The 144,179-nt window shown below is 37.4% G+C and overlaps 2 protein-coding genes across 2 annotated transcripts in view; both read right to left on the bottom strand.

Moving 5' to 3' along the window:
• LOC150079369 (cytochrome c) overlaps positions 1-6,632 on the bottom strand; it is a 13,693-nt gene extending 7,061 nt beyond the window's left edge. Inside the window, exon 1 of the mRNA XM_090383800.1 lies at positions 6,521-6,632. The gene's annotated coding sequence lies outside the window, so the exon portion shown is untranslated. The remainder of the gene's footprint in view (positions 1-6,520) is intronic.
• Positions 6,633-23,713: 17,081 nt separating this feature from the next.
• On the bottom strand, positions 23,714-85,726 carry LOC150079368 (uncharacterized). Its single transcript, XM_090382650.1, has 7 exons — positions 85,613-85,726; positions 65,695-65,792; positions 63,414-63,567; positions 59,200-59,245; positions 51,460-51,542; positions 30,127-30,297; positions 23,714-24,575 (listed from the first exon to the last, which is right to left on the bottom strand). Coding segments are annotated over exons 1-7 (1,347 nt in total). The 5' UTR covers positions 85,615-85,726; the 3' UTR covers positions 23,714-23,782.
• Between the last annotated feature and the right edge of the window lie 58,453 nt (positions 85,727-144,179).

Here is a 144,179-nt window from a genome sequence, read left to right as displayed (position 1 = left end):
AAGCGTATAAGAGGATATGCAGCCAGCACTATAATTAAAAGAGCTCATAACAAAGGAGATACCTAAAGCTACTGGTTTATCCAAGAAAGGGATAGCCATTTTTGTTTTTAAGATGACTCAAACATGGAACAGAGCAACAAGTCTGGTCAATGATTGAATGAACTTTTTCCTGCCATAAAGAACTGGATCAAGAAGGTCAAAATTCTGTTCACACTTCCATCCATAGCTTTTTAAAACAAGAATAGTACAACATAAAGCATTACCTTATCAGCAAGGGCAATGTGTTTTTGTTGTTACATGTAGTTGAATAGGCTCTTCAACTACATGGAACAACAAAAACACATTGCCCTTGCTGATAATATTTATGTTGTATTACTCATACTATCAACCCATCAACTCTAATAAGCCTTATTAGAGTTGATAGTTGCACACCTTTTTCATGTTGAGTGAAGAGCTGAAGTTTTTAATTCAATAGAAAGAACAACCATTTTCTGTTTCAACATTATGGACACATGAATGGACCATGGACACATGAATCCATTCAACACATGGACTCAAATTAAAAATTCTTATTTTAATGTTCTTGGGAAAGAATGTTAAAATTAATTGCACAGTAGTAAACTGAAGGATTATTAATATACGATTAGTTAGCTACTAGGCAAAAAGCAAAGGTTGGGGATACAGTTTGGGAAATTCTAGGGCCTTAGAAATGGTAAACAAATACCTGTATCAGATTCCACATATTTCTTTTTGTCAGGTGACTGACTTCACGGACCCTAAAGACCTAAGTTAATCTACAACCTGGTTGAATCCACCTCTATATAATTGAGTCTACTGTAAAACAAAAATATTGTTGGGCATTTTTGTGTTAAGGAGGTCATTCCCAAGATATAATCTGCAAAGTTTCTAAGCATTTCCCTTTTTTTGGGGTAAACGTGTATGATATGCCCATGTATTTAACAGCTGAACTAATGCCATGCTGCTACATTCACTCAATTTGCACAGGTAGAGCATATTTAAGGCATCTGAAATCTCTTCAGTTAGCTCAAGAAACTTGAAAATGGTGATTGTGAGAAAATAATGACCCACTTGTCAAAAGAATACTGTGATGCTTGCTTGATGTTAGGCACATGAAAATGCAATCTCTCTGAAGCCTCTCAGGAACATGCCAACTGCTATATGCAACCATCATTGCCCAGATGCAAATGCCATCTGGTGGCTTAACCACAGATTGAGAGAGTGGACTGAGAAAGCAGTACATAATCAAAGGGAAGTTGTAGAGAATTCTTAAATTCTCTATCACAGAAGATAGAGAATTTAAGAATTTCCCTTGAGATAGAGAATGACCCATCTCAAGGGAGTTTCTCATCTGCATTACTATCTACTCATACCTCCATTCACATATGAAGAAACAAGTATCTTACAGGTAGTAGGGTGACAATTTCAGCTGAATTCAAACACCATCTGAACCATGCTTGAAACTTTTCAGACCTGTTAGGGCACATTCTTTGGAATGATAAAGCAGTACATGAGATATAGCACCCTTAATAGACAAAACAGTCTGAAGGCAAACTGTCACCCACAAATAGTGCCATCAGATTTTGTGATGCCTCCCTGGGAGAGGCAAGGACCACCAAAACTGAATTTTTTGACTATGAATTTCATTTTAAAAATGTTGAAACCAGAAGGAAGGCAGCAAAAAATTGGAAGGGGGAGTGATTTTATAAAAGGATTGAGAACGTCTGAATTGGAGAAACCAGGTAAGGAAAAAAACATGGGAGGATATTTCGTTCCCAAATTAAAGTGGCATTATCAAAAGATTAACTTTATTATTACTGACTTAACCTCTGAGATTCCTTAAAATTTCTAATTTTTTTTTTCTATATACATGAATGCAATTTTTTTTTTAAATACAGGTTGTTTCAAAGTCAATGGGAGATATTTTAAGGTACAGATTAAAAAGGTCAGAGTATATACACACTATTCCTTTCAACTGCTTGTTAATCACTTTTTTTTTTGCTTGCATACAGATAATAGTAGATCCTTGCAAACAAAAAAGGTTAGTGCAGTTTCAGCAACGTGTTCCATGGTAAAAAAAGGGTTTTTAATTTTAATTAATCATTTTATGATACAGGTTTTTTTCTTTTCTTGATTTAATAGAATAAAATTTCACTCTTTAATTAATTTTACAGTAAGCCATTTATTATATGTGTACTTGATAACTTTTGATTAATTAAGAGAACTAATATGAAGGGTATTTAGCATCACATAGCAAATTTATGTCAGGAGCAAAAGAAAACAATTTTATCCACAAATTTGCTTTGGCCTTTAATCTATTTCTATACTTGTTTCTGAAGAAAAACCAAAGGCAAGAAACTAGTTTCACCTTGCACATCATGACTAGCAACATTCACAAATATCACATGATGAAAATAATAGTAAGAATTACGTGACTATGTGATAAATATACAAATACAAAAAGTAATTATGTGATATGCCAGTAAGCAGTATAGTGATGTATTCCTTTATTAACATGTAATATTTCTCACAATGTCAGTTATTATTTGGGTTGTTTCGAATTTCCACAGAGGAGGCTAAAACAACAAGGCATCAGTATACAATTTCTGTTAATAGCAATATTCTGTGTTCAGCTTGTCAGTTTTGAGAAATGAAAACTTAAAGCTTCCAAGAGGGAAAAAACAATGCAATCCTAGCTAGAATAAACTGGCTCCTGTATGAAAAATTGCAATCAAAATTCCTCCTGTCTCAACATGAAGTACTGTATTTTCTGCACAATAAGATGCATCACACCACAAGACACCCCCATATTCTATTAAGCTAATTTTGGGAAAAAATATTATTACATATATTTGAAACACTAAAAAAATGTCAGTGGAAAACAAAGCTTTCCCCCATTGCCAATAACATATCACTACTACCACACTCATTACCAATTTTATGACACTTTTTCAAATTTCAAAAGAAAGTGCACCATTTTCAGGCCATTAAGGACATTGCTGATTCCGCATTCCTTGAAAGAGATGGAAACTATCATGTTTCACTAACTCCTAATTTTTCACCTATTCACACACATGGGAAATGGCTGATGGCTTCATTTATCCTATTGGTATTAAATCATGATTTGATGCCATAATCCATCTGGTATTTTTCCTTATGCTTGGAAATTTGCTCATATCCAGCCAGTCTCTAAAAGGAATGACAAACCTCTTCCATCCAATTATTGTCCAATTGCACTTAACCTCTACTCTTTCCAAAGTAATTGAGAAATCCATCAACTGCTGAAATATCTTGAAACCTCCCACCTGAATAATTATGTAGTGAAAAGTTTCATACATAATTATTTCTCACTAGTAAATAAATCTATAAGACAGTTATTGTTGGCACACACTTTCATTATTTTTCTGATTCATGCTATCTATTGGGCTATTCTGCCAGTTTGCTGCTAAATTTAACATAAATTGTATATATATACATACACGTTTCTACTTGTTCGAACTTTTTTTGGTTTAGTTGTAGATTGTTACCTATTATTGGTGTTTTTCATATAAGTATTAGTGTTCATACAATTCTGGTCATCAAGATAGCCCAATTTATATATAAAACTTTAGAGCATTTTAATTTATAATTTCAGTAATTTGAACCTAGACAAACTGGCAAGTAGCAAACAGAAACAGATAGCCTTTGCCAATTATTGATACGATGTACTGAATGGTACTAGCCCTAGAAAACATGGTACTAGCCCTAGAAAACTTACCATTCAATGTATCCTTTTATCAGTAATTAGCTTCATTATCATCTTATTTTATTATATATTATGTGTTTAATTGTAGGGTATAACAATGAAGTCCAACTTAAGTTAAATACTTTGGCCTTATGGGGGGGCTATGGGTATACTTTTACTCTGAATACCTATATTCCATTTGTCATTTGATTCCCATGATATACTGTTCATTATATACTATAAAACACACGATTATACAAAAAATATATATATATTATCATATATCGCACAACCGTGGTGTCATTATCTAGCATCTGGTTATTGACTCTAGATAATGTCACCAGGGTTCTTCGCTCTACTATTCCTTTTTTTCTGTATGTCTTCTTTCTGTTACATATATCACTTGTGTGTGTGTGTATTAATGGCCCTAAGTAATCATTCACAAGGGTAAGTATATTATACCTAGAAATTTCAATTTTCATGTTGCGCAAGCTGAAAACCACTGAATAACGCACAAGGAGAAATCCATATTTTCCCTGCCTTCCAACCTTTTCCCCAGCCTTCCTACAGCCTCAAACGAAGAGGACTTCAGAAATTGCTTGTCATCAGCAGAAATGAACCTAGGTATCTCCAACATCATGAGAAGCAGGGGAAGTTTAGGCAATATTTTCCACAGGGAAATAAAAAAAAAAAAAAAAAAAGTCTCATGGATTGGAAATAGTATATCTTAACTTCAGCCAGCGATGGAAATTGAACCGAGGCCTTTCATATGCACACACACGTACATGGACATGATGAGAGAAGTGATGCTATCCAGTGTGCTACCCATGATGGTAGTGAGTTCGTCATTAACTAGGCAGTGGTCAAAAAAGTTGCAAAGTGGGTGCAATACCTGACAGGTGCCCAATTTTGTTCATCATAAATGGAGAAAGTTTTTAATTTTTTTAAAATTCTTAATAAAAAATTTAAATATTCAAATAATGTAGTGTCTTTTTACATGTTATTTTTAAAAAAGCAAAAAATACATTATTTTGGGTAAAAATGAAGAAAGGAGTCATATTCATAAAATATAAGGATAAAACTAATACAGTAGTCTCTTACATTTTAAGTTCAGAAAACCATTAAAAGTGCAAAATTTTTAAAAAGATGTCTGTGTATGTATTTCTGAGTGTATATTATGTATGTAACTATATAATATCGGTGTAAATATACCATAGTTCACCCATAAGTTTAACTACATACAGTGTAATGGCATTGTTTAGATTTTGGCTACCTTCACAATGAGATACCAGGTATTGCATTACTTCAAATAAATAACACTTCTCTAGTAGAGGAGACTACTGTTTAATTTACATCAATATTATATAGTTAATTTCAACCCATAATGTATTATGCCTTGAGCATTTAGTCCTCAAAAAATTATGTATGTAAGCAAGAATGCAGAAATTTTATTATTTCTGCTGAAAATGAAAAAAAAAAGAAGAAAATAAAGTTAAATCATGAAATATAAACATCATCCTAATAGCCATTTCTATTAATCAGCAAAGAAAAATGCTATAAGTGCAAAATTTCAAAATTGTACATGCACACTTTTCAACTTAGAATTTTGTTTGATATGCTGTTTGGAGGAGTCTATGGAATCCAATGTGTAGTCAGTAACAGAATTTAAAGACGTTTCGATTTATGACTATTAAAAAACTCAATTTTTTTAATGAAAATTAGTTTATTAATTCTGCTTAAATATATATACAATTAAAGTTGAGGATTATATATAATGAATTAGAATTACGAATAATGCTCAAAGGCTACGAGGAGATGACTGTGAAGTTGCTGAAAGTTCAGGAAATGATTTGGGAAAAGGGATTAAGGGGGGAAAAAAATCCCAAGGCGATGCTATATTTAGAATGCGAGAACAGAACTAGTGTGTACTATTTAATTTGAATGCGATTCAGTCGACATAATCGAAATACCCGAACATACACACCTAGGCAAAAAAAAAGTTGCATAAAAGGTAGCGCCATACCTCTCAGGTGCTTTCACATGATTACTGTGAAAAATCATGAAATATCGCCTTTTTAAAGGCGACATTTCACGATTTCCACAGTAACCTCAAATAAAATTAGCCATATATTTAGGAAGATTAAAAAAGTTTGACATTAAGCTTAAATAAAAAAAGAAAAAAAATCCTTTTTTTTTTTTCTTTCTCGGCACTTAACAGGTCCCGCGCGATCACTGCCGGCTATTCCAGTAATTAAGAGTAATTAAATTAATCATTCCAGTTCAACATTGTGGTCCTTATCAGCATTTACCCATTTAAATGTGACCCACTTACACAAAACACCCGTGCACTTTACTCGAATGTACATCATTGTAAATAGAATCGCCAGTCGTGAAAACGTAGATGACCGCTGAGCTAGCAGTAACTTTATTGTAAAGACATTGAGGACAAGAGTAAGTAGCCATACCCGTGTATCACCACAAAATAGCAATTATTCACAAAAATAAAAATGTTAAAAAAAAGAAAGAGAGATGGGGAAGGCGGATAAATGCTATATATTCAATTTGGGGTTCACTGAAACAACGAACCCGGAAATAAGATGATGATGCAACTACCTCTAAAATGAAACTACCGACGAGAATAACATTGCAATAACCTTCAGCAAGCCGGTGCCCCAATAATACTTTTCTACTAAAAATTGCAAATGAACTAATTAAATAGTGATCAAAAATTTCCTGATCATTAACTAAAACAAAATTAGAACAATAAAATACTCTCACCTTTTAATTTGTTATACACAACAGATAAAATCAAGAACAAACTAATTTCGACACACGGCCGACCAGACGCAATTCAAGTAACAGTCAAAAAGACCCTCAACGCATGCTCAACAAAAGCATGCACATGCCTCTTAGCGACAACCGCGCCACCCAAAAGATGAATTTTATAATTTATCTGTTTAAAATACACAATATTTTGAATGATTGTAGAGCCTAGAGATCATATGCAAAGCATAAGTACCCAAAAATAAAGCACAAATTTCCGGCATCCATCCAGTGAGGTTTATTATACTGGCCTGCAAAAAAAAAAAAATAATAAATAAAAGAGTCATAATAAATAATTGTACCTCCGGACTTGCGTACTTTCTTGCCTGCAAAATTTGCAGATCTAAAGGAAATTAATCCGCTGATTACAAAATATTAACACTATATCTCTACCACGTCTTTATCGAAAGATATGCTGACATTTTAGTAACTTAACGATTACTTTTAAATATCATACAATAATAGATATATGTATTACCATAAAAATTTATTTTATTCAGTTTAAAATACTTTAATTAAACATACAGTATACTGTACTACATACAAAGGGTACTAGGAAAGTTTTGCAATATGACGCAACAATGAATCACAGGAAGCTGCTTGTTGCTGCATGTTGAGACATGTTCATACGTGCATAGTAGCCGCCGCGCCAAGTCGATGGGCTCAGTTATTCATTAGTAGTGAGAGTGTAAAGTGCTTGCGATGGCATCGTGGTCACGAAATGAGATAAGGACAGTTTTGTGGTATAATTTAGTGCGTGGTTTAACCATAGACCAGTGCTTAGAAGAAACGACTCTTGCACTAGATGATGATTGTCCACATCGTACAACGATATTCAGGTGGTATAGAGAATTCCAAAGGGGAAATTTCACTCTGGAGGATTCTGAGAGGCCGGGAAGGTCACGAACGTCAGTTACGGAGGAAAACGTTACTGCTGTGAGGAAAATGCTTGACGAAAACAGGCGAGTGACCTACCAACAGATAAAGGATACTTTGGGCCTAAATGCACCAGCAATTCGTTCGATTCTGCAAGATCATTTGCACGTGAAGAAACTTTGTTCTCTCTGGGTGCCGCATCAACTGACTGAACAGCAGATGACACGACGTGTGACTTGGTGCCGGGAGATGTTAAAAAAGTTTGATAAGGGACAATCTCGGTATGTGAACAACATCGTGACAGGTGACGAGACTTGGCTATACTATTACGATCTGCCGACCAAGGCTCAAAACAAAGTTTGGGTCTTTGATGATGACGACACACCCGTAATTGTCAGAAAATCCCGATCTGTAAAGAAGAAAATGATAGCTGTATTTTTCAAATCGAGTGGAATTGTGGAACGTGTCGTTTTGGACACGCAGAAGACAGTCACAGCTAAGTGGTATACTGAACAATGCCTGCCTAAAGTCATTGGATCTATGAAGGACCTGCGGCCAAAGTCAAGAATGGACACCTGGTACCTCCATCACGATAATGCTAAAGCTCACCGCGCCAAAGCCTACACCGAATATTTGACCACGACAGGACTGAAACTTCTCGAGCACCCTCCCTACAGTCCAGACCTTGCTCCCTGCGACTTTGCACTGTTCCCGCATGTGAAAATGGAGCTAAAAGGGAGGCGGTTTTCCAGTGATGAGGACCTTCTACGGGCTTGGGACAACGAGTGTGCTTTACTCCCTAGTGAAACTTGGCAGAACTGGTTTAAAGATTGGTTTCGGAGGATGGAGAGGTGTATTGAATGTAGAGGAAATTACTTTGAAAAAATTAAATAAACAAAGCTGTATTGCAAAACTTTCCTAGTACCCTTTGTACATCCTATTTACTCATTACTTAAATTCTATTTACTCTTGCTCATTACTTTGAGGAAAGAAACGGCTGAGAGATGGGAATGGGGAAAACGAATTTTAAAAATATTCGGCAGCCCACATCCTTAGAAGAATGCAGTAGTAGTGGCATGTGATGCAAGAAAGGAAGTACAGGGCTTTCCAATAGTAACGCTCGATTTTTGTAACGCAATAAAACAAATTGTGAGAGTGATAGTGATCTATTTTTATTTTTATTATGAAGTATATGTGTTAACATTATGTTTTAAAAATTATATCAGATAAATGTCCGCCGCGGCTTTGTCTGGTTTAGTTAATCCTGGATACCCAATTGGTGATGACGTTATCGCATAAAAGTGGCTCAATTTCAGCAATAACGCGCCTAATGTTGGCCTTTAGCACCGTCTTGCTGAAACCAAATGTTTGTTAGATCGATTCCATCCACTGCCACAGACCCAGTTGCTTCGAATTTGTTTATTAAACGGCGAATTGTGGATTCTGAAGGACGTTCGTGGACACCATAAACTGCATGGAGTGCACGAAACGTTTGACGAATAGAACATTGGTTTTGATAATAATTTTTTACAATTTCGACTCGTTGCTCAGTCGTGTAACGCTCCATAATAAAATGCAGAGACTAACTGAATACGGCTACCAAAGATACCACCTGTGTGACTGTCGACTTCGTCATGCGCTGTTGCCAAACATCGAGCGTTACTATTGGAAAACCCTTTATATGAGCTTATGCAGCATCAGCTAAAAAAAAAATCACACCATTTCCTCCAAATGCCTGTCCAGTTCCTCCTTAAATTTATTTAACCTATCAACTTCCACAACGACAGATGGAAGTTTATTCCAGCAATTAACCACCCGCTGGCTAAAGGCAAATTTCCGCACATCTATTCTACATCTGTCTTTTCTTAATTTGAATTTATGCCCCCTTAGATTCGTAATCTGAACAAGTAGAAGGATCCCATCAGAATCAGCGTGCTCAACCCATTCACTAAAGTTGGCACCAAAGATTCATAATTAAGTTCTTTCTGTCTTCAAAGAAATCCGTGTTCAGCTGCTTTAAACAAGCGTCAAGATGCTAGTTCACTATTCTGTAGTTTTGTTTCATATAAAGGAATTTCTTTATTGAGATCCAAAAAAACATCCCTATTACATTAGGGCCACCCGGAACGTTATTTCATATACCCATGTATATTGTATCTGTAAATTGCATGTGTTCTCTGGTTGATTTGCCTGTTTTGTTGAACTAAGAACCCCACTTTCTGGGGGGGGGGAGAACCTGTGTCTGTAAATTGCATGTGTTCTCTGGTTGATTTGCCTGTTTTGTTGAACTAAGAACCCCACTTTCTAAGGGAGGGGGACCTTGCTATCTACACCTGAGATCGATGCAGAGAAATTGCTGGGAATACATTTCCATTAATTTTGTGGCATAAATAAATATATGGCATTCATTAGGATTGTGTTCAATGCCCACTTTCATTAATATCTTTACAGAAACGCATACCACCTTCCAAAATAAAATATTTTGTAAACCCTTTGTGACATTTTAGTATACTATTATTTTAGATCCTGCTTCAAGTAACTTCCACTGTTCTAACCTAGAACCAAGGAGTTCTGCTTACTCTTTAGATAAGTTTAAATCAGGAACTATGAAGTATTTAAGGACAAGAGCCTCATGCTACATACTGGAATTGCCCACCCACTAATGAGAGGCCAATAAGCCTCGAAGCGGTCTGTCTGGGTGGTGGTGGTATCTGCCGAGAATAAGTAACATTAGTCTTTTACATTGGTGAAGTGCTTATTGAATGTGGTGCAATACCATGAAACTCGTTGTGCAGGTATTCCTAATATGAGATATAATTAAAACGAAGCCAATTTAACTACTTTGGTAGATGCCTACGAATTAAACGGATGAAATTACACTAACCTATACGTTAATCACTAACTGTGTCATTCAACACTTTTTGCTTAATTACGTGCAAAGCGTTATAATTTTCTGGTTGGTAGTCCAAATTTGTTTCTGGGAACAGTCTAGTTAAGTAACACAAGAATTTTCAAGAAATTGATCACTCCTTCCTTTATCCAATGAATTTGGGGAAGTAGTAGTACTAGATCTAAAGGAAAGTAATCCGCTGATTACAAAAATATTAACATCCTATCTCTACCACGTATTTATCGAAAGATATGCTGACATTTTAGTAACTTAATGAACGATAGTAGGATATTAACATTATATCTCTACCACGTCTTTATCGAAAGATATGCTGACATTTTAGCAACTCAATGAACGAATAAGTAGTAGGATTTTTAAGAGCATCGGCGACTCAGATTTTTCAACTAGCAAACAGAAAATCGATCATAGAATATACGCAATTTACAGACATCATATATACAGCGCAATATGGTCTAAATCGCTAATGCGCCTAAACTCCTACAACAATCATCAAGAATTAATCATCCCTGTCCAACCATAATGGAGAACAATTATTGCTAAGCAGCTACAGGATGATTATACACTTTTAACTATAGTGGGCACATTGTTTTTTTTCTGTCACCCTCAGATGCTTCACAATATAATTAAGTCTAATAATTTTACTTAATATACTCAGGGATCACTGAATTATTACCACCTACCTAATACGAGGTGCATTCAAGTCATAAGATCTCCAAATGTATTTCTCATAAAGTATACAAGATACAGAGGTGACACTTGCCTCACTTTTCAGTAGTCTCCCAGAAGCTGAAAACACAATTTTCACACCTGTTCTTCCAAGCTGTGAAGGTCTTAACATGGCTCTCTTTGGAGGTATGTCCCACCACTGGAAAATGGCAGAAGTGGCTGCTTGTCAGCTATGAAATTTGCCAGTGTCCTTCATCGTTGGGAACAGAGGTACTAGGTGGAAGGTCAAACAATTATGAAGGACGTGAGATAACTGCAATGTTGTTTATTTTAAAAAAAATGAACATTTCCAGAATGATGGGATGAAGCATTGTCCTGACAGAAACAAATGTGATTCAATCTGTGTGGCCGTTTTTCCTAAGTGCTGGGAGGACCTTTTCTTCAAAACTTCATATCAGTTTCCTGTCACTGTTGCTCTTGGGGGCACAACTTGTAAGGATTATTCCATCAATATCTCAGAAAACAGCAGACATTTTCTCTGCACTTGCAGCAACACAGAACTTTTTGGGTGGTGGTGGTGGTGAATCAGTGTGTCTACATTGTGAAGACCAATGTTTTGTTTCTGGATTGAAAAGTGGAATCCACCTCATTCATCGTAAAAATTGAGGAAAAGTCCATTCAATACAGCATCTCAAGTGAACACTGTTTCACACAAGTTGACAATTTTTTTCCCTCGGAAAGCTGCTTTAGAACCAAGCTGACACCTTTCTCATCCTGAAATCTTCATGAAATACGGTTTTCATAGATCCAACAGAAATGGCCGTAGCTGTTGCAATTTCATCCAGTATTAATCTTGTCACACAAACTATTTCCTCAACCCAGATATTGGCTTCAACAACTGATTCAACGTCTTTGTTCACATGCATTCCTGCAGGCTCCACTCCTTCACAAAACTTCCGTACCCGACTACATTTTTCACATCCATAAGGCATATACCTACAAGTATATATCCTCGTGGATTTCATTTATGGTGAGATGAAAAAAATCAGATAACACATTCTTGACGTGTGAAAGATCCTATTTTAAGTATTACAACTATGTTATACTGTTTAGGGCACTGCAATCAATGTGACTACTGCCATCTGAAAAACCGATAACTAATTGGTACTCCAGACATAACTTGAATGCACCTTGTACCATGTTGTGCTCGCATGGATAACAGCTGCTATTCACCTAGCCATCGACTCAGTGACCTGCTTGATCCCATACAATGCACTGCACCCTTCGCTCACCACAAATCCATCTTGCATGATCCTTTAGTTGTTGGCAGGTGGAAATGACACCATTCTTTATGCAATTTAACTGTAGCGAGCCACAAGATGTGCTATTTCCAGTATGGATGCATTAGCTCCCACAATTATGCCTGTTTGATACTAGATATATAACTGCTACTTTATCACTTTGACTTGCACAACCAGATGCAAATTTCCACTGCCAGTGGCGGATTTAGCACTTGAGGCTCCAGGCGCAATTCAATTTTGAGGCCCCCCACTCTAAATATTTTCGGTACCACTACAGTATGCATTCTACACGCACGTTTTTACTATAGCACGTGCTCTAGATTTAGTATTGCGGTTTTAATCATTTTGGTTGCGCAATTCTTTCATACATATTTTAACTGTTTAAATGAAAAAAATGGCACAACTAAGCATTAATGATATGTATTCTACGTCAGATTCACTTAGTTCACATAGATATTTCATATATGTAGGGATATTCGCATAAGAGTTTACTAACTTCTCATATTAAATTAGTTTTATTCAGTAACGGTAAAGATGAGTGTAAAAATTAAAGATGAAACATTTTTTTTGAGACCTGAGATTTGAGGCCCCCTCTATTTAAGAGGCCCCAGGCGCACGCCTCGTGCACCTGTGCGGAAATCCGCCACTGTCCACTGCTCTAGCCAGGGCCATGCAAAGGTACTTGGGTGCCTGGATGCAAAAGGGGCTTAATTTATGTTGAGACTTTGATGGCTCTCGATTGATGCCCATAGATCAGGGGCCTGGTGCGGTGCATTCAATACAACCCCCCCCCCATTTGCACAGCCATGGCTCTAGCATATAAAATTGTTTGGATTTTTATAGAGCTATGTGTCAGTCCATTATGAATAGGGTGGTCATAATTCAGTGATCACAGTGTAATCATACTTATGTCAAATCGCATGATTAACTAGCCTCATTAAGGGCCAACTCATCTTTCTTCCATTTAGTCTTTTCCCACCCTGACTGTGTGGTAACTTATCAGTAACACACACGTATTTTGGTCCAACATTTTTTGTTGTTGTTGGACCAAATAAAAGTAGTGCATGCATCCAAAGAATGCCAGCAAATTTAATTGACCCTGCATTTGCAGCTTTCATTTTAATACATGAAAATATCCAGTACCAGCTTGAGGTTCAAGTTCATGTGTGTGAAGTGGAATCCTCATTGATTAACAAAATCTTAGACACCAGTATGACTGACTCATCACCTGGATTGAAACCATCCATTGTTAGTCAATATCTAACAATTCGATCCAAATGACTAGTCATTTTTTCCTTCTTATCACTGAAATCTCTTGGAGTGACCAGCTGTACTCTACTTGTTCAAGAACATCCAGCAAGCCTGCAGTTGGCCCTGTTTTTAATTGCAATGCCTTCACAAATTTACAAAATTTTACTTTTGATGGTTTTGCACTAATGAAGTCAAGAATGATATAACTGACATTGTCACTTTCATTTTAAAATGAGATTGTCCAAGAAACTAAGGGCACAATAAATCCTAAATCTCTAGTTTCCAAGTTAACAATGGGCATATAGTGTAGGTACAGGAAAAATATCAATATACAATACAGCAACAAGCATTTTCACAAGAGCTGCTCTGAACCATAGGCAACCTCACATGCCATCTCCTCTGCTAATGGGGTGTAATAGGTATCATTCTTTAAGATCAAACTTGACTCATGGCTGATTACTCAATGGAATCTTTCCTGCATAGCAGTCCCCAATTGAAACATTACAATTATCAAAATAAATTACATACAGAAGACCAACTCTGTCAAGAATATTTTAAACAAGCTGAAACTGAGTTTACACACAATATAAGATAATAGGATTAATAAAAGTACAAAATTGTTTTTCTGATGTATTCAATATTACGTCAAGAGAAAAACAAACACTAAATGCCGTCTTGATTTTTTTTTTTTTTCTCTTGCAGTGTTTGAAAAGGCTTAAATAGTGATGAGGTGCAAAACACAAAAATATATGAACATTACTTAAATTAAATGGTCATTAATTCCCTCGAGAAAGGACATAGCATCAGAAATAAATTATCCTTATTGCTGCATTTTACTATTCAATTATTTTAAGGTATTATTATTATTAGCCATATGGTGCAAGGAAGCCCGAGGCTTATGCTGCACCAGGCAAAAAAAAAAAAAAATTAATGGACATCAAACTTTACTAATCATATACCATACAATGAAATGAAAATTATCTAAGATAATGCACATACCATAAATAGATCAATTTTCTTTTCATTTTTATTTATAATTATGTAGTCCTTTGAAGTCCAGAAAATTCTTAAAAAAGGCAAAAAATACCATTACTATATACAGCAGTAGGTTGTGGTATTTTTTATGCTGATACAAATATATCCTATATCAAGGGAAAAGATGTATTATTTGGAAAGATATACTATATAGTATAATTAAAATTCATAAGAGTTACCTCTGTTTTCCTCCATAGGATAGCTTTACTTCCAAACTCTTGTTTATGATCCGAAATTTAAAATGATTAAAAATATACTTCACTTAAAATCAAATAAATGCATTAAATTCTCTAAGCTCATGAAAGCATAGACATCCCCAGGATCCTAACGGAAGGCCCCCAATCTGACCCCGGGTCTATCCAATATACTTCACAACCTCTGAATGAATTGTGCCAAAGATTTTTAAAAAAATTAATGTTAAAATTTCACAAATGTACAAAAATACTATAATAAATAATTTAAAATTACTTTCCTTACTAAAAGGGACAAAACTTTTTGAATTGTTGTCGTGATCACAGGTAGGAAACTGATTAATGTGAACTGTCCACCCATGCTATTTATTACTACGAGATTACTTACTAACCTGCATGTGCAAAAAAGTCCACATATCCGATATGAGTAAAGGTCTCTGAATGTTAATTGTGTTATTTTTTTCATTTCTAAGGTTTCAGTTAATTAAAAGTCTTGTGTAATCAAAACAAATTTTGGATCATATGTAAACAAGGAGAGTTTGGAAGTGAAGCTATCCTATGGAGGAAAACACAAGAGGTAACTCTTATTAATTTTAATTAGATTAATACATAGGACATATTGAGCTGTGATTGCTCTTGGTTTATAGCAACTATATAACACGATGTTGTATAATTATTTCCCTTTTTAAATATACTGGACGTAGTTGATGAATCAATAACAAAAGTTTCACATTACTTTACTGATGTCAAGCTTTTGAGAATTTTTAAAATGCCATCTAAGACGTTCCGTTTTGAACCTGCAATCCATTACAACTCTTTTTTTTCTTTAAATGGCATATTTAAATTTAGGACAAATAGGATAGAACCCCACAAATCCAGCATGCCTAGGACCAGAACATTCTGGATTTTTGAAGGTTATGCACACAGTCTAAAGTATTTAAGGTAATTTATTTTTATTAGATAATTCAGTATCGCTGATCCCTATAATCTCCACAGTACAACAGTCACCAGTATTAAGCCAAAGTGATTGGTCTAGCAGGTAATGTATGAGTATGAGCGTTGATTGTCCAATATTTTTTAATTGGAAGTATAAATAGTGCAATATGATTTCAGAAATCAAATCACGTTAAAAACTAAACAGAAAATACAATATTAAATACTATACTACGAACTAGTACTGGGTATCTTGCAAAATGATTTTGCACACTGCAAATACACAGTAACAATGACATACAGTCTAGGAAATATATGAAAGAAATTGGATTTTGGATGTTATTAATGGAACATAATACATAAATCCAGCACATGTTTTTTTTTATGTCTGGCTAACCTATATCCCTCCTGCCATTGTATAGTTGACAACCCTCAGAGAAATATTCAAAAGGTGCCAGATTTTTAAGGTTTTAAAGTAGAAAGTTTCTACTTTCTACTTTAAAACCTTATACACAGTAACAATGACATACAGTCTAGGAAATATATGAAAGAAATTGGATTTTGGATGTTATTAATGGAACATAATACATAAATCCAGCACATGTTTTTTTTTTATGTCTGGCTAATCTATATCCCTCCTGCCATTGTATAGTTGACAACCCTCAGAGAAATATTCAAAAGGTGCCAGATTTTTAAGGTTTTAAAGTAGAAAGTTTCTGTCTTAATGTCATTCATAAATTCAATTTAAATGTTTAGTGTTTATTGATTGAGTCATGATACCCTAATGCTTCATGTACAAATTGTGATCCAGGAATTCTGATTAACCTATTGTTAATAACTATTAGTGAGTCATCTTCATGAAGTGGTAGACAATCCTATGGCCATTAAAAACTTAGGCTTTGAGATGAAATCCTCCTCCTGAATAATAAGGTCTGGTAAATATTGTAGTTTAAGTGTTTTTCACCAACCTTATGTAGAAATAAAACACAAAGAAAACGAAAACTGGAATCTTGATAACTATGTATTTATAATAAATAATATTTGCCTGTATTTACAATAAATAATATTTAACTTTACAATTAAAATATATGAAATATACATATAAAATATACATTAAAATATACTGGGTTAAGAACAATAAAATACATTAAAATATACTAAATAAAAGCGATAAAACCAAAGCTTTCGAAGGCTCCTGCCTTCTTCTTCAGCGGTGAAGCTGAAGCGATAAAACCAAAGCTTTCGAAGGCTCCTGCCTTCTTCTTCAGCGGTGAAGCTGAAGAAGAAGGCAGGAGCCTTCGAAAGCTTTGGTTTTATCGCTTTTATTTAGTATATTTTAATGTATTTTATTGTTCTTAACCCAGTATATTTTAATGTATATTTTATATGTATATTTCATATATTTTAATTGTAAAGTTAAATATTATTTATTGTAAATACAGGCAAATATTATTTATTATAAATACATAGTTATCAAGATTCCAGTTTTCGTTTTCTTTGTGTTTTATTTCTACATAAGGTTGGTGAAAAACACTTAAACTACAATATGGATATACCCAACCTCAGAGGCCTGTTTGAAGAGGTCTGGTAAAACTGTATTATATTTTTAATCTGGTGGAATGAAACTGTTCCCCACTATGTAAGTTACAATGTATACCGAGTATTTAGCAACCTACTGATTCATTTGAAATATATCATCAAGCCTTTTGCCTTAACACTAAGCTTTCACATCGTGTAAATAATTTGCTACCTTATGCAAATACTGCACGTTTTTATTAATAAAAATAACCTCCAACAGCATGACAAGTTATATACACAACACTGTAAACAGGGCTAAGCATCATATAATAAAGTCAATATGGTTTATTATTATTATATAAGTTATAATTTTAAACATTACTGTTTGATGTCACAACATGCTGTTTATGTGGTTAATTTAAAAAATATCCTTTAAGAGATATGATCATCTTCAACCACACAAAAATAATTAAATATCAGAAAAATTACTGTTGAAAGAAAGTAACATATGTACATTGAATGAGATATTGCTGCATACAAGAGAACAGCTTGAAAGTCACATTAGATGTTAAAAACACAACTGCTAGATGAAAAGGCACTTCAGTTGTAGGCAGAATTCCTGCATATGGGGGATCACATTAGTATGTCAAAAAATATCTCATGCATTAGTAGTACTACAATAATTTTTTGAAGTGAGGAATTAGTCTGCTTCCATTATCTGACAACCTTTTGGAAAGTACACACTCAAATTAGCAAACACAAAATAAGACATTTGAAAAGCATTTCACTACCTTAATTAACTACTAAAAGAACATAACAATAAGAGTTCAGTAAATAAAAATGCATAAAGCTGTTATCAGTATGTCAACAATAGTTGAGTGCACCAGAAGAAAGTAGTTAGTATGGTAGTGACTATATGACATAAAAGCATTTACTCGTTCTTTCTAAGGGTCATATTTTCCTCAAATGAAATCTCCTTCAAAATCCATGGAAATTCCACACAGGATTAGATCAATTACTAAGAGATCATTTGATAAGTTATAAACAATGGCATTTATACTTTGGTTTCTGTGGCATTCCTGAATAACAATATTTATATTTTACAACAATTTCTAAGTGTCAAATTATAAATTAACTTCTATCAAACTTATTTTATACCTGAAATTTGTCCAAAAACTGCCAACTAAGAATGTACACAAAAACAATGAAATATATTCAGTGCCAATGCAAGGGTTTATCCCCATTTTCCTAATGTAACAAAAGTATTGAAAATGACCATTTTATGATTACAGAAAGCTGACATATCTCTCTAAAGCATTAAGGAATTATGACAGCTGGGCACCTCCCTTTCTACCTGCTGATCCACAGGGACAACAAGAAATAGTAATTCTAATGATAGATTTTAAAGAACACAATTTAAGTTTCATTAGCTTAATATAATAAAGTGGAGAATACTGAATATTCTTGTCAAGGATTGTAAGGAAGAAAATTTTTTTATCCAGTTTCATTTATAAATGGGGAGGGGGGCATGGTACACGAGAATTGATACTCTTCTAAGGGAAAACAGGCAACTCATCAGCAACACTGGCAGCAGTACACAGAATGAACCCTAAACCCTTACTCTGACAGAGATTGGGTTTAATTATTTCTGTTTGATATTATAGCATATCAGCAGAAGCATCAATTCTTAGCAAATTGCATCATACTGCTATTGCTCCCATTTTAAAAACTAATCCTCAAACCTCTTTACCGACACTTTTAGCTTAAATAGTTCAGTAATAGTAATATTACTATTACTCATATTAATAGTTTTAAAATTCAACAAAATGTTTGGGATTTTTTGCAACCTAATTTAAGCAAAGTATTTTAAATAGTAATCAATTCCATTCTAAGAAACTTTCCCAGGCAAAAATGAAAAACTTATTATATTAAACCTAAATAATTAATTTAATGGTTTAGACCAGTGTTTTCCAATATGTAGCACTTTTTCTTCTTTTTCTTTTTTTTTGCAATAAGCAACAATCTCATTAACAGTGATGGGAGATGCAGCTGCCCGGTATGCCTATAAAAGCCTGTTAAGTATGAGTATATACTGCACATATTTAAAAAATAGGTTAAAATATGTATGCATGTATAGTTTAACTTTTTTTTTGTAGTCCATGGCCTCTACTTCAAATAAAAAAGTGGCTCATATCTGAAAAAAAGGTTGGGAAATACTGGTTTAGACCATAAAATTAATCTCTAATTTCACAGCAAAGTTAAATGGTTCCCATACCTTTGACTCACTTATTAAGTGAATCTTTCAGCATGTGTATACAAATAACATGTATAAAAATAACTTTGTACATATTTTAACCTGCACTGCATTGTGTTTGGAGTATTTTGGAAAGCACTTATGAAAATAACATTTGATGAGACTAACTTGTCTTCCCTGCAGCTACCACATTTCAGTAGCTTCACACTGGTTTGTATAACACACAGTTATAACAAGCTACTTTCAGCATTAATTCCACAGATAATTTTGTTATTCTCTCTCATTCCAGATCTACATTCACTTTTCACCTCTCTGAGCTTCCTAAGTGACTAGTAACAGACTGTTGTAGCTGTCGCTATTATTTATTTATTTAGTACATTAGCATCTATGGCCATATTGTGCTGCATGTATTACATCTATATAAGTGTGTGTTCCCAGACCAATTTGGATGTTGTTCTGGCTGAAACAATCCAGAATAAGTTGGGGAAATCCAACACCCTTCAGATCAGCTATGGCCCCAACTGAAAAAGGCCTTTAAGAATTCTTCTAGCATCTCCAAATGTGTAAAAAGTGGCAAAGCCACTATACCGTTGTGGAGAATGTACACTGCTCTACCACTAATATCCAGATACCCTTCCACTGATAGCTGGCTAGGTCCCACCAAAGCACCATGCACCTGACAACTATAAATATGCTTGTAGGCATTCAAGGAGATGGTAGTACGATTGTGAATTCAAGATGCCATGACCAACATGATTAGCAAATTCTAGTGTGACATAATAGGGTGCCACATGAGCAGTCGGTTTGTATGTGACATTTGTATGGCACTGCAGGATTCCTAGGTCAGCAATTGTGATGTGATTTACACAAATGGAAGTAGACAGGTGCTGAAACCATTACAAAACAACCTGGAAAACCTCTAAAGCTGACAGAATTTACAACAGGAAAGCCCAGCAAAGAATTGTGTGCTCCTAGGATGCAGGTCAATGTTACTGTGATACACACACAGGCACTCAGTGAGATAACTGGGCACATGTCAATATTAGTACAGTGTGCAGGATGTGGTATGATATGGATTACCACACTCATGCAACAGTCCACAAGCCACTAATCATCCCAACAAATGCAAGATGACACCTGGCTTGTCCACCATTCTTGGACCCTAGATCAAAGACCTTTGATGTAGGGTCCATTCTAGACCCTAGATCTAGGGTCCTCTAGATCATTCCACAGAAAGCTGACATAAATCTCTCAAGCATTAAGGAATTATGACAGCTGGGCACCTCCCTTTCTACCTGCTAATCCACAGGGACAACAAGAAAACAGTAATTCTAATGATAGATTAAAGACTGCTTTGGAGCAATGAGTTATAGTATATGGTCTACCAGCCTGATGATTGTGTATAGGTGTGGCAGATGCTTGGAGAGAGCTAACTGTTGGGCTGTATCGTCCCAACAATGAGGTTTGGTGGAGGCTGTGCGATATCCAGATCACCAGTTTTTTTGGACAAAACCATAAACACTGAAGTCTGTTTAGATGCCCTGAACAATGTGTTACCTACATTGTGACAGCACATCAGGGAAGGCTCATACTTATCAACTGGGCAACACTCCATGTTACACCGCTCGCATTGTGATGGCAGCCTTGAGGATGAGTATATTGAAAAGTTGGACTGCCCAGAGCCCTGAACTCAATTTTATAGTGAACCTTTGGAATGAATTTGATTAACAATACATGTGAGGAGAGACCATCCAAGAAACAGAGCTGAACTGGTCACTGCTTTGAAAGCCAAAAATGTTGGAGCACATTTAAAAAAAACTGATGGAGTGTTCCACAGAGACTAGAGGCTATCACAAGGGCTATATATCATAACATGCTGAAACCTCAGCACGTTATTAGTTTTCTTGTAAATAAAGGTTATTTGTAGATATGCAGGTGTCCAGATATTAACGATAGAACAGTGTACAGGCACTCCCTGACTTAGGTAATACTCGACTTACGGAAATTTGACTTTACTTAAGTTTTTGCCAGCCGGTGAAAACTTAAAAAAATCGTGGAAATGCATTTTGCATCCCATAGGAATAAATGGAGGTATCGTGAAAATATCACAACGTGAACTCAATAATAACAGTTTTCTTTTGGTAATTTGTTCCAAGACCTCGGAAGTTGAAATTTTCACTATATAAATAAGCCGTTTATCTCTCTAAAAAAGTATTTTTATAATGAAAATTACACTACACTTTCATTGTTATCATATGTTCCATTATAAGAATAAATTTTGAACGCCTAAGTGATATTTTTATAAAACACGTTTCTGGAGGTCACACCATAAAACAATAAAGACAATTTGCGCTTTTTGGTTTATTGGGCTTTTCTGTTAGCACAATCTATTATAAATGGGTAGTAAACTCGATCTTATTGCATTTGCGATAATACCGATAACTGGAATTCTGTGGGTATTATGGTGAAATGAGTTCCCCCCTTCACAGAAATCTTCAATTATATAAAAAACATAAATAAATTTTCAGAATCTTCTCTTCATTCCTATTTACTTATTACAATGATGAAAGGAAAGGGACAAACGGAAAGTGCAAGTCCTGATAGTGCTAGGAAACGAAACAAAATTGATTTAGAAATGAAGATGATTAAGAAGTACGAAGCAGGACAAAGTTTGTCATTTACTGCATGGAATTAGGTCTCGCTGCTTCAACAGTGAATGCTATTTTAAGGGACGTGCCCGTATAAAAGAACAAGTTAAAGGATCAACAGTGATCACAAAACAGTGTTCAGGTGCTATATCAAAGATGGAAAAGCTATTAATAATATGGATGGAAAATCAGATTCACAGGCAAGCATCCTTGAATCTAATGGCCATTCATGCAAAAGCAAGAAGTGTTTATGAAAATATTAAGGTTAAGTACGGCGAACCCCAAGCTAGGTTCGTGGCAAACAACGGATGGTTTAGTAGGTTCAAGCATCGTGCTGGTTTCCAAAACATTAAAGTATGCGATGAAGTCACCAGAGCCAATTCTGCAGCTGCAGAGAAATTTTGTGATGTGTTCGAAAAAACCCCTTCTAAATCTCCATGGCCCTCAACTTCTGCAGCAGCTTGCTTATCAGCTGGAGAGTTAATTCTGGCAACGATGCTTGAAAGGTAAAACTTGCTGACTGTCTCCTCTCTCTTTTTGTTATTTTATAATTTTTGAAATTACAAAAGTTTATAAATTTTTGTACTTTTGTAATTTTTCCTGCGCATGAGATAAAAAAAATTGAATGAATAATTCTATTTACAAGTTCATTAAACATTTCTTTTTTGCTTCAATCAAATTCAGTGTGCATAGTTGAAAGTGCTGCATAAGCATTTAGGGAAATTCCGACTTACGTAAAATTTGACTTATGTAGAGTTTTGCGGAACGCAACCCTTATGTAAGTCGAGGAGTGGCTGTATATGCCAAATAGTATCACTTGTGGATAAATGACATGTATGTTGTTAGTTCAACAATTTTGTAATATTTTACTTTATTTTATTTAAAGCAAAACATACAACACTGCCCAGTAACAGTGCATGGGTTAATAATGACAATGTTCAATAAATTAAGAGATAATAAATTGGTTTAATTATTTACAGAAAATTTCCAAATTTCTGAAAGACTACCTGATGTGAGGCTTTGACGATGTGATGACTGTGGTTAAGAGCCAGAAATGAAAGTAGTGCTTATGCTCACTATACATATAAGAAAATCCCAGCAAAAAAAAAAAAAAAAAAACAATTTGACTATGATAAAGAACTGTCACAACAAAAAACTTAAAGGCATTTTTAAATTCTTTATGGTGCACTCAATTTTAAAATATGGATCCCTGTGGATCTTTATAAAAATGAAGTTGCACAAATATTATCACTAAATGAATAAAACATTAAGAATATAAATAACTATTATACAGACAGGCACTCTTAAGAAATTTAAAAAGTGTTAAATTGTATCAAAAAATCCAATAAAATCTGAGGAAATTTCTCTAAGTACACGAACAAAATTTGTGTATTCTATTAATGTCAAATTGCAATAATGTACAAAATCTGTTAGCATGGAGGCCTTTGCAAAAGTGATAAGCCCAAAAAATAAAATTCAACCATTATTTTTCATGTAATTGATGTTTTGTTATGGCATAATGCAAAATAATCATATTCTGTGCTGAATAAATTTTTTCCCTGAAACATGCTTACTAAATAATGTGGGCATATAGATATTAACCACCAAGAATTTTTTATAATTTTTTTTAAAATCACTCTGAACTGCTATCATGTCTTCTTTTCCTTTGGCTGTTTAGGTGTTTTATGGTATTGTTTGATATTTCTTTTTTAATGGAAGATGGGCATTTGTTTGCATAAGTATTCTTTTCATCTTTTTCAATTATTTTCAATTTTGTTTTGTACATATCTTCACTGGAACTTGAATCATGTCTCAATCTTCTACTTGGTGATTTGGTTTTACTACGCATTTTAGCATCTAAATCTTCTGACCTAGAATGTTTTTTATATCTATCATATGAGTTATGTGTTTTCATACTGTCACCAATTTTTTTTTTTTCCAATTTGTACTCCTGTTTATTTTTGACAGATATTTCTTCATCGGAATTACAGTTGATTCTGCTGGGTTTTGCTTTGCTTTTAAACTGTGTGTTATGCTCTCTCTCTAGAGAATTATGCTTACTAAATATATGACCAGTTCTATCACTCTTACAAAATGGCATATATTTTATTCTATCTGAATCACTTTCAGAACTAGTATCGTGCCTTTTTCTATTCTTTTCATGAGGATTAGAAGCACTCTCTGAATAGCTGACTGAATTCTTGAGTTTGTTTTTATCTGTTTGTAACCGTATTTCTTTATGTACGCTAATATCAGCTCTGTCTTTCTTGCTATATTTGCAGGGGCTATTATGCTCTGAATGAGAATCAGATGTTTCAGAATCAGATTCGCTGGATGACTTCTTTTTATGCTTTTTGTTTTTCCGTTTTTGCTTTTTCTTTTCTTTCTTGTGCCGTTTCTTATTAGATCTTGTTTCACTATGTATCCTACAAAGAAAAAACTAATAAATTATAAACATCATAATTTTTAAAAGCAACATTTCTATAACTTAAAACATTCATTACCAACTTTTTAAAACTTGTAGTTCTTCTCAAAGAGTTTTTAAAGATATGAAGCAATTTCTGTTTTAAAATAAACACATGAACAATGCAGTTTGGCTTCAAAGTATTGTTAGGCATGAAAAATTTATAAGGCTGTTACTATAAAAAAAAAAAATTGAGTTCATAAAATTAAGGTGCAACTGAGATACTTTTACCATTTTTCCTGAAATATAGACACTTTCCCATATCCAACTTACTTAAAAAAGCAAAACCACAACAACAGGGAGTCCTTACTATCCTTACTGGTATATTGCTTAACTTTGTAAAAACAAAGGAACATGATAACACAGTGCAACAATTGGCAAACAAGACTGATGCTAGAAAAAAATAATAATCACATGTATGAGTAAACTAACCAGGATTTATTCAAAGTAATGTCCTCCAGCATCCACACGCTGCATGGAACAATCATGAAGCAAATGGAACAACTGGTGGAAGGCTGTGACTGATTTATTGTTCAATGTTCTTGTCAGAGTTCTTTGAATGATGTTGATGTGAAAATAAGTCTTTCAGCCTTGGTGCCTTGAGCTTCAGGAACCAAAAGAAGTTGCACGGAGCTAATTCTGGTGAATATGGTGGGTGCGACAGTATGCAGCCTTTTTTTGCTAGCCAAAAATTCCCAAACAAAGAGCTTTGTGGCTTGGTGCAAAGTCATGCAAGAGGAATCAATTGTCATCTTTTCCACCATGAGGCTGCACACAATGCAACGTCTGTTCTCTGCAATAAACATTTCAAAATGTCCAGATAGTATGTAGCAGTAACACTTTGGGCACAAACTCTTTGTGCATAATTCCCTTGCTATCATAGAAAGCGATGAACATGGTTTTGACTTTGGAAAAGTTTGCCAATTTTCACCCCACACTTTGTTGCTTCATTGTGGGGCCATACTGAAAACACCAAACAATCATTATGGGTGACAATCCGTAATGATTGAATTCAGGAAGTTGGGCTTGCTTTCAGCGGCATCAATGAGTTCTCTGTAGTGTTCAACTCACACTTGCCTTTGACCATCTGTTAATGAATGTGGAGCAAACTGCACACACACCTTCATTTTCTTCAAATTCTGGTTATTATTTGTCAAATGGTTTCCTTATTAAAGCACAGATCTTCTAAAATCATTTGGATCATTGCACATTGATCATTGGTAATAATTTCCCTTGCCTTTTCTATCAACTCTGGCATTCAAACCATATCTGCTGAGCCCGGATGTTCGTTGTATTCTGGTGATTCTCTTCCATGGGCAAAATGTTTATGCCACTCAAACACATGTTCACGAGACAGACAATTCTCTCCCTACATTTGCCTCATCATTTGAAATGTTTCCGTGGAACTTTTGCCCAGTTGAACACAAAACTTGATGTTGGCTCTTTGTTCCATTGTTCATCCATAATGCAGACACAAGAAAGATGTGCAATTCAGCTCACACTACGTTCTGAAATAGTGAAAATTTCCACTGACCTTGACTGCAGTGTTTGAGGAAAAATCAGTCTTTCATTTCATGTTCACTTCTAGTAGATGGCAGCACCAATGCCCATCTCATAACAGTCTCATTTCCACACTGTGTATACTACATTAACTAACTAAAACAGTAATTTCTGCTTAATTAATTTCTATCTCCAATCATTCAGAGGAGAACAGAAATGTGATCATTCCTAAAATCAAGTGGTAACAAATTATCATTTAATAACATAGATTACATATATATCCTTCATATTCAGTCTAGTGCACAATATCTTATAACACATATATTGCTCTTAATAAAGCAGTGAGAGCAAAGTCACTCTTAATCTTTGTGTGTGTGTGGGGGGGGGGTTGGAAGTTGTTGTTATTTGGTTTTTTTTAGGAGCATTAGCAACTAAGGCCATATTGCTCCGGGGATATGCAGTGATCATTCCCTGAACTTTCCGCATCCTCCATATTTGGTGGTCACGGGCTCGAACCCCAGTCTAATCAAGAAGCGTGTGCCACGCACTGCTGCTCCTGCCCACCTGGCTACGGAGGTGCCGGGGGGGGGGGGTTTGGAAGGTTGCCACTATTATTTGTATAGTTGCTAAGGCCATATTGTGCTACTTGTATTATATCTGTAAAAGTGCGTTTACAGGCCAATCTGCATGTTGTGCTGGTTAAAAAATCTGAAATACTCACTGGGAGAAAACCCTACTGCTGTGCCTGTGCTTGCCTAATTATAGCACTGACTGAAGAGGTCTTTAAGAACTTACCCAGTCTCTGATGGAATTCAAATCCAGAACTCCCCAAACAAGTATCACAGCCACTATGCTGTCATGGAGAATGGGGAGATAAGATTCTGTACCAACTCAAACTTATGAGTGCCATTTACTCTTTGTGCATTATATTACAGACAGCAGAATGCATTATTACTAACTCCAACCTAGGTTATCACACAAAACTGTAAGGGCTTCTCTGAAAATGAAAAAATATTTCACTACTCTTTTTCGCATTCAACTTGGTAATGGGGGAAGTGTGTGAATGAATGTGTGTGTGGGTGGGCCTCTGAGCTTGGTAATAAGCTTCCTGCCTTTTGTAGAGATGTTTGCCCTTTTACAAATAATTTGTACATTGATGCTTCCTCACATTCATACATACATCTAACTATAGTAATAAAGATTTAAATTTAGTGAGTCAGAAAACCACACACTGGGTACAATGGATCAAATCATATATTGTCATAGGGTATAGGGGAACCATCCTCATTCATCTGTAGAGCCATCCATATAGGTTGGTTGAATGAATATAAATATTATAGAGAGAAAGAAAGAAAATGCAATTTAAAAAGTTATGTTTGTTTTAATATAGACTCTGAGTTGCATATAGAACATTATGTCTATACTCAATTTCTCACAATATCCTTCCAAACATATCCTCAATCCCTGCTATTGCATTACTGATCTTGGTTCACAGTTCTGTGTTTGAAACTTTTGATTCTGGTTCTAGTTGTGTTTTAAACATTTGTTCTTTTATAAAGAAATCCACAAAATGTCAGATGAATGTTGTGACCAATGGGCAGGTGAGTTCATCATATGCAATTTATGTATGCAGGAAATTTTTACCAGCTTCACACACTATCACAATCCAGTGTGGTAGAGCCCATTTGTTAAAAGGTAATGTGTAGCTGCAATTCCTGTAACTGTGGGAATACAAATCCCTCCAGAAAATTTCGATGAATGTCACACTCCATGAAATTTTCTGTGAAAAAAAGCACACTAACTACATGGCTGTGTCATGTAGCTGGACTACTTTTTACCACATATTAACTTTGAGGCTATTTCATTCCAGCTAGATTAACTCGTGATTTTTCAGGATTTTTCTAAATCCTGAATTCCTTACCATCTCTGCAACATAGTTGGCATCATCTGTGAACATAACATGTTGGATATATCTATTTTGTACAACTGTTTTTACTCAACTAGAGCTACCTAGAGGGGCACTTTAAAAAATCCTCCAATCTCTGACAGGATTTGAACACAGCTCTCCAATAAAAAGTGACAAAACTGATATACTTTCACTGAGGGGCTGACTTGGAATTTGACCTAATTTCTATAAACTATGTAAAGCACTTAGATTTTTTTTTTGTTTTTTCACATTAGAGGTGCCATTCAGAAAAAAAAAAACCAATCTCTTCCATTACATATGTAGATATTATTAAACATTCCAGTGGTCAAGGATTTTATGATCACCCTCTACTTAGTTAATTCAAACAAAAAATTAAAAACCTAAATGCCAATCTAATAAATGTAACAATTCTTTTAAGGTAATCTGGCCTAAAAACTTAACCATTAACCAGTTTTGGATTTACATGTTTCCATTTTTTGAAATTTATTATTTAGAAATTGGTGCAATGTAAATGTCACCAAACAGATGTGCATCATTTTGAACACTACTAAAGTTTCAAACATCAGATATAATGATGTATTCTCATTTCAAAGCTTATCATTTTTTCAGTATAACACATTTTTATTAATATATTTTAACTGCTTCATAACAGAAATTACAGGTAATTTAGTTCACATTCGGTTAAATTGTATCTAATTAGTCCAGTTAAACTGCAGTTCAGTAGCTTCACTATCTTTTGTCTTGATTAGTCCAGTACAATTCTGAAACCTTTTGTATAAAAAGCATCCGGTTGAGACCAAAGAAAAAGAATTACACCCTTTATTGCAAGGAATAATAATAATATATAAGCATTTACTCTTATTTGTCAATTCACGTGAGATACAGGTTCAACCTTCTTTAACTCCTGTAACAATTTTGGTTTGGTTTAAACACAGCAGTGTTAATATTTTTAACAATATTTAGTAAAGAGTTCCACCCCTGTTTGAAGATAATAAAGCACTCAAACCTACATTATTATAATTATGTTTATTTCTGAATTGGAAATATGTACATAATGGAGTAAAATGTTTTGTGGTAGTTTCTTACTTCTTCAGTGACAACTGTCTTTGCATTGCAATATCACCATCACAAAATGTCACAAGAACTTGTTTTACCAAAAATTATACCAACATAGGTTTGAGTGCTTTATTATCTTCAAACAACACAGTTTACCTATTCACTACACCACTCAAGGAATACCTAAGTTTCACCATTTTTCAACAAAAAGAAAATAATTAAACTGATATTCATTCTTAGTATAAATGGTATGTGGTGGTAACAGTGTTCATGTCATCTTTCTGCATAACAGATTTAGAACTTGGATTATTTAGAATAAAATCATATATATAAAATGAATTCATTTATTTAAAATAAAACCTATATAATTGCTAACTAGATGAGTTAGTGCATGCTTACAACAAAAAAAATATTCTCTTTTTAAAAAAATAATTAAATAAAATAAATAAAAAATATTCTACTGAAGCAATGGTCACATGAATTTTAATATTTATTCATTATAATTTTGAATTTTTGCTAGCAATCTTTAATTGTGTTAAAATTCAAGAAGCAGGTGTAAAAAATTAGATCTCTTACTGTTGGTGTACGGTGCAGTGTACTGTACACCAATGCACTTCAAGCACAACTTTTCAGTATGACCAACTTTATTTACAAAGTCATTTTAAAGATAATTTAAATACTTTTCTTTAAAATTAAAATATTAAAATAATGAAAACTGAGTGGTTTCTTTCCTCTTTTCCAAACTGCATTATCCTTTTTTTATTATAAAACACATGTTGAGCACAAAGTACACCAAAGTCTACTCATGTAACACGTCTTAAGCCAACAAAGACAGCTATCATTATCAGCACCTTGCTGCATTGTTATAATTAAAAAAGTACATTTTTCATAATTATATCCCTTTAACTTTGTTAAAATAATGGATGGCACTGTGGAGTGTACAATTGTAAACTATTTTTAAATGGTGAACTTTGTAGAAAAATACACCCAGTGTTGTGACTTTGCCTGCTAATCAGTTAAATTTACTCACCTGCTTTGTGACTTAAGATATTTTTCTTCTGCATTCCTCTTTACATAATCTGAGGTACTGTTGCTCTCATCACACATCTTTTCTTTTGTAGTCTTAATTTCAGATAACCCAACAAAAGTCACTCCTTCTGTGTTAGAACATCCTGCCTTAGTCATCATAGTTATACGTCCACTATATAAATTAAAAGAAATTAAAAGTCCACAATATATTAAAAGAAATTAAAAGTGGCAAAGGTATACAAATAACATTTCTTATTACAAATACTTTATACCTTTCAAAAAATGTGTGAATGCTAGGACTTTAACTAGATAGAATGAGTCACCTTTACAAAATGGCTAAATCATAAATATGGCAAATATGGCACAATCATGATTAAATATATTTATACGGGCTGGTTTCTAATGCCATACACCAGTGATTCCCAAACTACCAAGATTTATGGACTCCTTCAAAAATCAAAACAAGTTTGCTCTGATCCTCTTCAAAATTTCAGGACTTATTTTGAATATTTTTCTGTACCTTTATGCTAAATTTCATGGCAATAAGTTAATTCATCATCACATGCACATCATGTGGTGAGGTTTTGGTAAACACTTCTTGAATACAATATACAAGTTTTAACCACTGAGGTATATTATCTGATAATCAAATGTGTCTATAACGTAATACAATGGATACATTATCTAACTTATACAACAGCAGATGCTTCCTAATAAGACACTTGGATTTTCTGGTGCAGTGATAAAGAAAATACTGGAAAAGAGAGACACTTTGAGCAATGAAAATTAGTACAGGTGTTCCACTCTGCATAAATATTTACCTGATACACCATAAAAGAACAGAAAACATGCCAAAAGTTCCCTTCAAAAATCCAAAATGGTGACTGTGCCTTGCAGAAAAAAAGAATAAGATCTTAGCCCTAAAGTAGAATGACAGGGGCAAATGATCCATTTGATAACAGTACAAGAGGAAAAATGTCAGACAGTTATTTATTTACCCATGTGCAAAATATGTTCCTAGTCATCATCATCAGCCATTTTCAATCCACTGCAGGATGAAGGCCTCTCCAGCAACTTTCCAGTTCCTTCTGTTTTGAGCACTGGCCATCCATTTCCTACCCACAAACTCGTGAATTTCATCTATCCATCTCTGCCTTTGTCTTCCAGGTTTTCTTCTAGCTCCTCTTGGGTACCATTCTGTTATTGTCTTAGTCCATCTGTCATCATGTCTTCGAGCTATGTGTCCTGCCCAAGACCATTTTAGTTCTTTAGTTTTGATAAGAATGTCCTTTACTTGAGTTTGCTGCCTAATCCATGTGTTTCTCTTCTTATCTAACAGTCTGATTCCCAATATAATTCGTTCCATTCTTCGCTGTGTAGTTCTCAGCTTCTCTTCCATTCTTTTGGTGAGTGCCCAAGTTTCACTTCCATAAGTCATGGTGGGGAGTATACATTGGTTCATTATTTTACATTTCAGACAAACTGGGATATTGCTCTTCAGTATGTGACTATATTTCCTGAATGCTATCCATCCAAAATTTATTCTTCTCTTGACTTCCAGCCATTTATCATTATTACAGCTAATAACTTGTCCTAGATAAGTATATGACTCCACCCTTTCAATTACTGTTCCTTCAATCATTATTTCTCTTTCTGTGGCACATACTTGTTCATCATTACTTTTGTTTTAGCCATATTCATCTTTAGTCCAAAATCCTTCCTAACTGTGCATAACTGATTAATATTTTCTTCTAATTCTTTGGGATCGTGGCTTATGGACCACAATGTCATCTGCAAATTATAAATGGTTTAGGTACTCTCCGTTCACATTGACTCCTTTCTGCGACCAGTCTAATCTTCTGAAAGCTTCCTCAAGGGCAGCAGTAAACAGCTTCGGAGATATTGTCTCCTTGTCGAACTCCTTTCTCGATTTTGAATTTCCTACTGTCTTTGTCTAGTCTAATAAAGGAGGTAGCACTCTCACATGTTTTCTTCAAAATCATAATATGTGGGGTATCTATGCCTTGTCTTTCCAGTGCCCGAAACATTGCCTTATGCTGAATGGAGTCAAATGCCTTTTCATAATCCACAAATGCCAGGCATAATGGTGTTTTATATTCATTTGTTTTCTCCATTAGCTGTGATATTACGTGAAGGTGATCCATAGTTGAGAATCCTGTCCTAAAGCCAACTTGCTCTTTCGGTTGATTTTCATCAAGTATTCTTTCTAATCTGTTAGTAATGACCCTTGTGAACAACTTGTAGATGTGGGATAACAAGCTAATTGGTCTATAATTTCCAATTTCTGATTTATCTCCTTTCTTATGCAGCAAAACTATGATTCCATTATTCCACTGCTTAGGCGTCACGCCTTTTCTAATGCACTTTGTGAAGATCCTTGCCAGTTTTTGTGTTATGTCTCTTCCTCCCAATTTTAACAACTCTACAGTAACTTCATCTTCCCCCGAGGCTTTCTGATTCTTCATTTTCTTCAATGCATGTTCTACCTCATCAGGAAGAATATTGGGTATGTCGTATGTGTTGTTACTTTGCAATCCATCTTCCCCACTGCTGGCATCATTCCCTCGCTCCTTGTATAATTCTCTATAGTAGTCTTCTGCTATTTGAATTATGCCTTCTCTGCTGTTTATAAGTGCACCATCGCTATTCTTCAGTTTCAGTATCATTTGTCTTTCTGTATTACTGCTCATGGCTGCTGATTTAAATCCTTTGTTTTCCCTTAATGCTTGTTCTACTTTTCTTGTGCTAAATCTTCTTATGTCCTCTCTGAGTCTCTTTCTAATGGCTTTGCATAACTCAGTATACTCAATTTTCTCCCTGTCAGTGTTTTTCTTGCTCTTCATTTGTCGTCTTCGATTCATCATGACAAGTGTTTCTTGACTAATTTTTTCTTCTTTGGATTTCTTTTTCCCTATAGGTTTCTTGGGCTTTATCACTTACAGAAAGTTGTAATATTCCTCGTCGACATCTTGGTCCTGAGCAGTCTGCAGAAGTTCAAACTTGTTCTTAAGTTGCAGTACATACTGCTTTTTCTCCTCCTCTGTTATCTCAAAGACCTTTGTATTATTTACTAGAGTCAGTTTTTTCCTTTCCTTTCCTACATCTATATCAAGTGTACATCTTACCATTCTGTGATCACTTCCAACATTTACCTTATTCAGGACAGTAACATCATTCACAATATATCTTCTGTTGGTGAGGATGAAGTCGATTTCATTAGTTGTTAATGCATTTGGACTCTTCCATGTCCACTTTCTGTTCACCATTTTCTTGAAAAAAGTGTTCAGTACTGACAGTCCTTGAGATACTGCAAATTCCACAAGTCTTTCACCTCTTTCATTTATTTCACCTATTCCAAAATTTCCTATAGTTCCCCTTTCTGCGCTGTTTTGTCTTTTTCCAACCTTAGCATTTAAGTCCCCCATAATAAAATCGTAGTGGGTTTTCTGCTCATCTAGAAGACTCTCAATTTCGGTGTACATTTCTTCAACCTCTTCAGTATCATGGCTCGATGTTGGTGCATAAATCATTATAACCTTTAGCTTGTACCTCTTAGAAATCTTGAGTATTAGCCTTGACACCCTTGGTGATGTACTTTTGAATTCCAAAATGTTGTTTTTAAAATCTTTATGGACCAGAAACCCAACTCCACCTTCACTCCTTTCACTGTTTCCATTGGTGTACAGTATGTTCCTAGTAGAGAAATCTAATATGCAGATTGAGTCACTGACTCAATCTGCATATCAGACTGAAATCAATTTTTGAATTTGCAGGCAAGAGTCTGTTAATTCAGAAATTGATAAAAGTTGCTCTTTTACCTGATCAATGTGATATTCTGGATGCAAGTAACTTTTACTGAATTTATGTACAATATAGTTTACTTGCTTTTTTGAAAAGCATGGTTCTTTACAAAAGTCAACCCAAATTGTCCAAGCCTGCCATGACAAAATGGTGGGCACAGAGGTTCTGCAAATTGCAGTTTTGTATCTGACAACACCACAAAATGTGATCTACAGTTAACTCGGTGCCATAATACAGTTAAAATGACAATGAATACAGTTGTAGTAGTAGTGGCATGTGATGCAAGAAAGCATGTGTATGAGCTTATGCAGCATCAGCCCAAAAAAAAAAAAAAAAAAACACACCATTCCCTCCAAATGCCTGTCCAGTTCCTCTTTAAATTTATTCAACCTATCAACTTCCACAACAACAGATGGAAGTTTGTTCCAGCAATTAACCGCCTGCCAGTTAAAGGCAAATTTCCGCACATCTATTCTACATCTGTCTTTTCTTAATTTGAATTTATGCCCCCTTAGGTTCGTAATCTGAACAAGTGGAAGAATCCCATCAGAATTCAGCGTGCTCAACACATTGCCTTATACACCTCAATCAGATCACCGCACAGGTGCCTAGTCTCCAGCCACTGCAATTTGCAGAACTTAAGCCTCTCTTGGTAAGAGGATCCTTTCATTCCCCTCACCAATCTTGTTGCCCTTCTCTGTACACGCTCAAGTAAATCTACATCCTTCCTAAAATGCGGCCTCCAGACCTGTACGCAGTACTCGAGGCGTGGCCTGACCATTGCCTTATACAGAGGGATAATCAGCTCCTTTTCCCTGCTAGCAAAATTCCTATATATCACTGACAAAACCCCATGACCTGCCCTGGCAGCCTGTCTGCACTGCTCAGAAAACTTCATATCTGACTGCACAATTACTCCCAGGTCTTTTTCATTTTCTACCACCTTAATACCACCTTTCTACCACCTGCATATGGGTTACTTCTACCCATATGAAGTACCCTGCATTTATCAAGGTTAAACTTCAGTTGCCACTTCTTAGCCCATCTGCCCAAATTATCTAGATCCTGTTGCAGTAGCACACTGCCATTACTGTCATTAACAACCCTGCCAACCTTTGTATCATCTGCAAACTTCGACATTAAGCCTGATATACCTTCATCAATATCATTGATAAATATACAAAACAACAGTGGACCCAACACCGAACCCTGTGGGACTCCACTAATAACATTAGTCCACGAAGAGCAGCACCCATTTTTTACCACCCTCTGTCTTCTCCCACTTAACCATCCTTTTATCCATTGTAGCAACTTACCCTTAATACCGTTCTGCTCCAATTTGTACAATAGTCTTTCATGCGTAACAGTATCAAAAGCTTTTCTGAAATCCAAATATATGATATCAAAATTATTTTTTGCATCCAGTTCCTTTGTGACCACATCATAACAACCAATCAAATTTGTCGTCAGACAAGACTTTCCCTTAACAAACCCATGCTGTGTCTGAATTATTGCTGCAGTCTTGTCTAGATGATCCTGCAATGCATCTTTAACCAGTGACTCCATTATTTTACCCGGAATAGAAGTTAAACTAACTGGTCCGTAATTACTCGTGTCACCCTTCGATCCCCCTTTGTGAATTGGGGATACATTTGCACATCTCCAGTCTGTGGGAACCTCCCCTGAGTCCATAATTATGAGGATGCTCTCATAATTTTGGCTAAGGGTTTGCTTAGTTCCTTTGCCACCTCCTTTAATATAACTGGATAGATCCCATCCACCCTAGGTGCTTTTCTTATGTTTAACTTCAACAATTTCTCCTCCACTTTGCTCTCAGTTAATTACAAAATCATTAAGTATCCTGCTACAATTTGATAACCTTCTGCCATTTTTAAACCTTAATAATTCCTCATGTGTGAATGTAGATGCAAAATACTCATTCAGTTTGTTTGCTATCTGAGCAGGATCATCAACAGTCGAACCATCGATGTCAAGTGGACCAATCAGATTCATCCCCTTCTTAATAATCTACTCTTGCTCTGTATAGCTATCCCAAAATATAAAAATAAATTAAAATGTAAATGCAACATGAGGGTTGGTCAATAAGTATTACCCTGATATAGAAATATGAGTTTAGGATTTGAAATTTGCCTGGAAATTTCATCCATCTCTATGTAGCTACCTTCTAGAGCTATACATTTTTCCATGTGTGTGTGTATAAGCTCTTTCAAGGCCTCTTGAATTGAACTTCTCATTTTGAACAGAAAACCAGGCTTCCACTTCATTAATTACTTCATCAATCTGAAATCTGTGGCCTTATAATGTTTTCTTTATTTTAGGGAAGAGGAAAGAGTCTGAAGGTGAGAGGTTGGGAGAATAAGGTGAGTGCTGTTCTGAAGTACAAAAGAAATTAAAATTTAAATGTAATGAGGGGCAGTTAATAAGTATTTACCATCACCTGACTGCAAAGTCCATTGTGGGAGTAGCCTTTTGAGCAGGAGCACTGTTAGCTAGGAGGTGGACACCTTTGGATAGCTTCCTGCATCTCTTCAACTTGATAGCCTCTTAATTTTTCCAGGATTGTTCTGTAATCCTTGCTAGTTATGCTGTTGCCTTTTGGGAGGTGCACTGCTAGGATACCTTTAGAGTTCCAGAAGACTGACAACATGACCATGTTGGCAGACAATTGAACCTTGGGTTTTTGAAAGTTGGTGACAAAGAATATTTCCACTGTTTGCTCATCTTTTATGTTTCTGGGTCATAATGATATACACAACTTTCATCCATTGCCACAAAAACACCAACATTCTCTCTGCAAAGCTCCAACAATTGTGCAGAATACTCTTTCCTGTAGAGCTTTCAGATGTCAACAATCACAGAACCCATTTGGCTGCCACCTTAGACATGTGCATTATAGGGCAAACAAACCTGGTTAAGGTAAACTTCATTTTCAAATATTTGAATGGTAATGTTGCACAGGTTATGTTTCTTTAAATACTTGAGATAAAATCACTTCAACTGTGTAAAGTCTGGAATCTGTTTACTATTAATAGTCTGCAAAGATGTTTTGCAAAAAACATCTGCATATGTTTTGCAGATGTTTTCTCCTTTGCTTTTTCAGTGAATATAAAATTAAAAATAAGATGATTTATCTTTATTATATTTTTACTTTTAATTTTAATCTAAACAATGTTGCCAAAAACCATAATTTTAATATTTTTCTTTAGATTAAATAAGTAAAAATAAAAATTAACAATTTAAGTGAAAATATAATAAAGATAATTAATAGGTAAACCACCTTATTTTTAATTTTGCAGTTGCTGAAGAAGCAGAGTAGAAAACATCTGCAAAATGCACAATTTGTAAACTATTAGTATCAAAAAGATTCAAAACTTTACACAGGTGAAATGCTTTTGTAGTTCAAGTACAGGAACTCCCCGACTTACATAATACTTGACTTACGCAAATTCAACTTCACATAAGTTTTTGCTGGCCGGTGCAAACTGAAAAAAATATGGAAACGTATTTTGCATCTGTAGGGATAAATGAAGGTATTGTGAAAATATCGTAATGTGAACCCAATAACGGTGTTCGCAGGCCGGCCGCTAGATAGTACACCGGACCAAACCTATTGGTAACTCTCTAGGAGGCTTCCGGATCAGCTAGTGTATAATCTTGCTACCTCTACTCTGCCAGATAGTGACTGGAGGGAGTCCGAGTAGTGTGTATGCGGAGAGCATTGTCGAGGCCACGTTATGTCAAGGATCTGGGTATATTCTTACCACATGTACGCCATATTAAAAAATTTCATTACTTCCTACAGCATGTCCCACCCACATTTTCTTACTATTGAATACACCATGAATTGTCAAAATAATAGAGCAAGCTTATCTGCGAAAAGATCTAAACCTCCCAAGGACTTCCTAATTCATTTCACAAAATTACGTGGTCTCAATTCCAATCTCGCCGATGTCCATTTCCACTTGCAGTCTTCCAAACCCCGTGTACTTTTTCTGACTGAATCTCAGTTATCAGTTGATTCAACTACTGCTCATCTCAGATGTCCAAATTATTTGCTGTATGATTCCTTTCGCCTCAAAGGTGGTACTTATGCATATGTCCGTTCTGATATTCCCTGTCAGAGACTTGGCAATTTGGAATCTCCTCTCTTTGATCTTCTCTGGCTTAAAATCTCTCTACCTCATTGTGTCAAATTCATCTGTTGTCTCTACCGTTCTCCCAACTCCACTAATCATTTGGAGCTCTTTGACTTCCTCTCTTTGCAACTTGACTTTTTCCAGTCCAACTTTACTAACAGTGAGGTAATTTTCCTTGGTGATTTTAACGTTCACAACTCCAGCTGGCTTCCGTTTTCTAGTTACACCGACCCAGCAGGTCGAGATGCTAAGGCTTTTGCAATTACTAATGACCTTGCACAGATTGTTCATTTACCTACAAGAATACCGGACAATCCTAATCATACAGCAAATACGCTTGATCTTTTTCTCACAAACAACCCTTCTAAGTACAAGGTCGAAGTGAGAGGTCCTTTAGGCACTTCAGATCACAACTTGGTGATTGTCTCTTCTCCAATGGAACCTTTATCTCATGGCTATTCCCAACCTCGTATTGTTTGGCATTACAAGAATGCAAAATGGGATGACCTGCGAGACTTCTTTTCTTCTTTTCCTTGGTCTGATTACTGTTTCAAAACTTCTGATGTCAACGTTTGCTCAGATCGTGTCAGTGAAATTATTCTTGCAGGAATGGAATCCTTTATCCCACACCCCACTTTAAAATCTCGTTCTTTATCTAAACCTTGGTTCTCCAACAAATGTGCTAAGGCTGTCCAAGAGAAGAATGTTGCATATCGTAATTGGCTTGTTTCTAATTCTTCAGTTTCATTTTCTGCCTACACCAAAGCTCACAACAATTGTAAAGCAGTTATTAATCAGTCCAAACTAGAGTTTGAACAGGCTAAGAGTAGAAAACTTGCTTCTTGCCCTAATGGTAGCCGAGCATTCTGGTCTCTTGCCAAAGCTATTGGCCGCAACTTTTGCCCATCTCTGCTCCCACCTCTGTCCAAACCAGATGGTTCTGTTGTCACTTCAGCCAAGGATAAAGATGACCTGCTAGCATCCCATTTTTCTTCGAGCTCATGTATTAATGATCTTGGTAAAACACCTCCCACCATTCCTAACACATTCCATTCAATGCCTTCTGTGGTCTTCCGTCAAAAGGATATCAGAAAGATTTTGATGAATCTTGATGCTAAGAAAGCTCCAGGTCCTGATGGTATTTCTCCACTTGTTCTCAAAACCTGTGCTCCTGAACTTAATCCTATTCTTTGTCGCCTTTTTTCACTTTCTTATTCCAAAGGTGTTTTTCCTTCTGCTTGGAAATTTGCTCATATCCAGCCAGTTCCTAAAAAGAGTGACAAATCCCTCCCATGCAATTATCGTCCCATTGCAATTACTTCTACTCTTTCTAAAGTAATGGAGAAATCAATTAACCGCCAACTCTTAAACTACCTAGAAACCTTCCGCCTGATCAACGATCGCCAGTATGGATTCCGTCAGTGTCGATCCACTGGTGATATTCTGGCTTATGTTACCCATTTATGGACTAATTCAATGGAAAGGTTCGGTGAAACACAAGTAGTTGCTCTTGACATCTCAAAGGCTTTTGATCGTGTTTGGCATAAAGGTCTTCTATACAAGCTTCCGTCTTATGGTTTGCCAACTGTTTTTAGTAATTGGTTATCCAGTTTTCTCTCTGATCGCTCACTGAGGGTGATGGTAGATGGTTTGTTTGTTTGTTATTTGGTTTTTAGGAGCATTAGCAACTAAGGCCATATTGCTCCGGGGATATGCGGTGGTCATTCCCTGACCTTTCCGCATCCTCCGTATTTGGTGGTGACGGGCTCGAACCCCGGTCTAAATCAAGAAGCGTATGCTACGCACTGCTGCTCCTTCCCACCTGGCTACGGAGGCGCCATGGTAGATGGCTCTCTGTCTTCTAACTTCTCCACTAATGCCGGTGTCCCCCAAGGTTCAGTTCTTTTCCCCACTCTTTTCCTCTTGTATATCAATGACCTTCTTCCATTGACTGGAAATCCTATCCATAGTTTTGCCGATGATAGCACATTGCATTCAACTTTCCATTTTGAGAAACCTTGTCCTGCTCAATCAGCTTCAAGTTCTCGAAAATCTGCTGCCAATTCCTTAAATGCCGATCTTCAGGTAATTCTCCAGTGGGGCAAAGACAACTTAGTTGATTTCAAGCCTTCTAAAACTCAGTCTTGTCTTATATCTCGCAAAAAAGGATTCTTCTGCTCCTATGCTTATCTTTAGTGACACTCCGATTTCTAGGCAAAATGATATATCTCTTTTGGGGATTACCCTGACTTCTAATCTCTCTTGGCACAAGCACATTACAAATATTGCTTCCTCTGCATCTAAAAAACTTGGTTTTCTCTTTCGCTCTTGGCGTTACTTTTCTTCCAAACAGCTGCTCACTCTGTATAAATCGCAAATCCGCCCTGCCATGGAATATTGTTCCCACATCTGGGGTGGTGCCCCCAAAACCTCTCTCAGGCTTCTTGATTCCATTCAGAAGAGGGCAGTTAGGTTAATTAATGACTCATCTCTAACAGAGTCTCTCCACTCGCTTTCTCATAGACGTACTGTTTCTGCTGCATGCCTCTTCTACAGATACTTCCATGGGCACTGTTCTTCTGAATTGGCTTCTATAATTCCCGCTCTCTCTTTCAAAACAGTCCGAACACGTGCCGCCACCAGCCAACATCCATTTACTGTCCAACTTCAAACCCACAGAACCAACTTTTCATCTTCCTCATTTATTCATTCAACTGCCGTTTTCTGGAACAACCTTCCTTAATACGTATTTCCTGAAAATTACAATCTACAGAAGTTCAAGTCCAATGTCAACAAATATCTTCTTTCGTCTTCTCAACCTCCAACCCAAGCACGGTACTAAGTACTATAGGTTCTAATACCTCTCGTATTTGGGGTTCTCATTACAAAAAAAAAAAAAAAAAAAAAAAAAAAAAAAACACTTTTTTTTTTTTTTTTTTTTTTTTTTTTTGTAATTCATTCCAAGTCCTTGGAAGTTGAAAATTTTACTATATTACTAAACTATTTATCTCTCTAAAACAGGGGTCTGGGAACTTTTTTGGGCATTACCCCGAAGTCTATTTGTGTTAAACGATATTATCCCCAGACGTTTTTTTAATACAATGCTGCTTATAAGCACCATCTATTTACATATTTTATAATACTTCTCTGAATTTAAGTTTATGTATATAAATACAGTCAGTTTCGTATAGCACAATAGTTGTGTTCCTAGAAACCCTCGTGCAATATAAACAACAGGCCCTATGGGAAAAATAGGGTTAGGTGCCGACCACCCAAGATTGAACACACATTTGGAACCAAAACATTACCATACACAATAAATAATCGTAATAAAATACATAAGTATTTTATTACGACTATTACATAATAAATTATTTTAATGCTTTTGCTTCTATCGTAAGGAAACTTGTTTTTTGCTTCATTTTCTATCCAAACAGACGACAGCCGTTCCATCTCTTCCAATTCTTTGTGTCTTAATCTAATGGATTTCAATTACACTTTGAGTTGTTCCTGCTATGAAAGTTGTTTTTATTTTCTCTGCATTCTTTGTAATTCTCGGCGTTGCGTCATTTAGGTCTGTAGCACGTGCAATGTCACATGGTCTTTCATTTCGCTCAAAGCTTTTCACAATTTCATATTTTTTCTCTATCAACAGAGAGGTAGGTTGTTGCAAAAGGCAGCAGTATTTCTGTGACTTCTTCATGTGCAATTTTAAAAACCTTTGCAATTTCTGACATCCAAAAAGATGAAAGATGAGAGATCTGTCTTGTTCTGAAATTCCAAGTGTGCTTCACTGTTGAAGCGTAGTTCAAGAAGTGTCTCTGCTAATCCTTTGGACTTCTCAGGTATATTTGCAAGTTCACAGTTGAAGGGGTTTACAACCCAATTGATAATATGAGAATCAAGCTCTGGAAAGTACTCTGAGAACTGCTTTTTGAGTTTGGTCAAATACCTTGTAACTGACTCCTCGATGTCACAAAGACTGAGATCTTCACAACCTTCCAAAAAACTCTGCTAGCTTTGGAAAAGTGGCTACCTTATTTTGTTCCACTTTCTGGTTCCAGTAGAAAAGGTTTGATCCAAATGCTGAAATCTTTTCTCTTGCAAAAATGATATTTATGTTTTTCCCTTGCAATTTTTGTTCAAGGAATTCACATGATCAAAGATGTCAGCTAAATATGCGAGATGTGCACGCCAAGTGGAGATTCTCAAGTTATCTGCAAAGGCATGCTTTTGATCCACCAAAAAGATTTCTAGCTCAGCTCTGAGAGCCCACACTCGAGTCAGAACATTTCTAGTTGAAAACCACCTCACATCTGTATGGAAAAAGAGTGTTGAATATTCAGCCTCCCCATCCTCACATAAATTACGAAATAACCGCATGTTTAGTGCACGTCCTTTGACAGTATTGACAATTTTAATTACATCATTCGTGACAACTTCCAGTTCAGGTTCCAACTGCTTCACAACCAATGCTTGACGACGGATCATATAGTGAGTAACTTCAATTTTTGGATTCAAAGATCAAAGAAGATCAAAGCCGAAAAACCACTAACTTGACCCAACATGGCTGGGGCTCCATTAACAGACACACCAATACAGTTTTCCAACTTTAAATCAATGCCTGGTGTTTTGAAATATGCATCAACCTTATTGAAAATATCGATTCCACAAACTCTTGACTAAAGAGAAAAACAGAAAAACATTTCTTCTTCAATTACATCAGTTCCCTTGTATCGAACATACACCATCAGCTGTGAATTGCTACTGACATCAGTAGTCTCATCAAGTTGAATAGCAAAATGTTTGCTCTCTTCACCTTTTTTTTTTCTTTATGTAAACCCTAAACACGAGCGGTAGTGGAGAGGTTGAGAAGACGAAAGAAGATATTTGTTGACGTTGGATTTGAACTTCTGTAGACTGTAATTTTCAGGAAATATGTATGAAGGAAGGTTGTTCCAGAAAACGGCAGATGAATGAATAAACGAGGAAGATGAAAAGTTGGTTCTGTGAGTTTGAAGTTCGACAGTAAATGGATGTTGGCTGGTATCGGCAAGTGTTCGGACTGTTTTGAAAGAGAGAGCGGGAATTATAGAAGCCAATTCAGAAGAACAGTGCCCATGGAAGTATCTGTAGAAGAGGCATGCAGCAGAAACAGTACGTCTATAAGACAGCGAATGGAGAGACTCTGTTACAGATATATCATTAATTAACCTAACTGCCCTCTTCTGAATGGAATCAAGAAGCCGGAGAGAGGTTTTGGAAGCACCACCCCAGATGTGGGAACAATATTCCATGGCAGGGTGGATTTGCAATTTATACAGAGTGAGCAGCTGTTTGGAAGAAAAGTAACACCGAGAGCAAAAGAGAAAACCAAGGTTTTTAGATGCAGAGGAAGCAATATTTGTAATGTGATTGTGCCAAGAGAGATTCAAAGTCAGGGTAATCCCCAAAAGAGATATATCATTTTGCCTAGAAATCGGAATGTCACTAAAGAGATTTTCGAGAAGTTGAAGCTAATTGAGCAGGGCAAGGTTTCCCAAAATGGAAAGTGGAATGCAATGTGCTATCATTGGCAAAACTGTGGATAGGATTTCCAGTCAATGGAAGATCATTAATATACAAGAGGAAAAGAGTGGGGGTTAAGAACTGAACCTTGGGGGACACCGGCATTAGTGGAGAAGTTAGAAGACAGAGAGCCATCTACCATCACCCTCAGTGAATGATCAGAGAGAAACCTGGATAACCAATTACAAAAAACAGTTGGCAAACCATAAGATGGAAACTTGTTTAGAAGACCTTTATGCCAAACACAATCGAAAGCCTTTGAGATGTCAAGAGCAACTACTTGTGTTTAACCGAACCTTTCCATTGAATTAGTCCATAAATGGGTAACATAAGCCAGAATATCACCAGTGGATCGACACTGACAGAATCCATACTGGCGATCATTGATTAGACGGAAGGTTTCTAGGTAGTTTAAGAGTTGGCGGTTAATTGATTTCTCCATTACTTTAGAAAGTGTAGAAGTAATTGCAATGGGACGATAATTTGATGGGAGGGATTTGTCACTCTTTTAAGGAACTGGCTGGATATGAGCAAATTTCCAAGCAGAAGGAAAAACACCTTTGGAATAAGAAAGTGAAAAAAGGTGGCAAAGATAGGAGTAAGTTCAGGAGCACAGGTTTTAAGAACAAGTGAAGAAATACCATTGGGATCTGGAGCTTTCTTAGCATCAATATTCGTCAAAATCCTTCTGACATCCTTTTGCTGGAAGACCACAGGAGGCATTGAACAGAGCGTTTTGGGAAAGGTGGGAGGTGTTTTACCAAGATCATTAATACATGAGTTGAAAGAAAAATGGGATGCAAGCAGGTCAGCTTTATCCTTGGCTGAAGTGACAACAGAACCATCTAGTTTGCACAGAGGTGGGAGCAGAGATGGGCAAATGTTGTGGCCAATAGCTTAGGCAAGAGACCAGAATGCTCGGCTACCATCAGGGCAAGAAGCAAGTTTTCTACTCTTAGCCTGTTCAAACTCTAGTTTGGACTGATTAATAACTGCTTTCAATTGTTGCGAGCTTTGGTGTAGGCAGAAAATGAAACTGAAGAATTAGAAACAAGCCAATTACGATATGCAACATTCTTCTCTTGAACAGCCTTAGCACATTTATTGGAAAACCAAGGTTTAGATAAAGGACGAGATTTTAAAGTGGAGTGTGGAATAAAGGATTCCATTCCTGCAAGAATAATTTCACTGACACGATCTGAGCAAACGTTGACATCAGAAGTTTTGAAATAGTAATCCGACCAAGGAAAAGAAGAAAAGAAGTGAGGCGAGGTGATCTGATAGAGGTGTACAAAGCCTTGAATGGTTTGGGCATGCTCAATGCTGATGGGATACTGCCTCTTGCTCAGAATAATCACCTGAGAGGGCATAAATTCAAATTGAGGAAAGACAGATGTAGGATAGATGTGCGGAAATTTGCCTTTAGCCAGTGGGCAGTTGGTTGGTGGAACAGACTTCCATCTCTTGTTGTGAAAGTTGATAGCCTAAATAAATTTAAGGCTCAGCTGGACAGGTATTTCGAACGAACGGAGGGGTGAGGTGGAAGGGTTTTTTTTTTTTTTTTTTTGGCTGATGCTGCATAAGCTTGCTTTCTTGCATCATATGCCTCTACTAATGCTAATGCTAAGTCTCGCAGGTCATCCCATTTTGCATTCTTGTAATGCCAAACAACATGAGGTTGGGAATAGCCATGAGATAAAGGCTCCATTGGAGAAGAGACAATCACCAAGTTGTGATCTGAAGTGCCTAAAGGACCTCTCACTTCGACCTTGTACTTAGAAGGGTTGTTTGTGAGAAAAAGATCAAGCGTATTTGCTGTATGATTAGGATTGTCCGGTATTCTTGTAGGTAAATGAACAATCTGTGCAAGGTCATTAGTAATTGCAAAAGCCTCAGCATCTCGACCAGCTGGGTCGGTGTGACTAGAAAATGAAAGCCAGTTGGAGTTGTGAACATTAAAATCACCAAGGAAAATTACCTCACTGTTACGAAAGTTGGACCGGAGAAAGTCAAGTTGCAAAGAGAGGAAGTCAAAGAGCTCCAACTGATTAGTGGAGTTGGGAGAACGGTAGAGACAACAGATGAATTTGACAAAATGAGGTAGAGAGATTTTAAGCCAGAGAAGATCAAAGAGAGGAGATTCCAAATTGCCAAGTCTCTGACAGGAAATATCAGAACAGACATATGCACAAGTACCACCTTTGAGGCAAAAGGAATCATACAGCAAATAATTTGGGCATCTGAGATGAGCAGTACTTGAATCAACAGAGAACTGAGATTCTGTCAGAAAAAGTACATGGGGTTTGGCAGACTGCAAGTGGAAATGGACATCGTTGAGATTAGAATTGAGACCATGTATATTTGTGAAATTAATTAGGAAATGCTTGGGAGTTTTCGATCTTTTCGCAGATAAACTGCTGTATTAGTTTCACAATTCATGGTGTATTCAATAATAAGAAAAAGTGGGTGTGACATGCTGTATAAAGTAATGAAATTTTTGGATACGGCATACACATGGTAAGAATATACCCAGATCCTTGACATAATGTGATCTCGACAATGCTCCCCGCATACACACTACTCAGACTCCCTCCAGTCACTATCTGGCAGAGTAGAGGTTGCAAGATTATACACTAGCTGATCCGGAAGCCTCCTAGAGAGTTACCAATAGGTTCGGTCCAGTGTATTAACTAGTGGCCGGCCTGCGAAAACCGTTTTAGAGCTGTACCCTCGAAATGTAAGGAATATTGGATCTCGTCACGATGTTCATCTTAACCTCAAAAGTCATCAATCATACTGCATGATGGAAGAGATGAGGAAGGGTTGACCAGAACTTAGCTCTAGAGACTAAACATGGGTTCCACCACTTCAAGCCTCCAATAAACACAAAGTGGTGGTATTGCACCGGTTGATGAGAGTCATCTTCCACCTAATACTGCCTGGTAACATAGAGGGGCGGCATTCCTCCATTTGGTGTGGGTGCCACACCTCGACCCCTGCTTCTTTCTTCACCCATGGCTTCTTTCTGGCCACGCATGATTTCTGCCATTTTCACGGCTAGAGGTTTGACCAATTCTTCACCAATAGTATATGGCTTCTTGTTTTGGGCAATCAATCAAACAACTTCAAAACTAGCTCTTGATGCTGAATCAAATGTACCTACTAAGTTGTTTTCCAATCTTTGCGTTTTGATAGTTCTTTCCAAACTCTCAAAATAATCTTGGTTTGGAAGAAAGGTGTGAGTGCAAATTATCCAAGTGTGTCTTCAATTGATTCTTTTTGAATGACTCTGAAGTCAGCAATTTCAAACAAATGACACATTGTGGGTTCATTTGTCCTTTGTCTTCTGTAAAACCATAATTGAGGAATTCTGCCAGGTATTTCCTTTTTCTATTTGATGCCATCTGAAGGTTAGAAAAAACTAACTGAAAAGGAAAAATTTTAAATTAATTATTTTTATTTTATTAACTACTTTTTTTTATTTTTTCTGAACTTTCATTACCCCCAAAATTTTTACTTTTACCTCATTCAGGGTAATTTACCCCTGTTCCTCGACCTCTGCTCTAAAAGGGGTCATATTTATAATGGAAATTGCACTACACTTTCATCGTTATCATATGTTCAAACATAAGAATCAATTTTGAATGCCTTTGTGATATTTTTCTAAAACACGTTTCTGGAGGTCACAACCAAAAAACAAACAATTTTGCACTTTCCGGTTTATTGGGCTTTTCTGTTAGTGCAATCTATTATAAATGGTTAGTAAATTTGATCTTATTGCATTTGCGATAATCCCGATAACTGGAATTCTGTGGGTTTTCACTTTACAGTATTATGGTGAAATGTGTTCCCCTTCACTGAAATCACATAAAAAACAAATTTTCAGAAACTTCTCTTCATTCCTATTTACGTATTACAATGATGAAGGGAAAGGGACTAATAGAAAGTGCAAGTGCTGGCAATGCCAGGAAACGAAACGAAAATTGATTTAGAAATGAAGATGATTAATCAAGAAGTATGAAGCAGGACAAAGTTTGTCATCTATTGCACGAAATTAGGTTGTTTTTGTTATTTGGTTTTTAGGAGCATTAGCAACTAAGGCCATATTGCTCCGGGGATATGCGGTGGTCATTCCCTGACCTTTCTGCATCCTCCGTATTTGGTGGTCACGGGCTCGAACCCCGGTCTAATCAAGAAGCGTGTGCTACGCACTGCTGCTCCTGCCCAACTGGCTATGGAAGCGCCACGGAATTAGGTCTCACTGCTTCAACGGTGAATACTATTTTAAGGGACAGTGTGCGTATAAAAGAACATGTTAAAGGATCAATGCATTTAAGATCAACAGTGATCACAAAACAACCTTCAGTGATCACAAAACAACCTATATTGAAGATGGAAAGGCTATTAATAATATGGATGAAAAATCAGATTCAGAAGCGAGTGCCCCTGAGTCCAATGGCCATTCACACAAAAGCAAGAAGTATTAATGAAGATATTAAGGATAAGTACGGCAAACCGCAAGCCATGGGTGGTTTAATAGGTTCAAGCATTGCGCTGGCTTCCAAAACATTAAAGTATGTGGTGAAGTCGCCAGTGCCGATTCTCTAGCTGCAGAGAAGCTACATACAGCCGATTGTGTAGCTGCAGAAATTCTGTGAAGTTTGGAAAAAATTATTGATGAAGGCGGCTATTCAACGCAGCAAATTTTTAATGTTGACGAGACTGCTCTGTATTGAAAAAAATGCCGGATTGAACATACATTGCCAAAGAGGAAAAAACAATGCCAGGTTTCAAGGCTTCAAAAGATAGGGCCACGCTCTTACTTGAGGCTAGCGGGAAATTACAGATTAATACCACTGCTTGTTTACCATTCTGGAAATCCTTGTGAATTTAAGGGCATCAATAAAGCCACCATACCCATGCATTTTCGATTGAGCCAGAGAGCATGGATAACAATATCCCTCTTTGAGGATTGGTTTAAATGCTGCTTCAATACCGAGGTTGAAAAATATTGTGAAGACAACAACGTTCCTTTCGAGATTTTGCTTCTATTAGATAATGCTCCTGGATATTGTACGCATCTAGATGATTTCAAATCGAACGTGAGAGTCATATTTCTACTGCCAAACACGACTTCACTCATCCAACCTATGGATCAGGGTTATTTCGAATTTAAAAGCATACTATTTATGCACAACATTTGTCAGGCATTGTCTGCAGTAGATGGTGAGAAAAATTTTACGTTGAGACTTTTGGAAAACTTACAATATTTACCACACCATCTTAAACATTAATAAGGCCTGCGGGGAAATTACTAAAAGTTGTTTAAATGGTAAATGGAAGAAAATATGCCCACGGCACATAAAAGGCTTTGAAGGGTCTGAAAAAGACGAATCATATGAAGAGGTTACAGATAAGATTGTAAAGGTTGCAGAGCTACTTCAGTTGGAGATTGTTGCCAAAGACGTGGAGGAGTTAATAGAGGAAGAAGAGAAGGAATTATCTAACAAAGAACTTATTGACTTGCAGGCAGCGATAGTGAAAGAAGTAAATGCTGACGAAGCTCAAGCTGAACCAAATGAGGAGCTGAGATGCTTCATCACCAGAGAGATGGCAATGGCATTTTGTGAAATTGCATTGGCAATGGCGATGCAATTTAACGAAAGTAAGGTTTGAGAAGATGGATCCTGACAGCAAATGATTCTTAAAAGTTAACAGAGGGGTGAATGATATGCTTGCTACAAAGAAATCTACTATGAAAAGACAAAAGCCACCATCCAGTCATCCATTAATGTTCTTTTGTAAGGTTGAGCAGCCGACTCCTTCTAAATCTCCTCAACTTCCGCAGTGTTGTATTTATCAGCTGCAGATGTCGATTCTGGCAACAATTTTTTTTTTTTTTTTGATTTGATAGTTGTTCTTCTGTGGCCATATTGCACCTCCCAAGGTTTTTGCAGTACTTTGATCCAAGCCCGAGGCGGGAATCGAACCCGCGACCTTTGGGTTGCCGGGCAGGTACTTTACCCACCCGGCTAGGCCGGTCGGCTCTGGCAACAATGCTTGAGAGGTAAAACTTATTGATGTTATGTCTGTCTCCTCTCTCTTTTTTTAATTTTATAATTTTGAAATTTTTTAAATTGCACGCTTTTGTAATTTTTCATGGGATAAAAAATTTAAACTGCGCGAGATAAAAAATTGAATAAATACAATAAATAATTCTATTCACATGTTCATTGAACATTTCTTTTTTGATTCAATCGATTCAGCTAGCACAGATGCGAGTGCTGCACAAGCATAGGGGAAATTCCGACTTATGTAAAATCCGACTTACCTAGAGTTCCGCAGAATGCAACCTTTACATTAATCGGGGAGTGACTGTACTTAGATATTTTTAGTACCCCATCTTCCCTTATTAATCTGCACTGTACCACGTAATTTTTTTTTCTCCCTACACTCAAAATGAAGCTGAAAATGATGATTTGATGACATTACAATCATCCATCAAAATTGTTGTTATAGCAGGATTTTAGGAGCATCAGCAACTAAGGCCTTCATGTACACTGTCTTTAAATTGAATGTTCTGTGGCCAATTTTCTGTTTGCTGGATAAAAAAAGCCAAGTTTCTGGGAGGAAAACCATGCTACCCTCGTCTGAGCCTGACTAACTCAGCCAAATTGCGAAAAAGGCCCATAAAAATTCCTGATGTCATCAACAGGACTCAAGCTCGGGTCTTTTCCACCCAGTGTGGGGAGGACAATGATTCAACCAACTGTACTATCCAAGGCCCCCCCCCACAAAATGTGACAGTAGACCTCAACCAGCTCACAGTTGAGGACTTCCAACTATGATTTCAGAAGTGGAAGAACACTGGGACACTTGTATTTCTTCAGGGTCACAGTACTTTGAAAGGAACCATTTATAAAAATTTTAAATGTATTCTAATTTTTGTTTGAAAAATGAAGTCTGAGAACGTTTTGATCTGACCTTGTATTCTATAGTCAGGTTTGCTTGTTTGCTAGATGAAAAGTCACTGCTCAAGACCAACTTGAGTCAGAATGAAAAAAAGTTGAAGAAAATTCCTCCCATATTAATAGGATACCAACACAGGCTGTTCTTCCAGATGGTGTATCAACTGTAATTATGATGACTGTTCTTTTACACGGTTTGAAAGAATAGCTAACAAAACGTACTGTGCAAGCTATGTAGATTTTCAAGCCTCTTTTACATTCCAACACAGGCACTTCTTTGTTAACATTATTTTTGCACTTTCTGACTTTGTGCAATATATTCAAAAATGAAATAACCACTTTTTTTTTTTTTAACAATGCATAAATTTTACACAGCAAGTTTTTTTTTTTCCCTTTAATTTATGTATTTCAAAGTGGGGTGTCTAAAATTTTACTGGAATTCGTTCAATTTAGCTCTTAAAGGACTACAAAGTGGTTCTCCCGCTTTATTAACTATGTATATATATACAAAGCTCTTGAATTCAGAAAAGATGCAATGATCCTTAATCCACTTTCCTAGGAAACCATGATGATCAGATGTGCATCGAGTAGAGCAAATGCTAAATGTTCTAGAGTAATGCATCAATTCCAGGCTTTCATGAAACACCTGCATCAACTATTGTTAATTACATTACCCAATAATTTCCTAGGCACCCATCAATATCTATGCTACTGTTCCAATGATCACTATGAACAAACATTAAATACATTATTCCTGTAATTATGAGATGTTAGATTTTTTTCCATATCTAATAAAGACATTTATTTTGATAACCATACCTTGTTGTACCAACCCCTTTAACTCGTTCAACACCATGAAGATCACTTTCACCATTATCTCGTTTCAAGACCTCGGCCATTTCCTTTCATTAAGACAGAAGGACAGTATTATATAAACTGAAATACATGAAATGCCACTACCTTTAGATTATATTATTGTTAATTTTTTTTTATTCTTATATTCATATTAGAATCCTTAAAGATTTACTTTAAGGTGAATCTAGCAGAACTATGCACTTAACATATAATTTTTTAATAAGTGTCACATGATCAAATTTTTCGAATGAAAATCAAGACAAAAATACAACTCATTTGGCAGAATTTTCACTCACTATCAAGAAGTCACTAATCTACTTTTATTTTTCCCACCATGCAAGTGATTCTGATTAGGTTTAATGCTAACTGCATAATTCTGTAACAGAATTTTCAACATGATTCAACTAGGATTTACATTTGCATTTAATGGAATATTCTAAATTTTTACACAATTTTTGTATTCTTTATGAAGAATATATAAAACAACTTATCTCCTATTCTACCAATTATTATAGAGCAAAACAACATGGTTTTCTAAACCTATTGATATGTTTTTTTTCCCTATTTGATTTCTGGAACATCCAAATGTGCACAACTTTAAGACATACACTGATGTTCAAGGAAAGTGCATCACCTAGGAATTTCACATTTCTAACCCTTTTTCACAATGGCATGTTACATTAATGACTAGCATCACAAACAGAAATATAAACAAAAGATATTTATTAATAGTTAAGGCAAAGCTAAGTAATATTTGACGGGTGCTCTCAAAATATTCCAAAATGAGCATTTGCAACCTTTATACAACATTTTTAACTATATGGTATCTGTGTAAATACACCATAGTTAACCCATAAACTTGAACTACGTAGGTAGCATAGAGGGCATCATTTTAATTGTATCTCATATTGTGGTTGCCTTCACGAGATAGCTACTATTGTATTACTTCAAATAAATGACGCTTCTCAGTAGAGACGACTACTATTATTTATTTTCAGCGGTACCCAGTGGCGGATTATCCATTAAGGCAATGAGGCATGTGCCTTGGGGCCCCAGTCATTGGGGGGGCCCCAAGCCAAGACATTTTCCTATAGTGTTCTAAAATAGATTAATGTTTTCAGTAAACATCATAAAAATCTTGATTAATTTAAGCAAAAATTTAAGCAAAAAATTCAAAACCACAAAATTTCATTTATTTGCCACCTAACTTTTATTTTTTTTTTATTATTTTTTTTTATTATTATTTTTTGGGGGGGGGGGGGCACAAATATAATTTGCCTAGGGGTCCAACTATCCTTAATCCGCCACTGGTGGTACCACCACCCAGATGATCGTTTCGAAGCTATCCGGCTTCATCATCAGTGGGCGGGCAGGTACCCAGGTAATACAACAAGCCATCACAGTTGTGATTTGTTATTGTTTGTTATTTGGTTTTTAGGAGCATTAGCAACTAAGGCCATATTGCTCCGGGGATATGCGGTGGTCATTCCCTGACCTTTTCGCATCCTCCGTATTTGGTGGTCACGGGCTCGAACCCCGGTCTAATCAAGAAGCGTATGCTACGCACTGCTGCTCCTGCCCACCTGGCTACGGAGGCGCCCTCACAGTTGTGAAGTTATATCCACAATATGAGAGATGCCGAAAGGTGGTAATGTATTTTGAAAATGAAATGCACAACGCACAATCCTTATGGGTTTTGATATCGTTGTATTACCTGGGTACCTGCCGCCCACTGATGATGAAGCCGGATAGCTTCGAAATGATCGTCTGGGTGGTGGTACCGCTGAAAATAAATAACAGTAGTCTTCTCTACTAGAGAAGCGTTATTTATTTGAAGTAATACAATAGTAGCTATCTCGTTGTGAAGGCAACCAGAATATGAGATACAATTAAAACGATGCCCTCTATGCTACATAAGTAGTTCAAGTTTATGGGTGAACTATGGTGTATTTACACCGATACTATATAGTTAATTATCAAAACCCATAAGGATTATGCCCTGTGCATTTCATTTTCAAAAAAACATTTTTAGTAAACACGACAATTATGGCTGAAATGTTATCAGAAGACCTCAATTTGCTTCAGGTTTATCATTTTAAATGGAAAACAAAATGAAAAGTACACCAGGTACAAACTAATATTTAGTTGAACCGCCTCTGGCCCTGATGACAGCAGCACACCTTCAAGGCATTGACAAGATCAATTTCTGAAGATAATCAACTGATAGTTCGTAGATCCAAACACAAATTATGGCTTCCTGAAGTTTACGAAGGGTCTTTGGTTTTTTTCTGGCAACTACAGATTCCACACGATGCTAACAGTTCTCTATAGGATTCAGGTCGGAGCTGTTTCCTGGCCAGCTAAGAGTTGTAATGGACCGTTCTTCCTACAAATTTTTCACCTGTAACAAATGTAAACACATTACTGTTGAACCTCTAATGCAGTAATGAAGCTAAAGTAATTACAGAAGTGCCTACTTATACTTTTTGCCCAATGACAAGGAGCAGAGTCGTCCTGAAAGATGCAGTTACTTGGCAGGTTGAAATGGTCTCTAATGGTTGGCAGCAATTTGCCTTCCAATATAGCCAGGTATCCATTGGCATTTATGCAACCTTTTATAAACCTATTCCGTGATATGAAATGCAGCCCCATATCATTTGGCTGGTAGGGAATTTCACTGTAGACACCATACAGTCTGGATGGTATTCTTCACCACAACTACAGTGAATCGTTTGTCTCCCATCAGAGCCATGCAAGTTGAATTTCTTCTCATCCGAGAAAATAACTGACTTCCACTGCTTGGGGGTCCATTTGACATGCTCCTTACACCAAATTAATCAGGCCTTTTTCATTTTGTGTGTGAGGAGGGGCTTCTTAGGACAACGGGCTACAAGTCCATTTTTGAAGAGGCATCTTCTGACTGTTACTGCACTTGCTACCACTCCTGTATGTTCTTCCCATTCTCTTTTCAGCTAACACGAAGAAGCTTTGTTTTTTAAGGCATAAGCGCTTCAAAATGTGGTCCTGTTTTGGCGTAGAGACTCATTTGCATCCAGTTCCTTTTTTCCTATCAGCAGAACCAGTATCCTTGAGTTTGGAAAAAAATCTACTCACTGTCGACTGATTACAAGACACTTTATAAGCAATATGATGGGAAGAACATCCTTCATGTAAAGCAACAATAGCACTCTTTCTTCGTGGTGTCAACTGCACGTAACTCGCCATTCTGACACAAGCAAGGAATGACTGCAACTCTTGCACAGCATGCTTATATAGCTGAAAGTAACATCTGATGCAATATTACGTCATCACCTATGCGTGTCAATGTTATCTGATGCAATCTGTAAGAAATATTACCATATACTTACGTTATTTGGACAACAATTACAATTTTAAGGGGTGCTGCACTTTCTTTGAACACCAGTGTATGTAGGAGATAATGGCTGATAGAAATCTAAATTAACAGTGCATGTATTTCCATCAGCCAGTGGTAATGAATATACACTTGCAGGAATATATCAGAGCTTATATGCTTAAATACCAGGCTCCTCTTCAGTGAAGTTATAAAATCAAACAATACAAACACAGTAAAAATAAAATACAGGAGATAATATCATTGGTACATAAAACAAATATATATATATAAATACACAAATCTGTTTATGAAGAGATAGAGAGAGAAGTGCCAAAAATGACAATGAGTTGATGTCAAAAGTAATAATTGTTCAGTTCAAACAGGACTTAGGTTGTATGTGCCTTGCTACAGAAATGTAGAAGTAGGCAAAAACTGATTCCTAGTAATTCACAATGCTCAGCTGTGGCTTTTTTCATTTTTGGTAAGCAGAGAACTGCAATAAAACACATATGGGATAGATGGATATTGTTTGATGATATTTAAGTGGTAGCAATGGCTATCTGAAGTAGCACTCATTACAACTGATTAGCTGTTACATCGAGACTCATTTGTGGAGTACAGCAGTTCAAACTAATATACTAGTTTTTTTATAAGAATCGAGGCAAACAATTTTTCTGTGCTGGAAATGGAGCTTGGTAGTGAACATGTGATGCCTCTATGGCTGTCTAGGCAGCTAGGTTTCTTTGTTGACTGGCCAGGAAAGAAAAAAATTAGTGGAATATGTTTTTGAATTATATCTTCCATCCAAATTGTCAACAATTTTTTCATTTTGTGTATGGGACCTTTTTGTTTTTTCTTAATTTTGTAGTTTTATTGGTGCCAATTCTCTCACTACCTCACTAATTCGTCTTTGTTCTTTAAAATGGTAGGAACTGTCAAATGGAATAATTTTAAATCACGCGCTAAGTCTGAAACTATCACTCTCATGTTGTTTTATTAATTCTTTGTTTTCATCTTTAAGTCTATTGTATTTCTTTTATCATTTTTTTTCCCTTACTGGCCATAAGAATTTGATATAAACACAAATTAAAAACAAAATACAAACCATGAGTAAATTAATGCAAAATCAGAGACAGAAAAACACACAAGAACACTGCCGCTCAGTGACTAACCAATACAAAATGATTGCATGATTGGATATGTTCTCACATGATCAACTGAATCACAGCCGATAATTCTCGTGCAATCTTTAAAAATGTTGATTTTTAAAACATGAAATACATGTTTTTCTAAACATGTATTTCATGGTCAGAAGTCAAAGGATAAGTGTATGATGTCAAAATTATTTTTTGCATCAAGTTCCTCTGTTACTAAAGTAAAACAGGAGTACAGTTATATGGCAATCATGGCATGGATTTGTTAAGGAGTGATCTTGTCTGACCAATCTTATTAGTTACGATGATGCTGTAATGCCAGTATCATTGAATTACAGAATGAGCATCACAGAATTCAAACTTAAAACTTTTTCCAGATATTTAAGAGAAAGCTGGTCATCTGTCAGGTGACCTGCCACTGTGTTTGTTTGCTACAATTGGTGGTGCCACAGCCACCAGAGGGAAAATATTGTTGCTCATTTTAACTGAAAGTTATTGTTTACTGTTTTTGGAAAGCAATTAGGAGAGTTCAGAAAATGTTACCTCCAAACAAACTTTTTTAAAAAAATTGTTTTCATGGGTACAGTAGTAGATTTTTTTAAAAGTATTCATATTAACAGCCAGGAATAAAAAGTTTCATTCAGAAATATTCTCACATGACAGTATTATATGCTTATGAAGAGTGGAATGTGAAAATCAGCATGCACAAATAAAAATCAATACTTAGGTTAAAAAAAAAAAAAAAAACCCCACTGCCATTATAAGCAAAGCATTGAATAGGCCAGATGTAAATAAAAACAATAATTTCAGTGCTAAATATTCAAAATTAACTGCACTATACTGATTTCAAGATGTAAATCTTGTTTACCTCACATTTCAGAATTTTATGCTGAGAAGAAAAATATCAATGTCATTTTCAATATCACTTTCGTTTTCATGAGGAAAAACAATGTGAACTACTTTAATCATTATTCAGCATTCAATCTGCACCTCTATTCATTTTATTGTTAAAATAAAGAATGACATTCAATGTACACAATTCTAGACCACGTTTTCCAGCAATACTGAATGGAGCCCACACACCCAGTTGTGTGATCCATCTGCTCAAAGAGATTTATATGAGTGAGCATACTCTATACAAAGTGTGTCAGCATGTGCTTTCATTTAAAAATTTATATTGAAAGGTATATTATTTATAGTTGTATCCATTACTAGTAATTCCAGTACATAAGCAAACCAAATGATATAGAAAAAAAAAAAGCATGCTCTCTATGGGACTAAATAATAACAATTATTAAACATTTTAAATAATAATGAAAATTTTAGGTATGACTTTCAAGTCAGGCCAATCAAAAGAAAATTCAGAGCTCTATACTCACTGAAAAATAGAAAAGTTTACTTTTCATGAAACTTTCCAGCAATGAATAACACAATTAGTGTTTCCCTTACCAAAGTTATTAAAAATTATGACATGTCTTTTGATGTTATCCACTGCTTTTTGAGAAAGCTGTGTTAATTTATAGTTTTTGTATTTCAATTTCTGATCTGTTCTTAAAAAAAAAAAAAAAAAAAAAACCATTTTGGTTGCATTACATAAGTAAACACTAATAATCTCTTTGGAGTTTCTTACATATAAAAAATTTTAAGATAATATTAATTACAACAGCAGGAGATTAAAAGAAAAAATTTTTAAATCAATGAAACTTCTAATGAAAATCTTTAATTAAACTGATGCTCATATTTTATTCAGATTGATCAATCACCTTTCCAAATTATCATAGACAAAAGGAGGCAATGTGAACATACACGTACAATTAGCAGTGCAGCATCCAAAATGCATCATTTGTCAAAAGGTATGCAATCTGGTTTACAGGAGAACCGATGCAGAAATCATTTATACAGAAAGCACACTGAAGTGTAGAGCTTAAGTTTCAGATCAATTGAGGATTTTGAACTTGTAACATATACAATCTCACAGAATCACAAACCTGATTTTTTTATAACAAAAACCTTTCACAGAAAAATTTAAATAAAGATTTTTACATCAAAAGGGTTTATCACCTGAAAACAAAACAAAGTATCATAAAAATATCCAAGGATTGCACATCTTCCCATTCATATAGGAAATGAATAACTGAAACTGCAACTTATTAGAAGAAACTGATTCAACTAAACAGCTTTCAATAGTATAGATTTTTAAAACTTGATTTTATTTTATATTCATTATTATTATTTTTTTAATTTTTCAATATTTTATTTTTCATTAAATTTAATTTTTGAAATGAAATATGGAGTTTTCCTTATATGGTAATTAATTTAAGATTGCAAAAAATTTGCTTTTAGTCTCTTCCCCCCAAATCAAAAACCAACAATCATAAATGCATCACTGGTTTGTCTGTTTTGTGGAATTATAACCCAGGACAGGAGGAATTAAAACCACAGAACCCTTACCAAAGATTGATTAATTTGCCCTAGTGCAAAAAAGAAACACCCACAAACATTCCTTCCATTGAAAAGGAATTCAAACCCAATCACTGTTCTTGCACAATGTGTGTGTGGAAAAACAATGATTATCAAAGATGTAACAGTTGTGAGTGTAATTACAGGAATATACTCATAATAATCACAAGTTAGTCCTTTAAAGATAATTGTCTTTTCAATGTAAGCCTGTTAATATATGATTTTCAGTTTGGAAATGCTTGAAGTTATTTAAATACTGTTTATTAATGGGTATCATCCAGCTTTTAGCTGGCAGTAGCAGGATTATGCTAATCTGGCTGTCTCTCCCCAACTACAATGGCATCTCTGCAACAATATGTACTGTTCTGCAGCAATGCATGGGCCATAGGCCAATTTGCATGTTTTGCAGGTTTTAAGGTTCCAAAAATCTTACCATACACCTCTGCCTAAGATTGACTAAGGCCTAAGAAACTTCTCCAGTCAACAATGCGATTTGAACCCAGGAGAATGAGTCAAAGTGGAAAACCACTATGCTGTCTCAGAAGACATTTTGGTACTACGATACTTAGTCACTAATAACAGCTATATAAGGGAGCTCTAATGTCGCTTAAACGTAAGCGTGCTAAATTTTGATATCCAAATAAACAAATATTTGAAGATAAACTGTGATTATAAATGCATTCCTTTATTAAGACATAAATTTAGCAAACAACTAAAAAAACTCAATATACATACCTCTTTTGTGAGTTGCTGAACCTCCCGTTTTGCAGGTTTGTGGCCCCTAGAAACACAATTTCAAACATAAACCAACACAGTACACAATACAGTGAAATTTCACAATTAATATTAATACAAGAAGAGTGAAGATTATGTTGAAAAAAACAAACCAAACACTGAATTGAAGCAGAGATTGCTAACCTAAACATATAATAGGAAGGAGTGCTGATAAATTCTCAGCCTGACAGCCCACAAAAATAAAATAATAATAGAATAGTTTTATTTTATATTTTTAATATATTTTTTTAAAAAATAAAATGATTGAGGCAACACTCAGAAAACACTAATATCTATTTTTGTTTTTTACAAGTTGAAGAAAGGATGTCAGCATAAAATGTCACTTTTAGCAAAACTGAATGTAGAGCAGTTATGAAATACCTGTTTCAACGGGGGAACATCAAAGGACATTCATGCTGATATGATAGTGATGTTAGGAGAACAGTGTCCGTGCTATTCAACCATCAAAAGCTGGGTTGAAAATTTTAAAATGGGTTTTTTGCCACTGAAGATGCAGAGAGGATAGGAAGACCAGTTTCTACAATAGTGCCTGAAAATGTTGATGCCATTCACATCATGATATTGACTGATAGACAAATTTCTACTAAACAGATAGCTGAGACTCTAGGTACATATAGGGAATGTCAGATATGTTATTCACATTTTGGACATGCAGAAGTTTTCTGCTAAATGGGTCCCCAAATGTTTGAATGCTGATCAAAAGTGACAGTGTGTCCTGTCTTTGAGTGTCATTCTTCACCATTTTCAGGAAGGTACCAATGATATTTTTGCTGTAAGTTGACACCATGGTTGTTTCATTATGATCCAGAGACCAAAGAACAATCGAAGGAGTGGATGCACAGTGCCTTTACTAATGATCTCATCACAACTTGTTAACTTACCTACTAAAATAGCATAGAATCCAAACTACATGTGAACACTCTTGTTCTTTCTCTCAATCCTTCAAAGTATCTTGTTTTTTTCAGTAACCCTTCAAAGTATGCAGTTAATGTTAGTTATCCTCTAGAAACCTCAAAAATGGCTTTAGGCCATGATGGGAGAGTTACAACTTAACTTATTTATCTACATTGTATTCATCTAGTTGCAATAAAGATTCATCTAGTTGCAATAAAGATTTTCTCTCTCAAATCACAACTTGGACACTTTTCCAATGGCAATTCTCAGCCTCATGTCCTCTGCATTACAAGACTGAAAAATGGGATGACTTGCATGATTTTTCTATTCCTCTTTTCCTTGGATCAGGAGGTTTAAGACTACTGTCTTAAACCTCCTGATCCTAATATTTGCTCAGACTGTGTCAGTGAAGTTATTCTGGTAGGGATGCAAATCCCTCATTCCACCCTAAACTTTCATCCTTTATCTAAACTATCATTTCCAAAAAATGTGATAAGGCTGTTAAAGGTAAGACTATAGCAGCAAGTTGACCTGACCCAGAGTATTGCCAGGTAAAATTTAAAGTACTTCCTTGCAAATGGATTTTTTAAAAGGAATACTAAACTTATCAATAAAACTAACTCCTAAAATTTTTTAGCACACATTCTCAAATATTTTTCAATAAAGTCAAATTTTAAAAAAATATTTTATTACCAAATTAACAATGAGTAATACAAAGGTCAAAATTAAAGATCCAGTTTAAGTTCAGTGGCTAGTTTATTTAATCAGTAAATTCCCTTCCCAGTGACCAGCTTTTTTTTTTCTCTCATTTATATCACTTCATTCAATTTTTCTGTCAAAAGAATCAAAGAACAGTTGGAAGGGGAGCCTATGTCTAAATCTGATTATACCCAAAATAATAAAAACCATGAAACTCTTATTCATTGCACTACAAAGTTCACCTGTGATCACTGTATTTAAAATGCCAATTAGTCATTTGTGCAAATGCATCAATTACTTAATTTCATATTCAAAAATAAACTTTTTGAGACAGAGAGCCATCTACCATCACCCTCAGTGAGCGATCAGAGAGAAAACTGAATAACCAATTACAAAAAACAGTTGGTAAACCATAAGATGGAAGCTTGTTAAGAAGATCTTTATGCCAAACACGATCGAAAGCCTTTGAGATGTCAAGAGCAACTGCTTGTGTTTCACCAAACGTTTTCATTGAATTTGTCCAAAAATGAGTACTATAAGCCAGAATATCACCAGTGGATCAACACTGATGGAATCCATACTGGCGATCGTTGATCAGACGGAAGGTTTCTAGGTAGTTTAAGAGTTGGCAGTTAACTGATTTCTCCATTACTTTAGAAAGAGTAGATGTAATTGCAATGGGATGAAAATTGGATGGGAGGGACTTGTCACCCTTTTTAGGAACTGGCTGGATATGAGCAAATTTCCAAGCAGAAGGAAAAGCACTTTGGAATAAGAAACTGAAAAAAGGCGGTAAAGAACAGGAGTAAGTTAAGGAGCACAGGTTTTGAGAACAAGTGGAGAAATACCATCAGGACCAGGAGCTTTCTTAGCATCAAGATTCGTCAAAATCCTTCTGATATCCTTTTGACGGAAGACCACAGGAGGCATTGAATGGAGCGTGCTAGGAATGGTGGGAGGTGTTTTACCAAGATCATTAATACATCAGTTGAAAGAAAAATGGGATGCTAGCAGGTCAGCTTTATCCTTGGCTGAAGTGACAACAGAACCATCTGGTTTGGACAGAGGTGGGAGCAGAAATGGGCAAAAGTTGCAGCCAATAGCTTTGGCAAGAGACCAGAATGCTTGGCTACCAATAGGGCAAGAAGCAAGTTTTCTACACCTAGCCTGTTCAAGGCTCAGCTGGACAGGTATTTCGAATGAATGGAGGAGTGAAGTGAAAGTTTTTTTACTAACTAGCGGCCGGTCTGCGAACACCGTTTCAGAGCTGTACCCTGGAAATGTAAAGAAGATTGGATCTCACTATGATGTTCACCATAACCTCAAAAGTCATCAGTCACTGCATGATGGAAGAGATGGGGAAGGGTTGACTGGAACTTAGCTCTGGAGATTAAACATGGGTTCCACCACTTCAAGCCTCCAATAAGCAAAGTGGTGGTATTGCACCGGTTGATGACAGTCATCTACCACCTAGTACTGCCTGGTAACACAGGGAGGGTGGCATTCCTCCATATGGTGTGGGTGCCACACCTCGTCCCCTGCTTATGTTGGTTCACACCTGTGCTTGTGCATGGAGGTTATACCCAGGATTACTAACAGTCCCACTATTGTGAAGGTGCAGGCAGAGGATTTGGCTGTCACAGACTGTCCGGACTTTGCTGAAATTGGGTCCACTTGACTTGAATCACCCGAATATCAGTTCCATCAGTGTTTTAGACTCCCAGGTAGCAAGTACAGCTTGTCTGGAATATCTGAGAGAATGTCTGTGACAACCTCAAGGACCACTCTACTATAAGCATTATAAAAACAACTAAATAGATAGGAAGTAAAAATAAATATAAGCATTTGTAAATGCTTGTAATTGTAGTAATCAGTTTCTAAAATTTTTTTGTCTTCAGGATAGCCAATGTGTAACATTGGCTGTCCTGAAGACATAAGAACCAAAGCTCATAATTCATATGAATGTTGGAGCAAAGATGTCACATGGTGCCATAAAGTTGGCACTCATTTCAAATGCATCTTGCTGGAACAGGAATATGCAGGCAAGGTTGGGTAAAAGTTTACATTACTTTTCATATCATGGGTTGCCAATACAGCAAAATAATGGTGTTCCTAAATGAAAACAAATTTTTAAACACATTTTTCACATAATCACAGATAACAACAGATTTATCACAGCTTTTACTATTTCCAGTACAATATCTTATTTATTATTAAAGGATAAAACTTAGCATGTTGAAAGAAAAGGTGTTTTTTTGTTGCTTTTCTTTTCAAGAAGTTGTATAAAAAGAACTCGGGTAGATATTATCCCATGTGGCCTATGAAGGGTTAAGAGGTATTTGCCACCATGTTTATATCAGAACCATCAAACATGGCTCACTGATGCACCATGGGCAATGGATTATGTTTCAGTTTTATGAGGTGTGCTTTAATAAGTTCAGTGTCTGTGACATCCCAGTATGTGTCACAAGCAGTTACTATTAACATAAATTTAAACTGCAATGAATGAAAATGTGAACAAAAAAATTTGCAGTCATTTCACAATAATAAATTAAACTTACAATGCAATAAGCATTGCTTCTTCCTCTGCTTGTTTTATTGCAGCCAGTTCTGATAATGGTGCCTGTTCTGCTTTTTCCTGACCCCGGTTCTTTACATACCATGTTAAGTCTTTGCCTTTCTGCCACCTACCCACTGGAGCCTTTAAAGAATGTCCTGTGAAGAGGAAAAAGGTTCAACATCTGAACAAAATACAACTGCAACACAGAAAATATATTGTTTGCACTGTACTTGCCCCCCCCACACAAATAAACAAACAAACAAAACATGTGCCAAAACACTTCCAGCACTGATATTATCATTATTTTTAAATCGTTAGCTATTTATACACACACACACACACACACACACACACACACACACACACACACACACACACTGGTGTGCAAAACTTAAGGACCAACACTATTTCTAAAGGTTACAACAACAAAATCTTTACTTAAGGTACTCTTTACTGACGAGAGTAGATTCAGTCTCAGCAGTGATTCTGGACTTCAGCTAATCTGGCGAGAGGTTGGCACACGATATCACCCCGCAAATATCGCTGAAAGGGATCGATATGGCGGTCAAGGTGTTGTCATCTGGGGAGGCGTTATCTTGGATGGACGTACACAACTCCAGATACTGGAAGGCTGTACTGTAACCAGTGCACGCTACTGTAATGAGGTAATCCTTCCCCACGTGCATCTATTCCGAGGTGCCACTGGCCCCAAGTTCGTGTTTATGAATGATAATGCCGCACCCCATCGCACTGCAGCTGTTGGTATGCTTTTGGAAAGTGAGGACATTGTTCGTATGTATTGGCCTGCCCGTTTCACCCGATCTAAATCCCATCGAACACATGTGGGACACTCTGTGGAAACGCCTAGCGGCACGTCCACACCCACTAGAAAATGTTCACCAGCTGAAGATGGCACTGACAGAGGAATGGATGATGTTACTGCAAGGACTTATCAACAACATTGTTCTAAGTATGGACAGGCGGTGCAAAGCCTGCATCGATATTAGGGGTGGCCATATCTCCTACTGACCATCTCTTCCCTTTGTTCCATCTTTGGCAGTGATGCATCTGTATCATGGCAGCCAGTGCTATGTTGCCATTTTTGAATAAAGTCCCTCTGTACCATTTTGTTTCTGTTGTTTCCTTCATTTTTGTACCTCACAAGGTTCCTTTGGTATGCTTTTCCCATATCTAGGCCACTCCTATGAGAAGCTACAGGTGACAACCTGACTGGTCTTTAAATTTCACACACCAGTGCATGCACGCACACACACACACACACACACACACACAATTCAAATTATTTAAAAGCACCAGAGCTTGCCATTCACATCCATATATGTATCATGTCTGAATGTGCACTGGCCAATCTGCATGTTGTACAGGCTGAAAAACCCAAAATAACTCATGGAGGTGAGGGGAACCTACTCCTGCTTGAGATTGGTAACTACAGCGTTGATTAAGATCTCAGAAATTCCACCAATCAATGATGGGAACTGAACCCAGACATATCCAAACAAGTAATAGATGGCAAATTCTTGTGCATTCATTCCTCTTATGATGCACAGCACAATGACCAAAACAAGCTAGCATACCAACATTTTTGTGCTGGCTTGTTTTGGTCACTTTTAATCTGATCATACTGGAAGCACCAACTTTCATTGACAGAGGTAAGTAACAGAGGTGTTTGTTGTCATTAAGTGAAGTTTGAAGAACACAAAATGTAGATTGAGTTTCCTTCTGTATTGGTGTCAGGTTATGCAAAACAAACCTCATGTACAATTTTCTTTTTCCAAAATCCACAGACTAAATTTAGTGATAACTGCTTTGGCTCATGTTCAAATCGTTTTCTAGCATTCAAACTGTTAATGGGCGTGATTTCAACACTCTTCTCTCCATCACAAAAATGGTTCTACCACACAAAACCACAATAATGCAATAAAGCTTCATCATTGTAAGATTCTTGCAACAAGCTGTGTCTCTGTAACACTCTTGCCCAGTTTTAAACAAAATTTAAAGTTCACTCTGCTCGTCCATTTCCATGCAATACCAGACTAATATTGACCAAAACCAGCTGTCTCAAAGATGTCACAGAGAGCATGCTGTGTGTGCCTTGATAGCAATAAACATGTAAGAATTTGTGAGGAAATAAAGAAAGAGATTACTCCATGTGTACATAAAAGAAATTACACAAATAGCTACTGGTTAAAAAGGGGAAAAAAAATCAGTCATGGAACTTTTGGCACATACCTTGTATTAAAATATTTATTTTAATTTCTTACCTAAATAATTCTCTCTGTGTTTGTCTCCTTTTACATTTTCCCAGCTGAACTGATCAGCTCCTCCCCGAACACCACCTCTGGAAGGATGATACATTGCCCTAAAAGAGTATAAAAGTAAATGTGACTAATATTATACCAATAAAATATATCTTGAAATATGCTTTGCATGAAGAAAAAATATCAGAAATACTTATTTTAATCAAAAGATTCTGTATGATAAAAAAATTACATATAGAATAGTTAACAATCAGGCAAGTTTGTATATAGAATGCATATAGTATGAATCAGAGCTGTAATACTCAATATGTTCTACGTTGATAATAATATTAGTAAATTAATAAGAGGAGTATACCTCAATATAGGTATCATACGGAAGTGTTCTACGTACTATATTGAAGTATACTCCTCTTATTAATTTACTAATAGAATGCGTATATATTAGTGTTTCCCAAAGTGTATTATGCATACCCACAGGGGTACATGAAAGGGTTTTAAAGGTATAGGGCAGAATTTTTTATTTTACTTTATCATAAATTTTTTTAGCTGCAGAAAACAATTCAATAAAATTTAGTACAGTGGGTACCACTTATAGGAATCACTGGTTAATTGAAACAGCAGCTTTACTGAATCAAAAGTTCAAACCCGACTCCTTTATATGTTGCACCGTGTAAAACTCTTCTCTTATTAGAATCACAATTTCAGTTTATTGAATCGTAAAAGATGACAGAGCTGTGTAAGCAGTGATTTTTTGTATTTTCTTTTTTCCCCCCTTTCATCTAATTTTATTGGACTACACTTTTAAGTGATCTGGTATATGCATGTGAGTATGTGTGAATGTGTTTTTTACATGTAAGTGACACAAGGAACATTTTACCGGATATCTGTGGGAAGTAATCACTAGATAATTATGCAGTTTGTTTACTGCTTGTTGTCTCCCCCTTTTTGTGAATGAACTCTGTGTTGTATGTATGAAGAGTAACAAGGTTAATTTGATGGCAAGTGATAGTAAACTTTTCAAAAAGTGTGCTTTGTTAAAATTTGACTTATCCTTTATTACTCAATGAATGTTGTAAGTTGTAGCGTAAAATGTTAAAAAAAGTGTTTGGTATACATTTTAATACCAATTTCAATACCAAAGTAAGTATTAAAAATGTGTTTTCTTCACTAGCTAACATGCATACTTTAATTTCAGACTGATACAAATCCACCATATATATCTGTGCTGTTCTGTAAGAATGTTTTTTGATTTTTATTATTGCTTCCATTTTTTTAATTATTATTTCTATATATAGTATATATGTATAACTTGTATTATATGTTAATAAATGAATACCATATATTGTACTATATTTTTTCTAGTGCAGATAAAATAGTATTATTAAAACTACCTCAACTTATCTTTGCCCAAGAAGGGGTATGCCTGTAGGACTAAACTTTCAAAAAGGGGTACATGATTATTGTAAGTTCAAAAAAAGTAACAACTTGAAAATACTCCATTCAACAACCCATTTCTGCATCAGTGAACCCTCATAGTTTAAACTGGGGAAGTGAGAAGATAGTCCAAATTATAAAATATAATTACATGTAAATAATTCAAATTCTGGTTCAAACAAGCAAATTTAATTCCAATCCAAAAGCATATGTTAATTTATATGTTATTAAGACACAAATATGACAAAAATAAAAAGAAACTTAAGAAAATGCTTATACGAAAAAAAATTTGAATGTAGAGTTCAAATCAAACAGGTTACGAATAATTTGATTAATTTTTAATATAAATTTTAATTTATGAATTAAACATTAATAACTAAAAATTTAACCATATGCAAATGGTTCCTCCCTAGCTGCATTGTGTTTTTGAAGAAATCAAAAATTTTCTGTGGAGCAAAGACCCTATAACATATTGTCATAACACCATTCTTCATTTTTCTTAGGGTGTAAAAATATTTTTTTAATTCCTCACCAGAATTAGTAAATTTCGTGAGAGTTATTATTATTATTAGCCATATTGTGCAAGGGAGCCTGAGGTTTATGCTGCACCAACCAAAGGCAGTCCTTGCCTTTGTAGAAGTTAAGTTTTCTTCTTATTAGCATTAGCATTAGTAGAGGCATATGATGCAAGAAAAGCAAGCTTATTCAGCATCAGCCAAAAAAAAAAAAAAAAAAAAAAAAAAAAAACACAACCATTTCACCCCTCCGTTCGTTCTTTTTCTTCATTTCTTCAATTTACCTACAGATTTTCTCTATTGAACTGATGTTGCTATTTCTTCTTCCATTACCATATATCTGGAATCATCTTCACCTAGTGACAAATAATAATTTGTTGGATGGAATCAAAGACGATGTCATAATTTGTGTCCAAATTAATATCATTTTCAAAGATATTAATTTGGACAAATTTTGACATCATCTTTGATTCCATCAGTAGCACTGCAACCCTATGTGCTGCTAGTAGGCAAAATAAAATTTACTGCCTTAAATATTGAATATTGATAAATGTTAACCAATCAGAAAGCAATGTCAAATAAATATTTTGCCTCCCTCCTGAACTGCTGCCTGTAGGCAATACCTGCCTTGCCTACTCACTTGCAGTAGCCCTGGATTCCATCTAATCAATCAGAAAATTGCCTTCATTTAACCCTCTGACATGGGGGACCTTGGGAAAATTGCAATTTTTTTTTAAAAACAATCTATACAAGTGACATCAATGCCAATTTACGAATTCCTCAATTATTGTGCATTTTGTTCTATCTGTATCATTAATTGTTTTGCTATTGAAAAGATCCGACAATAAAAAAAAATAATAAAAACTGCAACTTCTTAAGCCTATATATGTATATTTAAAACCCTGGAATGCTACCTGGGGTACACATGTACCCGATCAGTTGAAAAAGGTTCTGAATCTCACAGACAGATAGCACTATGAGTGCACCACTCGGGGTAATTTCTTTTGCTAGGCCGCTAGTTGTATTGGTGTGATAAGTGTTGTGCTTCTCAGACAAACCAACTGCTTGGGATGTGCCTGTACCCCAGGATAGCTGTATAGGTATAACAGTTTGAGTTCCAACCCTCATGTTTTTTTGGTAAGTATACTCATAAAATATACCCAAGCTCACATAAATAATATAATAAAATATACCCATGCTCACAAGAAAATGGCTCCAAAAAAGTTTTTTTGATTTATTGAAAGATAAGGACCAAGAGGAGTGCTCAAACTTCTTCTCGAATCAGAATCCGATAATAATATATCTGATGAGGACGAAGAGGATGCGATTATTCCCGACTTTCAAGGAAATGAGATAAGTGCAATTTCTGAGTATACCAATTAAGCAAAGAAGAAATCTGAAACTATTCCACTGACAGACTTGATGACCAAGATGGGCCTGGCTCGAGCACAAGATCATCATTTACACATAATGCCAACTTGAAAGAAATTCAAGCTTTAATTGGAAGATGGGCAAAAGGCACAAGTGAAAGATATGCTTTCTGCCCAAGGGCTAGAGACCAGAAGTCATGGTTAAATGCACTATATGCAAGTTCATTTGTTTGGAGCACCAAAAGAAAATTTGCCCAAAATGTCGGTGATTTTTTTTTTTTTTTTTTTTTTGCAGAATTTTTTTAGCCAGTTAAGAGCCAATTAAAACTGACAATATTTTGTCAGTTTTATTTATTTTGAGCAATAAAATTATAATTAAAAGATATATGTTAATTTTATTTTGGGGTACAGCTGCACCCTAAGGTAGCCTTCATGTTAAAAAAAAAAAAAAAAAAAAAAAAAAAGGGTAGTATTTCAGGATTAATTATCTTGTGTTGAAAAAAGGATTGAATATTGGCAGCATCTTTCCCATCCAATTAACAAAGCATGTTAACATCGTGTTTGATCCATGCATCACCCAAAAGAAATGCTTACTTGCTTCAGATGTTTACATCTCTAGGTGGTGGACCATTCACTGCAGTGTATAGTTTATTCAATATTTTAGTTTCTTTCCAAGTTTGCTCACCAAAGAGTAAAGATAATGCCCAAATGCAGGCATTTTTTAATGTGTGAAAAAAAAAAGTCAAAAGCAGAAGGGGTTTTATTTTTAAAAATAATTAAAAATATAAGATTTTATTATAAAAAAAAAAATGGTGTTTGTAATAGATTGTAAATAAACAATGGAAACAATTTTAAAGCAAAAAATTTTAAATCTTTTCATGTTGATTTTCAAGTTATAAAATGGTATACCTTATTCCATGAAAATTTGCATGCTCGTCACAGGGTTAATAGCTTTTTTTACCTATGCACTTTGTTTTACTTCATTTTTAATATTAGCCACAGTCTTTTCTTTTTATGTCCTGATCAGTCTGCCATTAAAAAAAAAAAACACTTTTCAATTGTTTTTGTCAATACAAATGAAAAGATGTGAATATACACATAAAAAAGAAGCCAGTCCGAGTACAGAGGGTCAGAATTAATGGTTTACTGTAACTAAGGGAGGGAAGAAGAGAGAGAGAGACCCACACAAAATAAAAAGAAAAAACAAACTGATCACTACTGACTGGAAGTCACCATCTGCAATGTTTGGAACCAAAAAGATATAAAAAAACACTACCATTTGTAAATCACACTCTGATACTGAGAATGTTGGATAAACACTACAGTAAACTCTGTAAAATCTGTCACAATTTACAAAAAAAAAAACTGACATTTCACAATTCAGAACTATTAAGAAAACAATCCAGCAATTATATCAATGATTGCATTAGTATTTAAATCCATGCGAAAAAAAAGGTGAAATTTCTTTCTTTACAGGATGCTTCCAAGGTCAAGATTACCTTGTCCTTTAATTTGTTTTTGCAGCCAGCAGGATTTAAGCTGCATAGATAGTGCAATGGTCTTAATTCTCAACCAGAACAAACTTGCCTTTGCAATGCATTACCCGGTGTTGCACTACTTTCAAACAAATGGCCTCTCCAATATAGCTTTAGCTATATTGGAGAAACTACGGGAAACGATGACTAATATGGAATTCTCAATTCTCAATCCACATAATTCAGCTGATTAAGCTACTGTACCAGGAACAGGAAGGAACTGTGAGAATCAACATGGGAATCACAGACTTTTTCAAAATAGATGTGTTAGGCAGGGCTGTATTTTGTCACCTCACCTTTTTAATCTTTATGCCGAAGATATCATGCATGAAGCTTTGGAAGATTTAGAGACTGGAATCAAAATTGGAGGACTGAAGATAAACAACCTTCATTATGCAGATGATACTGTGCTAATTTGCAATTCTAGGGATTATCTTAAAGAAATTCTGAGGAGAGTATGTGAAGCAAGTAAGAAAAAAGAATTGTTTCTGAATGTGGCTGTGAAAACTAAAATTACGGTGATTGGTGATAATCTCAGTTCCAGTAAAGTGAACATTAATAAGCAAGATATCGAAAAAGTTGATGAATTTGATTACTTAGGGTCAAGAATAAATAAAAACAGTGACTGCTCAAATGATGTAAAGAGACGACAGGCAACTGCTAAAATGTTGGTTGGTGATCTGGCAAAATTATGGAGAGATCAAGATCGTCCCCTCAAGACAAAACTGAGAATCATTGATTCATTAATTTTTCTAGTTGCCATTCATGGATGTAAAGGATGGAATCTTAAAAGAGTTGACAGGAAGAAAATTGAGGCATTTGAAATGTGGTGTTACAGGAAAATACTGTATATTTCTTACTTGGATCGAGAACAAACGAGTGGGCATTGAATAAAACTGGCAGGCCTAAAATTCTTCTTCATAGTATCAACAAAAGAAAACTCAAGCCTTTTGGACATATAATAAGAAGGGAAAACTTTCTGTTGAAGAATATAATGGAAGGAAAAATCGAGGAGAAGAGGTGCAGAGGAAGCACCTCTTCTGATCCCATCCTTCCACCTGCAACTAGGTGGAAGGATGGGATCAGTGAACTTCTGGGCATGACACTTTGCGATGCCGCTCGTAGAACACATGATCGATGCAGGTGGAGGAATTTGTTGGTGGCCACAACAGCTCCTCAGGAAGCTATGTGACTGGAAGAAGAAGAAGAAGATCTATTGAAAGTAGTGCAATATTTTTTACAAAAGCAGGTCTATTCTGTTGTGATGCTTAATCCTTTTTGCTTAATATTTATTGAAATGTGATCCTCTAAAACTGCTCAACCACTATACCTCTCTAAAATCCAAAAAATTTTAAAATCTGGTACCTCTCAATCCCCAATGGTGTTAGATTTTAAAGAGTTTATTGTTCGGATTCATTCCTGCACTCATTATCAGTTCTGATGATTGTTAATGAAATGCTACTAACTTTTGAGGTTGGTTGTTCTTAAATGTTTTAATTTTAGAGAAATTGTATACATAAGTTTGCTGGCATCACTATTTATTCAACTATATTTTCGCTTCATTGGTATCATTAATTCATCTGGTCACATCATAAAATCAGTTGCAGATGCTTGGAGAATAAGTTGTGGTGTGGGTTTAAATTATATTTAATTTAATATTTAATTATTCAGCTTGAACTTAATTTACCCATTAATTTAATTTCCCACTATCTTCCATAAAAATGAAAGGGGATGATACATCCTTTATTATCCAACCCTTCTCCAAATTTACTTAAGTTCCACAAGGCCTCTGTAACAGTAGAAAAGATTTGCCAATTCACTCATTTAAAGAGTTCTAGATTTGAATGCCATTGGAGACTGGAGAAATTCTTAAAGATTTCTTCAATCAGAGCTATGGTTAACCAATTTCAGCCAGAGAAAGTAGGGTTTCCCATGAGTTATTCCACATTTATAAGCTTGCACAACTTTACAACAGACCATTGTACATGCACACTCCACAATAACAGATCACATCCCATATCATATGAATTGACACACATTATGACCAACAATAAACCAAAGAACTCTCAACAAATAAACCCAATTCAACAAGGCTGGGTGCTGGTTTTTTATTTTACATCTTAAAGATTGGTTGGTTGGTTTGGATTTTATTGGCGCATTAGCAACTAAGGCTATAATGCGCCAAGACCTTAAAGAGGTGTACTATGTATTTTCAATGGTAGAAAACTAGCAGTGTACTATTAGAGTTTTAGTGAAATTAGTGATTTTGCTTAGTAATGACAGCAGGTTAGAATTAAATGCCCAGGCTTTTAATAATATACTGAGGATAGTTACTCTGTTAAAGACTTGCGGTTAGAAGTGATAAATAGATATTTGACATTTCTGAGCATTTAACATTGAACCATGAAACCGTGGTTTCACTGTACCATTACGTAGACAACTGTTTTGTAGATTTTTGATGTCTTATGGAGCAGTACTAAAGCAAGCCAGGGTAAAGGTTTTGTGGCTTGTTTTGAGATATAAGAATGATGCATTTTGTAGTAAACTTAGTTTTCTCTCAGCCATGCATATAAATGATGCTTTTTCCAACTGAAATACAGTAATGTTTTACAGCACTCATATGAATGATGTTTTTGCAATAAATTTATAAGTTTAGAAATTTAACTTAAATTTAAAAAAATGTACTATCCAATGTCTAAAACTATTCAGAAAACTTCTGAAACGTGCCACTTGAAAAAAAAAAATAATAATAAGTAGATACTGTTTCACTTCATTTTGGACAACCAAGACTAGCAAAGGTTATAACTTGAGTCTATTTTACTGCAACCAATTTAGCAGCACAACAGATAATAATGGGTTGTGCACTTTTTGCTATAGCATACAACATCTATACACAGTACCACTGGACAATAAACAGCCATCAAAATACTTCACTGAATACATTCAGATATATCTAGATTAGTTTTTGAAAAAACTATTATCTGGGTCTGCATCTCTTTTTGTGTTAAATATTTGACTAACAAACAAAACTAACACCATAAAGGAAGGCAAGATTAAATATATGGACTTTTAATGATATTCAGGTTGGTTATGCTGTTAAAGATCAGGGTCAGAAACTTTTTAACTGGCTTGGTCAATGGTGAAATCATTAACTGACAGTGACAACTGCTATTTACGAACCTGTAGTGAGTAAAAATAGTTCATTATTCACAATTTCTCTCTGTCTGTCGTAATACCCACATCTGCACCCTTGTCATACTAGTGCTGGTGAACTTACAGCACATACTATCTATGATTAGCACCGTTCCAAATTTCACTATAACCATAATAATATTGCTAATTTTCTACCATTAAGTTATTTATAAATGAAGTCACTTTTTAAAACACACTGAAACCATGCCCAGAAATGTCAAATATCTATTTATCACTTCTAACCGTAGGTCTTTTAACAGAGTAACTAGACTCAAATTATTGAGGCTAGTTATTCTATTAAATCCTCGGGCATTTAATTCTAACCTGCTGTCATTACTAAGCAAAATCACAAATTTCACTAAAATTGTAAAAACAGATTGCTAGTTTTCTACTATTAAATTATTTACATAAGCAGCCACTATGTTTAGTCTTATCCTCCAATTGTATTTTTTTCTTTTTTTTTATTATTTCCAGCAGCACTACATAGTGTGCCCATAAAGTCTGTAATCAACATGAAGTGATTTTATTTTATAAAAATAATGTAAACAATTTATGTTAAAACACTGAAAAAAAATTTTCTTTTTGTTGCATATTTGTGTTTTTCATATGTAATAACATATTCTAAACCTTATAAGAACACGTAGGAATTGTTCTGCTGTGTGAATATGAAGGATGGACACAGAGAAATAAATTCCAAGTTCAATAATAATCAACTAGAAAAAACTGGGAAACAAGGTTCAGTTAGTGATAAATCTTGCTCTGGTATACAAAGAGAAAATTCAAGATGTAATCAAGGTGAAGACCTTGCCTTCACCTTGATTACTTCTTGAATCCTAGAAAATCAGTTAGACATATGACTAACAAATCCTAGAAAATCAGTTAGACATATGACTAACAAACTGGATATACCAAAGTACAGTTCAAAAAGTATTTCGTGTACAGAAGTTTTATCCACACAAACTCCATCACCTTTCAGAAGACGATCCAGACATATGGGCCAAAATGTGAATATGGTTTTTAGACAAAATTGATGATAATATACCAGTTTCATGAAGGGAGTGTTGTTTTTTGGTGAGGCAAACTTTTATGTGAATGGAAAGATGAATAAGTAAAACTGTTGCTACTAGTTGCAGGAGAATCCCAACTGGTACACTGGAATTAAACAAAAAGGAGTAGGGAAATTGATAGTTTGGTGCACTATATGGAATTTAAATGTTGTAGGCCCATTTTTCGTTACAAGCAGCAGCACTGTAATTGGAGAGGATTACTCGAACATGTAATTCTTGAAGCTGAGTTAATGCCACAACTTAACAGCCTGGGAGGCAATCCTGACTGACATGCAGAATGGCACACTACCACATTATGTAGTTTCGGTTCAATTTTGGCTGGATGAAAAATTTCCCCTCTCAATCAGCATGTGAGGAGTAGTGGAATGAGCTCTGAGATCACATGATTTTAATAAATCCCATGAATTTTGCTGTATGGGGTTACTTAATGTGGAAATTTTATTCCATGAAAATACAAACTTGCAACTCCTAAGGAATAGAATTGTACAGGCACTTGCTTCTATAAATCTTCTATAAATTCCAATCTGCTAGCCACCACGAATACTATCTTGTCAGCATTGGAGAATAGGCAGGAACTAGCTGTGACTTACTTAGACATTGAGGCTGCATTTGATGCCGTCCAAGTAAACCAACTTCTCACTCTCCTGGAATGCCACTTCCAGATCACAGGGAACATATTATGCTTTCTCTCCTCTCTTCTGAATAACAGAGTTATAAAGCTTCATACAGGAGATCGCACCCTTACTAGATCCGTCACCGCAGGAGTCCCACAAGGAGGGGTCCTTTCGGGCCTTCTGTTTTCATCCATTATCTTCCCACTGGTTGCACATTCTCGATGTCTACTGAGCTATGCGGACGATATCAAGATACTCACTCCCATCATTCCCGGTCAAGGCCTAGATCTGGTAAAAGTGGTAATTAACAACACTCTCACCACAGTCACATCTTACCTCTGCCAGTTTGGGCTCAAGATCAATCCTGCTAAGTCCGAATTCATGGTGTATTCATTGAAGCAAACTCCTTCTTCTCTCCAGCCTTCGGTCGGCAACACCCTCATCCCAATTGTGTCCAGCCATCGTGATCTGGGCGTTGTATTCGACCCAAAACTTCGATTCAACGCCCACATGGATATGCTCCTCACACGTGCTTCAAGACTCCGGTGGATAGCAAAACAGCATCTCCTTCATATCACAGACAAAAAGATAACCGTGAGGTACATAAGAACAGTTATCTTTCCACCTTTACTCTATGCTGCTGAAATTTGGGCGTCAGCGGCACCGTCAATAAAGAAACCACTCTTTGCCACAGAATTCTGGCTCCTAAAGTGGGCCAACAGGAAGCACAACCTTCCAGCTCTGATTCGTACCACACAGCTTGCCAACTCTCTCGGAATTCCACGGCTTCCCACCTTAATCGATGACCAACGCCTCCTAGCAACAGTCAAGATGATAACAGGCATAATGGCAACACCTTCATTCTGGAATACCTGTGGCTGGAGGATCCCCCCTGCTGCCCTTAGGGCCAATCCCGAGCTCTACTCGCATTCAGCACGACTCCATCTCTCGGACAGGTTCCTTCCTCAGCAGATGCTCAAGCAAACCCAGGCACTGGACGCCGACCTGAACAAATTTGCTGCTGACCGGACTTACCGGAAAAAAATTATGACGAGTACGACTAATCAGCAATGACTGATGTATACCTTGCACCTGTTCCTGTCTGATTGAGCTGGTGCTCTTATCTCGATGTTAAGCCAGCTCAAGCAGATTTAACTCTCGTAAGGAGTTCTCTCCTTTGTATTATAATATGTTTTCTTTGTAAAATTACCTTTTTGTAAATAATTGTTCAATTTTCCCAAGTTTGGGAAACTGTAAGCCCCTGGCTTTATGGCCGTGAAGGGTAATAAAAGATTATCTCTCTCTCTCTCTCTCTCTCTCTCTCTAAATACTAACATGTCATATTGGCATGTTAGTATTAACAATGACAAATTCAAAGTACAAATTCAAAGAATATTTTGCATCGACATTCACACATGAGAAGTTATTCTGCGAGGGGAATGCCAGAGGTGTATTCAACTCTAGCAGTACGCTAGAGAATCTTGTAATAACTGAGAGTAAAGTGAAGGAGAAATTGTTGAAGATAAACACAAGAAAGGCACCCGGGGTGGATGGGATCTATCCAGTTATATTAAAGGAGGCAGCAGAGGAAGTAAGCAAACCCTTAGCCATAATTATGAGAGCTTCCTTGGACTCATGGGAGGTACCCACAGACTGGAGATGTGCAAATGTGACCCCAATTCACAAAGGAGGATCAAAGGCTGACACAAGTAATTATAGACCTGTGAGTTTAACTTCTGTTCCAGGAAAATTAATGGAAGCACTGGTTAAAGAAGCACTGCAGGATCATTTAGACAAGACTTCAGTTATAGCTCGGACACTGCATGGTTTTGTTAAGGGGAAGTCTTGCCTGACCAATTTGATTGGATACTATGATGCAGTCACAAAGGAACTGGATGCAGGGAATAACTTTGATATTATATACTTGGATCTTAGAAAGGCTTTTGATACTGTTGCACATGGAAGACTGCTGCACAAATTGGAGTAGTGTGATACTGGAGGCAAATTGCTGCTGTGGATAAAGGGGTGGCTGAGGGGGAGAAGACAGTGTGGTAATCAATGGACACTGCTCGTCGTGGACTAATGTTATTAGTGGAGTCCCTCAGGGCTCAGTGTTGGGTCCATTATTGTTTTCTGTATTTATAAATGATATTGATGATGGTATATCAAGCTTAATGTCGAAGTTTGTAGACGATACAAAGGTAGGCAGGGTTGTCAAGGACACTACTGACACTATGCTGCTGCAACAGGATCTGGAAAGGTTGAGCAGATGGGCTGAGAGGTGGCAAATGAAGTTTAACATTGACAAATGTAAAGTACTACACATGGGAAACAGCAACCCCAGAGCAACGTATCAACTCTGTGGTACTACACTGACAGTGGTAGAGAATGAAAGGGACTTGCGGGAGGTTGTGCAGGCAGATATGAAGTTCTCTGAGCAGTGCAGACGGGCTGCAAGAGTAGCTCATGGTATATTGTCAATGATATATAGGAATTTTTCTAGCAGGGATAAGGAGGTGATTATTCCCTTGTATAAGGCAATGGTCAGGCCACACCTAGAGTACTGTATACAGGTCTGGAGGCCTCATTTCAAGAAGGATGTAGAGCTGCTGGAACGAGTACAGAGAAGGGCAACAAGATTAGTGAATGGAACAAAGGGGTGCTCTTACGAAGAAAGGCTTAAGTTTTGCAAATTACAGTGTCTGGAGACTAGGCACCAGCGAGATAAAGCCTTGAATGGTTTGAGCATGCTCAATGCTGATGGGATTCTTCCTCTCGGTCAGAATAATCACCTGAGAGGGCACAAATTCAAATTGAGGAAAGACAGATGTAGGACAGACGTGCGGAAATTTGCCTTTAGCCAGCGGGTGGTTGGTTGGTGGAACAGACTTCCATCCCTTGTTGTGGAAGTTGATAGCCTAAATAAGTTTAAGGCTCAGCTGGACAGGTATTTCGAACGAACAGAGGGGTGAAGTGGAAGTGGTTTTTTTTTTTTTTTTTTTTTGGCTGATGCTGCATAAGCTTGCTTTCTTGCATCAAATGCCTCTACTAATGCTAATGCTACATATGGGTAGAAGTAAACCCAGAGGAACATACCAACTGTGTGGTACTACACTTAGGGTGGTGGAAAATGAAAAAGACCTGGAGTGATTGTGCAGTCAGATATGAAGTTTTCTGAGCAATGCAGACAGGCTACCAGAGCAGGTTATGGAGTATTGTCAGGAATGTTGCTAGCAGGGAAAAGGAGGTGATTATCCCTTTGTATAAGGCAATGGTCAGGCCGTGCCTTGAGTACTGTGTACAGGTTTGGAGGACTCATTTTAGGAAGGATGCAGAGTCACTTGAGTGTGTACAGAGAAGGGCAACAAGACTGGTGAGGGGAATGGAGTCCTCTTACCAAGAAAGGCTAAAGTTCTGCAAATTGCAGCAGCTAGAGACTAGGCACCTGAGAGGTGATTTGAATGAGATGTATAAGGCCTTGAATGGGTTGAGCACATTGAATTCTGATGGGATTCTTGCTCAGATTACGAACCTGAGGGGATATAAATTCAAACTGAGGAAAGACAGTTGTATAATAGATGTATGGAAAATTGAAATAGCCAGCGGGTGATTAATTGCTGGAACAAACTTCCATCTGTCGTGGAAGTTGATAGCTTAAATAAATTCAAGGAGTAACTGGACAAACGTTTAGAGGGAATGGTTGTGTGAAATTGTTTTTTTTATTTGGCTGAAGCTGCATAAGCTCATATGCTTCCTTTCTTGCATTACATGCTGCCTCTATTACTATGTCAGAGAATATGCAGAGACACGCTGTATAATTTACAAAAAATATTTGAAATGGGTAATGGTCATTTTCAACAGATATTGTAACTGTTTTGTTGGGTTTTAGGTATATCAATTTTGACTATTCAAAATTGATGTACCTCAATTTTGACTATTTTACTACTGTGTATTATGTCTGTACAAGTACATGTTCTAGCCACTCTCCATGTTGTGCAGGCTGAAAAACTTGGCATAACTCACAGGACAAAACCTTATGCCCTATTCCTGAGATCTGCTAACTACAGCTTCAATTGAAGAGGCTCTCAGAAATTCCTCTATCTCCATTGATTTGAACAGAGACTGCTCCAATGGACTGACAAGTGGCAAAACCGTTATACTGTCAAGGAAGACACTGTTTTAAAGCAAAGCATGTTTACACTGATTCTAGACTTCATCAACACCATCTTGCCTTTTCCTGAATGACCTAAATTTTCCTAAAGTATGAAAAAAGACTAGTGGTTAAGCTTAGAAGTGTCTATCATTAAAAATAAATTGTGCATCTTTATAGATTTTCTGTGTTTCAATCTGAATTTGTACAGTAGAATCATTAGAACCAAACATTTTAATGTTTATGGTTCACGTATGATTTTAATAGACTATGCAAACACATGATGTTGGTATCTCACATTTATATTTCATAAATTTTGTTAGTTTTGCCTGATGTCCGAGTAGTCTGTACAAGAGTGAAAACATGCTGTGAGCAAACAGTGGTTCAAGCCAGAATAACTGCTAAATACGGTTAATCACTGTAGTAGTAGTAATAGTAGTAGTAGCAGCAGTGGCATGTGATGCAAGAAAGCAGGTGTATGAGCTTATGCAGCATCAGCCAAAAAAAAAAAATCACACCATTCCCTCCAAATGCCTGTCCAGTTCCTCCTTAAATTTATTTAACCTATCAACTTCCACAACGACAGATGGAAGTTTGTTCCAGCAATTAACCACCCGCTGGCTAAAGGAAAATTTCTGCACATCTATTCTACATCTGTCCTTTCTTAATTTGAATTTATGCCCCCGTAGGTTCGTAATCTGAACAAGTGGAAGGATCCCATCAGAATTCAGCGTGCTGAATTCTGATGGGAATTCAAGGCCTTATACACCTCAATCAGATCACCGCACAGGTGCCTAGTCTCCAGCCACTGCAATTTGCAGAACTTAAGCCTCTCTTGGTAAGAGGATCTCTTCATTCCCAAGAGAGGCTTAAGTTCTGCAAATTGCAGTGGCTGGAGACTTCTAAAATCCTTCCTAAAATGAGGCCTCCAGACCTGTACGCAGTACTCAAGGCGTGGCCTGACCATCGCCTTATAAAGAGGGACAATCACCTCCTTTTCCCTGCTAGCAAAATTCCTATATATCATTGACAAAACCCCATGACCTGCCCTGCCAGCATTGCTCAGAAAACTTCATATCTGACTGCACAATTACTCCCAGGTCTTTTTCATTTTCTACCACCTTAAGTGTAGTACCACACAGTTGGAACGTTTCTCTGGGATTACTTCTACCCATATGCAGTACTTTGCATTTGTCAAGGTTCAAACTTCAGTTGCCACTTCTTAGCCCATCTGCCCAAAATATCTAGATCCTGTTGCAGTAGCACACTGCCATTATTGTCATTAACAACCCTGCCAACCTTTGTATCATCTGCAAACTTCGACATTAAGCCTGATATACCTTCATCAATATCATTGATAAATATACAAAACAACAGTGGACCGAACACTGTGGGACTCCACTAATAACATTAGTCCACAAAAAGCAGCACCCATTGATTACCACCCTCAATGGGTGCTGCTTTATCCTTAATATCCTTATCCTTAATACCATTCTGGATAAGGATATTAAGCTTAATACCATTCCTTATCCAACTTATCCTTAATACCATTCTGCTCTAATTTGTACAAATAGTTTTCCATGCGCAACAGTGTCAAAAGCTTTCCTGAAATCCAAATATATATCAAAATTATTTTTTGCATCCAGTTCCTTTGTGACCACATCATAATAACCAATCAAATTTGTCAGATAAGACTTTCCCTTAACAAACCCATGCTGTGTCTGAATTATTGCTGCAGTCTTGTCTAGATGATCCTGCAATGTATCTTGGGGATACATTTGCACATCTCCAGTCCGTGGGAACCTCCCCTGAGTCCAAGGATGCTCTCATAATTATGGCTAAGGGTTTGCTTAGTTGCTTTGCCGCTTTAATATAACTGGATAGATCCTATCCACCCCAGGTGCCTTTCTTATGTTTAACTTCAACAATTTCTCCTCCACTTTGCTCTCAGTTATTACAAAATCATTAAGCACCCTGCTACAATTTGATAATCTTCTGACAGTTTCAAACCTTAATAACTCCTAATGTGTGAATGTAGATGCAAAATACTCATTCAGTTTGTTTGCTATCTGAGCAGGATCATCAACAGTTGAACCATCGATGTTAAGTGGACCAATCAGAATCATCCCCTTCCTTTTAGAGTTTATATAAGTAAAGAAAGCCTTGCTGTTCTTCTTAGAATCTTTTGCCAAAGATTTCTCGTAATCCGCCTTCGCCTGCCGAACCTCCTTTGTGACCTGATTACAGACTAGCTTATATCTGCCATAGGCTTCTGTGTCGCCTGATAATTTATATGCATCCCATGCATTAGTAGTAGTAGTAGTAGTAGTGGCACATGATGCAAGAAAGCAAGTGTAGGAGCTTATGCAGCATCAGCCAAAAAATAAAAAAAAAAAAAAAATCATCACACCATTCCCTCCAAATGCCTGTCCAGTTCCTCCTTAAATTTATTTAACCTATCAACTTCCACAACGACAGATGGAAGTTTGTTCCAGCAATTAACCACCCGCTGGCTAAAGGCAAATTTCCGCACATCTATTCTACATCTGTCCTTTCTTAATTTGAACTTATGTCCCCGTAGGTTGGTAATCTGAACAAGTGGAAGGATCCCATCAGAATTCAGCGTGCTCAACCCATTCAAGGCCTTATAGACCTCAATCAGATCACCGCGCAGGTGCCTAGTCTCCAGCCACTGCAATTTGCAGAACTTAAGCCTCTCTTGGTAAGAGAATCCCTTCATTCCCCTCACCAATCGTGTTGCTCTTCTCTGTACACGCTCAAGCAAATCTACATCCTTCCTAAAATGAGGCCTCCAGACTTGTACGCAATACTCAAGGCGTGGCCTGACCATTGCCTTATACAGAGGGACAATCACCTCCTTTTCCCTGCTAGCAAAATTCCTATATATCATTGACAAAACCCCATGACCTGCCCTAGCAGCCTGTCTGCATTGCTCAGAAAACTTCATATCTGACTGCACAATTACTCCTAGGTCTTTTTCATTTTCTACCACCTTAAGTGTAGTACCACACAGTTGGTACGTTTCTCTGGGGTTACTTCTATCCATATGCAGTACTTTGCATTTGTCAAGGTTGAACTTCAGTTGCCACTTCTTAGCCCATCTGCCCAAATTATCTAGATCCTGTTGCAGTAGCACACTGCCATTACTGTCATTAACAACCCTGCCAACCTTTGTGTCATCTGCAAACTTCGACATTAAGCCTGATATACCTTCATCAATATCATTGATAAATACACAAAACAACAGTGGACCCAACACCGAACCCTGTGGGACTCCACTAATAACATTAGTCCACGAAGAGCAGCACCCATTGATTACCACTCTCTGTCTTCTCCCACTTAACCATCCTTTTATCCATTGTAGCAACTTACCCTTAATACCATTCTGCTCCAATTTGTACAGTAGTCTTCCATGCGCAACAGTGTCAAAAGCTTTCCTGAAATCCAAGTATATGATATCAAAATTATTTTTCGCATCCAGTTCCTTTGTGACCACATCATAATAACCAATCAAATTTGTCAGACAAGACTTTCCCTTAACAAACCCATGCTGTGTTTGAATTATTGCTGCAGTCTTGTCTAGATGATCCTGCAATGCATCTTTAACCAGTGACTCCATTATTTTACCCGGAACAGAAGTTAAACTAACTGGTCTGTAATTACTCGTGTCACCCTTCGATCCACCTTTGTGAATTGGGGACACATTTGCACATCTCCAGTCCGTGGGAACCTCCCCTGAGTCCAAGGATGCTCTCATAATTATGGCTAAGGGTTTGCTTAGTTGCTTTGCCGCCTCCTTTAAAATAACTGGATAGATCCCATCCACCCCAGGTGCCTTTCTTATGTTTAACTTCAACAATTTCTCCTCCACTTTGCTCTCAGTTATTACAAAATCATTAAGCACACTGCTACAATTTGATAACCTTCTTCCATTTTCAAACTGTAATAATTCCTCACGTGTGAATGTAGATGCAAAATACTCATTCAGTTTGTTTGCTATCTGAGCAGGATCATCAACACTCGAACCATCGATGTCAAGTGGACCAATCAGATTCATCCCCTTCCTTTTAGAGTTTATATAAGTAAAGAAATCCTTGCTGTTTTTCTTAGCATCCTTTGCCAAAGATTTCTCGTAATCCGCCTTCGCCTGCCGAACCTCCTTTGTGACCTGATTACAGACTAGCTTATATCTGCCACAGGCTTCTGCGTCACCTGATAATTTATATGCATCCCATGCATTTTTCTTCTCTGTCACGAGTCTCATTAGTTCATTTGATAACCATTTAGGCCTAAACCTTGAACGATATTTCTTAATCGGTATATAAAGTCTAGTAGCTTCCAAGATTAATTCCTTGAATGCTTCCCACTTAGAATTTACTGTTGGTAACATCGTCAGTTGATCCCACTGTACAGAATTTAAAAACTGTCTGAGACCACTGTACTCCCCTTTACGGAAGCAAAAACCCTTTCCTTTACCCCTGACGGTAGTTACCTCTTTGAGTAAATCATCATCAGAATCATCCCCTTCCTTTTAGAGTTTATATAAGTAAAGAAAGCCTTGCTGTTCTTCTTAGAATCTTTTGCCAAAGATTTCTCGTAATCCGCCTTCGCCTGCCGAACCTCCTTTGTGACCTGATTACAGACTAGCTTATATCTGCCATAGGCTTCTGTGTCGCCTGATAATTTATATGCATCCCATGCATTTTTCTTCTCTGTCACGAGTCTCATTAGTTCATTTGATAACCATTTAGGCCTAAATCTTGAACAATATTTCTTAATAGGTATGAAACTTTTAGTAGCATCCACGATTAATTCCTTGAATGCTTCCCACTTAGAATTTACTGTTGGTAACATCATCAGTTGATCCCACTGTACAGAATTAAAAACTGTCTGAGACCACTGTACTCCCCTTTACGGAAGCAAAAACCCTTTCCTTTACCCCTGATGGTAATTAAATATTTAAGTAAATCCCAGATCAGTACACTGTGATCACTGCCACCTAGTGGTTCCTTTATCTGCAAATTCTTAATACACGAATGATCACTGCTGATAACCAGATCAAGAGTATTACTCTCTCTGGTTGCCTCTCGAACATGCTGCTGCAGAAAACAATCATCCAATGAATCCACAAAAGTCTGACTAGTGTGTGAGTGACCAACCCACAAGTTCCAGTCAATATCTGGGAAGTTAAAATCCCCCATTATAAGACATTCTGATTTACTGGCCCACTCTATTTCTCTGTACAACTGTTCATTGTACTCATTCGAGTCATTAGGCCTATAACACACTCCTACTCTTATTTTTGCTTTCGCAGTGCTTATGTCACACCAAACTGACTCAACAGTGTACTGTTCATCTATATCAACTGGGTGCACTTCCTTTGATTTTATGTTTTTCTTAATTAACAGCATAACACCTCCTCCCTTTCTATCTTTTCTGTACACATTGTACTCCCCAAATTCCAGTTCTGCATTCCTTATATCTGTGTGACACCACGTCTCTGCTATCCCAACAATATCCGCCTTTGATGTCTTGACCAACACTTCAAATTCATCGAATTTATTTACTATACTTCTAACATTGGTATACATGCATGCATACATGCTTCTATTTTTATTTTATTTTTTTTTTATGAAAACCCCAAACACGAAAGGTATCAAAACCTATAGTACCGTGCATGGGTTGAAGGAGAAGTATGGGGGGGGGATGCCGGAAACTTTGCTCTAGAGACTAAACATGGGTTTCACCACTTCAAGCCTCCAATAAGCAAAGTGGTGGTATTTCACCGGTTGATGAAAGTCATCTACCACCTGATGCCTCTATTCATAGTCAATGCCTTCTATGCCTGTATTCATAGTCAAAATAATTAATATAAACTTCTCTCACCTAGTCGTTGTGCCAGTTTATAACAAGAACACTATATCTGAAAAGTGATTAAAAAAGCGAAGCTTAAGAAACATTACAACTCCCTTCAATTTAAATTAAAGTCAGGTAAACATTCAGGAAATAAGGGCAAAACTTACATTTTAACTCTGAACAGACGGCACAAAGTTAACGATACACCATACTATATGATATTAAATATACCAGCACACAAATAAAATAAAAAACAAATAAAAAAAAGAAACCAATTAAATGCAAATTAAAATAGAAAGTAGAAGTTTAACGTAAATGCCCTAAAATCATTTAGACCTCGAGTAATCATAGAGAGCGCAACGAATGGCTACCCGGTGGCATGTTTTTGGAGATTCACTGTCACCACAAAAAATTAATGAATTTTTATAAATAAAGAATAAATTGTGTTTATTCTTGAGATCAAAAGACTAGAAAAGTTTGCATATTCATTGCGATTATGAACATAATGAATTAAGCGCAAATTTTCTATGCCACTGTTAATGGGGGGTGCATATTTCTTCGCAGCCTACAAGCTCTCGGCCATCTTATTTTCTGGCAACCCCAGGGGCTCACATCTGGTAAGTATGTGCTTCGCACACCCAGGGTACTGAGCTGGATATCATCATTCTTCTCTTTCTTGGTGATTCCCTTCTACTTCTCTCTCTCTCTCGGGGTAATTCAGAATTTTTTTTTTTTTTTTTTTTTTGGCTGGTGCAGCGTAAGCCTCAGGCTTCTTTGCACCTAGCTAATAATAATAATAATGCACAAGAATCACAGGAACACGGACAGTTAATATACAAATTAAACCGAGATAACTTCGTATTAGGAACAGCTACCTAGTATCAGGTTACTCCTCCTTTATGGTTCAGTACGACCCTGGATGCATCGCGGCATAAATTCCACGGGATTCTGGAGGGTTTCCACTAGTATGGTAACCTATTTCGACAGGGTATTCGATCTAGTATGGTAACCTATTTCGACAGGGTATTCGATCTAGTATGGTAACCAGTTTCAGGGTATTCGATCAGGGCGTAATGGCCCATGAAGACGATGGTCCGGAAAGACGGTCATTCGCCATAAATGGGAGCACATAATGGAGAAATAATATCGCTACATAAGTCTTCAGTGAAACTGGAGATAGATACCAAAGAGCACTGGGTCTTTCATTCGAATATGCTCAGACCATTATTTCGCCCACGTCTGCGTGTGCAGTGCTCTTTATTTATGGAGGCATAAAAGCCTCTTATTGAGGACGTGACACCTGAACATATCCATCTACAATCTGGAGTTGAAATGCATCCGATCAAGGGAACCCATATCCGATAATCTACTGTGCAATGGCTTTGTTCCTATGCCTACTGCAGGCACATTTGATTGTGATTGACTGTCAGCAGTCCTATTTATTGTTTTTCTGATAACAGCAGATTGCCAGTTTTAGACACCTTCCAGTTTGAGAAACCTTGCCCTGCATAAATAGCTTCATCTTTTCGAGTATCTACTACTAATTCCTTAAATTTCCAGGTGGGGAAAAGAAAACTCAGTAGATTTAAATCCTTTTTTATCAAACTCAACCAGGGAGCTAAGTTATTTTGTAATAACTGAGAGGAAAGTGGAAATAAACTGTTGAAGTTAAACATAAGAAAGGCACCTGCGGTGGATGAGTTATATCCAATTTCGTATATCAAAAGAGACAGCGAAAAAGGAAAGCAGACCCTTTTCCATAATTATGAGAGGATTATTGGATTCAGGGAAGGACCCCACGAACAAGAGATGTGCGAATGTATCGTTCACTAAGGATGACAGGAGTAATTACAGACTATTTTAACTCCTTTGTTATTTTAACTTCTGTTCCTGGAAAAATTATAAGTCACTGGTTAAAAAAAGTAATGCAGGACCATCTAGACAAGAATGCAGCTATTCTTTGGACACAGCAGGATCTGTTAAGGGAAAATGCTGTCTGACCATTATATTGGATGCTACGATGTGGTCACAAAGGAACTGAAGGAAAAAAATAATTTTTATAGCATGTATCTGGATTTTAGGAAAGCTTTTGATCCTGTTGCACATAAAACATTGCTGAACAAATTGGAGCAGTAAGGCATTAAGGGCAAGTTGCTGCTATGGATTAGTGGCCGTTGAGTAGAAGAAGAAAGAGAGTGGTAATCAATGGACACTGCTCTTTTTTGCGGAGCAATGTTATTGGTGGACTCTCGAATGGTTCGGCGTTGTGCCCATTGTTGGTTTCTATTAATCAATGTTATTGATGAAGTCATATCAGGCTTAATGTGCAAGTTTGAAGATGACACAAAGGTTGGCAGGATGGCTACTAACAGTAATGACAGTATGCTACTGCAACAGGGTCTAGAAAAGTTAGGCAGATGGGCTGAGAAATGGCAATTGATGTTTAACATTGACAACTGCAAAATACTGCACGTGGGTAGCAATAACCCCAGAGTAACGTAGTGGTGCTAAACGCAGGCTAGTGGAAAATGAAAATTACCTGTGGATAATTGTGCACTCAGATATGAAGTTCTCTGGGAAGTGTACACAGGCTGCAAGGACAGCTGATGGGGTTTTAGAGGAGTTTTGCTATTAAGGATAAGAAGGTGGTTATCCCATTGTATAAGGCAGTAGTCAGGCCTCATCTTGAATTCTACATAGCGGTCTCAAGGCCTCATTTTTGGAAGGATGTAAAGCTGCTGGAATGAGTGCAGAGAAAGGCAACGAGATTGGTGAGGGAAACAAAAGGGTGCTTTTACCAAGAATGACTTAAGTTCTGAAAATTGCAATGTCTGAAGAATAGACACTCGCGAAGCGATCTGATTTAGCTATTTAATGCTTTGAATGGATTGATCAAGGTCAGTGCTGATGGGATTCTTCCTCTTGCTGAGACTACACATATGTGGAGATATAAATTCAAAAATAAGGAGGGACAATTGCAGGACAGATGTGCGGTCATTTGATTTCAGCGAGCCTGTAGTTGATTGTTGGAACAAACTTCGATCTGTCGTTATGGAAGTTAATAGCTTAAATAATTTTAAGGAAGAATTAGTCAAGCTATTGGAGCGACGAATCCTGTATAAGCTTGCTTTCTTGCATCGTATGGCACTAATAATACTAATGCTGGGTCAACTGTTGATGATCCTGCTCAGGTAGCTAACAAACTAAATCAATATTTTGCATCGACATTCACACATGAGGAGTTATTCAGCGAGGGGAATGCCAGAGGTGTATTCAACTCTAGCAGTAAGCTACAGAATCTTGTAATAACTGAGAGTAAAGTGGAGGAGAAATTGTTGAAGGTAAACACAAGAAAGGCACCCGGGGTGGATGGGATCTATCCAGTTATATTAAAGGAGGCAGCAGAGGAAGTAAGCAAACCCTTAGCCATAATTATGAGAGCTTCCTTGGACTCAGGAGAGGTACCCACAGACTGGAGACGTGAAAATGTGACCCCAATTCACAAAGGAGGATCAAAGGCTGACACAAGTAATTATAGACCTGTGAGTTTAACTTCTGTTCCAGGAAAATTAATGAGTTAATTAATGGTTAAAATTAATGGTTAAAAAAGCACTGCAGGATCATTTAGACAAGACTTCAGTTATAGCTGAGACACTGCATGGTTTTGTTAAGGGGAAGTCTTGCCTGAACAATTTGATTGGATACTATGATGCAGTCACAAAGGAACTGGATGCAGGGAATAACTTTGATATTATATACTTGGATCTTAGAAAGGCTTTTGATACTGTTGCACATGGAAGACTGCTGCACAAATCGGAGCAGTGTGACATTGGAGGCAAATTGCTGCTGTGGATAAAGGGGTGGCTGAGGGGGAGAAGACAGAGAGTGGTAATCAATGGACACTGCTCGTCGTGGACTAATGTTATTAGTGGAGTCCCTCAGGGCTCAGTGTTGGGTCCATTATTGTTTTCTGTGTTTATAAATGATATTGATGATGGTATATCAAGCTTAATGTCGAAGTTTGCAGACGATACAAAGGTAGGCAGGGCTGTCAAGGACATTACTGACACTATGCTGCTGCAACAGGATCTGGAAAGGCTGAGCAGATGGGCTGAGAGGTGGCAAATGAAGTTTAACATTGACAAATGTAAAGTACTACACATGGGAAACAGCAACCTCAGAGCAACGTATCAACTCTGTGGTACTACACTGACAGTGGTAGAGAATGAAAGGGACCTGGGGGTGGTTGTGCAGGCAGATATGAAGTTCGCTGAGCAGTGCAGACGGGCTGCAAGAGTAGCTCATGGTGTATTGTCAATGATATATAGGAATTTTTCTAGCAGGGATAAGAAGGTAATTATTCCCTTGTATAAGGCAATGGTCAGGCCACACCTAGAGTACTGTATACAGGTCTGGAGGCCTCATTTCAAGAAGGATGTAGAGCTGCTGGAACGAGTACAGAGAAGGGCAACAAGATTAGTGAATGGAACAAAGGGGTGCTCTTACGAAGAAAGGCTTAAGTTTTGCAAATTACAGTGTCTGGAGACTAGGCACCAGCGAGGTGATCTGATCGAGGTGTATAAAGCCTTGAATGGTTTGAGCATGCTCAATGCTGATGGGATTCTTCCTCTCGGTCAGAATAATCACCTGAGAGGGCATAAATTCAAATTGAAGAAAGACAGATGTAGGATAGACGTGCGGAAATTTGCTTTTAGCCAGCGGGTGGTTGGTTGGTGGAACAGGCTTCCATCCCTTGTTGTGGAAGTTGATAGCCTAAATAAGTTTAAGACTCAGCTGGACAGGTATTTCGAACGAACAGAGGGGTGAAGTGGAAGTGGTTATTTTTTATTTATTTATTTTACTTTATTATTATTTTTTTTTTTTGGCTGATGCTGCATAAGCTTGCTTTCTTGCATCAAATTCCTCTACTAATGCTAAATCGACCACAGAACGCTGGCAATTTCTAATTCTTCTTTGTTGATGCCGTCTCCTATTGGAGGTTTGCGATCACCACGGTATACTTCTCTCTGTCTTGAGTGAGATGAAAAAGATCCTCAGCTGATCTGCCAGTCCAATTGCAGATGTTTTTCAGCCAAGAAAGGGGCAATGACCAAGAAATTTATACCGGATGTAGGCAAAACCTTTCTGAACCTGAGGATCAGAAAGTGCTGTCCTGAGGACCACATACCTGAAGTCTTATGCACGACTGCCCCCCCTCCACGAGGATCTCCGATCTATCCTGATTACAGAAATACAATTTATCCCCAGAGACCAAGAGCAATTTATCACCAGAGACCAATAGTTTCCTTCTGGAGTCAGAAGGAAATACACAGCTTTCTCAAAATTTACCCAAAATCTCTTTGCGAGACGCTGGACTATCGCACTGAGGCAACAGCAACAACGAAGGTAAAGCTCAACCTAACGCAATTGCATCACTGATCGACCAGCCCTAGCCAACAAAGAATGAACGACTTCACTCTGCAAAAGTCATCAAACAAGCGCAGTGCGCAGGGCCGAAAACATCACACGTGACCACACTCACGAATGACTATAAAAGAAACTAAAAAGAAGACACCCACATCAAGAACAAGAATTGGGCTAGAAGACAACTTTCCAAGCTGAGACCTGCGTCTTAAGCATGACAAAATACCGAACTGCACTATGAATGACAGTGCAGCTACGCAGCCCAACACCAATATTGGGGGGAAGAAACGGGCCCCTGTCTCCTCTCCCAGCAGTCCCCCCTCCTTTTGCTGGTGAAGCATAGGCCTGCCTCACTGACTCTCTAGGTTACCTTCTCTATCGTCCCCATATTTCTATCTCTCCCCGCACTCTATCTGTATGCGAGCGAACGCCCTACACCCAAATTGCTTCGCCTACAAAACTTTCGGCCCCTCAAATTCTAGCGCTATCCCTGCCGCGATCGTTCCACGCGTGTGTGTGTGTGTGTGTGTGGTTTTATTTATTTTATTTTTTTTTGGTCCTAACCACTGAAATCTTAGGAAATTATGTGGCAGGACCTGTCAGAGTGACTATCTTAATCTATTAGTGTACCTGGTCTGCCTCCACAGGGCAAAGTGCGGCCAACGTCAGGCCTTAACAGGGGTCTGGCGGCTAAATAGCCAGATCAACAACGGTACAAAACACTACATATAAACAATACTCATATACTTTTAAATCTCTGGCCTTTACAGTGTTCTGTATCACAAAACAATGTATACCACGCGGAGATGGGAGAAACCTCTGGTGCAGTCTGACGCTAAACACACTTTACACTTTCTCTCTATTTTGTCTGCGCGTATAGCACAGTGGTATCGGCACCGTCCTCCCCACACCGAGTGGAAAAGGCCTGGGTTCGAATCCCATCGATGACCCGAAGAATTTTAATGGGCTTTTTTAAATCCGTGGCTGAGTTAGTCGGTCACAGGCACAGATAGCAAGGTTTTTCTCTCAGAACCTGGGGTTTTTTCGTCCAGCAAAACAGGCAAATCGACCTGAAAATACACGCAATTTACAGACATAATATATAAACAGGTATACGTAAGAAATTACGGGTGACCCTAATATAATAATAATAAAATTTTCCTGTATTATTACTTGATGCAATTTATATTTCACATTTCTAAGGATGTGTCCCAAGTACGCATCTTCTCTTCACTAAGTTCAACAATTCACGTTTTCTTCCTGCTCTTTTCAAGACTTCAATGTTGGTGATTCTGCTGTCCAAGATACTTTTAGCATGCGTCTGTAGGCTGTATTTTTTATTTATTTTTTTTGTTTATGGTTGATGTTTTCAGCGCCCAAGTTTCAACTCCGTATAATAGTATGGACCACTCGTAGCACCTAACGAATTTCAGTCTGATTGATAGATCTAGAGCTTTGTGACACAGCATTGTTCTTTATTTGTAAAGGCATTTCTCGCAACCTCTATTCTTGCTTTTATATCTGCTTCCGGATCTAGATCAGCATTTAGTCAACTACCAAGGTATTTAAAATGAGTCACTCTATCTAATGAAGCCCCATTCAATAATAGCTGGACTTGACTTAGTGGAGATTTACTCACAGCCATGTCTCTAATATGTCTCTAAAATCGACACTTACAGCCACTTACAATGGTTTAAGTGTCGAATTTAGAGACGTTATATAAAGCTCAAAACAGCCTAAGTAGCTGCTATGCCTAAACACCACAATTACCAACAACTGTCACAGCTTATGAGAGCTAATGTCCAGCGCATAGTCCATGTGAACAAGAAGACTACTTTTGGTGACAACTTTGTCACCAAAAGAAACCCTCCTTGATTTAACGAAATAAATTTCCTGAATACCACATATGAATGAACATCTTTGTCTTTTGTGGTTAGGTTGATTATCTCGAACCAAGGAACAAATATAGTCGCCCACTATAGATACATTTCATTTACTTTCGTTCTGCTGCACTGACGGTATGGCCTGGTAGAATCTTTCGCAATTCTCTCCCCTGACGTCCCTCAACTTTAGTCTGAAGTCCTCAACTTTAGTTTGAATTATTGAAGCAAGACTTTCTTACTTGGAACTAATTGATTGTTTACTACATTGTGTGCACGAAATGCAACTCAAGTAAATCTGAGAAACGCTTCTCTTCTCCTGTGATGCTGATCTACTGCCATGCTGCCACAAAGCAGTAAAAGCAAGGGAAATGAATGAAGTCCCCACATAAATCTCACTCTAGTGGTCATCCGATCTTCCATAACACAGTCTTCACATTTCTGTGTAAAGTATGTGTTATGGTCTTCTCTTATATGAACAGAGAGTGTAACAAGAATTGATGGAATTGCATTGCAAAGTAAGCCCTTGTGGGTAGCACAAAAGAAAAACAAACTATTATATTATGGTTACCCGGTAAGTTATTACACATATCCATGTGTACTGTGTTTGTACATTGCGTGCGTTCTCTGGTCGATTTGCCGGTTTTGCTGGATGAAAAACCCGGTTTCCTGGGAGGGGGGGGAGACCTTACTCTCTACGCCTGATACCGATTAACTCAGCCACGGAGTGAAAAAAGCCCATAAAAGTTCCTCGCGTCATCGATGGGATTCAAATCCCGGGCCATTTCCACCCAGAGTCAGGTGGACAGTGACGATACCACTGTGCTACGAACGGTCTGCATGGGTAGCACACAAAATCGAATGATTTTATTAGAGCCACCCATTATTTCTAATATTTACACCCATATATGTATTTTGTCTGTAAATTGCGTATATCCTTAGGTAGGTTTGCCTGTTTTGCTGGACGAAAAAACCCCAGGTTCTGGGGGAAAACCTTGCTATCTGCGCCTGAGACCGATTAACTCAGCCACGGAGTAAAAAATGCCCATTAAAGGTCTTCGCGTCATCGACGGGATTCGAACCCAGGCCTTTTCCACTTGGTGTGTGGAGGACGGTGACGATACCACTGTGCTACACGCGCAGACGCATGGGTAGCACAGTTGGTAGGATCGCCTTCCTCTCCACACCAGGTGGAAAAGACAGGGTGATTCGAGTCCCATAGATGACGTGAGGAATTTTAATGGGCCTTTTTCACAAGGTGGTTGAGTTAGTCAGTCTCAGGTGAGGGTAGCATGGTTTTTTCTCCCAGAAACTCAGGAGTTTCGTCGACTAAACAGAAAATTGACCTCAGAACACACGAAATTTATAAACAATATGCAGGGAGAAATATGGCCTTAGTTGCTGATGTTCCTACAAATTAAAAAAAATTGGAAAAAGTTCTATGTGATGTAACACAGCTTCTAAACTTTTACATGAACTTTCTATAGAAATTGGCTACTTGTCTGGATTTTGACTAACACCAAATTCTTTATTAAAAATCAAGCAAATGAAAACATTAGCACACGGACTCTGAAACCGTATAAAAACGTGCAAAAGTGTAGTTTTTCTTTATGTGGAAGTCTTGGGATCTCAGGAGCTCTACAGCGGATTAAGTTAAACCCAAGTCGCTCACTATTTCAACGGCGCGTGCGTAGCCCGGTGGGCAGGAGCAGCAGTGGTAGCACACGCTTCTTGATTAGACCAGGGTTCGAGCCCGTGACCACCAAATACGGAGGATGCGGAAAGGTCAGGGAATGACCACCGCATATTCCCGGAGCAATATAGTCTTAGTTGCTAATGCTCCTAAAAACTAAATAACAACAACTATTTCAACAAATGAAACCCAAATAGCTCGCTAATTCAACAAATGAAACCCAGGTGGCTCACTAATTCATCGAAAAACTCAATTTATTATTATTTTATTTATTTTTTTTTTTTTGGCTGGTGCAGCAAAAGCCTCAGGCTTCCTTGCACCACATGGCTAATAATAATAATAATAATAATAAAATGAAACTCAAGTCGCTGAATAATTCATCAAATTCTTGTTGAGCATAAAAATTCTAAGGTATAATCCCAATTAACCTGTTCAATAGCTCCATTGTCTGATTCTGACACGGTTCTCCAAAAAAAACTAAAGCCAAACTATTATATTTAGGCCACCCGAATAATTAAATTCATCTGCCGTGCTGTGTCTTATGTCTGTTAATTGATATTGACGAGGGTATATTAGGCTTAATGTCTAAGCATGGGGATTAGATTAGATTAGATTATTACTAGCCATATGGTGCAAGGAAGCCTGAGGCTTACGATGCACCAGCCAAAAAAAATTTGGCTGGTGCATCATAAGAGAAAGAGAGAGAGAGAGAGAGGGGTAGAAGGGAATCACCAAGAAAAAAAAGAATGATGATATCCAACTCAGGACCCCGGGTGTGCCAAGCCCATACTCACCAGATGCGAGCCCCTGGGGTTATACAGGGTGATTCACTACCAGTGCGACAAACTTGCAGGAGGTGTGGGAGGCACAAAGATGAATCGGAATCACATAGCATTGCAGGGTCCGAAATGCCTTCGTCATGCGGTAGAGGACGTTGAACGCGAGGTCGCGTGAACAGCGATCCCGTTGGAAGTCAGCATTTGTGAACCGTTTCTGTCGAAGAAACCAAGTAGCGAAAGTCCTCCGGAGTGGATAATCCGCAGGCTCCAATGATTGGACGCGTTGCAGATGGTATGAACTCATTTGATTTGTTTACAGTATCCTCCACACAGTGGATTGGGAAATACCCAATCGTTGGCCTATCGCTGGAGTACTCGTATTCGGATTGCCTTCTGCAAGACGTAGGACATTCTCCTCATTGTCTGGCGTCCTCGTCGTTCGCTCTCGATTCATGGCACCTCTCATGAAACAACCAGTCTCACGTAACCTTCTGTGCACACGTGCGAAAATCGTATGATGAGGAGCACACCTGTGCGGGAAACGTTCCTGGTACAAGCGCAGAGTGGCGCGCCCGTTACAGTCCGCAGCTCCATACGCGAGGTGCATGTCGGCCAGTTCAACGATTGAATACTCGTCCATCCTACTGCCTCGGGAACCGGTCCGCAAATGCTGACTTCCAGCGGAATCGCTGTTCACGCGACCTCCCGTTCAACGTCCTCTACCGCATGACGAAGGCATTTCGGACCCTGCAATGCTATGTGATTCCGATTCGTCTTTGTGGCCCCTACACCTCCTGCAAGTTTGTCGCACTGGTAGTGAATCACCCTGTATATAAAGGTTGGGAAGGCGGTTAAAGACAGTCATCAGGGTGAGCTAATGCAACAAAATCTAAGAAAATTGGTCGATTGGCTGAGAAATGGCAGTAGAAGTTTAACGTTGACAAATGCATGGTATTGCACATGGGTAGCAATAACACCAGAATAACTTATCAACTGTGTGGTACTGTACTCAAGGTAGTGGAGAATGAAAAAGACCTGGAGTAATTGTGCAGTCATACATAAAATTCTCTCAGCAGTGCATATATTCTGGCTGGACAGCTCGTGGAATTTTGTGAATAATATATAGAAACTTTGCAATTAGGGATAAGGAGGAGATTATCCCTTTGTATAAGACCATGGTTAGTCCGCATCTTGAATGCTGTATACAAATCCGGAGGCCTCACTTTAGGAAGGATGTAGATCTGCTGGAACGGGTGCGGGGAAGGGCAACCAAACTGGTGAAGGGAACAAAAGGATACTCGTAACTAGGAAGGCTTTATGCCTGGAAATTGCAGCATCTCGAGACTAGGCACCTGCTTGGAGATCTCATTGAGGTGTTTAAAGCCGTGAAAGGATTAAGAAAACTGACTGTTAATGGTATTCTTCCACTTGCTGAGACTACAAACAAGAGGCGGCATAAATTCAAGTTGAGGAAGGATGGGTGCAGGATAGATGTGCGGAAGTTTGTCTTCGGCCAGCGGGTGGTTGATTGTTGAAACATGCTTCCATCTGTTGTTTTGGAAGTGGATGGGTTGAATAAATTCAAAGGTGAACTGAACAAATTATTGGAGAGTATGGATGAGTGAACTGTGGCTTTTTTTTTTTTTTTTTGGCTGATGCAATATAAACTTGTTTTCTTGCATATTTGCCATTACTGCTACTACTACTACTACTACTACTACTATAACAAAAAAGAATACACTTATGACTACCACAGAATCATTCCCCTAACGTTGACCTGCAACGATCATAGAAAAAATAAAGGGTGCATAATTGTCTTGATCACCAATAAAAATTTATCTTTCTCATATCTCATTTACCTATTATGGGAGTGGTCAGAAAGTTCTGAGAACGGGTATTTAAAATGTAATAGGAATTCAAAAATAGGCATCATATACACTACAAACTTGGTGCTACCACCCACCTAATTGCTAAATACGAATTTCAACAGTGAAAACATATTGATGTCGTAACCTGCAGTTGTTAACACGGTGAAATCTTCCAACAGCATGTTGTGCTGTTAGAAGACTTCATCCTGCTGACTACTATGGGTTACAAGTTACAACAAAACTCTCTGCCGTTGCTTCATCAAAAAAAGAACCACCTTTACTAATCAGAAGACTGCAGATTTTTAAGACAGCATCAATGTTCAGATAAAACCTGGGTAACCTTCTTTCCAAAGAGTCATAACATTTATATTACTCAAGTAAAATTTTTACTGTAAGTGACTTTAATCAACATGATTAAAAATAACTGTGAACATTTAAAAATGAATAGAAACGCCATTTCTGCAAAACGTTTCGGTTCCATATGCAATTCAATACTTCAGAAGTTTATTTTTTTGTTATTGGTTTGGTTTAGTCTTCCAAAATCATGGTTCGAATTATGATTTTCTGGGGTATATGGAAATTTCATTAGCCTAGGTGAACAAAAATTTATCTTTCTCATATCTCATTTACCTATTTTGGGAGGTCAGAAAGTTCTGAGAACAAGGTACAGTATTTAAAACGTATTAATAAATTTTAGAATTGCTTATTTTGATAGCTTAATGTCTTATAAAATAACATGAAAAAAATTGTATGTCAATGTCTTCTAAAATTTAATTTTTTTATGTTGGTAGGTGGAAGGAGAATGAATATCCAGCCCTTGAGCATCGTTCACTAATCAAATTTTTAACAAAGGAGAGCAGAAATGCTAAAGAAATCAATAAAAGAATGACTAGAGTGTTGGAGAAGTATCGCCCAGTTACGCTACTGTTAAAAGATGGTCGGAAGAACTCAAAATAAGACGGGAGTCAGTTGAGGATGATCACAGGTCTGGTCCGCCATCTGAAGCGATCAGTTTTGAAAAAAAATGCCACCACTGAATAAAAAAAATTAGAAAACACAAGAAATAAAGTGTCTGAACTTTAAAAAGTATTTTTTTCCCCCATAGAAGCATGTTAACAATAATACATGAGCATTTGTGAATGTCTAAAGTTCGTGCAAGATGGGTGCAAGAAACCTTTCCATTCATGACAAACATCAGGGTGTGAAGTCATCAAAAGAGAATTTAAAATTAATTCTTGCTAATCCAGATTGACTTTAATCCCGTTTGTTGACTGCTGATGAAGCTTGGCTACATTTTTATGATTCTGAATCTAAATTAGAAAGAATGCAGCGGAAGATCAAGGAATCTCCAACCCTGAAAAAGTTTCGAACGCCATCAGCTGGAAAAGTGTTGTCCTCAGTTTTCTAGGACACAAAAGGATTGTTGTTAATTGATTACATTGATCTAAAACAACACTAATAGAAAAATATTATGCCAGCCTTATGCCAAAGTTAAAAGTTGCAACTAGTTTGTTTTTCCACTACAATGCACCAGTGCACACAGCCTGGGTCTTACAGGCTAAAATTCACGAATTTGAAGAATTGCACGACTCCCTCATTCAGCCAGATCTGGACCCCAAGTATTATTTGTTCAGAAATCTCAAGCCTCATCTTCGTAGAACTCATTTTAAAGATAATGAAAAACTAAAACAACTGTTGGAAGTTCGGTTTGATGCCAAACTGAAGAATGTTTTTTTCTTCTTCTGAATGATTAAACTGTTTTCAGATTAAATATAGTAAGTGCATTGAACTTCATGTGGGGAAATATACGTAAAAATAAAAAACCACCGAATTTTGTACCAATGCCTTTTGTATTCTATTCTCAGAACTTTGACCACCCTTCGTACATCTTATTGTGTAGATAAGATTAATTAGGCCCTAATAGAAGCATCAAGAGCCACCACAGGCGCCAGGGCAAATTGCCTCACTAACCCTTTCAATCCCTCTAACAGCAAGTGAAATAATTATTGGCTTATCTTCGTCTTCTTAATGAGCATTTTTTTTTTTTTAATTTCCACAGTATTCGTTACAAAAAAAGAAAAAAAAAATGCGATTCTATTTAATGAACTTCTGCTAATTTGGCAGCAATCGCTAAAAATTTCATAAAATGTAACGATCTTCCCACATAGATAGGCACGCAAGATAATGTTTTCACTGAGTCACATAAGATTTATTATATATATATATATATTTAGCTTTGGATTATGAGGCACTTTTCTCAATATGTTTATAAGTACTGTTCAGATTATTATGTCCAAGAGTGAGAGAACAGAGAAATCAAAAATCTATTATCATTGTAGCAGCCGTTTTGCTCTGATTTTATTTATTTATAATTATTAGTTTCTCAATTAATTCATCATAAAATTTACCAGTTCTCACCAATCGATCGGTTATTGAGCTCCGTATTTACAAAGGAAAAGTTGCTGTGCACCATAGTGCGTAAACCACTTCTCTGTCAATTTTCAAGAAGTAGTCTACTGGTTCCCAAGACACCTGAAGCCCGCCTTTCTAGATAAACAGAGTGCCTTCGGGAAACGGAAGAGTTCAGGAACAACACACAATTTTATTAACTTTAAAAAGAAACGGGCATCTTTTCTGAAGCAAAAACGACAAGCCAGCTATAGATATATAGTTGACAGATTTGTAAGCTCGAAGCGGTCGGCTATTTCCAAAGCACTGCAGGAATATTCAGATGGATGAGAGCCTCTTCATAGAATGGGCAGACAGTAGTTTTGGTGAGAGTTGCGTAAAGGAAGAATCTAATCGTCCCTTCCCCATCCCCTTACACGATTTGACTCCCCTGTCTACACTTAATATCACAAAGGAAAATCTGTTGAAAGTAATAAACGGTTAACCGAACAAAGCTACCGTTGGGCCTGATAGATTTCCTTTGTTCATCATTAAAATATCCTGTGTCTTCATTGTGGATGTTCTTTTACATATCTTTAATTAAATTTTGCGAACATCTTCAGTACCTCAAATTTGGACACACTGCTAGGTCAAACCCATTCCGAAGAATTCGAGGCATAAAACTGCGAAGGATTTCAATGGGCTCTTCGCTCCTTAAAGTTTTGGAAAGGACAATCCTAGCGCGACTTATTGAGCACTGTTTTCAGCACAGACCATGTCACCTTCACAGCGTTGTCCCTGGGAGATCTACTACCACCAACCTCCTTCAAACGCTGTTTCACATACAGGAAGCTTTGAATTCTCGAACGCAGCTCGACATAATTTTTCTTGACGTTAAATCTGCATATGATAGGATTTCCATTACATCTTTGCTTAACATCTTGAAGAACAATTTCAGGATCTCCGATAACCTCCTCATTGTACTCAAAAAAATTTCCAGGAAAGACGGTTTCTTGTTGAGCATAACGGTCTCTCACGATCCTTTCTGTCTTCAGAGGGGTTCCACAGGGTGGCATTTCCTCAGCAGCGCTGTTCGCAGCGGCTTTGGAACCTCTGCTAGCAAATTTCCAAAACATGATATCGTACCCTGTCGATCTGAAGCTCTTCATTCATTCAGATCAGCCGGAGCAGGCGCTCTCTGTCCAAAGAGATCGGTGATCTGATTGAAGTGTATAAGGCCTTGAATGGGTTGAGCACGCTGAATTCTAATGGAATCCTTCCACTTGTTCAGATTACGAACCTAAGGGGGCATAAATTCAAATTAAGAAAAGACAGATGTAGAATAGATGTGCGGAAATTTGCCTTTAGCCAGCGGGTGGTTAATTGCTGGAACAAACTTCCATCTGTCGTTGTGGAAGTTGATAGGTTGAATAAATTTAAGGAGGAACTGGACAGGCATTTGGAGGGATGGTGGGATTTTTTTTTTTTTTTGGCTGATGCTGCATAAGCTCATACACTTGCTTTCTTGCATCACATGCCACTACTACTACTACTAGAGCTGCAACAAAACAAATCTCTCAGATAAGCACATTCCTTCAATACATTGGTCTTGAGCTAAATGCCGAAAAATCTGCCCAGATGACCTTTACAAAGAGGAGACGAAAAAATCCAATGCATATCTGTATAAATGGACACCAAATTAAACCTGTCAACTGTCACAAGGACCTAGGTCTGGTCTGAGATTCGAACCTGTCTTTTCAGGAGCACTTCAAGGAAGCAAGAAACAAATTCTTCGCAGCCCTTTGGTCTGCTCGACAGGAACTGGTTTGTTTCGGCAATAAGAAACTAATAACTAGGTTTGTCCGAACTTGTGCGGTACCAGTGGCACTCTACGCATCGGAAATCTGGTCCTCTGCCCCTCCGACCTACCTGCAACAGTTCTTGGGGACTGAGTATTGGCTTCTGCGATCCCTCAATAGGACTTCAGGACATCTCCTTACTATTTCTAGGGGTATACTACATTCACTGCATGGAATGATCCCTTGGAAACAAATCATCACCACTCGCAACATAATTACCCTCTCCAAACTCACTTCGGGTAGACTGGATGCTCCTAAGATCAATAGCCTTATCATCCTGCCCATGGAGAACAGCAGAATAACTAACTGGGAAACATCTTTGATCAGACCTGCTCTCATCCAAATCAGTTCGCTCATCTATATGTTCCCAGCAAACAGGACTGGACTTTTCAATGACCTGAATATCAACCCTGAGGCGATTTGCGTCGACAAAGCCTACAGATCAAAAGTTTTAGCTGATACCTACACAGTCCTGCAATTTTAGATCTTTCATATCATCATCGCTTTACGTGGCTGCTGTGTTGGAGGATGATATACACTCCTTTTCCTGTTCTTGAGAGCCTGCAGCACTTCCCGGCATCTGCGCTCCTTCTCCTGTTCTTGAGAGCCTGCAGCATCTTTCCGGCATCTGTGCTCCTTCTCCTGTTCTTGAGAGCCTGCAGCATTTTCCCAGCATCCCTGCACTCTTCTTGGACAGACGCTGAACGGATTTAAAGTAATAAGTCGGACCTAATCTGTCTTAACTTCTATAATTAATTATTGACTGACTTAATCTCTGTATATTTTATTTTACCCAATATCGATATTGTATTCACTTTTATAATTTTGTTACCCTCCTAGGATTTTATTGCTGTCAAGGGGCAGATGTAACTTTTCTTTACCTGATTAAATAAATAATAAGTCCCACAAATTGTTTTGCAGAAAGATACTTGTACAGCACGAAGTATTTACTCTTCAGCATTTGTAGCTAATCGAAATCTGCCTTTACTAGCGTTTAAATAAATTTTCTGTTTATACTCCGGGACAACCAAACGGAGTTCACAAGATAGACAGAATACAAGAAACAGCTCCGTATTCAGCAGTCACGGGTTTGAACCCCAGTCACTCAAGGCACGTGTACTTATGCACCCGCGCGCCTGACCACTAGGCTACGGCGGCCTTTACTTGTAATGGTTTCAGCGTATCTGTTCACAGCAGCAAATGTTTTAAGATTTGGTATTCTTCGAGTTGTAAATTTTCCCTCGTGTCTGCGAACGTCAGCTTGGAATTCTTATGAACCTCCCCACAAAGTAAAACCATATCAGTGAACTCGGCAAAAGCAAACGGATTTATAGTTCCTCCTATAATATCGGTTTAACATATACGGTACTGTTTTTATTTATTATACTTTGCGGTTCCAGCCAAATCTTGGCAACACACCGTACATTTAAAACAACATAGATACATATTAGTACAATTTACAGATTTACGCCTTAAAAATCACAAAAAAAAGTCACAATCAGGTCTCACGTTCAAACGAAGCGTCAAGTAAAAGTAACAGATTCTCCAAAGCACTGGAATAGATTGAGCAGTTCCTGCTTGAGGACAAATCTGAGCAGCTCTTTCTTGAAGAGCTGCTCTGAGCAGATCTTTCTTGAAGCACCAGATCCGTAGAGACACCACTAGTGGCACAAGAAGCCACACGCAAGAACCACATGCAGGAGCATAATACGAGGAGAAGCACCAGGTTACACCCAAGGAATATAAAAATTCGTAGTCATTAGCCCTCAGAATTCTTCGATCTTCTTTGTAGCACTGCGAGCCAAGCCAAGCCAATATAGAGAGCACAAATGAGCTGGCACCATGAACCAAGTCGATACAGAAACTCCACTCAGAAACATAAAATGATTTGGCACCACGAACCAAGTTAACGCAGACTCCCGATGACTCAGCAGCAGGAGTCATGTCTTCACCCAGCAGAGGAGATATCAAAAAACAATAGGAATGTGTAGTTGCAAAATGGACACTCACTCTATACTAAAAACAAAATAACGAGACAGTGATCGTGGAACCTGAAATTCAAGTACTCGTAACAGTCACGTTGATACTGCTATAACAGATCGAAAAAAAGCAATAGGGGACTCAAGGTCACTCAATAGGCCTCTTACACAGCGCTAACCATACTGAAGAGAGCGGGAAGCCAAGTGAGCTGACCTCAGCCGCCTGTAATTTTTTTTCCCCTACTTTAGTATGCACCCTCTATACTAGTTGATGTTGGCAGGTATGATTTGTACTGTTTAAAGTCCATTTTGTAGATTTATATTTTTATTACCTAAATCTGAATATAAAAACGTTTTGTCATTGTGAAATTTATGATTAAAGTTTTAATATCGAGGAAATTCTTTATTTGATAACTCCAGTGGTAGCCAAGGCGTGTTTATAAGAACTTTTTTCCCCTTATTTTTGCTTTAGAAATCCACCTACATTTGCTCCGTGAAATTTTGAAACACCATGTATTTGGATACGAACTTCTAACAAGACAGCAGCCTTTCCTATCCGAAAACATCGGGGCTATATGGGCACTTCAGCACATTCTAAATAAAGATACTTCTTGGAGTACAAAAGCTATTTTAGGACAAGGAACACCATGAGTTTTTCATCTAACACGATAACTAACCACTTTATACAGAAAGTTTTCTGAATCAAAATATGCAGCATTGAGGAAATGAAGGAAAGTTTAAAAAAAAAAAAAAGTAGTTGGAAAGTTACTAAAACAGTATATATCTGTGTGAGTATATACTCAAAGACAACATGGAAATGGCTTAATTACTCGTGTTTGCTTTTTCAGTAAAAGAGCCAAAAAAGTTGCGTTTCTTTTATAAACGTTACTTTTTCAGTTCATCGCGTCCCGCTAACAAGGACAGGGTTTGCTATGAGGGGGCAGCCGTACCAGTAGTTGGCCACCTTGACAGTATAAAAATCATTTATTTATTTATTTGTTTATACTCAGGGACGACCACATATATTCAAAGGTGTTCAATAGATAGAGATAATACAAACATATCGCCGTATTTAACAGTCACGATTATCTCAAACGCACAAGAACATCACCGTATTTAGCAAAACTACGCCAGCTCAAACGCACGTAAAAATTGTATTTTCGCGTTTGGTTAGTTAACTGTAGCGACCGATTACGCAATATCTTCTGTTGTTTCATCTTGGTCGTTTGTTATGAGATACCATTGAAGTACTTTCGAATAGATGTGGTTCTGAATTTGATCGAAGGACCCTATTTTCGAGGTACAGTATAGTCTAGAGTTATTTCAGATTTGTGCACAGCCAAATTCATAATTATAAATTAGACTAATAGAGACATTATCAGGTAAAAAAAAACGTTCATGCGGATTTTCCACGCTTAATATCAATGTGGCAGCCATTGCAGATTGCGATCATCATTCATGCATGTAGAAAGTACAAATGAGACTGGGCCAGTTGATGTCTTAGCAAATGAGGAGTGCGTTTCAGTAAAGCAGTGAAAAGTGAAAGACCCAATAAGTGTTTTTTTTCCCCTTCTAATTACAATTATTTTTCTCAGTTCACATCCTTCACGCAACCTTCTGTTGGTTACGTATCGTAACACGAGGGGTAACATATACTGTATTTCAGCCTTTCTGTGAAAAAATAAATAAATAAATAAATAATAAATAAATACTGTATATACACGCTATATATGTTTTTTTAAGAATTTTGATATTTTATTTTATAAGTTTAGTTTAAAGAAGTCAATGTATTTAATTTGTATGTGAATATTTTTTATATATAAAAAATTAAAAAAATATATGTGTATATTGTTTCTAGGGGGTTTTTAAAATTCCATAGATGTTCCGCATTGGAATGCTAAGGATCTGGTCACTTTACTTATATGATGAGACCATGTACAAGTGAAATAGGGGATAATATCATCTTACAAGACAATAATGTCCAGCTACATCGTTCTAGACTGGTTAACTGCTGTCTGGGGATCAAGATAACCTGTAATTACTCCGCCATGGTGTAAAAAAAATTTTTTTTTTTGACATCATTACTGAATTCTTTGTATTTTTCAGTCTTCGGCTATGATTAGTTCATCCACCCCTCAGTCAGTTCGATTTTTTATCCAGAAAACAGGAAAGCAATCATAAGATGACCATAATTTACAGCTGAGTAATTTTAAGGTGTTTAACTTCTTTCAATAGACACCTGCTTTCACATTTTTTTGGGCGTTTGAACCTCACAGTCTAAATAAATGAAATGACCATCTTAAATTTTAAATTTATAAATTAAATGAAAAGAGGAGTATCTAGATTTGCAAAAGAATTTGTTTGATGTTAATGTATTTGTTGCTCTTTTAGAGCTACTCACATTGTACAACGGAATATTTTAAGGTTGAAACAGCATTGTCCCCTGCACCACTTCGCGAAAACAGCTTTCACCGCTCTCTCTTCTCCTCACAGGATAGCGTAATTCTCCAAGCCACATCATTCATTTTTAATGAAAAAATCTGTTAATTAACAAAAACTGTGAACGTCTTTTCCTGCTGCAATCTGTAACACATACCCTTGGGGGTAATATATTGGTAAAACACTGTCCTCCCCACACCGAGTGGAAAAGACCTGAGTTCGAATCCCGTCAATGACACAAGAAAAATTTTAATGCTCTTTTTGACACTGTGGCTGAGTTAATTGGTCTCAGGTGAGAGTAGCGTGGTTTTTTCTCCCAGAAACTCGATTTATTCATCCAGAAAACAGCAAATCGCCCACAGAACACGCGCAATTTACAGACATTATAAACGGAGCAATATGGCCTAAGTTGCTGATGTGCCTAAAACTCTACTACAACAACACTGCAATGCATCATAACATTTGATACACTCCCTTCTCCTCCTTTAGTTACGCAATTTGTGAACGATTCCTTATTCAAGGAGTGTAGCTTACGTACATTACGTACAACAAATTTTCACCCTTACTTTTCTATACCATCACGAAGTTGGCAAAGTTCTTCAGGCTAAACAAAAATGCAAAGAGGAAACTAGTTTGCTGTATATTGCTGCTGGATGTATGTTTCTTAGTCATTACCTTATTCACCTGGTATCGTTCTAGTGGAAAGAAATTCTCTTAAATTATTCTAACAGAAGGGACATTTTAACAAAAGAACTTCGATTTCTTAGGTAATACTTTCAAGGACTTTTGAAGTTCACAAGCACTTAATCTCGGGAGATTAAAACCTTGTTAAAATAGAAAGAAGTCGTTACGCAATCCCATTACTTGTCACACTTATCGACACGACTGTTTGTGTTTCTACGCCAAACTTCAAAACATTTTCTCTCGAGGAAACTTGAAGTCGTACAACAGATTTCGCGTAATTCAAAGCCTCGCTGAATAAACTTAATAGAGCGACGAGAAAACCATTGCTACAGATATCAGTCAGTAAGAAAAGAATTAAATGCCAGTGAGGAGAAATGTAAACGATGTCATTTCTATTTGTGTGTGTATAGAAGATTATCATGGAAAAGAGACAATTTCCTATCTACCTGACTAAACTTGCTTCCTCAGCTGATAATGAAGTAGTTACGGCTGCATATATACTCAGTGATCACTGAATTATGACCACCAACTGGTAATACCGTGTTGGCCACACGGATAATAGCCGCTATTCGCCTAGACATTGATTCTACTAGATGTCTGGAGACGCCCCATAGGGAACTACAGCCATGCTGTCTGAAAGGCTTTCCACAGTATCGGAACAGATGACAGATGCGTGTCCATACGCCTCACTTTCCGTCCCAAAACGTCCTGCAGGTGTTCAATTGGATTGAGGTCAGGAGAATTTGGAGGCCAATCAAGATGGGTGATATCTTTATTGTCATTACTATGGTTCACAGTGCGGACTCGAAGACACGGCTCATTGTCGTCTTGGAAGTTCCCGTTTCTGTCACCTTAACCACAGTGGGCCGTGAAAAACCAACAAGACGTTTCCAATATAGAAGCACCCGACCGGGCTTCTACAATCAAGCCCTTTTGAAACTCCGTGATATCTTTACTACGTCCCATAACTGCTACTTTATCACTTTGATTTGCACACCCAGATGCAAATTACCACTGCTCTAGCATAGGAAGCCGTTAGACTTTTTTCTACTGCGAGCTATGCAGCATAGTCCATTACGAATGGGGCTGTCACAACACAGTGATCATTGAGTGTACAGTGTGGAGGGCCTTCGTGGTATTATAATGGCTACTATCCGTTTGAAAATTTTGGGTTGGAACATATTAAGGACTTTCAAATTTGGGCTGAATTATCTGACTTTAGGAAAAGGAATACGGTTCCCTCTGTGTTTTCTACCCCGCAAACACCCTCCACAAACAATACTTAGAATTTTAAAAACTTACAAAAACAAAACAATGATTCCTCATGGCCTAAGTTTTCTTAGCGCTAATGCATAAAACCCAGTTCAACTACTTGAAGATTTCGACTGGAGCAAATTAGTTACTTTTTATTAATTTATTATTATTATTTATTTTATTTTATTTTTTGTAACAGGAACTTGTTTCTTATTTTAGGTTTTATACAGCCTTGGTTGTTTGATATGAGTAAGCATTGGGACACTTCCGAACAAATTTCCTTCTGAAATTCATCGACGGACTGTATTTTTCCAGTGTATTCTAGAAATATTCCAAATTTTCCACACCCCAATTTGTATTCACACCATAATTTGTCCTGAATTGGATCTGCTAGTTAGGCAAACAGTGCCAAAAGGTTTTTTCGACAGCTGTGAAAACGCTTTTGTAGAGAAAAGAACATTCATTGTTTATTTGTATTTGTCAACTGTGCATATTCTATAGTCGGTTGGGCTGTTTCGTGGGATGAAAAACCCGAGTTTCAGAAGTATGAAACCATACAGCTTTTACATAACACACTCAGTCGACCACAATAGACTGTGTGTGATTGTTGCTACAATCCCACACAGTCTATTGTTTATCTTAAAATCATATACCACTGGCACTAATATTTATAATAAGGGATTAAGGGCGATACTCTGAGCGCCCTTGTGGGTAGTACAGTGATAGGATTGCCCTCCTCTCCACACCGGTGGATAAGACCTAAGTTCGAGTCCCGTCAATGACGAGAAGAATTTTTATGGGCTTTTTTTCACAACGTGCTTGAGTTAGTCGGTCTCAGGCGATGGTAGCATGGTTTTTCGCCCGGAAACTTGGGTTTTTCGTCCAGCAAACAGAAAATTGACCTGAGAACATACAATTTACAGACAATATACACGGAGCAATATGGCCTTAGTCGCTGATGCTTCTAAAACCCTACTACAACAACGATTCTCTGAGCCAGCCATTGCAGTGGCAGCACTTTTTTTCTTCAAAGCAGGTCATCACTTCTTTTTTAATATCAGTTTCCCTTTCTTACAAGATCAATGAAGTATAGGGGCACAACCAGAAATTCATATTGGGGAATGTAGACTCATATTGGGTAGTGTAGTGTGTATATTTCTTATATTAATTCGTTTATTATTGTACATAGAAAACATAGGCTTCTGTTTAACTTGCAAAACTCAGTCTAGTTTCCTTTCATATTTTGTTGGTACTTAAAATGGATAGCAAAAAAGCTAACAGTAGGATCTTTGTAACAAGTTGAACTGTTTTTAGTAAAATATATGAATTTCTGGACGGTTAAAATGAATTCTTGCGCTACTTACGAAATACACTATGCGACTTTAAGAAACCTTCACTGACAAGAAATAGCATCGTATGCAGATCGTGTGTCATGATGGTAAATCTTCAATATGAAAACCAATTTCAGGGTGAGGTCAGTTGCAAATTACTTGTTGAAAAGTTATTTGGTTGGTAATTTAACTGGTATTCCAATTAATACCATTTATCGGGCACAATGTTCCCTCTTTTAAGCTTGTGTTCACCAACCGATTTGCACGTTGGGCTGGGTGAAAACTTGAAATAACTCAGGAATAAAGTCCAACTCCCTTCTCTTGAGACTGTCTAAGTATAGCCCCCAATTGAAAAGGTCTTTAAAAATTCCTCCAGTTTCTGATGCAACCGACAGCTCTTTAAACCACACGATTATCGGATTGTATTCGAATACTTTGGATAAGAAAATTGAGCTACTCGAGTTCATAAGTTGCTAGTTTGCCCATGGAATCGAGCGACTTTATGTGTAACCTAGAAAGTAGTAGTAGTAGAGGAGACATGTGATGCCAGCTTATATAGCACGGTCAAAAAAAAAAAAAAAAAAAAAAAAAAGACATTTCACACATCCATTCCCTCTAAACGTAAACGTTTGTCCAGTTCCTCCTTGAATTTATTTAAGCTATCGATTCCCTCAACGACAGATGGAACTTTTTTCCAGCAATCAACCACCCGCTGGCTAAAGGCAAATCTTCGCACATCTATTCTGCAACTGTCTTTCCTCAATTTGAATTTAAAGAAACATATAAAGTAACCTTTTAAGCTCAGGGCGGCCCTAAATTCAATGAGAAAAAATGGGAAAGCTACATAAAAAAAATTTAATGTTCTGGCATTTGAATTGGATATCCGAACTTAAATGTAGATTACGTCACATAAATTTGTGAACTTGCACCTGTAATGAATGGAATCAACCGTTTTGTAGGACTATTTTCAAGCGGGGGTTGACGGGTTTATCCACTGAGATTTCCAGCTCCCAGACAAGTAAATCTACCTCAGAGAAGAACTCAACATCATACACCAGAGAGTTTCAGACTTCTTGAGTTTTAATGTTCAAAAAAGGTATCCCGAAAAACAGTCGTTCTAACGTGTCCTGGTTTTTTTTTTTTTTTTAATTCAGAAAAACAATATGTAATAAATATTTACTTTAATGAATACGTACGCGACGCAGTCGAGTTTGTCTTTTTCATACGTTGTGCATCCAGTATGACCGGTGCTTCAACGTGATTTTGAGCGTGTGGTGGTTTAAACCATAACGTATAACAACACATCGTGAGTTATTATCGTTAGTCTATAGAGTTAGCCTTGAATTTGTTGATAAAACGTATGATCGAATTTTGCTTGTGAGTTCACGACTTTTGATTGGGAATTCCTCCTTCGTACCTGCTTGGTCTGGACAGTATTTCAGCTTGATTTGCAGTGTAGGTAAAAAAATTCAACACCCCCACTTTGAAACAGTGCCTCGAATTTCCTTACCTTAAATGTGATGCGTAGGAGTGTGTTTATGGAAAATATTTCGGACTGCTAAGGTAAGTCTGGTTAACTTTCCATTCAATGATTAAATTACTGCATTTATTTAAAACTAGGGTCAAGAATTTATTATTGTTAACTTGTTAAATTTCGGTGGTTTAAAACAGATACATGGAGCATGTCGTTATTTGTGTAATATTATTTTAATTCACTTTGTGTTCATTTTAATTATGGCACGTGTGAAGTCTTTTTTTTTTTTTTTTTTTTTTTTAAGTTAATTAGTAAATTGAAGTTTTCATTCAATGAACCACTAATACGCAGATTTAAACAGGATTTGAATTTGATTTTCATACAATTATCCTTCTTTCAGATGTTTAGAATATGATAACATAGGCATTGACTTTTGCTTTTTTTTAGTGGGAGTTAGGGACAAATAATCTGAAAATATACTCGTAACTACACCTTACCCCTCACACTTAATTCAATAATTGCTCTCAACCCCGTAATCGCGGGTTTATGAACTCTACTGATATGGCTAGAAATGTTACTCGCGCGAGACGTCAAATGTGAATCGCAGTCAAAACCATAATTAAAGGGGACATTTGCTCTGGGTTCACCAAAACTCGGAACGCAAAATATAGGATAAAAGAAAGTATCTACAGTATTTATTTATTCTTACTTTAACTTCGAAATTTTAGAAAATGCTCCCCAACTTTGAATTTTGATTTCGTAATGTCAGTGACCGTGTATTATCCCAAGAAACATGGCCAGCCCTTACAAACCAGAAATCGCAATTCGTAACAGGTGATACTGGGGGAAGGGAAGTTATCTTCTTCCCCAGTGCCCTAATATTCTCTCCCTTAGACCCCGTTGTGGGACTTTATCAGCATAGTATAAAAAAATATGAATTCCTTAAGGAACCCATCCCTTCTTGAAGTTTCCACACCCCGCCTCGATAGAAAAGTTGTGAATTCCTTGTCGATCTTGAGTTACAGGTAAACGAAAATTCCTTGCTGCTGGAGAACAAAATTTCCTTCGCTGATGCGCGGGTAGAGATTGTAGGATTCTATGGGTAGTTAGCACAAACAGTCTTTCTTTTGACTGTTTTACTACTTGAATTTGTGGCTGTGTTCATGCAGTTTTTTCTGTGACTTTAAAATTTAGTTGCAGCTTTTTAAAGTAATTAATCACAGTGTTGACATTGAAAATAAGTACCTCCATTCAGAACTTTTCATTATTTCAATACACAACGTGGTTTTCATTTATATTATCTTTCATAACGTATTTTGAACACTTTAATGTTCTGTATTGTACATTAAAAGGCGAGTTCTTTAGTTTATTTTATAAAGCTTATTTGCTTTAGTGGAAGTTTTTTTTCCTTATATGCATGTTCTCATTTTATCTCAGGTATATCCTTTTCTACACTTTTTTTTTTTTTTTGGTAACTTCATAATTGTCATATTTGTAGTTCTCTATTTTTGATATTTCTTTCATTAAAGTGTAGGCTAATGACGAGTATTTACTCAATTGTCATGCAGTAGTTCTCTCTTCACACACCAGATGGCGGCAGTATGGTTTCCATTAAGCAAAATAGCTATGAATAATAAATATTCAATAAATATTAAAACGCGTGGTACGTAAAAGCAATTCCTTGAAAATTAAAGAGCACAGGTGTAAATCACAAAAGTGCTGCATTTTCACAGTTAGTTAAACTTTAATTAAATTGAATTTAAGTTGACTTGAAGTGGTAGTTAAACTTCTTTATATACAAAACGTGTGATTGAGAGAGAGAGAAAATCTTTATTGCAACTAGATGAGTACACTGCAGACAAAGAAGTACAGTTGTAAATGTCACGGCCAAAAGCTCACATCATAATTAAATAATTATCTACACGCCGATGTAAAAATTAAAAAAAAATGTAACAGGTTATGTTAACTATATTTACAATATATATAATATTCAAGAATGGGGGAAGATTACAATCAGTAGATCTGACTAAAGAAACTGTCCCTATTGGCCATAGGAAGCCATACAAACCTTGACAGTGAGAAAAAAAACAAACTGTTATGATCGTTCTGCTCGTCTGTGTGATGATTAGAGCAATCGTGGCAGGTGTAGCTTAACTGAATCAGGATTCCTTAAATAAATACAGGAGACTCCCGATTATCAGGGTGATTGGAAAATAAATTTCCGTGGGTAATCTACAAATGAAAGAAAAACGTTAATTTATTTAGATGTATACCGTATTCTTATATCGGCGAAGCAAAGACACCACTTAAGGTCTGGTTGGGAAACCAGGTAGATGCTACATGCAATGGGGATTTGAATTCAGCAGTAGCCGAGCAAGTTTGACAAAGAAGATTCATATAAACCCACGTCTGGCAGCTACCATCGTGTACGACAGTGATCAGCAATGCTGACTCTGGTAGAGGCCATGAATATGCAATGTGAAAAACATTTGATAAACAGAGGCACACGCGTTCATCTGATATTTGAATCGACAATACTGCGTTGTAACAAAATCCGGTAATACGTATTGGAATATGGTAATAGAGATGATGCGAACGTCAATCATGAGATCACGTATCAACAACAGTGTGGTATGAAGGTATAGTTTAGGAGACTGCCAAATACAAGCTAATGGGTAGAGAATGGCAACGTCTGAGTGTCGACATATATATTGCATATTTCATTTCATTCGTTTATACTCTTAATATACACCAAGTGGCCACTTTATTAAGTACAGTACACTTATCCATTTAATAAAATGGAACACTCCGATAGCAGAAACGTGTTTGTTCCATGAGATATAAAGCAGCATGGCAGATACGTAGGGATTGTATCTCATGTCTAGTAGTTGCTGAAGTTTCCCGTAAAAGCGCGTTACTAAACGCGGCTTTCGTAACAGGCAAATGAGGAACCGGAAATCTTAACAGGATAGGTGACGGAGGAGGATAGTGAAGGAGATCAGAAAAATTATTGAGCGCAAAGTTGGGCTAGTTTTAAAGTGCATGGGGTGTTAGGAGAGAAAGGATAAGTGCAAAAGCGTGATATGGAACTCTTCCTGCTTTGAAGAATTTCTGAGAGTTGATGACTACAGTTATTGGCTTTTGACAGAAATCTGGAACATTCTTGGTAAGCAGACCTGACTTCTTGTAAGAATAGGCTGAATAGCACAGATGGCGATCGCCGGAGGGACCATTTGTAGATTCGACCAGAGGAAGAGGTACCCTGATCAGCTGGAAGGAGAAGACAGAAATTTGGAAATCTGTCACTCAACTAGGAATCCCACCTGGTAAAGGAACAGGTCTTCTGAAGAGAGAAGATAAACAGGGTGACTAGAGATGGAGCCCCGCCCACGAAATGCCCTGTTGCTAATTGCACTGCATCCCACGTCGTTTGGTAGATCGGAGTTAGCAAGGCTCTAGAGAGAGAATTCCAGTCTACTGTGGTGCCTCCTCGGTCAATAGATATCAATCCAATTGAGCAACTGTAGATATACGTAACCATCCAATTTGCAAGAGCTGCAGGGAAACAACTGACTCAACATTGACCAGCATCCCAGGTATGCTTTCGACACCTGGAATCTCTGCCAAGAAGGATCCAGGCTGTTCCGAAGGTTAAGAGGACTATTACATGGGCGTGTTGTGCAAGTAGTGCAGTTGTTGTAATCACCGTCCTTCCCGCACCGGGTGAACAGGCCCTGTTTCGAATCCTGTAAATAAAGTGAGGAATCCCTCCCCCCACTTCGTATTTGAGTTAATTGGCCTCAGGCATGTATATCAAGGTCTTTTCCTCGGAAACATTGGTTTTTTGTCCACCAAATATTATGCGCACATAAATCATACGTATTCTTATAATTATAACCTAAAAAAAAAAAAAAAAAAATTTCTAGTTATTCTATTAAGACAAATTTTGATAGTTAGCAAAACATTTCTAGATATGTTTTATAAATATGTATACTGAGGCTGATTATGTAATTCACTGAATAATAACACTACCTCACAACCACTCAAGTTTTGGTGAACTGGTGGTAGAAGAGTGATGTCAAAGAAAACGCCGACAGTGCAAGTTCTGACATGTTATCTGGTAGTCGCAGAGCAGTCTTAATTTACGTGCTGTAAGTGTGAACCGTTTTGAGAGCTGCATAATGGAAGACTTGAAGACTGAGCAGGGTTATTCGCTAATTGTGTCCGACGCGGTACGAATCCTACGGAGATTGACAGAAATGTCAGCTGTTTAGAGCTGACATTTCTGTCAATCTTTTGCAATCCGATTGAAAACAACAAAATAATTGTTCGGGATAATGTAATGATTCAGCAATCCACTGCAGTCGATTTATTCCATCCCTACCACTAAACTGTATATACTTCTCTCCGCTTCTTGGCGCCTTATGTTGAAGTGGGTGTGCTGTTCGTATTTCTATTATTCATCAGTACAAGAAAAATCCCAGTGTTTTTTTTTTTTTTTCTGTTTTTAATTCATGCAACTCTACGAAATTTGCCTTGAAGTCATTCGAAAAGCCTGGAAATTAATTGATTTATTATTATTTACAATAATTAATGGATTCTACAACAGTGCCGGATACTCTAAAAGACAATTAAGCCATTATAATGTTAAGGTTGGCACGTGGAAATCAAAGATCAACGTAACTCCCCCCCACGACATCCCTCTTTTTGATTTTGACTTATTTTTTCGAACAGTGGACAGTTGGCAACATTAATTGGATTTATTCGTATGTTTTGAAGCCATTTAGTTTTTTCCTTGGAAATGCACGCCTTATCATTTTACGAAAACCTAGACTGTCACTGAACTGCTACTTATAATTTGTACTCGGTTATAGAACTGGACCTTAAGTTCCGTAAAATAATGCTGTCAGTAGTTTAGCGGCCATACTACTAATCTATCGTACTGTACCTTTGTCGAAAATCGCACGAATCCTTGAGGGATTCAGACCACAGTGATCGTAAAACAAAGAACTGGCAGTTTAATCTCACAGCCGTTAGACTGACTTGGAAATAATAGTCGCCATGGCGATCTTGTTTGTCGAGCCCCGCTTATGACTATTATAAATTATAACAGTTTTTTTTTTTTTTTATAATACAGGGTGGCCTTGTGTCTGTTTACCGACAAATAATTTGAATTTTGAAGTCAGTTTCATGCCCACGTTATTTCATTAATATTATATTTATGACTTTTAATGAATTGTTCAAAGTATTTTCTGTAGCCTTGATCTTTAGAATTCTATTTATAATGCTTACGGATATGAATATTTATCAAATATTCTGACAATTATTAATATACATTGTTACTGGTGACTATTTCTACTGTGTAACTATTACCACTTCTATCTGTAGAGAAGGGCAACGAGATTCGTGAGGGGAATAAAGGGATGCTCTTATTAAAATAAATTAAAGCGTGTGTATCCTGTACGTACGAAAGATGTTTTATATGAAAACATCCTTGGCTTGGAAGAGGTTAGCGAAATCCATTTGTAGAATAGTATGACGTCACGATCATACTTCCTGCAGTTACTACTACAAGAAGTATGATTGCAAGAATACAAATATTTGACCAGAACATTTGCATTTCCGTTACATTCAATTGTTAGGTGTCGCTATAGATGTTTTCACATCAAAAATAAATAAAAGCAAGCCTACGTACCTGGAGAATGCAATTAACTGCCCGATTTGTAAAATGTAGTCCCGTTTTTAAGAACGTTAGCATATATGCATAATGCGCCTATTGCATTCACCACGTCCCCTGGCATGTAACAACTCAACTCTCAGGACGGATTTTCATGAAATTTTATATTTGATCCTTTTAGAAAGATTTGTTGAGCATTCCAAATATCATTAAAATCAGACTAATCGAAATGCTACAATTATTATTTTTTTTGTCTGTCCGTCTGCATGTAATAACACTTTCCAGTGGATGGATTTTAAGGAAATTTTTGTGTTTTGCTCTGTAAGAAAGATTTCTAGACCCTGCCTACGTTTCATTAAAATGTATATCACATGGGCTATCCATATACTGTAGCAAGCGTCAGCAAGCATAACATCCAGTATATGGATATTATGCTTGCTGACATGTGCAGAAACGAAATTTTCTCTGTTCGCACGTAAATCGTGAATTAACGTTTGCTAACGCGCCTGAAATGAAATGCTCCGCACATTAACTACTTTTTTTTTTCCTTTTTTTTTTTTGGCAATGAACTTCAGGCTAATAATGAAAGCCTCATGTCAACTAAAAGTCATGAAGAAGTGCCTTCTTCCCATCTTAACCAACCAGGTTCTGCCATGTGAATCACCATTTTATTCAACATGCCTTGAAACGCAGGTCTATTATTACCAACCTGCTGGCAACCACCAACACCATCCTGGGGCTCTACAATATAGGGCTCAGATGCAATTGTTTATCTGGATATCCAGTCTGCATTCGACAGCATAGATATCCGGCTCCTCATGCAACTTTGTGAGGAAGGATACCAGATCAACGGCAATCTACTACAATTCTTGAAGTTGCTACTTGCAACCAGGGTCCTTCACTCAGCTACGAATAAAAACCCACTCACAAGGAAAGTTTGTGTAGGTGTTCCCCGGGGCGGAGTTCTTTCTGGGCTCCTCTTTACGGCTGCCGTCCACCCATTCCTGTACCAGCAAACTAAATGTATCAGTTATGAAGACGACTTGAAGCTCCTCTATCAGATCCACGGGACTGCACGACCTGATTCTGTTTCCGAAACCATCATTAACACCCTTAAGAATCTTATTACATACTTAGCTCAGTATTCTCTAACGATAAATTTGCACAAATGGTGTTTTCACTTAAATCAAACGTAACTAAACCTGGAAATCCATGGAACCCCCATCACCCCAGTAACTAAGCACAGATCTCGGCGTTATCTTCTACCCTAAACTCAGCTTCAAACACCATGTTGCAGATATTGATGGCTTGCCAAACAACACCACCTTCATGTCACAGAGCCCGAGTACACTTTCCAATACATATACCGGTTTCTGCACCGGTATATGTATTGGAACAATTAACAATGTAAATAAACAATTATAATAACCATCAGTGTTCTTTAAACATTTAAAACTTCAAAACTTGACCTTTTGTGTCAAAAAATTTATTCGTCGAGTGTTTCGAAGTCTTACAATATTTATAAGAACACGAAGCCTGCTCGAGATTTAATGTTTTACAGGAAGCTATTAGATTTCTATTTTTGAAAAACTTATTTACTAATACGAGCCCGTGGTTACGCTACTCGTTCAGCGATTATTGGTCCAGTTGAGGGAACTCCATAATATGGAAGTGCAACGTGACTCATATAGGTGACAAATGATCCTCCCTGCAAATGCCTGTCGTTCGTGTCAAGCTGTACGTTCATCTATTTTTAAAATTCGAGCAGTACGAGTGAGGTATGTGTGTGCCTTTATGACCGAACTCTTCTTATTTTGACACGAACGTGTAACGATCTTTTAAAAATGAACTCGGCAGAATCCTTCAAGCAGGACCTTTTAAGGTAAATCTTGAAGATGTTGTTTATTAAATGATAATTAATTACTGTAATTAATATCTTTCTGGATTTTAAGATCGTGTTTTAAAATTTAATTAGGATGTTATGATTGTGTGTAGAATTTTAAAATATTCAGAGTGGTGGATGGATGGCTATTAGGAGAGCAATTATAAGATAGTTCCGACGTGTAGTTACAACAACATCAAAAAACATCAGAGGTGTCTTGAAGCCAAGTTCATGGTTGGCCAGCATTTATATCATCCCAAGATGACAGCTATCCCTAACAGCAAGACGCCATAGGGAGAAGATTTGGATGTCAGGAATGATTTCATGACACTTCAGATGTATCACAATCTCGGATTAGAGCCAAGATGGTGATCCAGCGATGTTTATATAATAACGATTGATGAATATATATGCAAGTTTAAGAATTGATATAATTGACTCTTAAAATAATACTCATCTACGAAAATTTTGATAGAATTATATTGCACGTACTTTTCACATTTCGGATTTTATGGTTATGACTTTTTTAACATCAGTATACATATTATAGATTTAAGGAGGTGTTGGCCACTTAACGTGTTCATACCTACCCATGGTGGGGTTGGGTCGGAAGGTAATTCAACCTAGTTTGTAGTTTAGGCTAAGCATTTTTCCATTTTGTACGTTGACTTAGGTCGCAGAATATTTAATAGTGCATTGCATGTATATTACCCTCCAAAGTATTCGGACACGTCTCTGATATTAACTTAGTAAATCCAACTCATCAGAAAGTAGCGCACACATCGTTAGTAGTCTGTGTGAATAGGAGTGCAAGACTTAAGGAGTTTGAAACAAATTACAGAATGCCATCTCACTCACTTGCAGTTACTGTTCAATAAATTTACATTCTACAGAAAATACTTCTAATCCGATATGTAGTCATTACGTATAGGGTAGTCACATAACGTAGCCTCTTCAGGCTTAAAACTGTAGCCAACGAAACCCCTCCCACCTCTCCAGAGGTAACAACGAAATATAAGCAGCCCACGTCCTCCCCACACCGGGTGTAAAAGATCTGAGTTCGAGTCCCGTCGATGATGGGAGAATTTGTCTTTTTCACAGCGCGGATGAGTTAGTCGGTCTCAGGCGAGGGTAGAATGATCGTCCCACCCGGAAACTTGGGTTTTCATCCAGCAAACAGGAAATCCACCACAGAACACACAATTTACAGACAGTATATAAGGAGCAATATGGCCTTAGTCCTTTAATGCCCCTGAAACCCTACTACAACAATAACAGCAGCCCACTACTTGTGATTTGGTCGAAAGTATCCCCTGAAGGTTACATTAAAGGCTGATAGTTGAAGGAAGGAATGGTTATTCACATTTTAATTCCAGAATACGGACATCCATTTTCTTAACAAGTGGTGTCAGAATATTTTTGAGAGCATAGTGTGTATTGATTGGATAATATGATCTCGGTGAGATAATCCTATCAACTTATTAATGTTAAATATTGTGAAACAATTAACATGTAATTCTAGTTCAATTTAATTATTTTAAGATTTTAGTTATTTTGAATTTTAATTAAGTTTAAGTTATTCCACTAAGTTTAATTTTTTTTTCTGATTGTGTGTTCATATTTTATCCTGCATGGCATTGCAGTGGATAGACCGCTTGCCTTCCTTTTGAGAAAACCCTGGTTCTATTTCCTGTCAGTGAAGATAGGAACTTCTAAAGGATTTTTCAAGCGATGACCGAGTTAGTCGGTCTCGGACGGAATTGTAGGATTTTTCTCCCAGGAATTTGACTTTTTAATCCCACAAACAGAAAACCGACCAAAGAACACAAATAATTTCAGACACATGTGATATGTTTTATATTGTTTAGTCTTCAGTTGGCTATGAATCATGGCAGTAACCTTTTCCTCCAGGATCTTCGCTTTATTTCTCACGTCGAGACACTGTCTGGAACTTTCAACCTAAAAAACCAGCAGGTGTTTAAAAGTACCTACAGAACTGATATGAATTGTTTAGCTTCTCCGGTTGAAGACGGGAATGACATCTGTAGTTATATGCTTGCGTTCCGCGCAATGCACAGAAAATCTTCGTGTCCATTTGCTAGAAAGAGATGAAGAGAATCGGAGGAACAAATGATCCAATGATTCCTATGTATTGCAAATAATTTAAGCCTGTTGACGTCACAATTGTACTGTTCATTAACTGATTCCTAAGTGTGAAGTAAATAATTATAACTTAGATTTTTGTTTGTGTCTGTGTAACATATCGCAAAATCTTTTTGAAAATTCCAATTATTCAGCGAATCATTTTATGCGCATATTTTTTAATACCGGACTTCATGAAGACGTACAAATGCAGCAATGAGTTTTCTTTCTACTATAAAAAATGAAATAAATTTTTATAGTTGAAGTAGAAAGAAAATTCCTTGTAGATATTTGTTATACGTAATTCATCAACAAAAAAGTAATGCTTAACTTTTAGTATTTGAAGAAACTCGTTGCCTCCTTAATCTGTTTAAAGGACCTGGTATAACCAACTTTTGACTTCGTCCATTACTGTTGCGATAATTGATATAACGCTAAAGAAGTATCCCACTCAGTGGAAACATTCACTGTCAAGTCAATGTAATCAGGGTCATAAGTTCATTGGGTCTATGGGGAACGTAAAAAAAAAGGTAAAGTGCAGCCGTTATCAACCCACTGCAGGATGGAAGCCTCCTCAACAATTCATGCTGAGGGAAATGGACCATAATCTGCCACGCTGGTCCAGTGCGGGTTGGCAGATCGACCGTATTTAGCAGTCAGGGGCTTGAACCCCGGTCTACTCAAAGAGCGTGTGCTACTGCACTCCCGCTCCTGACCACTCGGCTACGGAGGCCTTAGTGGTCCTAGTCCATGGAGGTTTAGTCTCAGAACATTGCAGGTCACAACTGCTTAATTGACCAATTAGCGTATTAACCGAGTTAGGCGCTTTTTCTTCGTGGGTTTGTTTAATAACGGCTTTTTATTAATTCGATAATGCTTTCAGACAGCTCATGGAAAGTCTTCTTCGGGTGGTTCTTTTACTTGACTTTACACCATATGTTCCTTCTCCGATCAATGGGGACTTAGCCGTTTTAAATGTCGGTGTTCGACTACCATTCCGCTTGAATCCTGTTCCAGCTTTTGACATTTCCAGTCTCGCGCTTTTTCTATTTAAGAATTCTTAACTTAACCAAGACTAATTGCACTCAACCTTTTTGAAAATTTATGCAACACAAGCCGTTATGCAGTATCAGAATTAACTGTTATGAAAGCTGTAGTTTGGTTCTGCTGTAGTATTTTAAGTCACTGTATTGACGTGAACCAGCTTTATGCAGCTTGACTTAGCAACAGGGTTGTAAAGCACCCTGATACATCCCCACTATGAAAAATATGCCGTCATCTTTCTCCTTTTATGCAAGGATTTCGAGGCACACCATTATGCCACGGCACGCTCCTGAACTGCTAAATCTATCTCAGTTAGGACCTAAATTTAGAGGATCTTTAATTTAATACGATGTATACACTGTCGGTGCCATTATTTTAACAACAATTCTATCGTTGAAGGGCAGGTTTGTTTAATATTGATCACATTGCCACAAAAAAAAAAAAGTCACCGTGAGAATTGAAATGAATTACGTTGTACTTTTCTTTTTTGTCTCAAAGATTCGTGAGGCGTTAAATCTTCTCCGGATTCTAACACTTAAGAGCGTTATCGCTTTCCATCGTAGCACGTGAAAGCGCTGCTTGCATTATGAGCCACACTAATTTTTCTTCCCGTGTTTGCCGCTAACCTTATTTTCCACCAGTTTATTATGGGGAGGGAGGATGGTGTTGACAGAATGGATGGGATAATTACTTGCTAGAAGAGAATTTTTTCCCCTCCTCGCTTCCCGTATGGATTCGGCGCGAAGGGCGAATTCGCAGCTCGAAGCTAAGATGGCGTAATTCATTACGAAGGGGGAAATTTCGTAGCGGCTAAGGTTCGTAGGGGAGTGTGAAAAATGACCCAATCACTCGATGCAACCTTCTTCTGTGTAGACTGCACTTGTTCGTGCTCTGCCCGTGTGCAAGCCTTGGGATTTGGCTGTATTATTAAGGTGCAAATATGAAGAGAATACTGATCAAATCAATATGTTCAGAAGTTTTTACTGATCGCTGCCACGCATTCATTCTTTGCTCCTTTTTTTTCCCCTCTGCCCTGGCTAACCTGTACAATTATTTTATGAGTGGCTGTGCTGTTCAATTTTATTTTGTTTTTGTGGAACGCAGGTAAATATTTGAACACATGTTTTGCAACAAGAAAGATTTTGACTAACCACTTACTAACAAAATAAATTGTACGCAGTGTGCAGACTGAACAGTCAACTGCTTTTCCACATAATCGCCCAAATGACGATTTAGGCACTTATCGCAGCCTGCTGTAAAATTTTCTATACTGACAAGAAAAGTTGTTGGCTCCTTGCCTAAGCCACATTTTCATTGTTGAAAGTCCTCATTTGGATTGAAACTGCTGACTTCAAAGATACTTCTTTAACCTCCAGAACACCGTGGAAGTAGGAGGGGGAAAGGTACGCACTATATCGTCGTAGTCAAGAACTTTTCAGAAGACCTTGAGTTTATTTTGACAAATGATGCAAGAAAGCAAGCTTATACAGCATCAGATAACAAAACTTCTCACACCATCTGTCCATCCCCCACCAATAGTTTGTGTAGTTCTTTCTTGAATTTATTCAAACCTCCCAATTCTACAACGACAGATGGAAGCCTGTTTCAACAATCAACCGCCCGCTGGCTGAAGGTAAACCTCTGCACATCTATCCTAGAACCATCCTTCCTCAGTTTGAATTTATGCTCCCCATTTGTGCAGTCTGAGCAAGAGGAAGAATCCCATCAGCTTTGCTCAATCCATTCAAACCCTTAAACAGCTCAATCAGATCACCTCGGAGGTGCCTAGTCACCAAACGTTGAGATTTGCAGAAGTGAAGTTTTTCTTGGTAAGATCAACCTTTTGTTCCCCTCACTAGTCTCGTTGCCGTTCTCTGCACCAATTCCAACAGATTCACATTCTTTCGCAAATGAGTCTTCTAGACTTGAATGCAGTGCTCAAGGTGTGACCGCCATTGCCTTGAACAATGGGATAATCGACTCCTTATCCCTACTGGCAAAATTCCTGTATATCATTGACAAAACTTCATGAGCTGTCCTAGCCTGTCTAACCTGCTCACAGAACCTCATTTGACTGCACAATGAATCCCAGGTCCTTTTCATTTTCCAGTACTTTGAGTGTAGTACTACACAGCTGGTACGTTAACCTGGAATTACTGCTACCCATATGCTGTACTTTGACAAATGCAATGTTCATCTTCAACTGCCAATTCTCAGCTCATCTACCTAATTTTTCTAGATCTTGTTGTAGTAGATTAATGTCATTAACTACCTTGCCAACACCTTATCATTTGCAAACTTAGACATTAAGCCTCGTATATCTTCATTAATAAATATAGAAAACAACAGTGGACCGGCATCGAACTCTAGGGGACTCCGCTAATAATATTAGTCCACGAAGAGCAGCGTCCATTAATAACCAACCATTCTGTCTTCTCCCGCTCAACCATCCCTTTATCCAGAGCAGTAACTTGGCCTTAATGTCACATTGTTCCAATTTGTACAGGAGTCATTTATGTGCAACAGCGTCAAAAGCTTTCCTGAAATTCAAATAGATTATATTAAAATTAATGTGCTTTGTCATTGGACCAGAACGACCCAGTGAAAGCTGCTCCGGTCGTGCCTCTCAACTTTCGAAGCCAGCGATTTCAGTCCAATGAAGACGTACAATAAGAACTACCCCTATTAGCTTAGGTTAGGGTTCCTCCCACACCTAATTTTGAGGTAATCTAAAATCCAACCCCCTAACAAATACATAAATCGGAACACCAAATAATCCGGGCTATAAAAGGATTATTGCAAATGCCAAACACATTGCCGGCTCCCATACAGCTGTTTTGGGACTTATTCAGTTATTACCTAACAGAAAGACCCACAAAGGAACAGTGGCAAACATCTTCTTTTTAAACAACTGGAAACCACCAGTTTTAAACACTGGGGAAACCGTTAAACCACGCATGTAAAGGAAGGGAAAGCAGATATGATCAATAACTCCTCACTGAAGAATAGGAATCGATACAGCTTTTTGAGGAGTGGCAATATGTTCCATACTTGATCTTTTATGGACCCCATTAGGATCACGGATGGTCCGGATCTCCGAATTTTAGTTATATCCAAAGTATATTCCTAAGCATATATAGTTTTTGAGGCAATATTTCTTTGCATTTTAGTTGATTATCTTTTTACTACCCTTTTTCCAAATCTAAATCATCCGCGGGATCTTCAAAAAAATCAGTGGTTAAAGATTAACGGAACATTTTCAGAACTTTTGCCAAACCCCATGATGCTGCGAAATATTTAAAGTAAAAAACATTTCTCTAGGCAGTTCTGTGCCTTAGATATTTCTTAATTACAATATTGTAATTATATTTATAAAAAGGTTTCATATTAATTATAAAAACCCTCAACCCAAACGTGTTCCTATTTTTGATGTTATTTCAATTTCCAAGATCCGTCGTGCATCCATCGTACCACAATAACGTTTATCACATGACGAATGGAAACTATCGATCGTGCTACCCTCCTATCTTTCGAACAGGGGTTTCGAGGGGGGATGCCATCAGAATGCTAAGTGGAACTTAACGAAATAAGAACGTACTGGTGTTCGTGAAATAACCATAGAGGATGATGGATGACTCGAAACATATGTTAGGTGAAGAAGGCTGGTGATAGAGGGATAGGGGAACGTGACGAGGGGACAGAGGCAGTGGGATGGAAATGCGATATAAGAAGTATCTAGGCTAAATGGAAAGTAATATTGGTGAGTCATCTCTTGAATCTAACTGGCACTCAGTCTATTAGATGCATCGCAAAAGAGTTGAAAAATAAAAAGAACAGATACTTATTTGAAATAATCTCCTGAATAAAAAAATGTTTTCATTTGCTTACAGAAATATCGAAGGGTTGGAGAATGCGAAAAGTTTATTGTTTTTGAGTGAAGTCTGGAAACTGGGGAAAATTGTTGAGACCGACACAAAAATAAATGCCAACTGCGAAGACGGATAACATATTCTATTTCTTAACCCTGCCTCGATACTAATATTTCCCAGAAGGTGTCGTCATATAAGGAAGAGCTATACTTTCTTACAAAGTGAAAATTGTCCTATCCGTAACAAGGGCGTCAGTTGTGAAAATAAAACTCCTAAAGAAAATGGAAAACTGTTATCATCTTGGGACATTTATCAAACCCTCTATTCATTCCTTGAAGTTTTGAGCGGTACGAAAGCACCAAATGTAGATATCTTACTGGCGTCATATCTTTTGATAAATAGCACCATTACTGATCACGGAGCTTCATCTCAGCCAACATCATCTGGGGGACTCTCTCAGAAAATGGTTTTCAGTTCCGATTTAGACGAAAGGTATCTTGAGGATCGTTTCCGAGATGACTCGGTCTTCTTTGAAGAGGGAAGATCTTTTTTTGATAACGATGTCTACAGTATAAATTCAACTTTAAGTAGTGCCGTTTGTTTTTCTCCACCTGTCGAAATACTTCTAAAACTTAGTACTGCCTGCTTATGTGATTGCTCTAGTACACCAATATGCCTTCTGCCATAATTTTTTAACACACTCGCTAGAGAGATTTAAGTCAGTTATGATCGAATAATGACAATGAGCGAATTTATGAGGTCAATCGGTTACAAATACTTTGGCTTTAGATGAAACAGCACTTTTATCCGTGCTAGTCTACTTGCTATGCAGGGCTTGTACAACGATACTGTTCAATTTCTCTCAGAGTGTTTATCGAGATTTCATTTCTAATAAAATGGCCTTGACCTTGGGTTGCAATCAGTCGTCCTTATCCTACTACCCTCCAAATGCTATGGAACTTTTGTCAATTTGTGCTTACTCGAAATCATCTGGATACCTCCATTTGGGACTGCTCAGCCACCATCTTTCCAATCAATCTCCATTTTGAACTCGTTGGGTATATATCGCCTCTGGCACATTCTTCGCAGTCAACTTTTTATTCAATCTACTCGAGTCACTAGCATTTCTTGTACATTAGATTTGGTATCTAGGAATCGTAATCCATAGTCTAAGAAGCATTGCAAAGGATTTTTCAAAATTATAGCGATCCCCTAACAGTATTAAACAACCCGGCAGCAGAAGACTGGCCCTTTTAGTTAATAAATTTAACAGATTTAATTTCCTGTAAAAATTATTAAAACCCTATCAATTCCTTTCTCTGTTATGATTTCCGGTTTTAGGTTCATTTCCGATATCGGCAGAAATAAATATAATTTAAACGTAGTTTAACTTTTAAAGAAAAGTGAATATCATATTTTTTTTGTATTTTTACGCTTTTAGTATTTGAACCTTTTTAATATTCAGTATGATAAAGTTCTGAAATGGAAGAAATTTATAAGTTTCGAATACGTTTTGAAATTTGTATAAACGACTTTCGAAATTGTAATCCAAAAAACGGCACAGGTATGGAGTCATAAGTAATACGAACCATGTTTAAGCACAGAATTCGAACAATTTTTGGAGATTTTTCTGAGTCAATGATTCACTGAATTCAAAAAATAACGAAAAATAATTTTGATGAAAGCTGAGTTACAATAGTTCGGTTTAGCTCCATTTGTTAATGCTGATATTTGAGTCCAACATGTATATTGTAATCCACGTACGTACGAGTACAATAATTTCAACTATTCATCTCATTAAAAAAAACACAGTATGTCTGTATCGATCAGAGTGGTGGTTTTCAAATACATAGTTTCCTGTTCTGTACGATGGTCCATTGGTTTATGGTCTTAAGCAGAAATAAAGTATCAAGCGAGTTCAGTTGTCACGTAGGATTTGCTACTCGCAGATGCATAATGTTTCAGTGAGGCGGTGCCATTTTGTTTTCGAAGATGCAATCAAGTCCCACGAGTCTCATACAGGACTCGTGGGGAGAAAAAAGTAGTTCGTTCCTAAGGGGCACCTTCCAGTTTGAGTACCATCGATTTAGAATGGTCAGATTTGTGTTGGACCGAGCATTATCATGCAACCAGAAAAGGACCAACTGCACCAAAAAACAAATCCACCATAGAGAGGGGGAACAATGTCTCCACGAGCTTATTTAGAGATCAGGCACTGACTGCGTGAGAGTATCAACTTCATTATATCGGAATTTCTAGTACATGTTGCCTAGCAACAAATAAACAGTTCGGAAAAGTGCTCAAATTGAGTTCATTATCATGCCACGTTTCTGTTTTGCTATTTGCTTAGGTCTATATCTGATCAGCCACATTTCTTCACTGACAGGTGAGCGTATAATGATAATTTAAGTACAATATGTGGGGTGTGTTTTATCCAACTGTAATGATGCCTACAAAGTGCTAAAAAAGACTTTAATGGGATCATCAGGATGTTTATTTATCAATGGTATCCTCAAACATTTATGAATAAAGAATTTTTCCAAATTTTCCGGAACTTAAATGATGTCTAAAATATCGATGCGAGGGCAATATCCATCTGCAGTTGGAAAACTGTCTTGTTTTATGATTAAAAGGGAAGATAAGTTGGATTTCTGGAGAGAACCGGAAGCACTCAGATGCCTATTATCTTGTTGCTGGTGGCAGGGCTTTTGTATTATCGGTCATGTTACACGGAAAATCCATTACTGCTTGTGTTGCTTCTTTATGGTCATTGCGAGTAATGAAGGAAAAGGAGTCGGTGGGACTTCTCTGAAAAGAGGTTATGTTGACAGTTGCCATGGAAACCGAATTGGTCCATCTTTATAGAAAGAATGGGTCCGAAGTCAAATCAATAAATAAAGAGATCGATTCTCTTAAAAGAAGCCCGTTCATTTTACTGATTAATTTATTCCCTCCCTTAAAATTCTTACTGAAGTACATATATAACATCCTAACTTATGCAAACTGTCCCCCACCCCAATTCCGCCTTCCAAATGGTAGAAATGATACGCATGATCATCGGACCAGCAGACCTTTTGATAATTGATGGAGATCCAATAATATGATACTCAGCGTTTTCATGGGAGATTGGGTGATGGGGAGGAGTCATTGTGGCAACTCAGTTCTAAGTGGTGAATGGTTTGTCATTTTTACCACTGGAAATGGGCACCCGTAATACTGCAATTATTTTATGGTTAGTTCTTCAACAGTTATTGCAGCATACGTTTCACATGTTCTGATGCATGCGGGTTGAGTAAAAAGTAATTCCTCTCGGTGCTTAAATTTTCAAGTGATATTGTCAAAATAAAAAAAATAAATAAAAAATACCCCTTTCCACACCATCGAAAAAACGTACTTGTAGATATTTTGTTTCTACATATGCGCTACCTATCTTGATACATTTCGTTCAAAGATGCTTCCATTTAGAACAATGACTTGTAAAAGAACAGCCACCCAGAATCTCTATTGCGCGTGTAGTAATTAAAAACTATTAGTACAACCTAATTAGACATTGTGGCGCCACCTAGAGCCGAAGTTATAAACTAAGATGTTGCTTTTCAGATCGCTCTCCTTACTGTTTTCCCGAATATCTTGACAAACACAAATACTTAACTACAGTACAAATAACTGAAAATTCGGTGTTTTAAAGAAACATTTCTAATTTGTTCTGCAAAGTTTTATGAACTACTGTTTTAGCTTTGGCTAATGAGACTCGTGGCAGAGAAGAAAAATGCATGGGATGCGTATAAATTATCAGGCAACAAGAAGCCTATGGCAGGTATAAACTAGTCTGTAATCAAGTCACAAAGGAGATTAGGCAAGCGAAGGCAGATTGTGAGAAATCTTTGGCAAAAGACTAAGAAAAACAGCAAGAATTTCTTTACTTATATAAACTAAAAGGAAGAGGATGGTCCACTTGACATCGATGGTTCGACTGTTGATGATCCTGCTCAGATAGCGAACAAACTGAATGAGTATTTTGCATCTACATTCACACATGAGGAATTATTCAAGGAGTAGAATGCCAGAAGTTTATCAAACTCTCACAGGGAACTGAGTGATTTTGTAGTAATAACTGAGAGCAAAGTGCAGGATAAATCGTTGAAGTTAAACATGAGAAAGGCACCTGGGGTTGATGGGATCTATCCAGTTATATTAAAGGAGGCAGCAAAGCAACTAAGCAAACCCTTAGCCATAATTATGAGAGCATCCTTCGACTCAGGGGAGGTTCCCACGGACTGGAGATGTGCAAATGTATCTCCAATTCTCAAAGGGAGATCGAAGGGTGACACGAGTAATTACAAACCAGTTAGTTTAACTTCTGTTCCGAGTAAAATAATGGAGTCGCTGGTTAAAAATGCATTGCAGGATCATCTAGACAACACTGCAGCAATAATTCAGACACAGCATAGGTTTGTTAAGGGAAAGTCTTGTCTGACAAATTTGATTGGTTATTATGATGTGGTTACAAAGGAACTGGATGCAAAAAATAATTTTGATATCATATACTTGGATTTCAGGAAAGCTTTTGACACTGTTGCGCATGGAAGACTATTGTACAAATTGGAGCAGAATGGTATTAAGATTAAGTTGCTACAATGGATAAAAGGATGGTTGAGTGGGAGAAGACAGAGGGTGGTAATCAATGGATGCTGCTCTTTGTGGACTAATGTTATTAGTGGAGTCCCACAGGGTTCGGTGTTGCGTCCTCTGTTGCTTTGTATATTTATCAATGATATTGATGAACGTATATCTGTCTTAATGTCGAAGTTTGCAAATGATACAAAGGTTGGCAGGGTTCTTAACGACGGTAATTGCAGTGTGTTACTACAACAGGATCTAGAAAAGTTGGGTAGATGGGCTAAGAAGTGGCAACTGAAGTTTAACATTGAAAAATGCAAAGTACTGCATATGGATAGAAGTAACCCCCAGAGGAACGTACCAACTGTGTGGTACTACATTAGGGTGGTAGAAAATGAAAAAGACCTGGGAGTACTTGTGCAGTCAGATTTGAAATTTTCTAAGCAGTGCAGACAGGCTGCCAGAGCAGGTCATGATGTCGTGTCAATGATATACAGGAATTTTGCTAGCAGGGAAAAGGAGGTGATTATCCCTCTGTATAAGGCAATGGTCAGGCCACGCCTTGAGTACTGCGTACAGGTCTGGAGGCCTCATTTTAGGAAGGATGTAGAGTTGCTTGAGCGAGTGCTGAGAAGGGCAACAAGATTGGTGAGGGGAACGAAAGGGAGGTCTTACGAAGAAAGGCTTAAATTCGGCAAATGGCAGCGTCTGGAAACTAGACACCTGCCAGGTAATCTGAATGAGGTGTATAAAGCCTTGAATGGGTTGAGCACGCTGAATTTTGATGGGATTCTTCCGCTTCCTCACATTAAGAACCTGAGGAGGCATAGATTCAAATTGAGGAAAGACAGTTGAAGTTTAAACGTGCGGAAATTTGCCTTTAGACAGCTGGTGGTTGATTGGTGGAACAAACTTCCATCTGTCGTTGTGGCAGTTGACAGCTTAAATAAATTGAAGGAGGAACTGGACAAACGTTTAGAGGGAATGGATGTGTGAAATTGGTCTGGTTGTTTTTTTTTTTTTTTAGACTGATGCTACATAAGCTTGCTTTCTTGCATCACATGCCTTGATTACTAGTTCTTTACTAAATTTTACGATGATTTTAGATAATTTATTCAACGAATTGTAAAAGGACTGTCTCGCAAGGGAGAATAGTTTGTGTGTCTTAGACAGTTTTGCTTTGCATTACTTTTAACTAACACGGTTCAGGAGGTGCTGCGCATTCTACTGTAACTGTCGCTAATTGCTCCCTATTTGAGTTGCAAATAATTTCGTTTTAATTATCTGGGACGGTGATCAGAAGAAAAGCGACTTTCTGCAAATCTATTTCGCAGAGTATCTGCGCCGTAACTGATGCCCTGCTCAAGGTCGACGGAACTGGTGGTTTATTGTGACCTTAGGTTACGACAGTGCTAACAGCGTCTTGCTCTCTGAGAAAAGACAGATTACCGGCCTGGGTGTGTCGGCATTGCCGTCTGCCGTACTTTATCGATCGCCCGGCCACCTCGGAGATGGATCAGAAACTTCGCTGAACGCAAGGTGGAACATGCAGGTGTTGATCCTCACGTATGTGTCGCGGAAGAAATAAAAAGAGGGGAGACAAAAGACAGCTGTTCAGTTTCTGATCTTCCAAACTAATGAGGTGATTGAGAACTAAATATTCGCTGATGCATTGGCCCGCAAATATTTCTGCTCAAAGTGAATTGAAATTTGTGCTGAGTTCTTATGCAATCCTTGTGTTTTTGTAATCACCAAATACCTTGTCCCACTTGTGAAACATTTATGGTGAAGTAAAAAGCCACGTTGGCTTTTATGTTGAAATACCGATACGATATCAAATAACATCAAATTCCATATTTATGGAACGGTTCCCTTTTTCTTATTTACTAGGTAAAATACAGCAACGGTTTTAATAGCAACGTATGCGAAAAATCTAAACTATAAATAAATTGAATCCACAGTAATAACCTTTCGAAAGCAGATGCTTTATATCGGGTTATGTTAATTTTATTGAGTGCTTATTTTAATTCCAAAGGATCATAAAAAACAAATTCTCACTTTGGAAAATTGCTGTTTGTGCGTTTTATTTTACATTTATTTGTATGATGACGACGTTCAAGGCAGGAGAAACCGAGGGAACGCTCTATACTTTAATGATTTGAGCGAATTTTTCGAATAAAAAAATTATTCGAAATTCCGGCTTCTGTGACTTATTGTGCCTTTCGAAATTCGTTTGACACCTCGAAGTTGAAAAACTATAAATTTCGAATATGAGCCCAACAACAATTAAAATATAACCTGAAATAACAGAAATAGGATTATAATTTTGCATCCTAGACGCATTAATAAGATTTCGATCGCTAGATGGCGTCACAATCGGCCAGTGCCAACCATTTACACTAGGTGGAGGTAATGTTTGTTCAACTCTGTTGTCGGGATTAAAATTTTATAAATTCCAGCTGTTAAAATGGAACAGAAATAATGTGAGTTTTGGACTGGAACATTTTGAAAAGAGTGTTTAGCAAAATGGTTATCCTGGCTGTTCGTAAGGTAGTTTGGAAATTGTGATCAGTCGCCCTCGATTTTGTTTTTTGAATTTGAATTCCCAAATTTCATTTTGGGGAAGCAGCCACGCAGGACAGTGTTTAGGAACATTTTAACAATCGTTGATGAGGAAGACTATATGGATTTTTATGATCTCCCCTGCAAACTTAGAAATGGCAGATAAAAGAAAAGAAAACAAAAGTCTTTCTGACGGCACGTGAATCATTGAAGATTAAAATTTTATTGGGGAAGAAGAAATAGTGCTTATCTTTACATGTTCCATGGCAAGTTGTCGTATTGCTCCTGTCCATATTTTGCACCCACTGTCAAAGCGCAGAAAGAAAGCAACTACATGCCATAGTGCCTGCTTTGAGGGATCGGGAGGAGACTATGTAGTCCTGGCTTTAAAAGCTTCCTAGAGACCAACTGAATATACTCTGAATATTTTGTATTGATCCAACTTTTCCTTTTTGAGTAATGGTAGAAAATCCGAAGATAAAGATATTTCTGTGTGCAGGAAGAGAAAACTGTTGTGCTACGAATTGAAATTAATCCCAAGACCTTCCCAGTGATTAACAGAACTCTGAAAGTCTGATGTCGATGTGACTTTTCCTTATGGATCAATGCCCGAACATCGAAATCATAGCTTCATTTACCGTATATTCAGAAAAAACTGGAAATTTTACGTTAAATGTATTTCGATGTGGTGATCGATCATGGACATACTTTGTCCTCACTTGAAGACAGAGTGCGGAGTACTCGATGTTAGGACTTCTTCAACTTGGAAACAAATACTATTATACGTGGTTCTGAGTAAATTGCTAATAACTCGTTTTAAATCCTATAGATTACCAGAATATGTGAATCCGTTATACATTTAAAAGTAAGATGCTACTGCCAGGACAGCTTTCAAAGCGGACTGCCTTCTCATCAGCCTTTGGGTGGTCGGAACTATGAATAATGAACAGCCAAGTGATGTATATAAAACTTCGATTTCAAAAATCATCACGTGTGCAATTTTATTTCATCTTGCATAACTAGTAAAACTACGATTAACAAGAAATGAAGATGACTGAAATGTATCATTTCAAAATCAGGATATAAAAAGAAATTTTGTGAAAATTCCCAACATGGTGTTGCGTAAGACATCAAATATATTGACATCCACCAAATACAAAAATTATAATATGAGAAGATAACGATATTTTCTTTGAAAACGTCACGAAGTACAGTCAAAAATGACGATTGCTCTGTTGGATTTAAAGTCATTTCTAAGTTCTTGGGACTTTATGTAAATTACCAACCAATTATCATCAGGATTAACTTTCGATACTGAGCAAAAGGTGATATTTCTGGTGACTAAAATGGTTGAGAAGCGTAGGGAATGAAGCGATCTTCCATTACCTCCCCCTTCCATATTTGGTGACCAGTTTCTGGAGAACAAGAAAAACCAAGAGCACAATTTCCACTTGGAGTTCTATTTCAATTTTTTCAGTTATTTATTTTTTTCCTCTCTACAAAAAAAAAAAAAACAAAATTAAAAGATTCATCATTTAATGCGTAATGGATATTTACTAGGGATGTTTATAAAGCTTTTTTTTACAAAAAATTAAGAATCGCAGCGACATTAGCTAGAGGGTAGAATATAGTTGGTGATCAACAATATTTTCTTGCAAAATCGTTTCTCTCAAAGGAACAGCGTGGGAAGAACAGCAACAACAAAACTTTAAGAACGTTAAGAAAGCAAAAACCTTCTAGACTATAAAGTATAAAAAATAAAAGTTTCGAAGATGCCAAATTACAAAGAAACGCAAAAACAAAATTTAAAGAAGAAAAGCCAAATATACGTAAAAGGAAATGATTTCTATTGAACAAGCCGATGGCCGGGTCTTTCAAGTGGAGAAATGAATCGGTACAGAATAAAGCGATTACTCGCCAACAAAAATAAGACTCCAAGGTGCTGAAAGAGAAGACAGAATCGGAATTTCCAATTAAGATGTTAATTTTCTTGATGTTATTAAGTTTTCTTTTTGCACGCAAAACGACAAATGGAGAAATATGAATCCCCACTTCGTTTCCGAATGCCTTAACCACTCGGTGATGTGTCTTTGTACAACTGGGGTTGTTGTGACAGTAGTGGCAGCTGCTAACCACCCACACACATATCAACAATGCCCCGGCAATAATGTTTGCAGATGTTGTCTGAGCATCTGGAAATGTTCCGGGAGGTTGAACTGCTTTTGAGCATGCGTACAGAGCTTGTTTGTTTGTAGCACCGACTCGGATGCAAACAGATTAGCGGGATTTCGTTACAAACATCACGTGAGCAGCTCCGATTTATTTAAGGAGTCAGGGTTAAAAAAGGGGGGGAGAGGACTTCCTTTTATTGGAGGTCTTTTTATTATTTAAGAACATTTTTATGAGATGTGCTTTGAGCAAATTACTTTTACATTGAAATATGATCTTCGATGTTTTCATTTTGCAGAAAACGAAACAAGAACAGAATACGCATCGGAAAAGCAGCGTAGGAACATTAACAACGCCAGGATGTTGGAGAGATAAAATTACAACGAAACATTGCTAAACAGGGACTGACAAGAGATAAACAGATCACGGACGTGAGCAAAATAATTCATAGATTGCAAATGTTAATCAGGTCAACAAGCAGAATGGTTGCTTACGATAGACTCATTGGATTCACTGGCTTATCAGTACAGCATGTCAACGGGACACTGTACCCGCTTTTACGTGATTAATTACTCGCTGGCCCACGTGGTTAGCGTAAGTATAAATGACGTCCTTCCCAACACCGGGTGGAAGAAACCTGAGTTGGAATCCCTTCAATGACGAGAGGAATTTTTATGGGTTTTTTCACAACGTGGCCAAGTTAGTCGGTCTCAGGTGAAGGTGCATCGTTTTTTCTCCCGGAAACGGGTTTTTCTTCCAGAAAACAGCAAACGAACCTTAGAACACACATACAATTTACAGACGTTTATATACTACGCAATATAGCTTAAGTTGCTGATGCGTGTAAAAATCCTACAACAAAGTACTTGCTGTTCTATTTCTGTACGTGTGATTGACAGTGCACCCGTCGTAGAAGCGATTAGTAAGGAACTTTATGGCTTCTGCTATTTTAAGTTTTTTTACAGCCTCTTGTCAGCGATGCGTTGCAGTCTTTGGTGTCTGCAACCTGAGAATATTCTAAGGCTGGTTTGTACGTTTGCCGTGTTAGTGGGCAGCTTTATATTTCCTTGCTAATTGAAATGAGGGATTTAAAATTCTTCTCCTTTTTTTAGATGTTAGCAATTATTCAACAAATTATTTTTCCACGCAGATATAGGAAACTAAAGTCCATATACAGACAAATACCTGAGCAACGAATAGAAATAAGAGTTCAATGCTTATGACTGATAGTAATAAATAAATAAATAAATAAATAAATAAGATCTTTATTGTACAGTACATCGGTACACGCAGGTACCACGACCATACAATACCCTTCACGGCACCATGCCAGGGGTTAACAAACGGCAGAGATAACCTCGCCGGAATTATAAAGATTAATTTTTTTTTTTTTTTTTTTTAAAATTAATTAAAATTAAAAAATTAAAATATTAATTAAAATTAAAAGATTAATTAATAAAAAAAAAAAAAAAGTACTCATAGCAGATAACATTGACTTGAAAGGAAAACTAATACAAAAATAACAAGTTGTGATAACAAAAGATTTTCCTCGAGTCCAGTTTTCTGAGAGTCTCTTGCCCCGCCAAACCGATCTGAGATCAGTTGGTAGTTGTGGAGACCACGTGCAGATCTAGGATGATCCGTCTATACTTTTTATCATCTATGATTTTAAATAAGTCAGCATCCAAGGATTGAACCAGGTGGAGCTTCTGATAAGGGAGGAACCGATCTTTCAAATGTAGTCTCGAAGGAAGAGCAAGAAGCTTGGGAGTGGAGCGGAGACCTGGTTGGGGAATCCGCCAGCACACGGTGTCCCAAACGTTGGGTGCTGAGACTCTCCCGGAAATCATTTTTACGGTGAAGATGAGTCTTCTCTCGTGCATTAATGCTGAAAACCTGGTTAAATTCAGCGCGTCGGCCATCGGTGTTGTGCGCTGCTGTGGTGGGAGATGACACTTCCAGGTTGCCCACTTCAGGAGCCAGTATTCAGCGGCTTTTAATGGTTTAATTGTGGTGTCTGCAGCTGAGCCCCACAACTCTACTCCATACAGTATACTTCCAAAAACCATCATCCTGATATACATTTTTATCAGGTTTGTGTTGTCAATGTGTAGCAAGTGCTGCTTGGCAACCCACCGTTTCTTGTTGAATTTAGCACAGAGTTCGTCTATATGATGATGGAATCGTAATTTTCTGTCGAAGATTACACCCAGATCTCTTTGCTTTTCAACGCAGGGGATCGGGACTCCGTCAATCGCAGGCTGAATTATGGTTGGTATCGGTTTAAGAGAGAATACCATGATGGCAGATTTCTCAGGATTCACTTGCAGGTCAAAATTCGTGAGGTACTGCCGTACTTCTGATAAAGTCTTGTTGATGGTTACTGTGGCATTTTTGGCTTCATCGGTCAACTTTATTTTTGTGAAGATCTTTAAATCATCTGCATATGATATCATATCTGTTCTATTGTGTATTAGTGGGTAGATGATAGCAGTGAAAAGAATTCCGGACAGGACTCCTCCTTGTGGAACGCCTGTTTGTATTTGTCTAGTATACCTTTGTTTTCCTATGTACATTTGGATGATTCTATTCTGAAGAAGGGATGTCAGAAACTTCAATACTGGGCCTGTGATGTGATAGTAATTTCGAAGTAGTTTGAGCAAGGCTGGGATGTGAACACTATCGAACGCAGCTTGTAGATCAAGATATGTGATTGCCATTTCTTCTTTCTCCTCAAATGATCCAAGGATTGCATTAGTAGTCATAATCAGGTTACTAACTGTTGATCTGTCTTGCAACGAATAATGAATTTGCTGGGGCCTGTGCGGGAGAATGTGCGTGGTAAGTGTTTTCAGTACTGTTTTTTCAAGTAATTTCAATAGACACGAGGAACGAGAGATGGGTCTAAAGTGCCTGGCTTCAGTTGGCTGGGAAACTTTTGGGAGTGGCCTAACAGAATATAAATTCCATATTGGAGGAAAAAATTCTCCTTTTAATATGCTATTGAAAATTATTAGGAGGGGATCACTTAGAAATGGGCTCAAACATTTAATGATAAATTGTGGTACTTTGTCGATTCCCGCTGTACCAGTTGCAGGCAACTTATTAATCGCAGATAAAAGGTCTTGTCTTGTTAATTCAATGGTTTCAAGTGCGTCTCTGGGCATATCATCATCAGACATGGGAATATCACTGGGCTCATGTTGGTTTAGCTGAACTCGTGCAATAAAGTCCATCCACCTTTCGGGATCAAACTGTGGAGGGAGTTCACAGTATTTCTGTCGGTATGGTGGACAGCCCTTATGAAGTGTGGTTTCAATGTGATATTTTATGGCTTGAGACTTGAGGCGGTTGAAGTTTGCTCGTCCTTTGGAGTACGCAATTCGGTCTGGAACTAGTCCTGTCATTTTCCACTGTTTGTACAGTACCTGTTTAAGCTTAAAACTGTTGCTCAGCTCAGGAGTCCACCATCCTCTCGTACGTTCAGAGATCCTTATTTTCTTTGAGGCTGCATAATTAGAAATTGTGATGAGCCAGCGAGTTAAAAGGTCTAAGGCAAGTTGATTATCACATTGCTCAAGTGCATTCCAAGGAATTGCAGTGGCTGCTTCTAAACATTTAGTAATGTTGAGTAATTTTGGGCTCGTTATTATCTTGGTGTGGACCCGAGTCGAGACGTTGTAATTTGGAGTCGGAAAATATAAGTTAATTAAAATTGGCATGTGATCAGATTGAAAAGCTATTTCTGTTGTAGAATCAAGTTCACAATTGCTTGATGATAGCACAAGATCAAGATGGTGATCACCTCTGGTCGGGAGATTATTAATCAGATGGATTCCTAATGGGTGAAGGTTATTTAGCAATCTGGACTGAAGATGAACAAGTTGAGGGGAGAAGTTAAAGTCTCCACAGATAACATGCCTTGCTGAGTGATGGAGCCCATGAATGAGCCAATTAGTTATCTCGTCGACGGTTTCAGCATCGGGTCCTGGAGGGGTGTATATAACTGTAGAGTGCAGTGTTGCTGTTATCGTACACTGCAGTAAGGGATCTCATTTGGGTGGAATTTTTTAAGAAATACTTCCCATCAAGACGGTAGAAAGTTTAATTGGTTTATATTTGGCGAGTTAATCGACCAGTCACAGAATTCTACTCTAGGTAGAATCCTTCCGGCTAGGGTATAGATTTGAACACTGATAGCTGTATTATTTCGTATGCCTGTCAGCTGTAGTTCCCACAGGGGTGACTAGAAACAGTCCTTTCAAAGTTGATGAATAGGTATCATGGATGACGTCAAAGGGCTTTTTGCTACTAGAATTGTTTAAAATTCAACATTTATTCTACTGTACAGCAGAATCTGATACTCACGTTTATTTGGATAACTGTAATTCACCTATAAAGCTGCAGTGCATAAAATATCTTGCAATAAAAGCAGTTCTAGAAGCGGGTTGTAGTGATTGTCCATCATAACAGTAATTACTTGTAATGACATTGCAGGTAGGAAATGAAAATGCATGAGCGCACTCGCACACACCGAAGAATCCTAACAAACCTTATTAGTCTTTCTAACATATGCTAGGCATTTCCCCGGTTGCTATGGAAACAACTCAACTAAGAGCGACGACAGAAGCAGGTGCGCTCTATCTGTGACGTAAATCTGGGTGCTTGGAGCTCGGGGATCAGAGAGCAACACATGCCAGGTTCATCTGCATCGTGCGCAAAAACCCACTTGGTGATCTTAGGTCATATCAACATCATCTTGTAAATGGAGAAACAGGATAATAAATATTGGCTCCATAAACGACATCACCAATAAAACATTTGCTCTACTGGTGCGAAAATCTCTCGGATTAACCACAAAAATACCACTTCGTATGCTGTTCGAAAACAGGGGTGTCAATGAATTCGAAGTTGAAAGCATCGCAATACATATCTGCAACTTTAAGGGGATTTTCTTACGCAAATATCGATGGATAGTTTTAAGTAAAACTAACTTTTTGCTGTCATGACAAGAACTGGACTGCCAACGCTCTGCAATTTCAATCAGAATTCTTCTATTGCTTTCTTTATTGGAAAGTACTGGAAGACGCCGCATTAAATATTCTGTTTCGAATAAAGGCGAGTACCGAAGCTACTACAGTTCTTATGGGTGCAATGAACGAAAGGTCTGTAGCTTTTGAAAACACAATTTTAATGACTTGAACTGTCGAGGAAAAAACCTTAAGAAACATCGTAAAACAATGACTGAGGAAATAGTTCGAAAAGCGAAGAAAAGTTTGAGATTTTAGACGTTATCGTTATTCTAGGGGCTATTAGATCGTTTTAATGGTTATCGGTTATGGCTAAACAGTAACCTAATAGCGGGAAAGTAACGGCACTTTGAAGAATTACGAGGATACTATTAATCACCCTTCTCTTTTCCTTTTTGCGTCGGTTCTTGTCTTCCAAAGTTATAAGGAAGTCATTTAGTTCAAGTATTGCTTCTGCAGATTGCCGTCTCGCGAAACATATTTCACTCTCGTTGGAGTTTTTAGCATGTGTCGGTGGTGATATGGGACTTGGCCACCTTCCACTCCTCCTTCGATGATTGCCTTAAACAGGAGCAGATGGCTAATAGATGCCGAGGCAGACTTAGATCAAAGAATAATAAAATAAGCCAAGTTTTTCTGTGAAATAACGACAGTGGTATTGAAAAAGAATATTCCTTACGGTGTGGCCACCTTACTCGGTCACGAATGAAAAGCTTTTATTTCGAGAACTCTGGTTTTTCATCCCAGTTTTTGCGATGAAAAACCAGAAATTGACTAAAATCAATGCCTCCATAGCCTTATTTGCCTTAAAGTAATTTGAGACAATCGCGCAACTAATTATCCATCTCTAGATCATTTTTCGGTTGTGAAAACTTTTGCTTTAGATTGGACTATATTTGGAACGAAACAAATTGTCTTCAATGTTTGATTGATTACTTTGAACGATAAACACACCTTTTCACAACGCCCTTATTGGAGAAATGGGCGTCTAATTTTAGTTCATTAGCTGCAGCTATGTATTTATCGTTTATCACAAAGCAAAGAAAAAAGAAGGCCAAATCAGATTTAAATGCATCATTCACCGACCATTACACGTTGCTAAAATGGCCTTCATTCTTGTAACTCTTAAAAGCAAAAATCGTTTGACAAATCACCATTTGGGAAAACGGAAATTGCTGTTTGTAATTAATAATAACGTTGTTGCTGAACTGAACAGTAAATAGATTTCGAATGCGCAGTTCACACCCGTAATTACAGTAATCGCTGTTTTACGAAGGATCTTGGAGCATTCTGCTAAGAGATGTTCCTGTGAATTTTTCTTTAGGATGCAAACTGATACGAAAAGTTGGGCATTGGATAATTAGATCCCAAAAGATTCCCTTAACTTCCCTTTTTTTCGCTTATATTGTTGTTGCTGAAAAGGTAATCGATTAAAAAATCTCAGGAATTCGCACGCCTTTCAGATTTTGTTTGAAGGTCTGTGGTAAGTGACAGGAATTTTTTAATAACACCTATTTCGGGGGTGTACTGTATAATATGAGAGGCAGTCAATAAATATTTACTCTCAATTAGAAATATTTAAATTAGAGATCTGATACCCTTTGTTGCTATGCCTCGTACAAATTTCGTATGAGGTGTGGCAACAAAGGACTTTGTGTTCTTCTTATTGCACCCAGACTATTGGAGTAAAAAGAACACAAAATGAAAGAACTCATAACTGGTTTTATTTTTATTCAAAATAATCACCACCTGATTGAATGTACTTGTGACACCGTTCTGAAAAGAGTCCTCAAAGAAGTCCAAAGAGTTTATGTTCAGTTCGGTCTTTACGTGTTTCTTTATGGCTTTCTTGTTCCTTTGAGGGCCACCTTTGGTAGGAGGAAGTCCGTTTCTGCTGGAGTGGGAAAATAGGGTGGATAGTTGATCTGTACAATGCTATATTTCCTCGTAAATGTCTTCACTGCAGGAATGGGAGGGGGCATTGTCATGCAACAAGAAAACCAGCTGTCGTTCTCTCGAAATTTCGGCCTCACCTGGGAAATGTGTTTGAGTGGTTTTTGAAGCACGTGTATGTAGAACCCAGCATTGACTCTCTCCTTCAGGTACAAATTCCTTTTGAATTTATACCGAAGGGAGAGAGTCAATGCTGCTTGTTTTGTCGAAAAAGAATGATCAGCATCGTCTTGATCCTGAACTACTCTAAACGAAACTTTTTGGGCCTTGGTGGTGATTTTAAGTCCACTGCATACTCTGATCCTTCATCTGTGGGTCGTACAGAAACGCCCAACACTCATATCCAGTGACAATACAGCCAAGGAAATTAGGATTGTCTTGACAAGTCTGGCTGAAGTCTTCGCATGATGACATTCTTCGTCGTTTCTGCTCATCCATGAGGCTGTGCAGCACAAATTTTGCGCAGAATTTCCTTTTCCCTAAATCTTCATGAAGAATTTAACGAATCGTCTCCTTATTCAAATTATCAGCCATCGTTCTGAGAATCGAACAACGATCTCTTGCCACAATTTCCCAAATTTCGCAACTTTAATTTCGAGAGGTTTGACGAATCCTCATCTTGAGTCATCGCGAACATCCTCGTGTCCATCTTTAAAACATTTTTACCATTCAAACACGCTAGTACGACTTAAAGTATGATCACCGTAAACAGTTTTTAACGTGTAATACGTGTTATGTATCTCTGTACACGTGTGACAAAAGTGAAATAAAGGTGGTACAAAGATTGTCACGTATGACAATCTCTGTACCACCTTTATTTTCAAACTAGTCGATCATGATCCCAACAGCACCAATTCGGGAATCTTATTGCCACACCTCTTATGTATATAGAAGAATTCTTTATTATTATATACAGAAAGCACATTGCTGTATACAACTCCCTTCACGGCTACAAGCCAGGGGTTTACATAAAAGAAATCATATAATACAATAAACACAAGGGAAAAAAAAAGAGCATTATGACTCCTGAAAAGTTTGTACACTGAGATGATGGATTCAGGGCAGTGATGAATAGGTCTCCGGGAGCAGGGTCTACTGTCCTCTAACGTGGTCCTGGGAAGGAAGTCGACCGAGTACTTTCTGCCTATATTCCTTGTCGACTGCGAATTTGTAGAGGTCGCCGTCCAATGACTGTATGTCTTGCAGCATTTGCACGGGTAGGAACCGCTCAGTTAGCTTTAACCGGTTTGGAATGGCCTGTAGGATTGGATTAGCCCTAAGGCTTGGGACCGGGATCCTCCATCCACAGTTAGCCCAGAAATCTGGCACTGAAATAATGCCGACCATCATTTTGATGGCAAAGACGAGTCTTCTCTCGTGAATGATGGCAGGAAGACGTCTCATGTTGAGAGCTGCCGCCATCTGGGTGGTCCTTGGTGTAGAGGGAAGCCGAAATTTCCATATGGCCCACTTCAGTAGCCAGAATTCCCCCCGCGAAAATCCGTCTAAGATGGGTCGTAGCAGTTGAGGTCCAGACTTCGGCGCCATACAATATTACCGGATAAACACATGTCTTAATATATCTGCACCCCACAGCCTCGTCATGGACGTGCATTAGTTGTTGTTTAATCATCCACCGGAGTCGACAGAACTTTATTTGCAAGTTGTCTATGTGCGGTACAAAGGAGAGCTTTTGATCAAAAATAACGCCCAGATCTGTATGTTGTTGGACGGCAGAAATCGCGCATCCTCTTAAAATGGGTTGTACTATTGTTGGGCTCCGTTTGAGAGAGAAAGTCAACTGTTTTGACTTCTCAGGATTGATTTGAAGTCCGAAACCGGAGAGGAAGGCCTCAAGGTTCTGGATTTTCTGAAGGATTAAGGTATTGATGTATTCAGCAGTGTCTCCAGGGTTGATAGGAGTAAACAGTTTTATGTCATCGGCAAAGGTGAGGATGTCAGTTCGGCCTATCACAAATGGCACGAGAATAGCTGAGAACAAGATTCCGGACAGGACCCCGCCTTGTGGAACTCCAGCTGTAATAGTCCTGGTATAGCGCAGATTGCCATCGCGAACAATAATGGTCCTGTTCTCGAGCATTTTCTGAATAAACCAGAGCACGTCTCCACCAATGAGGTAATACTCACGTAGTAACCTTGCCAATGCGTGAACGGATACGGAATCAAATGCTGCCTGGACGTCGATATATGTAACGGTGATTTCCGAACGGTGCTCAAATGCCTCGAGGATCTTGGTAGTGGCGGTGACTAGATTTGTAGCGGTGGATCTTGACCGGGTAGCATAGTGGATCTGCGGTAGCTGTTGTGGAATAATTTGGATGGTTAATGTTCTTAGAAGAGCTTTTTCAAAGAGCTTTAATAGGCATGATGCAGAGGAAATTGGACGGAAGTGACTGGGCTGAGAAGCAGAGCGTGTTTTCGGCAGCGGTCTTACTAGATAGACATGCCACATAGGCGGGAAGAAGTTTTGATTAAGGATCTTGTTAAATAAGGACAGGATTGGATCAACAACAAATGTACTGAGGCATTTCAGCATAAACTGAGGAATTCCGTCGGCACCTGATGCGGCCGTAGGTGCTAAGCTATTCATTACGTCGATCAGCTGGTCTCTGGTGAGGTGAACTGAATTTAAAGGGTCTATCGAAATCGGATTGATTGGGAATTCCATTGGTGTAGTGGATTCTGGCTGAGCAGCGAACCTAGTTATATGGTC

The sequence above is a fragment of the Mastigoproctus giganteus genome, chromosome 10 (assembly GCF_048544385.1).
Source record: "Mastigoproctus giganteus isolate SK-2022 chromosome 10, ASM4854438v1, whole genome shotgun sequence".
Taxonomy (NCBI): Eukaryota; Metazoa; Arthropoda; class Arachnida; order Uropygi; family Thelyphonidae; genus Mastigoproctus; species Mastigoproctus giganteus.
The sequence above is the reverse complement of the archived record's forward strand: the minus strand, read 5'-3'. Positions and strand labels throughout refer to the sequence as shown.

What these genes read in the sequence shown, in the direction of transcription:
- LOC150079368 (XM_090382650.1), bottom strand. An exon ending in ACACAGAGAGAATTATTTAG is followed by an intron (nt 63,568 to 65,694) that starts GTAAGAAATTAA and finishes TCCTCTTCACAG; the next exon opens with GACATTCTTTAAAGGCTCCA. An exon ending in GAAGCAATGCTTATTGCATT is followed by an intron (nt 59,246 to 63,413) that starts GTAAGTTTAATT and finishes TTGTGTTTCTAG; the next exon opens with GGGCCACAAACCTGCAAAAC.